This window comes from Molothrus ater, chromosome 30 (genome assembly GCF_012460135.2).
Source record: "Molothrus ater isolate BHLD 08-10-18 breed brown headed cowbird chromosome 30, BPBGC_Mater_1.1, whole genome shotgun sequence".
NCBI classification, from domain to species: domain Eukaryota; kingdom Metazoa; phylum Chordata; class Aves; order Passeriformes; family Icteridae; genus Molothrus; species Molothrus ater.
The window spans coordinates 507217-644374 of NC_050507.2; the positions used below are offsets into that span (position 1 = coordinate 507217).

Below are 137158 nucleotides of genomic sequence, written 5' to 3' on the forward strand. Positions count from 1 at the left end.
CTAATTAGATCTGAGGGCAGGCTGAGGGGAGCCCTGGTTGCTGAATCCGTGCTCTGAGCACCCATTTTTAACAGGAGGATTCTACCACAGCCGCTCACACCCCACCACCCCTCACTAACCCACCCCTCGAAGCCTTTGTGTCGTGCAGTTATCACCTGGGGCTGTTCCCTCCTCACCCATCCCACAGCCCTCGGCTGGTTCCTGTCTCTCCCAGCAGGAATTAACACAACCCTCACGTGGCTTCCCCAAAAAACAACACGGAAACGCTCCCAGTCCCCACGCTCCACTCCATTCCAAGGATGCAGCTGCATTCTCCCTGGACGGGGGCCAGCACTAAGGAAGTTTCCTCTGCCCGCTCTCCTCCTCCCTGGCTCCTGTAGAAAAGGGGTTTGGGGTGTTTGGGGCCCCAACAGCTCCACGAGACCCCCATGAAACGTTCTCCATCCAGGGGAAGCAGCAGAGCCTCTTCCCTGGGGTTTCTTGTGCACTGGAAATCAAGGACTCCTAAGAACATCCACGTGCTCACCTGCTCCAGCCTGAGACCTCCTCCCTCCCTGCCCAGCCCCGCTGCCGGGGATTTACTGTCAATAAAACCACTGCAGAGAGCCACTTCTCATCTGGAAGAAGAGAAGGAGGAGGGGGGAACAACCACTCTCTAAATGTCCTTCTCCCTTATCCCAGCAGCACATCCTTCTCCCCTCAGGATGCTGATAGAGGGACAGCATCGAGCAGGCAGCTGTTGGGCAAGGAGTGATGCAGAACGGAGCAGGAAGGGAAAGGCAGAGCTGGTGCCAACTGGGAATGCTAATGCTGCTCCCTGGCCTCGCAGCCACGTCCCCAGGCTCAGGCAGGGCTGTCCCTGAGCCTGGCAAGGGGGGCACAGGCTCAGGGGTGTCCCTGGCCCCCAGCTCTGTTGCTCCCAGGGGCTCCCAAGCAGGTCCTGCTGTAAAACCCAGGGATCCTGCTGGGGCAGGGGAGAGGATGCTCCAGAAAGGGACCAAACCAAGCGTGCCCAAGCCGTGGGATTTTGGGGATGGGTACGTGTGCCTCTCCCTGCTGTATCCCTGAGTGCCCAGGCTCCCGTTTGTGTGGTTCAGGTGGGGACGCCGTGCTGGGAAGGCACCTCTGGGCAGGGACACGGCCTGTGCCAACCCTGGGGTCTGGCTGTCGCTTTCCAACATCACACTAGTGAAGGACATTGAAGCATCCTTTTCCATTTGACTGCAGCCACCTTACTGGGAGCAGTGGGCGGGCTCCTGCTGCAGCCTCCGCACCCGGAGCCGCTGCCGCGGGGGCTCAGCTCGGGTGACGCGGGCACCCCGCTCCCCGGGGCACTCACGGGTGCAGCTGGAGGCAGTGGGTGATGTGCTGGCACTGGGGGCAGCCGGGCAGCGCTGTGCGACCCCCGCGCTCTGCCCCGGGGAGGAGCAGAGCCCCCGGTGCCTCCTGCCTCGGGAGCAACCCGGGGACAGCAGCAGAGGGACGGGGCTGGGACAGGGGCGGCGTGTCCTGAGCAGGCGAGGGCCCAGCAGGGTCAGTCCCTTCATCCATCGTGACAAGCGTGACAGCACCGGCCACAGGCAGCAGAGCAGGGCTGCACGGCGTGAGCCCGGCTGGACACTCGAGGACACGAGTGCCCCGCGGCCAGAAAAGGGCTGGAAGCCACCGGTGCCCCCCAAAAGGACCAAGCCCGGGCTGTCCCAGCACCCGCCCCGGCGCTGGGGCCAGCACGGGTGAAGCCTGGAGGGCGGGGGAGGCCGCGGCAGGGCAGAGACGGGTCAGGACTGTGGGATGGGGCCGGGGGTCCGGCGGAGCGGGGAGCGGGGAGCCGGAGCATCCCTGGAAGGCGCGGGGGATGGGAGCGGCACACGCACACGCACACACACATTACCCACATGCACACGGCAGCAGCACCAACAGCCCCTGCCAGCGCCTGCAATCGCTGGAGCGCCGCTCCTGCGCCTCTCCCTCCTCCTCCTCCTCCTCCTCCTCCTCCTCCTCCTCCTCCTCCTTCTCCTCCTTCTCCTCCTCCTCCTCGCTGCCCACCGGCCTGCGGCACCCCTCACCCCTCCGCGGCCTCCGGCCCCACCAGCGCTCAGACAATGACTTCATGCGGATTATGCATCTGAAGAAATCACCAGCTCCCAGATAGCCACAGGGGGAGGTATCCATGTGTTTGGCAGGGAAGCAGCCTCCTGCTCGCCTTCCTTCTCCTCCTCTTATCTCCTCGCACACGGCAGCTGCCTCCTCTCCAGCGATGGTCGCCTGCGGTCCCCCCGCGCGGCGCTGAGCGAGGGCCCGGCGCATCCCCGCTCCCACGCTTGCACCAAGGTACCAACGAGGCTATTTTTATTCCCCCCCTTCTTTTCCGGTTCACCAGCCGCTGCCGGGCTCGGTGCCTCAGCACCCTCGGTGCCTGCACATCTCCCGCTCCCTCCCGTGTTCCCAGCCCGGCTCCCTCGGCGCAGCGGCAGCACCACCAGCCCAGCTCCAGCCACGGCCGCCGGCCCTGATTCCAGGTTTGCATCCTTCATTCCTTCATCTGTTTGTCGATGCGACAGTGCCATTTGTGGGAGGTGGAGGGGGAGCGGGGCAGGTGGGAGGGGAGGGGGAGATAAGGTGATGGTGATGGGGGGGGGGGGGGTGGGCACAGCACCCCAGTCCTGCCGTGGGATGGGGAGGGCAGGGAGGTGGGAGGGGGGAAATGCAAGAGGCTGCATTCAAATAAATGTATTTATGTATATATGTATATATATATATGCATGTCTGTGTGTATATATATATATGTAGGCTTGGGGGCAAGAGCAGGGCACAGCAAAGCATCTGCCCCTGGCGGGCGCTGCCGGGCACATCCCTGCCCGGGGCCGCCGTGGGCTGGGCACCCACAGCACCCACGAGGCACCCACGGGCTCCCTTCTCGGCAGAGTGGCCACCCCGGGCTGCTGGCACTGACCATGATGGACCTGAAAGTGGACGAGGAGGAGGTGGACAGCGGGCAGCCCGTGAGCATCCAGGCCTTCGCCAGCAGCTCCACCCTGCACGGGCTCTCGCACATCTTCTCGTACGAGCGGCTCTCGCTGAAGCGCGTGGTCTGGGCACTTTGCTTCCTGGGCTCGCTGGCCCTGCTCGCCCTGGTCTGCACCAACCGCATCCAGTACTACTTCCTGTACCCCCACGTCACCAAGCTGGACGAGGTGGCAGCCACCAGGCTCACCTTCCCCGCCGTCACCTTCTGCAACCTCAACGAGTTTCGGTTCAGCCGAGTGACCAAGAATGACCTGTACCACGCCGGCGAGCTCCTGGCCTTGCTCAATAACAGGTGGGTGCTGGTGCCTTGAGGCTGCCCCAGGTGACATCTCAGTCAGTCTGGATGCAGCCGAGAGCCACCGGGTCCTGCTGATGCTCCTGGGCATGTGGCTCCCACGCTGGGCTGCCCCAGATGGCTCCAGCACACACAGCTCCCATCCCCAGTGTGCAGCACATGCAGCAGGGCCTGGGCCACCTCCCTGGGTTCCTGTGGGGCTGATCCTGCACATCTGGCTCCAGTGCCATGTCTGGGAGCCATCCCATGCAGCGAGGCCAGGGCTGCCAGCAGGTGAAGCCACTGACCCCAGCATGGCGCCACTCCTTGGGCTGGGGAAGCCCCTCAGCTGTGGCTGTGGTGGCTCCTCGGTGCTGCCAAGCCGCTGTCAGGAGCCTGGTGCACTCCCTGCCCATGCCAATGCCAAGAGGCTTCACTGCTGTCCCCACTCCTGCCCCAGGGAGGGCTTTTCAGGCATGACAGCAGAGCTGAGACCCAGAACATTCAGCCCCTGTCCCAGCAAGGCCACCATCTCACCAGGACACCACCAAAGACTCAGGGCAGGTGGCTGGATGGCCTCAACCAGGGCTGGTGCTGCTGGACCAGCAGTGGGACAAGTGAGGTGGGTTTGGAAGGTGGCCACTGCCCAGCTTCTCCTCATCCATCCTTCTGCCATCTTTCATGGGCCTCTGGGCCCCTTTGTGCTGTTGGATGCTCTGGAAATGCCACGTGCAAGGTGGGGCTGTGCTGAGCCCATGCCAGGGTCGCTCCTGGGAACCCCAGGTGGCCTTTGCCAGTGGGAGCAGCCACCACAGCCAGGCCTGAGCCTCTCCCTGCTCTTTCTCCCAAGATACGAGATCCCAGACATCCAGACAGCCGATGAGAAGCAGCTGGAAATCCTGCAGGACAAGGCCAACTTCCGAAACTTCAAGCCCAAACCTTTCAACATGCTGGAGTTTTACGACCGGGCTGGCCACGACATCAGGGAGATGCTGCTGTCCTGCTTCTTCCGTGGGGAGCAGTGCACCCCCGAAGACTTCAAAGTGGTGAGTGACCTGTGGGCCCTGCCCAGTGCCACCTTTACCCCCATGCAAGGAGGGTGTTTGCCCACCTGTAGCTGCTCCTGCCTCCTCCCAGCTCGGAAGGGACCGGCAGCACCATCACTAAGGGGGTGCCGTTGGGGTTTGAAGGCCCAGGCTGTCCCCAGGAGCACGTGTGGCTCCGTAAAGCTCCGTGGGCTGCTCCCACGTGGGCACAGCTCCCCGGGATCGTTCGGGCTCTGCAAAGCAGGGTTGTGCCGGGCTGGAAGCTGCCATGGTGAGGAGGCTCCAGTGGAGAAGCAGGGAGAGCACGGATGGCAGAATCCCTTGGGAACACAGGTCCCAGTGGCTCCGTGCTGCGCCCTGCCATGGAGGTTGTTCTTGTGCTGGTGGATCCAGCACACAATAAAGCCTTTATCCCCGCTCTGCCTGGCCCCATCCAGCTGGGGACGGAACAGTGCCGGCTATTCGGGGGCTGCCTAATCAATTCGGCAGCCTCGGTGGCTGCTCCCGAGCAGCTCCGGCGTGGAGCCCCTGTCCCTGCGCTCTTCAGGGGTCCCCATCCTCGTCACCAGCCCAGGGGTGTCCCCCTCATGTCCCACGCTGAGCACGGCTGGGCGTGTGCAGGGCCCAGTCCCGGCGCAGTTCGGGTGATTTTAATCATCGGCATTAAATTCCCGTCATGGGCTCTTTCCACGAGCAGGTGTCTGTTGTCAGCCATGAGGCGTTTATTTGTTAAATGGAGGCACGTTGCAGCCCGGAGGGGGCTGGATCCCCTCCAGCAGGGCCGACAGCAGGGCCAGCTCCAGCCCGTGCCCGGTTCCGATGCCGGCTCCTGCCAGGGCACGGTCGCGTTTTCTGCGCCGAACCAGCCTCAGGGACCTTCATCCCTGCTGCCTCCCTCCATCTCTTGGGTTCCAAATCCCTGTGTTCTGCATCCCCTTCAACCGGCAAAAGCCAAACAGGCTCGCAGCTGGTTTGTTATTCCTGCCTGGATTATTCCTTGCAAGCAGGTTGGGATGATTTAATGGATTTGATTAGAGGAAGCTGGCTCTCTGCTGCATCTCTGTTGCTCCTTGGGGTCTGGCACAGGGAGGTCTGTGTGTGGTGGGGCTGGGATGGGCTCCTGGCACTCTGTCTCAGCAGCAAATTCCTGCTGCCTTGCTGCTCCCTGCACGGGCTGAGCTGGGCTCGGTGCTGCTCTGGGCCTGGTGGCCGGGCTGGGGGTGCTTGGGGACCAGAACCGGGCTTGCACCATCAGCCCACGCTGCCCTGGTGGGACCCCACCTTCCCTCATGGGCCCTGGGTCCCCTCGGCACTGTGGGAAGCCCCTTCAGTGTCCAGGGACCCTTCTGCATCCAGGGCTGGCCCCGTTCCCTCACTGATCCAGAGGGATCTGCCAGGGGCACTTTGGGAGCTGCCCAGACCCCACAGCCTGGGGCAGATGGGGACAACCAGGGGGTGATGGAGACAGCCTGGAGGTCAATGGGGACAGCCTGGAGGTCGGTGGGGACAGCCTGGATGTCAGTGGGGCCAGCCTGGAGGTCAGTGGGGCCAGCCAGGGGTCCCGGGGGCAGGCGGGGGTCCCGGGGGCGATGCCGATGGCCGCACAGGAGCGGCGGCAGCGCCGGGGCCCGACACGCCGCGGTGCCGCCTTATCTGTCCCCGGCAGAAGGGAGGGCTCGGGGCAGCCGCGGCGAATGCAAATGAGGGGCTGCTGGAGCCGAAATACCTGGGGTGACACGAGGCAGAGGAGGAGCCGCCTCCTGCCGGGTCCCGCTGCCGGGCTGGAGGAGCAGCGGCACCAGAGCAGAGACCCCCCTGTGCTGGGGGCACCGCCCGTGTGCCCCCCAGAGCACCCACCCGGAGCAGCCCAGGGGGCTGTGGGCTGGTCTCGCTGCCCAGGTCAGCTCAGAGCATCACCTGCAGCCAGGACAGGGTCCCCCAGCACAGGGGGCTCGTGCTGGGTGCTGTGGAGAAGCCCATCCTGGGATGATTTGAGCTCTTCCCACCTCCTCCTTCATCCCACATCATCACCAGCCACATCGGGGTCCTGGCATTGCTCATCCCCCTCCATGTCCCCCCCGAGCTGTGTGCAGGGTACAGGGACACCCCAGTGGAGCTGAGCAGGCTCAGACTCATCCCAAACTGCAAAGTGAACCCTTTAAAAAGACCGGGGGGGGACAATTGGCCCACCCCAGCTCTGCCCTGGCTCCTCACAGCCCCTCCAGCAGCAGGGCAGTGTTTGGTGCCCACCAGAGCTCCCCCCTGCAGCAGCCCAGGACAGGGACAAGGATGCACAGGGAGGTGCCCTGATCTCCTTCCCAAAATCCTGGCATGACCTCAAAGCCTGGAGAGGCAAACACAAAGCTGAGGGGCCAGTCTTGACCCCCCCTCAGGACATGGCCCTGAGGGACGTGGGCTGAGGTTTCCTTGTGCCCAGGGCTGTGCCCAGAGCCCCGCACAGGGATGGGACAGGCAGGGGACAGACGTGTTTCCCTTTGCAGGAGGGGCTCGCCCTCGCTGTCGCCCCGTTTCGGGCCACGCTCCCCGGCACCCTCATTAGCAGCACAGATCAATGTTTCACTCTTCCTACTTCATTATTTATGAGCTGGAGTCCTCCCTCCGCTGCGGGAGCTCTCGGCCCCCCCTCGGCTCCTGCTCCTTCCTCCCCTCACCACGAGGTTCCCCGGGGCCTCGCACACCCACGGCAGTGGCGCCTCACCCAGCAAGGGAGAGGCTCCCATCTCTGGGCTCCAAATCCCGGAGAAAAAGGAGAAATGCAGAGGATGAGCTTCCTCTCCACACCCCAGGATGGGAATTGTGGCTGCACAACCTCGGGAAGGTGCCCCGTGCTTGGGAAGCCCCTTTTGGGTGGTTGGTGCAGCCAGGGGGGCAGGAGTGGCTGTGCCCGGGACGGCACAATGTGAATTTGCAGCTTTTCCTTCTCACACCCTGTGAACCCACTCCAGGGAGAGCCCCATCCCAAGCTCCCTGTCCTGCTCTGGGGCACGGTGGCTGAGCCCAGAGCCCTGGGCAGTGAGCATGGGACAGCCTGGATGAGCTGGAGAGGATTAAGACCTCTGGACCGTTTCCATGAGGCTCCAGGGCTGAGCTGGCACTGGGAAGAATTGAGTTTGACGTGGAGATCATGCCTCTGCCTTTTGCATTGGATTCTGCATCCTCTGCCCTGGAAACCACGGGTGCACAGAGCCAGAGCCAGGCAGGGAGCGGGAAGGGTCTGCAGCAATCCCAGCAAACCCCAACCACACTCCTCCTCTCCTCCTTCCTCCCATCTCCGGGGCACTGCAGGAGCTCCCGTGATGGAGAACAGATCCTGCTCCCCATAGCACCCCACTGCCCCTACTGGGCCTCCCCACCCTCCTTCTGACCCCACTGCGCCTTGGTGAACCCCACTAGACACTTCCAGATCCTGCTGCACCCCTCAGACTCTGCTGCACCCCAGTGTGTGCCCCTCTGCACCTCCAAAACCTCTCTGCACCCCTGGGCTCCCTGCTCATCCCACGGCCCATCTCGCTCCAGCCGGGGGTCGCTGGAGCTCTGCTCCTGCCTCCCCAGGAGCACGGCAGCTTCTCCCCCTGACAAAAACCCCTTGTGTGGGTCAAACCTGCCCTGCTGGTGGGCACTGGGCTGTCCTGCAGCCCCCGTGGGATCTCGGAGGGGTGGGCACAGTAGGGCGGGCTCAGGGGGGCTCAGCCGCGGGTGCTGCTGCTCCCCTGCTCCCCTTGGCTCTCAGCCCCGCGGGATCCGGGCCCCAGCCCCTGCCCCAAACGCAGCCCTGGCCCCCCGTAGCCCCCCACGGCAGTCACAAGGCTGGAGCCCCGCGGCGAGCAGAGCTCCCCCGCCGTGCAGCGTTAGTGGATAATCACGGAGCCGGAGTGAGAAGCATCTCCAACACAGCTGGAGAGACCGGGCGCGGGAATTACTGATACCCAGACATTTCCTGGAGCTTTTGACAGTTAATAAACAAACCGCATGGGTCCATCTGGCTCTGGAAAAACAACTTGGGGACAGCGTGTGGGCACCAGGCACGGCCACCGGCCCCAGACCTGGTTTGAGGCTGGTTCCCAGCAGCATTCCGAGCCCCAGCAGATCCCACCACGGTCCCCAGCAGAGCCGGTGCATTTACAAATCCTGTAAGACATTCGAGTGATTTATGCAAATCACTTTTTAAAGCGGCACACAGGCTCCTAAATAACTTATAAGCGTTGGAAACTGCTGGCACGTATCTGTTGTTTCTGGGCACTGATTCACCTCGGGCATCCCGGTGGTGTCCCCAGGGGCCCGGCTGAGCATCCTCACCTGGATCACCGGCAAACTCCGCCCAAACTCTTCCCCACATCGGCCTCTCTCCGCGGCCGACCAGCAGCAGGGTTTGACGCTCGAGGCTGCCCCGTTTTCCAGACGAATGAAGCAAAGCCAGCGGGACACGGGCGAGATAATCGGAGGTGACGGAGCAGAGGAGCCGCCACGCACGGGACCGCAGCCGTTTGCTGGTGGTGACTCGGCTCTCCCGGGAAGTGCAGCGGGTTGGGAGTGCCCCAGCTCTGCTCGGCAGCTCGGAGATTTTCCCGTATCACTGTATTTTGCTCAAAGGAAATCATCCGGAAAGCAGCCGTGAGCTGTTTCGCCCTCGGGCAGGGAGCAGAGACACTCAGGCGTTGCTCCTCAGCTGCCTCCTTGTCCCAGCTTCACCCAAGCATTCCCAGACCTGCTCAGGCAGAACAGGGGAGCTCTGGGCTGTGGTTCTGCTCACCCCACACTGACACAAACGTGGATGGGACTCTCATGGGAAGCTGGCTGCTCCTCACTCTCCCTCTGCGGCAGGACAGCGACAGCACGGCCCCGGCGCCGTGGGACCAGCCCCACTGAGCCCACCACCACTGATCTTGGCCAAGATGGGGCAGAAGAGGATCAGGAACAAGAGGGATGAGAACACAGTGGCACGGTGAGAGGCCACCACGTGCCTGCACCCCACAGCCACTTCATTAGAGCTGTGAATGGCGCATCCAGCACCTCAGAGCTCTGGGAAACGGTGGGATTAGAGGAGAAGGACTTGTGGGATCAGGGTCAGGCTCAGGCAGTGTCATTTAGTCCCTGGCTCTGCCCAGGGGCCGTGCCCAGTCCCAGCATCTCCCCCTGCACAGCAGCACTGTGCACACCCAGAGGGGTCACACACCCCCAAAGCTCTGCACACACCCAGAGGGGTCACACACACAAAAAGCACCTTGCACAGGTGGAGATGTCACACCCCAAAGCACTTTGCACACCCAGAGGTGCCGCACACAGCTGGAGGCACCACACACACCCAGAGGTGTCGTGCCAAGAGCTCAGAGCATCTCATCTTCACCTCTGGCCAATCCTGTTCCTCTTGTAATGCCTTTGCACATAAAGACTCATTAACAAATGAATTATTAATGATTATTAATAAGCTGTAATGGCATTTGTGGCTGCTGGAGGAGATGAGGAGGCTTTCGAGTGGTATCTGACCGCAATGGAGGTGAGGATTTCACAGCTGAGGGCAGGGCACGTGTGTCCCAAGGGATCCAAGGCTGGAAGCACAGCCCTGGACAGCAGCAGCAGATGAGGGGTTCCAAGCTGTTCCCCTCAGCCTCCCTTTGGTGTTTTTCCCAGCCCTAGGCTGGGCAATAGCAAGGTGCTCTCTGAGGGTTCCAAAGGACTTGCCCAGAACCTCCTGGTGCCATTTTCCCTCTCTCCCTGATATCAAGTGGGGAGAAGCCATGCTAGAGGGGGCAGATCCCCCGAGCCAGGAAATGAACTGGCTCATGGCCTTTTTGCCTCAGTTTAATATCTCTGGCTGTTTAGAGCCACCTGTGTTTTATCGCCTGTGGAGCTTGGCCGGGGCTCCCGAGGCAGCGCTGCAATTCCTGCTCCAGCCAGGGTTCAAGGAGCTCCTCACTGGCTCTTATTTATTTATACAGCCCTGACACTTGGATATTATAACCAATTATTTATTTTTGGAGGGGTTTTTTTTCTGTATGGAGTGTTTGGTGTGTTTGCATCCACGCTCTCAGCCCAAGGACGGAGCTGGGGCAGGGTGTTCCCACCCACTCTGTGATTTATCAGGGATTTTAAACCCCCACTCTCCTGGCAGGGACAGGGAGACCCTTCCAGAGGCACCACATGCCAGGGCTGTGTGACTGCTCTGCTTGGACTAGATTAGATTTGAAAAGCATGATACGTGCGGAGCCGGAGCGAGCGAGCGCAGCAAGGAAACCAGACCGGAACACCGTGGGCTTTTCCCCCCTCCAATAAAACTGCCGGCTCGGATCTGCCTGCATGAACCGGCTGAGCGATTGTGAAGGATGTCGGAAAAAATCACAACCTGCTCACGGGAGATTCGCGATCGGCAGGAAACACGGGAAGGCGCTGGGATCAGGGTCGGCGGGAATAATCCCGGATGCCGCGAATTAGCGACACCTCGGCAGCACCCTCCGCGTCCTGGTGGAGTCCTGGTGAGCCCTGCACGGCACAGAGGGACACTGCCAGCGGGGAAATCACCGGGAAGCTCTCAGCACTACAAACAGGTTCAATTATAGGAGCGTAAACAGATCCCGGGGAGGAGGATGCGGCGGCTGCGGAGCCGTCACAGCGGATCACAGCCAAGGCTCCAGGGACACGCTGGACTGCCCACGGAGCTGCGGGGGGGTCCCGGCTGAGCCCCCCTAAACCCCGGGCCAGCGTGGCTGCAGGTGGCCTCAGTGCTCAGGGCAGCAGCACCGGCACCCGGCAGGGCTGGCTGGGAAGAGCTTGCCCAGGAAAGCTTTGAAAGATTAATAGAGTTTAAATGGAAGCGTTTGGAGAGGAGATAAGGCTCATCTGATATGAAATCATATGGAACAACGGGATCCAGGGAGGCCCTGGCTCTATAATGAAGTCCACTTAGCACATTACTCACCATAATGTGCTTTTTATTAAAGTCCTGTGCTGCAGGTGCTGAGTCTGCAGCTGGGAACACGGGGCTGGAATGGCACAGGCACCTGGAGTACCGGACCCCTGCCACCAGAAGCAGTCGGGAAATGGTGTGAAAAAGGCACCTTCGGCTTCCCGTTTCCCACCCCGTTGGATCCAGGGGGCGACTCTGGCATCGCCCAGCGCCGCGGCATCAGCGGGGCCCGCGGCTGGGGCTGCTGGGCCTGCAGGGACGGGGTGGAGAGGAGGCGGAGGTGGGGAATAATACAGAGGAAAAACTCCTTTTTAATCATCAATTTTTCTGCATTAGAATGTGACATGCTAATCCACTGTGAAGCGTCTAATCTGGGGGATAAAGGGCCGGATAACACAAGCTGCGCCCGGCTTGGCTGGCGGAGCGAGCCGAGGCAAGGTGGCAGCATCTGATAAGGGGTGCAGGATTAGTCCCGGCGCAGATCCCGCCTGCCCGGGCAATCCCACCTTGCTTGGCTGCCTCTGCTCTGTCTCTGGCCGGGGTCAGGAGGGATCTGCAGCCCTGGAGCCGTCCCAGAGCGGCTCATCCCGCCCGGAGCAGCGGTGGCAGCGCTGCCGGTGCCTCCACCACCATCTTGGCAGCTCCGGGAGCTGCAAAGCACATCCCTGGGCCAAGACACGTGGAAAACCTCATTTTTCTGCCTTTGGATTCACACACCCGGGTGCGTGGTGGGAGCAGGACAACCCAGCCGTGGGGTCTCCGTCTGCCCCAAATGTCCACCCCCACGCGCTGCTTTGGCTGCCTCATCCCACCCCTCATCCCATCCCTTCCTCGCAGCCAGCTCCGACCTGCGGGCACCCCCAGGGATGACGTGGGCAGCTCAGCCCCGGCTCAGCCAGTCCTTGGCAGGGACGGGCAGTGCCCGTCACAAAACCGAGCGGGTCCAGCTCCCGGGGCGTTTTCGGCGACAGCCTCCCCGGGGCTCGGAGACCTGGGATAACAGAGCTTGCAATGTTGTTTTCTCCTCGCCTCCTCGGGGATTGGTTTATCTCTATGAATAACTCCATCCCGGCTTTGATCTCCTCTGCCATTAAAGCGTGACAGGCTGTGAAATGTGCTGTTGCTGCCGTCAAATCCCGCTCCCGCTTCCCCCCCCGCCGCCTCCGTGCTCCCCCGCTCCGGGAAACCTCCTTTCCCAGGCCCGTGAGGAGCCGCAGAGCCGCGAGCGGGGCCGAACCGCGCCGGGACAGTGGCCAAACACGGTGCTGGAGGCAGGAAAAACCCATCTCGTCCTCCCATCCCACAGCTCTCACTGGGGCGGGGAGGAGGGCACGGAGCATCCCCGGTCCCAGCGCCGGCTCGGGTGTGGCGGCATCACCCCAGCACCCGCCACGGGGGCTGATGTCACGGCTAATTATAGCATCCCCCGTCCCTCGCCCCCGCCAAAGATTTACCTGAGAAAGGGTAAAAATAACTCCCGGCGAGGGAGGAGCTGGAACGAGCCCAAGGACTCCTCCAGCATCTCCAAAACTTGCACAAACCAGGACGGCACCCCCCTGCCTGCAACACACGGCCGCACTTTGTCCCCAATCTGGGGGTCAGGACGCGCTCCCCTTGGCTGGTGCCGCCGTGCCCCAGGCTGCGGCCGTCCCCGGTCACCTTCACCCGGCTCGGGTGTCGGCGCTGGGACAGGTGGCGGTAACCGGAGCCGGGCCCTGCTGCTGGGCTCCAGCCCCGGCGCACCCCGCGAGCTGCTTAAGCCGAGCGAAGCAGGTTAATGGCCCCAGTCGATGATGGAATGTTTTCATTACAGCATCTTTCTCTCTCTCTCTCCCCCTGCTGCAATCGCTCCCAAGAAGACACATTAAACCTCCCCGCGCCGAGGGAGCGGATCCGCCCCTCGCTCGCACCACCAGGGACAGCCCGCTGGCCCCGGGCAGCACGGCTCACCTGTCCGAGCCCTGAGGGGCTAAACACCCCTCTCAATCTGCAATCCCTTCATTCTGCTTCCCTTCTCCTCTCGCCCCAACAGCCATGGCACAGGAACCCAGTGCCAGAGCTGGGAGCAGCAGAAATCCCAGCCCAACCCTGGACAGCGCCTACCTGTCCCGAGCATCCTCCGTGCCAGCCTGTGTGGGATCAGCCCAGTGTGTTCCCAGCCTGCTCCCACAGGGCTGGAGCAGCCCAGCTCTTCCAAACCCCTGCCAGGAGCAGCCCTGATGCTGTTACAGCCCTGCCCTGTGGCTGCAGCTCATCCCCACCACAGACACAGGGCACCTGTGACCTGGCCCCCGTGTCCTGGTGGCTCCCAGCCACCCAATTCACCTTCCTGACTCTCTTTTCTAGGCAGAGTTTTCATCTCACATTCTCTGGGATGCTCCCAAAAGGTTTAACCTTGATCTTGGCCTGATGAAATTTCATCCCGTGGCTCTGGCGCTCATCCCCAAGGTCATCCATTCTTTCTCCCAGGTCCCCAAGTAGCATCTGCCAGTGTCCCTCTTACACAAGGGCCCTATTGAAGGGAATATTGAGCTTGGGAAGCCCCAGGATGGGACACCCCAGTGTCACATCATGGATCACTGCCCCTGGCAGGGATCCCCAGTGCCTGTTCCACCAGCATCACCTGCCCAGGAATCTCTGATAACTGTGCTGGTGTCAGATCAGATTTTTACTGAGTTCCTGACTGATTTGTTCTCCCAGTTTGTGGTGTCCATGTGTGCCAGGATGTGCTCAGGGGCCAGGAACCCCGCAGGGTGCACAGGGAAGGAGTCACAGCAGCTGAACTGAGGGCTTGGGGTGAGCTTCTCCACCCAGGCACCAGCCCAAAGCTCCCATCCAGCCCCTGCACATCCAAGTGCTGCCGGATTTAGATTCTCCCCCAGTGCCGGGATGGGGCTGGAGATTGCTCTGTGGTCTCTGGATGCTTTTATGAAGTGCTGAGTACAGGAAAACAGCAAACCACGAGAAGGGGCTGCGCTGCTGCAGGGAGGAGACACCCATGCTCCCGGCAGCTCCATCCCAGCATCCTGCACCAGAGCTGCTCCCTGGGACCCTCAGCCCAGCTGCTTCAGCAGCACATGGCCTGGAGCCATTCCTTGAAGGAAGAGGGGCCTCCCTGTGCCCCACTGGAATCCAAAACATGAGGTGACGTTCCCAGCACTGACTGGGCTCTGCAGAAGGACTCGTTGCCTGGAAAGCACCCAAATCCTGCCAAGACCAGCCCTGCTCAGAGGAGGACAGACCTCACACCACTGGGAATGTTGGATTTGCCGGATTCTCACGTGCACGCGCCAGTGCCCTGCGGCACAGGGGGAAGAGCCTGCAGGGATGGGCACTGCCAGGGCAGGAGGAGCATCGTAGGAGCCTGAGAACAGCACAGCATCCTTCCCCCCACCTGGACCACCAGTGAACCAGCACAGTGTCACGGGCATTTTGGGAAAACCTCTGGCTCCAGCTGGCCTGGGGATGAGCGCAGAGAGCCTGGCATACGGCGGCTCTGGAGGCGGCCGGGGACCCAGCAGGGAGGGCTGGGCCTGGCTGGAGCAGCCGCTCGGGCTGCCAGGGCTGGAGCACGCCAGGATGGAGGGCACGGCGTGGGGACACAGCACTGGGTACCTGCACACACTGCGTGCCCCCAGCCTGGCAGCCCCTCGGCCCCCAGGCAGCCCCGGGAGCTCCCGCGGCGCCTCTGGAGGCGGTGATGTCTCTGCTCTGTCCTGGCAGCCGGAGCCGGCCGGTCCCAGGGGGCCCGGGGAGCCCGCGGAACCGCCCCTCGCTCCTCCTCCCCTCCTGCTCCTGATATACCCTCCTGGCTCCGAGCATCCCTCTGCTCCTCTCCCTCACTCCCGCTCGTCTCACTCCTTCTCCCTTCTCCGTTTCTCCTCGCTGAACACTTGCCCCTTCCTCCTTCCCTGCTCTCCCCCGCCCCTCTCTACTGAGGAGCTGACTGAAGACCCCCAGGCTGGGGCAGGGCACGGGCCAAGACCCCCGTACCAGAGCCAGGACCTCCACACTACAACTGGGACCCCCAGGCTGGGCAATGCCTCTCCAGATATTCTGCACCATCTCCTTCTCCAGTGAGGAAGCGCCAGAAGATGCTGCAGCCACTGAGAAGGAAGAAGATGAAGCAGATGAGTTCCTGTATGGGCAGGAGGAGGATGAAGAGGACGAGGAGGACGCAGGGGCAACCACAGACTTCGTGGCCTTTGCCAGCAGCTGCACCCTGCACGGGCTGAGCCACATCTTCGTGGAAGGCAGCCTGGGCGCCCGGCAGGCGCTGTGGGCGCTGGCCTTCCTCCTCTCCCTCTCCATCTTCCTCTACCAGGTGGCTGACCGCATCGCCTACTACCTGGAGTACCACCACGTCACGCTGCTCAGCGAGGAGGACAGCCCCGAGATGACCTTCCCCGCCGTCACCTTCTGCAACATCAACCGTGTGCGGCTCTCGCAGCTCAGCCACGAGGACCTGCTCTACCTGGCCCCTCTGGTGGACTACGAGCCTGGGATGGAGCTGGGCTTCACCCCGGCCCCGCCGGGACCCTGGGAGGAGGACGAGCCCCTAAATTTGTACGGGTTTTTTAACCGCACTTGCCACCAGCTGGAGGACATGCTGCTGAGCTGCAGCTACCGCGGCCAGCGCTGCGGCCCCGGGGACTTTGCGCCGGTGAGTAGCCCCAGGGTGGCCCGGCACGGGGAGCAGCTCCGGAGCTGCTCGGTGTCGGATCAGGCAGGGCAGGTGATGGTGCCCTTGCAGCTTGCTCAGGGACTGGCTGATATTTCAGCTCCATCTGCCAGAGCTGGGGACGGCCCCGCTGTGGAGCTGCTCTGGTGGGACATGGAGCGTATCTCCGGGGCTGTGCTTGTTGAGGAGGTGCCTGGCACCTCCATCCTGGTGCCATCAGGGCTTGTGGGGCACCATGTGGTGTGAGCCCACTGCCCTCACATGCCCCTTGCCCAGGCTGGCAGCAGCTCCATGGTTTTGGGGCCGTGCCGGCTGCCGGAGGCAAGAGCTGGAACAGCTGAGGAGGGATGGGGGGTCCAGGATTCTGTCCAGCCCTGTCCTCTGCAGGGATGGAGAAGGGCTTGGAGGAGGCGCTGGTGCAGGCATCAGGCTGAGTGCCACCACCTTGGGGAGCCACAGCTGCCGTGGGCTCTTTGGGGCTGTAATCTGCAGTGTCTCCTCTGAGTCCATCCCTGTGGGAACATCTCCTCCTCTACCAGGGCCAGGATGGGCAGTTCCCGCACTGAGAGATCCTGTGGGTCAGGAGCCCAGGTCGGACCATGCCCAGGCTGGGATGGCTGATTTTGGGGCTGGGGATGCTCTCCTGGCTCCGTGCTGTGGCTGCACACAGAGGGGCCTCAGCCTCAGCCCTGTGTCCTCTCCTGCAGGTCTTCACCCGCTATGGGAAGTGCTACACCTTCAATGCAGGCCAGGACGGGAAGCCTCGGCTCATCACCATGAAGGGGGGCACTGGCAACGGCCTGGAGATCATGTTGGACATCCAGCAGGACGAGTACCTGCCAGTGTGGGGGGAAACAGGTAACCCCCTGCCCCAGCAGGCCCACTCGGCCACCAGCAGCTCCTGGGGTGCTGCCCAGCCCCTCCTCACCTCCCCAGCCCCTTCCCACCTCCCCAGACCATAGATCCACATGCCTGAGGCTCCCTTCTCTTCCCTCCTTCCATTTCTCATCACTTCTGCTCTTTTCTCTCCCTTTTCCTCCTTGTCTTTGCTCTTTGCCATGGCAACTCCCCATCGTTTAGACACGCAGCCATCACTTGTTTATAAATAGAGTCAAATACTTTCCCTGCCACGCTCCTGGGTGTGGAGCAGGGGGGTCGGGGTGGGGGGGCAAGGACATGGTGCAGCAAACAGATGGACAGATAGATGGACACATGGATGAATGACTTGGCCCAGGGGAAGCATGGGAGGCAGAAGCTGTGGTCCCTCTCCCAGCAGGCTCAGCACAGCCCCTCGGAGCAGGGACAGTGCTGTGCTCACCCCACTTCTCTCTGCCACAGACGAGACCTCGTTCGAAGCCGGGATCAAGGTGCAGATCCACAGCCAGGACGAGCCCCCTCTGATCGACCAGCTGGGCTTCGGGGTGGCTCCCGGCTTCCAGACCTTTGTGTCCTGCCAGGAGCAGCGGGTAGGAACTGGGCAGGTGTGGGATGTCCCCTCCCACCCTGTGCTGTGGGAGCAGAGCCTCCTCGCTGTGTCCCTGTCCCCACGCTGGATGGAGGGGAGGCCCTGTCCTGGGGCCCAGTGCCACGAGGGTGTCTGTCCCTGAACTGCAGGGGGTTCTCTCCTCACTGCCGGCTTCTCTCCCCTCCCAGCTCATCTACCTGCCGCCTCCCTGGGGCGACTGCAAGGCCGTGGCGGGCGACTCGGAGTTCTACGACACCTACAGCATCACGGCGTGCCGCATCGACTGCGAGACCCGCTACCTGGTGGAGAACTGCAACTGCCGCATGGTGCACATGCCAGGTGAGCCCCGTGCCCGGCCCAGCCCGGCCCTGCCCTCCGCTGTGCTCCCACCTGGAACACCTGCTCTGTGTCTCCCCAGGCGATGCCCCTTACTGCACCCCGGAGCAGTACAAGGAGTGCGCGGATCCGGCCTTAGGTGAGGCTGCCCGGCCCCGGGGGTGGGACGGAGCTGCGCCCTTGGGTTTCTCCATCTCGCCATCCCCCTCTCTCCCTGCACAGATTTCCTGGTGGAGAAGGACAATGAGTACTGCATCTGTGAGATGCCCTGCAACATGACCCGCTACGGCAAAGAGCTCTCCATGGTCAAGATCCCCAGCAAGGCCTCGGCCAAGTACCTGGCCAAGAAGTACAACAAGTCAGAGCAGTACATCGGGTAAGGTGCCACAGCCACGGCAGTGCAGCAGGGTCTGGTCCCTCCATCCCAAACCTCAGCCTGATGCCACTTCTGTCCTGCACAGGGAGAACATCCTGGTGCTGGATATCTTCTTTGAAGCCCTCAACTATGAGACGATTGAGCAGAAGAAGGCGTACGAGGTGGCGGGTTTGCTGGGTGAGTCTTGGTGGCTCTGGGGAGCCCTGTGACAGTCCCCAGCCAGAGTCCCCCAGCGAGGTGGCCTCGTGCTGGCCCTGTCACCATGGCCTGTTCCCAAGGCACTGGGAACAGCTGAGAGCACAGATGTGGAGCAGGGCACCTCAGGCACCAGTCACAGTGGTGACAAGTTCTGCCCCTTTCTCTGCTCCCTCTGCCACCCAGCTCTGGACTGAGGCCACCCTGGTGGTTTCCCGTCTCCTCTGCAGGTGACATTGGAGGGCAGATGGGGCTGTTCATTGGGGCCAGCATCCTCACAGTGCTGGAGCTGTTTGACTACGCCTATGAGGTGAGTGTCTCCTCCATCCCAAGGCTGTGCCCGTGTGGGACATGGGGAAGGGCCACCCCTGAGCCCCACGGGGCTGACACGTGGCTCTGGCAGGTGATAAAGCACCGGCTGTGCCGGCGGGGCAAGTGCCGCAAGAACCACAAGAGGAACAACACAGACAAGGGCGTCGCGCTGAGCATGGACGACGTGAAGCGCCACGTGAGTGTGGGGCACAGCAGGGTCCCCTCTGCCTGTCCCCTCCTGCCTGTCCCCTCCTGCCTGTCCCCTCCTGCCTGTCCCCTCCTGCAGCTCAGGGGTGGGGAGTCACCATTTTGGGGAGCCCCTGGGAAAGGAGCAGAAGGCCCAGGCAGAGATGCTGTGGGGGGATGGCACTGGGTCTCTGCAAGAACCTGGATGAAAGCAGCGGCCCCAAAATCCCGTTTATCCTGCAGAATCCCTGTGAAAGCATACGGGGGCACCCAGCAGGCATGACGTACGCAGCCAACATCCTACCTCACCACCCGGCCCGGGGCACCTTTGAGGACTTCACCTGCTAACCGACGTCTGGATGTACAACCTGAGCTACCAAAGCCCTGCGAGAGCTGCCCTTCTCCCTGCCAGCGCCAGCAGAGAGACACATCTAGGGGGCCTTTGCTCCTCGGCACGGTGGGACACGGACAAGAGCGACGGCCTCGGATTTCGGGGCGGGCAGTGGGGTCGGGCAACGCCAGACCCTGGCGCAGCCCCCGCGGCAGCTGCTCTGCGCCTGCCCTGCTCCTTCAGAGACTCCAGGATGCTCCAGCCCGGCCGTCCCGCGGAGCGGGAGCGACACGCACAGTGGGCCAGGGCACGGGCCTGCCCCGGCTCCCCCTTGGCTCCCCTCGGCCTTTTTAACTAAAACCCAGAAGCCAAGAAGAAGCAGCCGTTCGGCCGCAGTCTCCATCCACAGCCCTGTCCGTCTGTCCTCCATCGTCTCCATGCTCATCCTACTCCAACGCCTTGGCCGCGCCTGCTGGGCCCCCTGTGCCTGCTGGGGGGCTCATCGGGGAGCCCCTGGCGTGCTCGGCACAGGGCGGCAGCCTGGGAATCCCTGGAGAGCCCCTCTGTCCCCCGGGACCTCAGCCCGGGCGCCCCCAGCACGAAGACGCAGCAGCTCCACCTGCCCAGAACGTCTCCCTTGGCCCTGCCTCGGGAGCAGCCCCGGGAGCACCGGAGGGGGCTCAGCTGGGAGGTGCCACCTGGGCTCTGGGGACACCGGGCACCGTCCCTCCCTGCCCGCCCCTCCTGGGCTCTGGGCAGCCTGGCCAGTTCCAGCACTGCCCCGCGGTCCCTCCTGTCCGCAGGGAACCCTGTGGCCCCAAACCCGGCCATCCTCGGGGAGAAGGGCACAAGGAAACTCCTGGTCCCATCTGTCCCCAGCTGGGGACACCCTCTTGGCACCACCGTGGCTGGGCAGGCACCAGAGCCCCAACCCCTCGGGGTTCACAGGGGGCTCTGGGGCTCCAGTCCCGCTGTGCCCCAAAAGCTGCTGCCCCGGGGGGTTTGGGGTGTCTGTGGGTTCCCAGAACCTCTGCTGCCCCTCCCTGGCACAGCCCTGCCCTGGCTGGGGTCTGTGGCCACTGGGTCACTGCCCCCCAGGCCTGTCAGAGTCCACCAGTCCCCTCTGGGGTCCCTGTCTGGCCCCCCCAGCCCGTCTCCTAGCCCCCAGGCCAGAGCCCTCCCCGGGCCCAAGTGCTACTTATCTTTAAGAGCTTTTGCAATAAGTCTTTTTAGTAATTTTTTTTCTTTTCTAAACTGCAGTTTTGTTTTTTATTCTTGTCATTTTTATTCTTATTATTTGCTTCCTGACCAAAATTAGGAACTGGGGGTCAGTCCTTTGTATCCAGCGATCACCCAAAGACGACGGGTCGGCCACATCCATAAATTTTCTTATGGATTTCTCCTAATGTTTCATCACGTTTCATTTATTTATTTTCTTTCTTTCTCTTTCCCATTCAAGCTTTTAAAGATGGGGCTGGGATTTGACCTTGAGGCTCACCTGTGGAAGAAAACGCTTTTTTGTTATGTCATCGGCATTTTATATTTCTTATATATAATATATATGACTATATATATATGTGTACATATATATATATATATCTATATGCATCATGCCAGTGTAGATACCCATCCAGTAGCATATAGGCCTTGTTCTTGTGCCATTTTTTTTTCTGTTACTGATCTCTGAATGCCTTCAAGTGTATAAAGTGTGGAATTCTCTCCGGTATCTGTACTATGTACACACATTTTCATAGGAAGCACAATAAGATGACAGATGCATTGTACATCAATACCTGCTACTCTTAACAACGATGATATAAAGAATGATATAAATGATATAACTCCCCCACGCCGAGCCTTTCTCTCTTGCTGAGCTGCTGGAAATGCTCCCCTGAGGAGGCAGGTGGGGACAGCCTCATCCCGGGACGGAGCCAAAAGGGAAGGGGGGAAAAAAGGGAAAGGGAAGGGGAGGAAAAAGCTTTGGGCCAGATTTCCAGAGCAGAGCAGAGTGTGCCCTGGGTCAGAGCTGAGGCTGAGCTGAGCCTCCCTTTCCTGGGAGCTCTGGTGCCTCATCCAGCTCCAGCCTCGCTGCCTTCCCAAGGAATTCCTCCCAAGGGACACAGAGCTGGAGGAGGGAGGTGATTCCTGCTCTCGAGCAGGGAAAGGAGAATTAACACTCACAGAGCTCTTAATCCCTGACAGCTCCAGCACCTCCATGGTTTGGGACCCACCTGAGGTCCAGCAGGAGTCACCAGGTGGAATTTCACCCTGGGAGCACAACCCAAATACAACACACACCTTCCGTCCTAAAAATTTCCAGCTACAAAGAGCAATAGTAACAACAGAGCAGATCCAACAGTGGGCATCCAAAAAAAGCCCTCAGGACTCCATGGAGACCGAATAATAGGGAGTGGGAGTGGGCAGGGAAGGCTGAAATGCCAACGCACACCCACACCCACCCTCCCCCCGGTCCCTTGGCTCCGACCGTGTCCCCTGGCTCCTGGAAATGGCAGAAATGCAGTTCTGCATCTCAACGAGAGCACTCTCACCCCGCTCTGGCGCTTCCTGGCCGGAGCTGGAGCTGCAAAGGCCAGGGGGTGGGATTGGAAGGAGAACGGGGCCAGGAGGGCGTTAATGAACCCGGTTAATCACAGCCCAGCCGTGCCCGCTCCCTCCCTGCGGCACCCCCGGCTCCGGGAGCCGTAATCCCCGCGGGAGCTGCAGCTCACCCCGTCCATCTGTCACAGCTCGGCTCCGAGGGCTCCAGAGGGCTCGGGGGAGGTGTCTGAGCCCCAGGGGCAGCACAGCTCTGCAATTCCCCTGGAACGCAGCAGGTACCGCCGGGATGGGCAGCAAACGCTGCTCCTTGCAGGCACAAGCCTCCACCGTGTCCATCAGAGCATCGTGGGACAGTAGGAGCGGGCTGGGAACATCGGCCTGCTGGGGATGCAGGGCTTCAGGCCGTTTGGGGTCTGGGGACCTGCAATCTGTTCAGGATCTGAAGCTGTTTGGGATCCAGGCAGTCTCACCCTGACCAGGATCCAGGGACCTTCAGCCCGTTCAGGATCCACAGAGCCTCAGCCCATGGAGACATCCATCCCACTCAGGCTCTGTGGAGATCCCGAGATTCCACCACCTCCCCTCGTGGGCCAGAATTCCCAGTCCCCCCTCGCTGGCTGCCGGGGCAACAGGAGCTGAGGGACAATGCCAGAGCCCGGGTGCTGCTGTCCTGCTGTCCTGCAGCCAGAGCCAGGCTGGCTGGGCACCAAAGTTTCCATGGAGCCACCAGCAGGTGCAGGGGAGGCATTTCCAAAGCTGTTCCACCAAACCCTCGGGGCAGGAGAAAGGAGGAAGAGCACAATGAGGTCACCCCGAGCCTCTCCAGGCTGAACCATCCCAATTCTCCCAGCCTTTCCTCCCAGTTCAGCTGCTCCATCCCTCGGATCATGCTGGTGCCTCCTCCTGACTCACTCCAGCAGCTCCACGTCCTCCCTGTGCTGGGACCCCCAGGCTGCAGGCAGCGCTCATCAGATGATCATCATTAATTTTTTAATTAATACTCGTGGTGTGACTGCGCACTTGGCTTTTTCCATGGATTAATGCTGACTGGGTTTGTGTCCCTTTTCTCTCTGAGCACAGGAAACTGCTTCAGGGAGAAGGAACTTAATGTTAATACTTGCAGAAAGTGGCCTTTAACTCCAACCTCCTGCTCTGGAGGAACCCCAGGGGAGACAGGAATCCTTTTCCTCTGCCTGAACCTGCACAAAGTGGGCCCATTCGTGGCCATTTGTTTTCCCCATAAATTTCATCCCTAAGATCCCAGAGTCCCTGAGGTTGGAAAAGATCACCAAGCCCAAACTATGAGTGATCCCCACCAGAGCTGCCATGTCCAGCTGTTCCTTGGACACCTCCAGGGATGGCGACTCCACCACCTCCCAGGGCAGCCCCTCACACCCTTTCCATGGAGAAATTCCTCCTGAACGTTACAGAGGGCAGCTCAGGTGAGGGGTGTCACTGCCCCACCTGCACATCAGAGCCCTCCATCCCTGGGAAAGGCGCATCCACCTCCTTCCAAACACATCCCAGAGCAAGAGAGGCTCCAGCACCAGGGAACAGGGGCTGTGATCACGGCCGGGGAGTGAGGGCTGAAACCCCCAACCCTTCCCAGCGTTTGGGACCATCCCGCACCCCAACCCCACCCCTCAACGTCTCCGATCCCCTTCCCGCACCCCCAAATCCGCCGTCCCCGCCGCTCGTTCCTCCCCTCCGGCAGGGGGCGCCGCGGGCGGCGGGCGCGGGCGGCTCCTCCCCGGCGCTCCGCGCGCCGTGCGGGGCCGTTTCCGGTTCCGCTCCCTTTGTGCGAGACAAGATGGCGGCGCGGGCCGGGTTCCAGTCGGGGCCTGCGAGCGGCGGCGGCGCCGGGGCCGCGCCCGGGGCCGCGCTGGGCCCGGGAGCGCCGGGCGGGGCGGTGCGCATGGGCCCGGCGCCGGGGCAGGGCCTGTACCGCTCGCCGCTGCCCGGAGCCGCCTACCCGGTGAGGCGGGGCGGCGCGGGGCGGGGCGCGGGGCCGGGCTCGGCGGGCGCTGACCGGCTCTGTTCTCTCCGCAGCGCCCCGGGATGCTGCCGGGCGGCCGCCTGGCGCCGCAGGGCCCGGCCATGGGTCCTCCCGGCTACGGTGGGAGCCCAGCCGTGCGGCCCGCGCTGGCGCAGGCCGGGCTGGACCAGGCTCGCAAGCGGCCGGCCCCGCAGCAGCTTCAGCAGGTGCAGCCGCAGGCGGTGCCCAACCGCAACCACAAGTAAGGCACGGGGGGCACGGGGAGAGGGCACATCCCGGGGTAACGGGGACATCCCGGACAATGGGAGCATCTCGGGGCGCCAGCAACATCCCCTCGGCTGTCGTGGGCATCGGGAGGAATTTCTTCATGGAAATTGCCAGGCTTTGGAAGGGGCTGCCCAGGAAGGTGGTGGAGTTCCCATCCCTGGAGGTTTTCAAAGAATGATGGGCATGGCACTGAGTGCTCTGGGTCGGTGACAGGGTGGGGATCGGGCACAGGTTGGAGTCAGGGGTCTAGAAGGGCTTTTCCAATCTCAAGGATTCTGGAGTTCTCAACCATCCTGCAGCGCTCAGGGGCTGAAAGGTCCTGTCAGGTCCTTGTGCTTCCCCTGGCACTGGAGGACAGCACTGGGCAGGGCTGAGTCTATGTCACATGCCTGCATCCTGATGTGGATGCCCCAGTGAGAATGAAATTCATGCTGGATTTAAAATGCTGTTCCTGGAAAAGCCAACCCAAAGTTGATTGAGGCAGGAAGGTCACTTGGTGTGGATTGTGGCAGGTCTTCCTTCCCAAGGGATGAGCCCCCTTCCCAACAGATGTAATTCCCTTTGTGAGTGCTCAGAGGGGTGGGGAGCATTGAGATAACCAGTTAACTGGGGATAAGTCTCCAGGTAACTGGGGAGCTGCAGGTTTTTGAGTTCCTGTGCCCAGAGCTGTTCCCATTTTCACACTTTGCCTCTTGCCCCTGTCAGTGCCAAGAAGAAGAAGATGGCAGATAAAATCCTCCCACAGCGGGTGAGTGGGACATGGGGAGGGGCTCAGGGGGAGGTGAGGCAGCCTGGGGAGCTGATGGGCATTTCCATCCTTGCCTGGCCATAGATCCGTGAGCTCGTGCCCGAGTCCCAGGCCTACATGGACCTGCTGGCCTTCGAGAGGAAGCTGGACCAGACCATCATGAGGAAGCGCCTGGATATCCAGGAGGCTCTGAAACGCCCCATCAAGGTAGGGGGGTCCATGGCTTGTATCCAGGCTCTGCAGGCTCCTGAGTTCAGGCAGCAGGAGGGCACTGAAGGGCTGTGTCCTGTGAGTGTGGCAAATCAGGGATCCCATGCTCTGGACAGTGCCAAGGACTGGGACCAGCAGCTCTTCTGTCCTCACTGTGTGCACCAGGAGGGGGGAATGTGAGGCAGCTGAGAACATTGAGCTCAGTTTTAGCAAAGCTTGTGCAGCACAGTTGGCCCTGTGCAGGAGAATTAACTGATTATTAATTAGCTGATGTTTTTTCTCCTAGCAAAAGCGAAAGCTGCGTATTTTTATCTCCAACACCTTCAACCCCGCCAAGTCAGACGCGGAGGATGGCGAAGGAACCGTCGCCTCCTGGGAGCTTCGGGTGGAAGGACGGCTGTTGGAGGATGTAAGTGGGCAGTACCCAGCCTCAGAGGGGACTGTGGATCTGGAGTTGGCAATGAAACCAGTTTCCTAGTGTCTGAGAGCACAGCTGGGGCTTGATATCCTCCTTCATCTCTGTTTTCCAAGGAGTCTGATGGTGACGAGACCGAGAGCCCAGCTTGCAGACCGATGGGTGTCCCCATGGCAGGACATGAGTTGTCCAAAGTTCTTAGAGTTGTGAGAATCACTGGTGAGAGCAGCTCAGTGGCACTTGTGTCCCCGGCTCTGAGAACCAGGGCACTGGCATTGTACGTAACTGCTGAGGGGTTTAACTCCTGCGAGCTCATCTTTAACTCCAGTCTTTCCCTTTCTCACTTGGAAACTCGATTTTTGAGCACAAGTTGGTGAATTCAGGTGGTCAGAACTTACAGGAGCTGTCGTGCACGGTGGCTGTGCTTGAGTGCTGAGACTTGCTGCCCTAACCCTCTTCCTCCCTGTGTTGCTTGCAGTCTGCTCTGTCCAAATATGATGCCACCAAGCAGAAAAGGAAATTTTCGTCCTTCTTTAAATCTCTGGTCATTGAACTTGATAAAGACCTGTATGGCCCTGACAATCACCTAGTAGAGGTGAGCTGCTTTTTGCTGTGTTTCCTCTAAAAGTGGGTTGGTGTTTCAGCAGGTGGGGTTTGTGTGTCATTTACAACCTGGGAGGTGGGAATCCTTGAGGCTCCTGGGAGCCAGGAGCTCTTGAATTCTCACTTTGGCTTTTCCTCTCACTTGCTGAAGGTCAGAACAAATGTATTGACTCTTGTTTAAACTCTAAGTAGGAAGAATTGGAGTTTTCTCTAGTTGGGTGGGATTTACTGGCAAAGCTTTTGGGTGCCCAGCAGCAGGAGAAGGGAGAATCATGTCTGGGGGGCTTCTGAATTCCCTCTCACGTTCCAGTGGCACAGGACTGCTACGACTCAGGAGACAGATGGCTTCCAGGTGAAGAGGCCAGGGGATGTGAACGTGCGCTGCACTGTCCTGCTGATGCTGGATTACCAGGTAGCACAGTAGGGAAAAAATCTTCCCTCTAGGGGTGGTGAGGCCCTGGCATAACTGCCCAGGAAAACTGTGGCTGCCCCTGGATCCCTGGAAGTGCCCAAGGTCAGGTTGGACAGGGCTTGGAGCAACCCTGGATAGTGGAAGGTGCCCCTGCCAATGGCAGGGGTGGGATGAGATTCCTTTAAGGTCCTTCCCAACCCAAACCATTCCATGCTGGGAGCAGCAGTGCTGGGCGTGCACCATTACCTGTGTCTGGGCTGCCTCACCTCTCGGTGCTCTTTGTTCAGCCTCCCCAGTTCAAGCTGGATCCGCGCCTGGCTCGGCTGCTGGGCATCCACACGCAGACCCGGCCCGTGATCATCCAGGCCCTGTGGCAGTACATCAAGACCCACAAGCTGCAGGACCCCCACGAGCGGGAGTTTGTCATCTGTGACAAGTACCTGCAGCAGGTGAGCAGTGGCAGGGCTGGAGCAGCAGCGCCTGGAGCAGTTCCCAGCGTGGGCAGCCCCCGCAGGGGTGGCTGCAGCGAGCCCCTGCTCCTCCCTCAGCCCTGTCTCTGTCACAGATATTTGAGTCGCAGCGGATGAAGTTCTCAGAGATCCCACAAAGGCTTCATGCCTTGCTGATGCCCCCCGAGCCGATCATCATCAATCATGTGATCAGGTGAGGCTGCTCCACGGCTGTTCCTGTTTCCAGGAAGGAGTGGAGGAGGGGAGGGATGGATGAGGCTGGCTGGGAAGACAATGTGCTGTGTCCTGATTTTCAGCAGCAGTTCCCATGTTGCCTGTCACTGTTCCTTTGTGCAAGAGCAGCCGCCTCTTTCATTACCACATCCATCTTCCAAAGGCACTCCCACATCCCTGCTGTCCTTTGCTGTGGATAGAAACCTTAGTGGAGCAATCATTCTTTTCTTTTGCTGCAAAGCCATCGGTGGGCTTTAGCTGCTTTTGGGGCTGAGGCTGACAGTGGCATGGCTTGTCCCTGTCCCTGCCTGCAGCCCATTTGCTGCAGCATCCCAGAGGAGCTGCATTTGCTGCTTCCTTGAACTGGTCCCAGACTTTGCCTTCTTTCTGGAGCTGCTCCCTGATTTTGGCTTCTTGTGGATGTCCCCAGTGTTGACCCAAATGACCAGAAGAAGACAGCCTGCTATGACATTGACGTGGAGGTGGACGATACCCTGAAAACTCAGATGAATTCCTTCCTGCTCTCCACAGCCAGTCAACAGGAAATTGCTGCTCTGGATAACAAGGTAGGAAAAGCTCCTTCAGATCTGCTCTCCTTGTTGCTGGGCAGGGATGTGTCTCTGGACACAGAATAGGAGTGCTCTGTTGTTTGGAAGCTGCAGTGGGATGAGCCACGTTTACAAACGTGGCTGTACCTGGAAATGTAATTTTTAAAGCCACCAGTCTATGGGAAAATTGGTAATATTTAGAGAGCAGGAAACTGGGAGCTGAACATCCTGGTAAGTATAAGTGAACTAGAGAGTGTAAGAATTTGCCTTCATGTGTTGGATCCCTTGATGTTTCTGACTTCTCCCCTGTTCAGCAGTTCCATTCTGTGTTTGTCTCCTGCAGATCCATGAAACAATTGAGACCATCAACCAGCTGAAGACACAGCGCGAGTTCATGCTGAGCTTTGCCCGAGATCCTCAGGGCTTCATCAACGACTGGCTCCAGTCCCAGTGCCGGGATTTGAAGGTAGAAGCTTTGTCTTGTGTGGAAGGTGGTCCAGTTCACACGCTTCCCTCATTAGAATGAGCTCCCACAGAGAGAAGGAAGCAATTTCCTCCTCGGAAAGCGAGGCTGGGATTTGAGTCAAGCATAAGAAGCTGACCTGAGTGCACTGAGATGTGTGTGAGGAAAGGGAAGGGGGTGGGTTTGCTCAGCAGAGCCAGAGCTTTTGCACTCCCTGAGCTGTTGTGCCTTTGTGCTCCCAGACAATGACTGATGTCGTTGGGAATCCCGAGGAGGAGCGCAGAGCTGAGTTCTACTTCCAGCCGTGGGCGCAGGAAGCCGTGTGCCGATACTTCTACTCCAAGGTGAGCGTCCCCAGGCTGGGGTCCCTCTCTGTGCTGGCACTCCTTGGGCCACACAGTGCTGGGGGAGGTGGTGGTTGCATCTTGGTCCCAGTTGGAGCTCTCCCTTTCCCAGTGTGTTAACTTGGTGCTGCACCACCCAAGGGCGTTAATGCTGCAACTCTGCTCCTCTTGCAGGTGCAGCAGAGACGGCAGGAACTGGAGCAGGCCCTGGGCATCCGGAACACATAGGCTGCTCTGCTCCTCCCCAGGCAGAAGCATCACAGCTGTTTGTGGAGACAGAGCTGCAGAGCTCACTGTTCCAGCTCACCGAATCCCACTCTGGCAGCGAGGCCCACGTTATTCATCCTGGCATTGTCCCTGCAGGGGCAAGTCCAGGACACCTGGGGCGAGCAGACAGGCTCCAATGAGCACACATTTCTACCTGGTTTTCTTCCTGACTGTTGCCTTGTCAGTCCCAAGGCTTCCACGAGCGTCCCCGTGACTCTGCACTGCCTGTAGTGTCCCCGGTAGCCAGAGTGACTCAGAGCCTTCTCTCAGCCCATTCCTCCCCAACCAGCATCTGGTTGGGCTCTCAGAGCTGGCTCTGAAGCCTGGCTCTGCTTTAAGGTGTGGCTGGGCTCTTCCCTGCCACGTTTTACAGCCCGTGCCAGGCGCTGTCGTGGGCAGGATGCCATGAGCTGACATACCTCCCTGCCCTCACCCCCTCCTCAGAGGGTGCTGCTGCACTGGGCTGCCTCATAGGTCACTCTCCTCCTTGAGGAAGTTACTGAACTGTATAGAGAATTGCTTCTTCCCTTCTCCCTTCTCCCCTGCCCCATTCCCTGCGTGTTCCATGATGGACTGTCCTGGGCTGGGATCACAGGGAGACAAGGCCTTGGCTTCCTGCAGGGATGTGGAAGCGTTGGAGTGATGCAGCGCTCTGCACTTCAAACACCTCCCAGTGGCTTCCAGCAAACCACGTGGCTGCTTGTGTTCCCTGGAGCAGGGAGAGGAGATGGAGCAGCTGCCTGGAATTCTGCAGGGACAGTGTTGTAGGCTCATTCCTTCAGGACAGTTGTCCTGTGTCACTTGCTGTGGGGACCAGAGGCTCCTTCGTGTGGGTCCAAGGGTCCAAGGACAGGACAGTCCTTGGAAAAGGACATTTTTCCAAGTGTATGTGAGTTAGCAGGTGTTTCCATGCTGAAGCTCCTGTGGTTTTTAGTCAAGTTTTAGGCTGTGGGGCTGTCATAGGGCCCAGCATGGTTCAGGAATGTACAAATAGATTTTCTCCACTGTGAGGAGTAGCAGCCCCGATGCCTCCTCTTGGAATGAGGTACTGGTGGCCAGGCTTAGGAGAATGAAATAGCTCCTCTTCACTCCAATCCCAGTGTTTGTGCTCGGGACTATAATGCAAATGGACTCAAAGCTGGTCTGACTCTTGGAATAGCTGCAGGATCATGTTACTGATGAGCACTCACCCAGTTCAGTGTGGCTGGGGAGGCTGCTGTGAGTTGGAGCACCTGGGTGGCCCTACTACTTACTCCTTGTGTCTGTGTTACTACATGTCTGTGAGTAATAGACTCTCGACTTCCCCTCTCCTCTGCCCTTCTGAAATGCTCCTCCGTGGTACTGGGGTGAAGGTCTTGGTGCTGGAGAAGCAGCCCCTGACTCCTCAGGGTACTCCCACAGGAGAGATGCTGAGTCCTACATAGGCAAACGTAGCTATTGCAGAGTAACTGCTTTTCTTAACTGAGTATTACGGTTTTTTCCATGGACCAAATTTTTTTTTTTGTACTGTATCCTTGTAGACGTCACCCAGTTTTAATAAAAGACTCCTGTGAAGGAAGCTGTCCTCCTCCTTCCGTGCTGACAGCTTGCACTCTCCCAGCTGCCATGGGGGATGAGCCTGGTGACTCCCAGGAAAGGGACACCATTATCTCTGCTTGCTTTCTTCTTCTCAAAGCCAGCAGGGTTAAGTGACTGGAGAGAAAATGTTCTTCATATTTTGGCCTTTTATAGCGAGCCCTTCATGGAGGGGATCTCCCAGCTTGCAGACTCTCTGCTAAGCCTTTGCAAAGTGCTTTTGTGGTAAACAAAGTAACTTGAGCAAAACTGGAAATCCAGTGGCCAGTGCTAATAAATCCTGAACTGCCTCGTGTCCACTTGGCTGGATTGTGGCAGCCTGGATTGTGCCCAAGGGAGTAGGGCAGAATTTGAAGGAAACTGAAGTACAGTTTACATGCAAGGTTTAAAATTACGCAGAAAGGGATTTATTCTCTTCACCCTGCTTGTTTATAGAATGTAACTGCTTTGCTGCAGACCTGGGAGCCCTTGGGGCAAGGGAAGGATCCTCTGTGTGAAGGGGAAAGTGCTGCTGGCTGTGGCAGGGGCAGGAGCTGAGTCCGGGGCTGCACCAGGTGCTTCCTGCTCCTTCGTTTTGGGGGAAATGGCACTTTGTAGCAAGAGGGGGACAATGAAAAGCTTTTCTGCAGAAAGGGTCAGCAGTCACGAGTCAGCTTGGCGAGTGCCCTGCCAAGGGGTCTGCAGCTTCCTCACGAGGGGCAGCAGAGGGACAGCTCTGATCCCTGCTCTCTGGGACAGTGTCAGGACCCTGGGGAAAGGCTGGAGCTGTGTCAGGGGGGATGGGATGGATATTAGGAAAAAGGTACTTTCCCCCAGAGACCTCAGGCACTGAACAGGCTCCCCAGGGAACGGTCACAACCCTGACCCTGCCAGAGCTCAAGGGGTGTTTGGACAACGCTGTCAGGCACAGGGTGGGATTGTTGGGATGTCCTGTTCAGGGCCAGGGCTTGGACTCCCCGGTCTTTGGGGGTCCCTTCCAGCTCAGGGTATTGCATGACTCCGTGATCCTATGGCTCCTGGTTCTGGGGGACCTGAGCCGCTCCAGGGCAGCGCTCTGCACCTGCCGCGCACGGAGCGGGTGCCCGGGGCCCCCGGGGCGAGGCGGGGCCGGGGGCGGGCCGGGGCCGCCCCTGCTCCGGGCAGCCTTGAAATAGCAGAGGCGGGTTCCAAACCGCAGTGCCCCGCTCCCGGCACCATGGGTGGCAAGAAGGTTTGCGTCGTGGGCTCTGGCAACTGGTGAGCGCCGGGCACCCGGGTCCCCTCGGCGAGCACAGCGCGGTCCCTGTCCTGCCCTGTCCCCCCTCGGCAGCCGGTGCCAGCCGTCCCCATTCCTGCAGGTCACAGCGTGACCTGTGGTGCCCTGGGCTCCCCGGTGCCCACAACCACGGCCACCCTCTGCCCTCGCAGGGGCTCGGCCATCGCCAAGATCGCCGGCAGCAACACAGCTCGGCTGGGCAGCTTCGAGAGCCAGGTGAACATGTGGGTGCTGGAGGAGGAGGTGGGCGGCCGGCGGCTCACGGACATCATCAACACGGAGCACGAGAACGTCAAGTACCTGCCGGGGCACAAGCTGCCCCCCAACGTGGTGAGTGTGGGCTGCCAGCAGCGTCTCCGAGGGGCAGAGCTGATGGCTGGGCTTTGGAGAGAGACCAGCAGCTCTGGGGGGCTGCTGGAACCCCGGGTGTGAAGGCAGGGTATGCACCGGGCTGTGCGGGGCTCAGTTATGCCCTCCCACTGACCTTCATCTGTGCTTGGATGAGCTGCAGCCCTGGCTGCTCTCACTGCCCACCTTTGACTCTGCTCTGGCATCCCACAGGCTGGGCTGGAGGCCATGTGGCTGCCTCTGAGCTGGCATCATCCCCTCTGCTCTGGGATCATCCCACCAGCCCCTCTGCTGGCAGGGACCTCAGCATGGTGACTTTGGGCCCTTCCTTGCCATCCATCTTCCCAGTCCCTAACAACAGTCACACTCTATTCAGGTGGCAGAGCCAGACCTGCTCAAAGCCTGTGCAGGGGCTGATGTCCTCCTGTTCGTGGTGCCCCACCAGTTCATCGGCAAAGTCTGTGACCAGCTCAAGGGCCACGTGAAGAAAGAGGCCATTGGGATGTCACTCATCAAGGTGTGAGCAGGAGCAGCGCTCGCCAGGGTGTGGGGCAAGGGCAGGGGAGCTGGAAGCAGCCTGGCTGGGGGTGGCTGCTAAGGGAATGCAGGGATTTTGGAACAGAAATGGGCAGTGGGGGGAGGAAGGGAAGTGGGGGCAGAGTCTTTGTGGGGATTTGGAGGTGTTGGTGGAGAAGGGTGAGGGCATAAGGGGGATCTCGGTGCTGAGAGGAGCAGGGCACAGCTCTGCACATCAGGATCAGTCAGAGCACTGCAGCACAGGGAATGGCAGGATTGGGGTGCAGGGCAGGTGTCCAGGAGGGGCAGGTGCTCATTATCTGGTTGGCAAGGTGGTGTTCAGTCAAAGGCTGGACTCAATGTCCTTAGAGGTCTATCCCAGTGTATCCCAGTGTAATTGATGCTGTGATCTCTGTCCCCAGGGTGTGGATGAAGGACCAGATGGGCTGAGGCTGATCTCAGACATCATCCATGAGAAACTGGGAATAGAAATGAGCGTGCTCATGGGGGCCAATATTGCCAATGAAGTGGCAGAAGAGAAGTTCTGTGAAACCACCATTGGTAAGGAGCCCTCCTCGTTAGCAGCTTCCATTTGTGATTAGCAGGAAGAGGCAAAGGGCAGAGTATGGTGCAGCTCAAACTCCTGCTGCCTTGAGTGAACTGGCCCTGTTCCCTGGGGAGACAGGAGGCTCCATAGGAGCTGGCTGAGCTCATTCCCAGGGTTTGTGCTGGGATCACTCGCTTCATTAACAATGGGGTTGTGCAGCTAAAAGTTCCTGCCAGCATGGAGCAGGAACAGCAGGCAGCTGCCTGGCACAAATTAAAGAGGTGGGCAACAAGAGGCCCTTTAGGAATAATTTCCATCCTTGATTTCCTTGGGCTTCACAGGATGCCCACCTGGATCTCATGTTATTGCCAGCCAGGGCTGTTGGAAGTTCATCTGGCGACAGTTCCAACACCCTCCACACTGCTGGGGACTGTGCACAGAGCCAAGACAAACAGAACCGTTTGCTGGGTCAGAAGTTGTGGCATTCAAAGTGTTGTTTTATTAAACAACAGCAAACACACTGGGTAGGAGGCTGGGAGGTGGAGCAGAGCCCACAACCCCTGTGAGCACACAGGACCCACAGGACCCTGCAGGGACAACCAGGACAGAAAGCTGCAACCCCAAATTTACAACCTTTGAAGATGCCTTTAACCTACTGAGCATTCAGAAAGTCATTTCTGTCTTGCGTGACAGCAGCATGGATTGTCCCCTGTGTTCTGGGAATGTCAAAGTTGAACATTGCTTATCTGTCAGGCAGTCTGTGCCTGACTCTGTGTGGACCTGCAACTGTTTTGCAACATTGGTTGGGCAATAGGTTCCTCTCACTGAATGACCTTCAGGAGAGCATGGACCTACCTCATGGGTCTTCCCCATCATCTTCTTCCTTGTCCCTTTGTCTCCTCAGGCTGCAAGAACATGAAGCACGGGCAGATGCTGAAGGACCTGATGCAGACCCCCAACTTCCGTGTGTCGGTGGTGCAGGAAGCTGACACTGTAGAGATCTGTGGGGCTCTCAAGGTGAGCAGAGCCTGGGGCTCTGCAGGGAGCTGGGGGGAGGAGGGATGGTGGGCACTGGCACAGAGAGCAGCCAGTGCTTGGGATCACGCAGGCTGCTCACGGATGCAGCCAAGCCCCAAGCTCTGTTGGGAACAGATCCCTCCGCATTGCCACTGTTTTCCAGAATGTGGTGGCTGTAGGGGCCGGTTTCTGTGATGGGCTTGGCTACGGTGACAACACCAAGGCTGCCGTGATCCGCCTGGGCCTGATGGAGATGATTGGCTTTGCCAAACTCTTCTGTAAGGGCCCTGTCACCTCCTCCACCTTCCTGGAGAGCTGCGGCGTTGCCGACCTCATCACCACCTGCTACGGGGGCCGCAACCGCAAGGTGGCCGAGGCTTTTGCCAAGACTGGGAAGGTGAGCAGAGCTGGGAGCGGCTGACACCGATAAAAGTGTGTGGATAAAGCTGGTCAGGGCAGCTTTAGGTGGGATAGCAGGAAAACTTCTTCACACAAGGGTGGTCGGGCACTGAACAGGTTCCCCAAGGCTGCCAGAGCTCAAGGGACGTTTGGACAACACTCTCAGGCACAGGGCGGGGTTGTTGGGGTGTCTGTAGGGGGCCAGGAGTTCAACTGGATGATCCTTGTGGGTGCCTTCCAACTCAGGGTATTCCATGACTCTGTGATCTCTGCATCAAGCTGGTGAGCAGGCAGGGAGGTGATCCCCCTTAGCACTGTGGGATCCATCTGTGCTTGGCTAGCGCTGCAGCCCAGCTCCAGGGCAGGAACGTGGTGCAGCAGCAGGGCTGCAGGTCCAGCTCCTCACTGCTGTGTTGTTTCAGTCCATCGAGCAGCTGGAGAAGGAGATGCTGAATGGGCAGAAGCTGCAGGGTCCCCAGACATCTGCTGAGCTGCATCGAATCCTCAAGAGCAAGAATGCAGTGGAGAAGTGAGTGCTGGAATCTCTGTGCTTTGTTGGGGTGGAGCTGGGACCTTTTCAGCAGCAGCAGGAGGGGAAAGCCCCCACCAGCTGGGCAGGAGTGGCCTGCTGGATGGGGCACAGTGCCATTGGCCCCCATTCTGTCCTGCATGCCATGACAGAAGTCGAGGTGCTCTGACTCTGCCATCTGGGGGTGACTTTCTTTGTCTGCCCACAGGTTCCCCCTCTTCACTGCTGTGTATCGGATCTGCTACGAGGGAAAACCTGTCACTGACTTCATCACGTGTCTGCAGAACCACCCTGAGCACATGTAAGGGGCTCTGCCTGCAGAGCGCAGGTCCTGCTGAGATGTGCTGAGAGCTCCTGCCCACACCAACCTCATCTGCTGCCACAGCCTTGGAAGGACTCTGGGTCTCCTGGGAGCCTCTGCAGACTGCTGGAAGAGCAGAGGTTCCCTTCCCCAGCCCCAGACACTGCCCTGGACACTGAGCCTGCCACAGAGGTACCTGCTGACCTCTTCCTCTCTTTGAAGGGCTCGTTTAATTGCTGCTGCCAAGGTTTGCCCTGAGCAGGGCTGAGCATCTTCCTCCTTCCACTTCCTCACAGTGGATTCTGCTCTGGGAAGGACTCTGCCAGGCCATCATGATAGATAAGGGCTGGGCACTGCCTGGCAGGGAAAACAAGTGTCCCAAGTCCTCCCTCTTCGCCCCATGGGCCCTATGGGTGACACCAGCTCTTCCCTACCTGCTGCTGCTTTTGCATTCCCTGTCTGGTGGAGAGGGCACAGTCCCCTGCCAGGCTCCACCTGGTGAGTGGAGCTCTCAGGACTTCCAAAGGCACTGAGCATCTTTCTAAGCAGCACCAGCACAGACAATGGCATTCCTTGCCACCCAGCCATGTGCTGCTTTCCTCCAGCTGCTCCTGCTGACCCAGGGACACACTGGAGTCTGTTTGTTTAGAGCTTTTGCTCTCCCCATCAGACCTGGCCCCAGCCCTGGGGAGCTCCCCTGTTGTCACAGGAGGAAGGGGGTCTCACACTTTTCCTCATGTGGGGATGCTGCAAGCTGCCCTCTGGCACAGGGGCAGGAATTGGCATATGATCCACAACAGGTACATGGAGATGTCCAACATCCCAGGACAGGACAGAGGTCTTGGGCCTGACACTGAGCCTGTGAAATTTGCCCGTTGTCCGGACAGGTGCCACATGTCCCTCTGCTCCTCTGAGCTGTTTGCTCAGGCCAGAGTGTCCAGCAGTCACTGATCCTACCTGGGCTGGAAGGCTGGAATGCTGCAAGGCTCCCTGTTCTCCCCATTCAAATCCCAGAACCAAGGGGTCTCTGACTAGCAGTGTTCCTTTGAAATAACAATAAACATGGAGAGGAGATAGGAGATGCTCTCCAGTGCATCACTGTCGCCGGGTTGGTGCCTGCTGGATTTGCTGAGCGCTCAAAACAGGGCACTGCCCGTTCCCTCCTGGCTCTGCACCCTCCTGTGCTGTCCCAGAAACAGCAAGAACGTCCCTGTAGGTCCCTGTTTAGCCCCAACATCACACAGTGTCCCACTTGCTTTGTCTCAGCAACGGTTCCAGGATTAAAATTTGGCCGTAGGACTATGGCGGGTTGGGATTGCAACATTGAGCCAGGTCCAGAGTCCTCACCTGGGGCCAGCAGGAGCCAGGCCAGGACTGCACTGGGCCCCACACACCCCAGGCCTCCCTTCCTCTGACGTTTGGGGCTTCCCAGGACACGCTGTGAGATTTTATTCATCTCTTCCCAGCTGCTTTTCCCAGACTCGCCTTGTCCCTGTGTGTCTTTAAAGGAGCCCCGTACTGAGTGACCTTTCCAGGGCTCTGAACCCTCTGCTCGGTGTCTTACAAGGGGAATTTAATCTGTTGGCACTGCACTTGTTTCTGTGCCTTTTATTAGCCACGTTTTCTCAGCAGGCACTCTGCGACCTTTAAATTCAGCAGAACTGTCGTGGGGGGGGAGCCAACACGGCTTCCTCTGCCGAGGAGCTTTATTGAGCTTGGAGGAAGGATAAAGGAAGTCCAGCGTGTTCCTGCAGGGCTGGCACCACTTCTAGTTCTCTTTGTCTTCAAGGGCTTCAAGGAATCCAAGTGTTTGGATACGAAGCTCATGCAGGAGAGAGGGTCCCTGGGCTCTGCTCCCTCACGCAAACTCCTGTCAGCACCTGCAGCAGAATCCAGCAGGGATTTGTGTTTAGCTGGGAGCTCCTCTGTGATGGAAATGCTTTGTGCATCCCCCTTGTCCATGTTTCTTTGACCCTGAAGCACCCAAATCACCACAGACCCTTGCTGAGGGTCCCAGGTCTCCAACAATCTCTCGCTTTTAAACACACCACACTGGAGCTGGATGTCCCGAGCTATAAAAAGTCTTCCCTTTGCCATTTGGAATTATGTTCTGCAGGCTCAGCACATCCCAGTGCTGCAGCCCTGGGAGCTGCTGCTGGGGGAAAGAAGGATGAGGAGGGGAGAAAGAGTAACCCTGGCAGCTTTGGAGCTTGAGGGAGCCCCAGATAGAGCAGGACTGGGACAGCAGAGCTCAAAGGCTGGAAAGGAGCTCCGGGAGGGGAGCAGCTGCCTCAGGGGGGACAGGAGGGGACCCGGGGGAACAGGAGGGGACCTGGGAAAGGTCTGTTGGAAAGGAGGCTGTGGTCTGGGGGCACACTGGGACCCTGGGCAGGCACCCGGGCCCTTGGAATGGCACTGGGACCCTTGGAGTGGCACTGGGACCCTCAAGAAACTACTAGGACCCTCGGGGAGGCACTGGGACCCTCAGGATGTCACCAGAACCGTTGTGAAGCCACCGTGACGTTCGGGACGGCACCGCGCCGCTGAGCCTCAGGGCTGCAGCACGGCCCGGAGAGCCTCGGCCTCATCCACGCGCGGCCAAGGACTGTCCCCTGTGGGCCCTCGGAGCCGCACCTCAGAGGAAGGCCCGCGGGTTCCGTCGTGCAGGGAGGCCCGTCCGGGCTTCGCCGGGGGACCCGAGGCGGCGGCGATGGCGGCGGGAGCGGCCCCTGAGGGGAGACTGCGGCGGGGCCGCCGCCAGGGGGCGCTGCGGGCACCGCGCGCGCTTCCCGCGCTCGCCGGGGCCACACGTGACCGCCGCACATGTGACGACACCGGGCACGTGACTGCCCCGCGCCACGTGACGCGGGCCGGGAGAGCGGCGGAGCGGGAGCGGAGCGGTGAGGCCGGAGGGACCGGACTGGGATGGGACGGGGTGGAATGGGAGCGGCGAGTCCGGACCGGACCGGGCCGGATGGGATGGGACAGGAGCGGGGAGTCCAGAGGGACCGGACCGGGTGGGATGGGACAGGAGCGGGGAGTCCAGAGGGACCGGACCGGACGGGGTGGAATGGGATGGGAGTGGGGAGTCTGGAGCGGCCGGGCCGGACAGGATGGGATGGGACGGGAGCGGTGAGTCCGGAGAAACCGGACCGGACGGAATGGGATGGGATGGATGATGGACCGGGACCCGCGAATCTGTGCTCCCGGCCCTGCTCCCCGCCGCCTTCCTGAGGGCCGGTGCTCACTGAGCTCACCAGGGACCGACCGTGTCCGTGACCGAGCTGGGTGAAAGGATGGAAGCACCCTGAGCGGGTCTGGTGATGGTACAAAACGTGGCTGATGCACCCGAAGGCTGTGCTGCCGTCCAGCAGAGCCTCCATCGGCTGGGGCAAAGAAAAACTTAATGATTCATTAGAATAACTTAATGAAGCTCAACAAGAGCAAGTGCAGGGTCCTGCACCTGCGGAGGAATAGCCCCAAGGACCAGTGGGATCCTGGAATGCATGGGGAAGAGCGTGCCAGCAGCTCAGGGAGGGGGTCCTGCCCCTTGGCCAGAGTGAGCATCCAGTGCTGGCCAAGGAGCTGCTGGAGATGGTTCAGTGCAGGCCACAAAGATGTTGAGGGATCTGGAGCATCTCTCTGAGGGGAGACTGTGGGAGCTGGGAGAAGACTGAGATGGGACCTTTTTAATACATATAAATATCTCCAAGGGGTCAGAGGATGATGGCAGACTCTTTTTTATGATGCCCAGAAAAAGGATGAGGAGGAACAGTCATAAACTAGACCACAAGAAGTTTCACCTCAACATGAGGAAGAACTTTCCATGAAGGGGGGCAGAGCACTGGAACAGTTCCCCATGGAGTCATGGGAATCCTCCTTTCTGGAGACACCTGGACATTCTCCAGTGTCACCTGCTCTGGGTGACCCTGCCTGGACACGGGGGGTTGGACTGCATGATCTCCAGGTGCTTTCCAACGCTGACCATCCTGGCATTGTGTGTCTCTCTCGCAGGTGCAGCCATGGTGTCCAGAAAGCAGCTGGCAGACTTTGGCTACAAGGCCTTCTCGGGCTCCATGATGCTGCTGACGGTGTACGCCGGCTACCTGTGCAGCGTCCGTGTGCAGAGGATGCTCCAGCACCGCCGCCAGCGGGAGAACACGCCCGGGCCTGAGAGCTGAGCCTGTGCTAGGAGCCCCCAGCCCCACCTTGCTGCTCTCCCCTGGCCTGGGGGAGGCACATGGAGTGCAATAAAACCCGTATCCAAGTGGCCAGTGTGGTGATGTGTGGTGTCCCCCAAATCATAAACTGGTCTGGGCTTAAAGGTCACTCTGTTCCACCCCCTTCCATGGGCAGGGATGCATTCCATGAGTCCATCACTTCTGTTCTTCCAAAAAGCTGTTTCTCCTGTCCTGGCAGCAGCCCAGGTGCTCAGAGACAGCCAAGGGACCCATGCTGTCCTCTGTTCTATTTCCTCAAGATGAAACACATCACCCCAGGTTTCTGAAGCAACTTTTAATTGGAGATAAGAGTAAACAACAGTATAAAATGGTAACAACTTTGAGAAGTTTCCAAAATTCTGCTCCTGATTGACCGTTCCATTGCCCCCAAGTACCATTGAGTAAAAAAAGAGAAGCAAAGCCCACAGCGTGGCTGCTCTTCCAGCCCTGGGTTCCTCCACAGCTCTAACATCAGAGCAGCAACAATCACTTGTCTCAGAGTACAGGGCCAAAACATCTCATTTTTTGGAGAGTTAAACCCAGCCCACCAGTTCTGATCCTCCCTCCGATCCCAGCTTAGCCAACTGAATCCAGTAGGTCTAGAGAAGTCCTCAAACCCACAATTTGCAACAGGAAGAAAACAATTTAAAACGCCTGGATTATGCTGGTTATCTCAGGGGCAATAAACCACCCCCCCACCCCCTTGCAGAAGGCTTTGGTCAAGACTTCAGAGGGGTTTGCAGCACCAAAAGAGGCAGCAGACGCTGGCCTGGTCCCTGGTGGCAGCAGAGATGAGCAGCTGGGACCTCCCCAGCAGCCTGGGGCGAGGCAGAGCAGTGGTTCTGGGTTAGCACAGTTCAAAGCTCAGCTGGGAGCAGGGTCTCTGCCTCACCCAGGGCAGCTGGCACGTGGAACCTGCGTTCTCTGTGCTCTGAAGTGGCTCCTGGAGAGCATCAAGAGCTGCTGCAGCTGCCGGGAGTGAACCGTTGCTGAGTGGCACCGAACCCTGCGGTCCAAACCTGCTCTGCCTCGAGCTGATCCCAGTAAAAGCCAGTTTGTCACAAACAAAGACACCTCTGCAAATATCAACAGAACTCAGGAGTGTTTCCTTGTCCTTCTGAAGTACAAAATGGCTTGAAGTGAAATCTGCAGCTTTGTTTTTGCCCCCGTCGTTGGCTTCATCCCTTGTGCCGTGCAAAGCCTCTGACTGGTCAGGGTTGTGCCCGTTTCAGGTCTGCTGGAGGTTTCTGGGGAAGGGGTTTTTGATTAAAGATCACTTGGGAATGTGGAGCTCAACACAACTAGATATTGAAAGAGAAGTTCGTGTTTGCTCAAGGCCAGCCCAGGGCCTTACTCCTCTCCTGTCCACTGGCCAGCGGCCACGTGGCCGTTCAGGCGGTTGGAACCGTTACTGGAAGTGCTGAAAATTCCTTTTGTGCTGTTGGAAGTCACATCCTCCTCCTCAGAGCTGCTCTCCACGTCACTGCGGTCATCCTTGGATACCTAAACATTGCCAGTGGAATTGGGGAGTGGGAGAGGAGAAGGGGAGTTGAAAAATTGACAGAAACCAGCAGTTAGAAGGTTGTGTCCCTGTGATGAACCACCTTCACTCACATCTACATCCTACATCTGAGCCTGGCTCAGTTCAAGCTCCCAAGAAGGAGCCTGTCATCACATTAGGAGCAAGACACAGACACCGAAAAAGACAATTTGCAAAGATGAGCTCCATTTTCCAAATATTCTGTGTATCTGTGAAAGCACTTCACTCTTGTTCTCACCAGATCAGATGATTCTACAGATCTGGCGTTGTTCTTGTCTTCCAAGGGCTCCTCTCTAGATCAGTTAAAGGCCATTTTTCTAAACCATTTGTTTTGAATCAAAAATTTCTCATGCCACAATCACAAGTGGGTCCAACAACCAAAAACCAGGAATGTGTCAGTTTGAGAGAGAACATTTTGTCCTACAGGGAGCAGCTTTGCTATTTTAAAAATTAAGCAGCTTTATTTATCACATCACTGCTCCAACAGAGCACCTCCATTTCCACAGCCCGTGCTTCATCTGGGAGAGACCATTTAGGAGCAGGAGCCTGTTTGGACAGGGCATGGGAGAACAAAGACAGTGTCTGATCCAGCAAACACCTGTTCAGAGCAGGAGCAGCCTCAGCTCAGGGACCCAGATCTGCTTACAGAGCCTGCCTTAGTTCAGAGACTGCTGCAAATCCAGCTCTGTTGGACTTGCACGTGGGATTTTGAACGTTCCCAGCAGGAAGGGAGGGGAAGAGCCCATAAACCCGGCCCCAGCTGCAATCACACACCTGGGGTGGTGGCAGGTGCCAGAGCAAACCTCCCCAGTGTGAGCTGGGCCTGGAGAGCAGCCCCTGCTCTGCCCAAGGCAGCTCCTCACTCCCCTCCCTCTGCAGCCTCAGTCACTCCATGTGCCAGCACTCTGGCTTGCAGCTTTCCAAGGAGTCCAGGATTTCACTCTCCTGGAGTCAGGGTTAGGGCTCTGCAGCAGCAGGAAGTGGTTGAACTCCAGGGAAGATCTGGCTGGAAGCCAGGTGAAGTTAATGATCTCCAGGAGCTTTTTGGATGTCCTGGCTTCTGCCTGTTGCCAGAACTTCTGCTATCTTTTCACAATCTCCTGCTATATTGGAAGTTCAAAGGGTCACTGGAAGGAAGCAGAAATCCCTTGACATTTTTTCTGTTCTTGGGGGAGAAGTGGCTGTTCACTCCTTTTCACAAGAAGGAGTGAATTCCTCCTGCCCTCTGCCCCTCAGTGTGGTGCTGATGGGGAGCAAAGACAGAAACTGGAGTGTGTGGGTGTGTAAAAGCACAAAGTGAAGGTTGTGCAGGCAGGTGACAGCAGGTGAGAACAGACCCCAGGACACTGCTCTGACCTTTGGAAAAAACAGGATTTTAGCACTCTGTCAGGACCAGGGAGAGAAGGAGAAGGCACCAGGGCTCTGCTTTTGTCTTGGGGCCTCGACACAGACGTGTTTCAGTGAACAAACAGAAACACAGGTCACACTTACATGCACAGGGTGAAACTGTCCAGCTCCAATCTGGCACAGAGAAAAGGAGAAAAGAATGAAGAAGACAGAGCTTAGAGTCCTTTCTCTGGCTAGGTCACCTGGACAGGAGAGAACCAAGGAAAGGGAAAAGGTGTAGAACTCAGGATACAGAAACAGCTGCAGAGAATGAAAATCAGGCATTTGTAGCAGCAGCTGTGGGGAACAGATGAAGAGCTCGTACCCTGAAACCTGCTTGCCCCCAGAGCCAACCAGAATAATTATATTTTTCAAGGCCACATTCCATGTGTAGAGGCAGCTAAAGTCAAACACAAAATAATGCAGAGCCATCAGGGAAACCCAGATCAGAATATCAATATCTGATAGGAAAAAGCATTTGTGCTACTAAATCAGCTTTTTTGCTGGTTTCATAGAATCATGCAATGGTTTGGGTTGGAAGGACCTCAAAGCTCACCTTGTTCCACCCCCTGCCATGGGCAGGGACACTTTCCACTATCCCAGGTTGCTCCAAGCCCTGTCCAGCCTGGATGATCTTTAAGGTCCCATCCAAGCCAGGCCATTCTGTGATTTTTGACAGCCAGCAAACCCCACTGAATCCCTGGGAACCTTTTCCCTCAGCTCAGTGCCTGCACTGGCAGACAGAAGCCAGTGAAGCAGCACAATCCCAGCACATCCCAAGGACCAGCTGATGTTGGAAAACATCCTCTATGTCCATGCTGTTGTCCAAAAGAGAGCCTGCTACCACCTTAAATTCCAGAGTGCACAACAAAAGTGTCATAATTGCCATTTTAGGACATTTGAGTGTACTGTAAAATGGAGTTATCCCCCTGCACGCCCAGGAGAGACTCCCTGCCTTTGAACACACGTGGGAACTCACAAGTGCAGAGCAATCAAGGTAAAAACCACCATTTTTGTGAACTCTTGATGCAAGTCCCTTAAGAACCAACACCAGCCCTCACTGAAAAGCTCAATTTCTCACGATTTCTTAATGGGGCTTGTAGGAATGATGAGCCAGAAGCCTCCCTCAGGCTTACCTTGCCCCTCACCAGGGCCTTGGAGGCCGTGCGGATGATGAGGTAAGACCAGATGACGTGCAAGACCTGCAAGGTCACCAGGAGCCCATTGAACAGCCACCAGGAAGGGTAGGGACCGATCAGCTCCCAGCTTTCAAACAGGGTCGTGTTCAAAATCCTGAAAGAGATCCAGAAACACATTTGAGATCAGCTGTGCTCGGCTCCGACTGGAGGTGCCAGGCCAGATGCACAACAGTTTGTGTCTCACTGAGCATCTGCTGCTCTGCTCCTGCCAGAGTCAGGAGACTGAGTAAAGCTCATTAGGAGCATTTGAACTGAGCAACAAAACAGAACATGTGAATGTGCTGCAATTTGGTTACACACACGGGATCTGCTGCCAATTTTCTTCTCCAAAGCACAAGCATTTATTTATAACAACTTCACAGGAAGTGATGTCAGGCTGCTCTGGTCACCAAAACAACTGTTAACACCTTCCTGCTTGGGCAGCTTTCACCCAGATTTAAAGATCAAAAATCATATCAAAAATAGGCTGGGCACAGGAGCTGCTCAGGGACTGTCCCTCTGTGAGGCTGTGGCCAGCTCTGGGCCCTCACAGCAGGGAGATATTGAGGGGCTGGAGAGCATCCAGAGCTGGAACAGCTGGGGAAAAGGGGGTTCAGGGGGGCCCTTCTGGCTCTGCACAACTCCCTGACAGGAGGGGGCAGCTGGGGGGTGTCAGGCTCTGCTCCCACTGACAACAGGACAAGAGGGATGTGCCAGGGAACATTCAGGTTGGACATCGGCAGCAATTTCTTCATGGAAAGGGTGGTGAGGCACTGGAAGGGGCTGCCCAGGGAGCTTTGGAGTCCCCATCCCTGGAGGTGCCCAAGGAACAGCTGGACATGGCACTCACTGTTTCGCTGGGGATTGCTCGCAGCTGGACTCAGTGGTCTTGGAGGGCTTTTCCACCTCAAGGATTCTGGGATCAGGAAGGAATTTTGTCCCCAGAAGGGCTCCCTCCCTCCCTGGGTGCTCTTCTCTTCCCTCAGAGTTTTATAGATTCCTCCAGCCAGGCTGGAAGACTCAAACCTGCTTTATGGCCCAAGCCTTGTGTTTCTTTCATTACTGTTTTGCTGTTCTTGTTGCTGGGAGTTATTACCAGTCCTTCAGCAATTTAATAAACACTTTAGATTTTATGATGCAGAGAGGTATGGAGAGACCTTTAACAACCACATTAATTTCACACAGCTTTTAACACAAGAAAAGCAAAACAAGCTTTTCAAACAAGAACCAAAATCCCCCAAAAGGCAGCTCCAGAAGTATTTAACTCCTAGCAGGTTTATGAAAGAATGAAATGCAATTCCAGAGATCTGCTGATGTTTTACTTTACTAATTAGGGAAGGGAATACACGTGCAGGGTCTGCAGTGCTGCTGCAGCTTGCCAGATTCCTCTACAAAGCTGAGGAGTGACATTACAGCCAGTGGAAAACACATTAAAGATTTACAGGATGCTGAGCACTGGTGTGAGGTAAGAGCATCCCCTCATGACAGGCAGCAGCTGCTAAAGCAAATCTCTATTTTGTCCCTGGAAGGAGCCTATGAAGAAATAGGAATTAAAGCTTTTCTTCATCCAGAGTCCTTTGGTGCATTTACTGGAAAACAAGCAAGAGCTTTAACTGCAACCCTGATGCTAAAATGAAAGGATTGTTGCTGCCTACCAGGCACCCAGAAAAAATAGGAATGCCAGGTGCCCATGGCCTAGGAAATAAATGCAAGCAGTAAAATGCTGTAAGCAACTGCCACCACACACAATAAATGGACAACAGCTCATTAACCAAAGCACTGCTCCAGGTCTGACCTACTGAGGTGAGAGGGAATCTCATTATGGGATGATTCTCTCTAAGCCAATTATCCAGGGTTTTACCTCCCAAGAAACCTCAGACCTATTTCAGGCTCTGAATAGTCACGACACGAGGACAGGACAGAAGTGTCATAAGAATCAGAAACTGCAGTGATGACTAAGCCAAACACAAACAAAAATGACCTCAAGAGACTGTGCCTCACTTGTAATTATTTCTAGAACTTCTTCAGAGAAGCAGAGAATCCTTCAAGCCTCTCAGAGCAATTCTGGCTGACTCTGCCATCACTGCAGCAGGGGAGGGGCAGCTGTGATGGGACTCTGGGATCCTCCTCCAGTCCCTCAGCTGACTGGGGAGAGATTTCTTCATGTGCCTACTCAAACCTGCTGCTCCAAACAGCACCTGGGCCATGTGCTGCTTCAGGCTGCCTCGAGGGACAGCTGGGATGCTTGGGGAAAGCCTAAAACAAAGGCTCTGCTGAAAGGATTGGGAGAACAAGCAAGAGCTCCCAGCTCCAGTGCTTACCAGAAAGGGTAAATGCCCAGGCGGGTCACGATGAACACGACCCCAAAGAGCATGAAGAAAGCATCACACAGACGTTGGTACTTGGCATAATTGGCCAGTTTTGCAGCCTACAAGAGACAATAAACATGCAAATGTTATTCCCTTTGTGCACTCCTGTAATTACCGGGCTGGAGAGAGGCAAAAGATTCTCAATCACATTTGCACAGTTTGGAACAAAGAGGGATTATTACATTCTATTAGTATTTTTATACTGTTATTTACATGGTCCTACAAGGATAATGGGAGGGACTATTTACAAGGGCTGGAATGCCAGGACAAGGGGGAATGGCTTCCAACTGCCAGAGGATACAATCACCCTGTCTGAGAGGGTGGGGAGGCCCTGGCACAGGTTACCCAGAGAAGCTGGGGCTGCCCCATCCATGCAAGGGTCCAAGGCCAGGCTGGATGGGACTTGGAGCAACCTGGGACAGTGGAACTGGGTGATCTTTAAGGTTCCTTCCAACCCAAACCATTCCATGGTTTTTTGACTCTCAGCACCCAAGCGGTTTGGAGGAAAAGCTGACAAGGCAGGATCAGCAGCACGAATTTCATGGCACATTTAAAGCAGTTTATCAAGAACAAGGAATGTCAGCTTGCTCCCCTGAGATCACACCAGCATTAGGGATGCCAAGATTTGAGAGGAAATTCACCTCCAAGAGGAAATCTGAAGCATCATGGAGGCACAGCACCAGAGTTCCAACCCGCACCATGTTATTCATGTATGAGAACGTGATCAGTCCAATCGTGGCCAGGTGATGGACGAACATGATCAGGAAGTCCTGGAAACAGGAAAACCAGGAATGAAGATTCTTTGGTTGTCACACAAATGCAAAAGTTTGGAACAGAGCCACCCAACTGAGTCACTGGGGTCACAGGATTCCTTCAGTTCAGGCTGTGACTCCACAGCAATCACAGCTCATCACACTCCCACCATCTCCACAACAGCTTCCAGAAAGATCTCTCAGCTTGGTGCTGCTGAAGTCAGAGCTCTGCCTGCTCAGTCTCTCTGGCACACACAGAGCTGTACCTGCAGACCCCACAGATGAGATTCAGAGGACAAGGTGACCCTTATTTTTATCTCCTTCTGGTTTTCAGACACACTGAAGTCCCCTCAGCTCCTGGGACACATTCAAAGTGCTGCTACTGCTGTCAGTGACCAAACCCTGCCAGGGCAGAGCAGGCACAGAACACCAGGTAAACTCAGCAGGAAGAACAAAAAATGTTTACAATGCACAATATTCAGGGCTGGTTTGCACTTCAGCCCCTGGCTCCCTGTACCTCACCCAGCTGCCGTGGGGAATGTCATGCACTTGTTAAAGTCAAAATGAAATATTACAAACACAGTCCCAGAGGTTGTTCATCACTCCCTGTCTGCAGCTCCACTGTATTCCACAGTGCTCCACCTGCTCATATTTCAGCACAAAAAGCCTGGGTAAACTTGTTTTTTAACAGCCAATGCAAAAATTGGGATAATTTGCTGCTTTGCAGCTCATGTAAAGGAAGCAATAAGCCAGGATTTACTGGGGACTGTTCTCCAACAGCAACAATAAGCAAATCCTGGAACGCAGCATGACAGAATTAGATCTGAGCAACTGCAACCACTCATCATCTGCTCCTCACACAGATGAGAAATTCCTTTCAAAACCCCAGTTATTATTTCCTTAGTGTTTGCCATTTCCTCAGCAACTTCAGCAAGGTACTGCTTTGAGCAGCTTTGAGCAGCTCATTTTCTTGCAAGCCTTTCAGTTAAATCTATTTTTAGGCAATGATTTGTTAACTTTGGATTGGGAGGTATTGAGTGAAGCTGCTCTGTCCCCTGGAAGGTGAAAGGAACTCAAGGATACACCAGGTCAGCCTTGCTCCTCCCTTTTTCTCAGCGCTCACAAAGGTGTAAATGAGGAAGAAAACATAATTATCACTACATTTTGGCTTTCCTGCCATGCACACTCCCCTTTTTTGTTAGTCCTATCTCTTATTATTGTTTTCATTATAGCTATTGAGTTGTTAATGCAATTCTGGGTCATCTCACCTTCCGTTTAATGTCTGTAAACTGAGAAAACATGAGAGACCAGTAGAAGGCCAGCTCCAAGATATAGTAATAATAAAGCCTGGATGTTAGAGGCTGGAAAACACAGAGAGAAAAGTACAATAAATAAAATAATTCAAATTTTACATTCAAATCACTTTCTTCCTTCCTCCTTTTCCATCCCACTTTAACAATCTCAGCAGCAAATAAACATAAAGTAACTGAGTCAGATGTATCTGAGGAAACCCTGCTGCTGCCAGACCTAACCAGGATGTAAAGGCACAAAGAGTAAATGGCAGAGTTTTAATCCAGTATCAGTAACAAAAATAAAAACTGAAATTGTCCAAAAAGTTGGAATTTAGGAGGTGTTTCTCTCATACCTGGAAAGGGTAGTTGTACCAGCACTGTCGTGTGTCCCAAAACCAGGGTGCCTAAAGGGAACAGGTAGGTCTTTATTATATATAAATAAGAAGTTGTATAAAACCCCAGTTTGTACTGGGTGTTTTCCTCCCCAGCACCTAAAGTCACCTGGCACTGGCTCACTGAAATTCCACCTTTATTCTGCCTTTATACTGTAAAAAAGCCTAGTGATTTAAAGTCTAATTTGTGCTGTCAATGTGAGGTCTGCTGCAATGGAAATTTCTAGAATAATCATACAGCTCTAATAATAATAAAGAGTCAAGGAGATGAACCTGTATCCCTTCAAGAGGGAAAGAGAAAAAAAGGAGCAGCTCTCCATAGCTAAGAAAACCCAAACCCCACCTTGTTTTTTTCCAGCATTCTGGGGTAACATGTCAAATAATTTTCTGTTATTTCCAAAATGACAGATCTGTACAGAAGCTTCCCTACAGTGTAAAGAAGGTCTTGAACAGAACCCCCAGGAGCCCAAATCAGGGATCATTCAACTGCAACCCCACAGAACAACAGCGTAGGTGACAGAGCAACTCACCGTCCAGAGAAACCTGATTCCATAAAAAAATATACTGAAATAAAATGTAAATCTCCACCTGGAAAAAGAAGTAAAAAATAAACTTAGGACATAGAATCAAGTTTTGGTTAGCATTTGTGAAATTAATTTCAATAATTGGGGAAAATCTGACAAAATCTGACACCTGAAAAGCCTTCACCCACCTTCATTTCTAAACATTTCAGGTAACACAAACCTATTGCAGAGTTTTCACACCACACTTGGGTTTGCATCAACAGCCAGGTTTGAAACTCAGGGTGAACATGCATCATTCCATATTTAAGAGATAACAAGATAACAACAAGCAAAGCTGTTGTCACCCAGAGATATCCTGATGTATGCATTTTTCCCTCTTACCTTGTGGCTTTAGGTAGACAAAACCATACTGGGGGAGGAATTGAAAGTTACTGGAAAGGAAAGAAACCAGCAGAGGAGAAACAAGTCAGGAAAAAATGCTGAGGTTCTACTGCACTACAGAGAAAACTGCAGGAGCTTGGAGGGAACAGGGAACAAAGAATGGGGTGAAGAGAAGAGAAGGAAACCAAGGAGTGTCTGGGACTGGGAAAGCCAGAAAGTGGGAATGGGAACGAGCTCTGGATGGGAATGGGGCCTGCAGGAGTGTCCCAGGGCATTCACAGCCAGTGTGGGCATGGGGACACACAGACGGGGGACAGGGACACAAGGACAGGGCAAAGGACACACAGGCACAGACATGGACACAGACACACAGACATGGACACAGACACATGGACACACAGACATGGACACAGACACATGGACACACAGACATGGACACACAGACACATGGACACACAGACATGGACACAGACACACAGACATGGACACAGACACATGGACACACAGACATGGACACAGACACACAGACATGGACACAAATGCAGAGACAGGGACACACAGGCAGAAAGACACAGACACATGGACACACAGACACATGGACACACGGACACACGGACATGGACACACAGACACATGGACACACAGACACATGGACACACAGACACATGGACACACGGACACACGGACACACGGACACACGGACATGGACACACAGACACATGGACACACAGACACATGGACACACAGACACACGGACACACGGACACACGGACACACGGACACACGGACACATGGACACATGGACACACAGACACAGACACACGGACACATGGACACACAGACACACGGACACACAGACACACGGACACACAGACACACGGACACACGGACACAGACACACGGACACAGACACACGGACACATAGACACACGGACACACGGACACACGGACATGGACACACAGACACATGGACACACGGACATGGACACACAGACACATGGACACACAGACACACAGACACACGGACACACGGACATGGACACACAGACACATGGACACACGGACATGGACACACGGACACATGGACACACAGACACACAGACACACGGACACACGGACACACAGACACACGGACACACAGACACACGGACACACAGACACACGGACACACAGACACACGGACACACAGACACACGGACACACAGACACACGGACATGGACACACAGACACATGGACACACGGACACACGGACACAGGACACACAGACACACGGACACACGGACACACAGACACTCCCAAGTGCCACAAAGGACCTGGCCCAGTGTCTAAAGCCGCCCAGCACTGACCCCTGTACCCCGTTCTGGTCTCTCAGGCATGCCCACAAAATATTTCAGAATTTCACAGCCTCCTTTAACTGCCCTGTTTGCTGGTACAGGAATTTTGGCCCTGGTCTGGCAGAGCACTGCCCCCAGCTCATCTAGAGCTCTGAGATGAAGCCCCTCTGCACAAACATACATGCTCTCACAAAATTTAGTGAGGGTGGTGGGTTTGTCCTGGTTCCTCCGATGCCGAAACCAGCGCTGGATCTTTCGGACATCCCAGTCCAGCTGCTTGGACAAGCCTTCTAACCTTTTTCCATCTGGAGACTGAAGGAAAATGAAACAAATGTCATTTCTCCCACTCCTTAAGCTACTTTGAGTCCTGCACTATGACAGAAATAATGCACAGATAACAAAAAGCACACCAGGAAGGGACCACAGAGTCTGGAAGCAAGAACCCATTGCCACAAATGGTCGTTCAGGGTTAACCTTCATAAGCCACTAATTACTTAATTACTCAGAATGGTTTTGGTTGAGCATTTCCTCACCTATTTCATCAGCTGACAGCACATTAAGACAAGGGATGTGACTGTTCTGTCTGATAATTTGGGGGAGGAGCTGTTAAAGTGTTCTGTCCTACCTGTTAAAGCTGCACATCAATTCAAACAGCCCAGAACTCGGCAGCAAAGCTTAAAATGTTTAAGGTTTGCTACTCACAGCAAGGACAGGGAAACTTTAAAGTAAGAGTTGGTTTAACACAGTAGATATTTGATTATTCCATAAAGGCACTGTAGTAATTGTGTTATTTCTGTTATCAAAATTCATAAATGAAAATATATTTGAAGACTGAAGTACTTCAATGACAAATATAGACGTTATATATCCCTGTTCTCCACCTGTCTGAATGAACATAAATGGATTTATCAAAGTGAACCAAACCTGGTAGCTCCCTCTATAATAGCCCAGGAGTGAGATAATTCAGACCAACTCTGCCAGGAAGCTCTACCACTGAAAGATGATAACACATTTTACTATTTGAGTTACATACCAACCACAAAAACGATGCAGAATGTTGATTTAATAAAAAATCATCAGTTCACCCAGCTGAAAATCAAAATCAGAGTAATTTGATTTTCAGCATTGAGACCGTGACTGTCCTGTCAATCCACCACACATCCCTCAGCACTTTCCTGGGATTTAAGGGTGGGGAAAGCACCCTGACTCCAAGGGGAATGCAGAGCTCCCAGCCCAGAGCAGCAGTGAAATCCTTCCCCTGCACCAGGGCCACCCCCAGCCTGACTCCCCACACCCCACAGCACACGGGCACAGTTAAAGGTTCCATCAGCCAGACAAATTCTGCACAGCCTGTGACCTCCTGCGTTTTCTAAACATTAATTTCAAGGACATCCCCTGCATTAAAGTTCTCCCAGCAAAGGGCATCAGATTCTGGGGATTTTTCAATTCCAAATGCCTCAAAACTTCAATGTTCCCACAAGGCAAGTTTTTTGAAGTTTCCCTTTATCTGCTCCAGTAGATGAGGTTCAGCATCAGCAAATCTCAACAGAAAACCTTCCATTTTGTTATCTTTAATGAAAATCGATTGCACTTATTCAATGCTGGATAAAGTACAGTGGGATTCTGTAAATCTGCAGGCCTGTGAGCTTAAGGGAAAGAAGGAAACAACCCAAAGAAAACACCTCCAGCCACCATTAAATGTCCTGCCCTTCATCAGGACATCCTTCACTGGCTGAACACCTCCCTGAATAATCCCCATCCACTGGCAACTGCTGTCCAGCTTTACAGTAAATGGCAAAAATGAGAGGAAGACTTTCACAATAAAACCAATAAAAATCAGAAAAAGAACTGAGCTCAAGAAAAAGAGGAACACGTTCCCAAAAAAGTGGAAGATGCTGGGAAATTTCTTGTTAAACCAAGAATCCCCACTGTACAACTTGGACCAAAGGCAGGGAGCTGAAGGAAGCAGCTCAGGCCTATCAATCAGGGGAACATTTGTATCCCAAAGAAGATTCTTCTGTGCACAAAACCATAGGGGAGTGAACTCCCATACAGGGAATTTACTTTGCTACCAGAAGGACGGGCCAGAGGCAAAGTAAAACCAGACCGAGCCCACTTGTGGAAGCAGAGGGTGAAATGTGCATCTCAATCCAGAAAAGTGGAAGCAAAAAGCCCCCCCCGAGACACTTCCAGGCCTCCATTCCCTTCGGGATGGAGGAGGAATTTGAAGCGTGACTCACCTTAGTGATGGATGTAAACACTTTCTCTAAAATTGCATTGGGCTGGGCTCTGTGAGGTCCACTGTCCTGAATGCCAAGGTTTATGGCACATGGCTTGGCAATAAACCTGCAAGAATTGCCCAGAAAGAGCTGGATTAAAACAAGATATTTATTTCCTTCCTCTGCCTGAATCACAAGGACCTGGATTTGTCAGCACCTGCAAAACCTGGTGAAAAAGCTTTTGAAATCTCCATCCCACTGCTTCCCAGGTGAAGAAACTTCTTTTATTAGTCCATGTGGTAACTACAGACACCACATACTGTGCACACCAGAATGAAAAATTAAATCTTAATGCCCTTGGCTTGTAAGGATCTGAATGTGCTCCCCAGGGAGATTCTCATTCCTCAGCAATAAAACAATAGACTGATAGCAGTCTGCTGTGGACAGAAATGCTGGAGATGAAGCCCTAAAACAAAGCATCTTGTTCCCAAAATAGGCCTTGGTGTCACATAGCTCAGGAAAAAGGGAAGTTCAAGTGACACAGCTCCCAAAAGTAACTTTTTCTTGGGGGAAAAATAAAGTGGCTCGTTTCCTTCAGGACAGACAGGAGATGCAAGTACCCCAGTCTGAAAGATCCCTGATCTCGGGATCTCATCCATCCCACGTGCTCTGTGTATTCCAAACTCATTTAACTCTTCCTGGATTTTACAGCACAGACTCTGGAAACAAGCCTGGGTTTGAAATAAAACAAATAGAAACATGATCCAAATGGCCAGGTTTTGCTGCACGTTTGTGTCAGAATGGGCTCAGGGTTCAGAGGGAAATGTCTGCATTACCTGACACGTGAATTGTTCCTCTCCTGTTGGTGGGCAAAAGGAGCAAAATTCAGTATCTTTTAATCAGTAATTTTGAGGAAGAACCTGTTTCTCAAACTGATTTTGAAAATCATTTGAACCATTAAAACCATTTTGCTTTCACAGAGAGATTGTTTCAGAGAGAGCTAAAATTACACATATTTAGGAGCCTCCCAGTGCCACCAAGCAGAAAATGCTGCTTTTTCCAACCACAATTGTTACAATTTCTCCTTGTGTTTAAAAGGAAAGATTAAAATTCAAGAGAATCGTGCCTTTAAGTGCTCCAACAGTAATTATTCTCAGGAATACTCACTGAGTGCTTCAGGAACAAATATCTGTGGCTGGGTTTAAGAACAGTCCCAGGTCGTGGAGTTTTCCCTTGAGGAATTACAGATCAGCTTGTGACTGATCCCAAAGGAACACCCAGCTCTCAGAAAACACTAAACAAACCACAGTCACTCTGGGCCCAGCCTTCCCTGTCTGCCCCAGTTCTCCTGTGTCTCCATCCAGGATCTGTGAGGTTAAAAATCCCTCCAGGATCATCCGGCCCAAGCTGTGCCTGATCCCCTCCTTGTCCCCAGCCCGGAGCACCGAGTGCCACATCCCTGGACACCCCCAGGGATGGGGACTCCAAACCTCCCTGGGCAGCCCCCTCCAAGGCCTGACCACCTTTTCCATGAAGAAATTCCTCCTGGTGCCCAACGGGACCCTCCTGTCAGGAGTCGTGCAGAGCCACAAGGTTCCTCCCCCTGAGCCTCCTTTCCTCCACGCTGAGCCACTTTCCCACCTCCCTCAGCCTCTTCTCATGCTCCAGACCCTTCCCAGCTCTGCTCCTGTCTCTGGACATGCTAAACTACATTTCAATGCCCACAGCTTAAAAAAAAAAATTAAAAAATAAAAAAGGAAGGAGTGATTTCCTTTGAGCTTGGCTCCAAAGGCTCACAGCTTCCGCCATAGTCCAGACCACCAGCCAGAAATCCTGTCCTGATGTTGTGAAACATTTGGCAAGACCCCCATAAAAATGTAAAAAATATCAAGTATTAAATGTCTTTATTCTCTGCTTTCCTGCAGGATATGCCACAAGTGCAGCACAGAAGTTCACACATGAACTTGCAGGTGGAATATGAAGTGAGTGGTGAATCCCCTGCTCAGACAGGGAAATCCCAAGCTGACCTCCTATTTAGGTAAACTCAGCAAGGTGAACTCACACTTCAAATTTTTGGTCCCAGAGCAGGTTTTCAGATGTGTTTTGCACTGAATCCCACAGTGACAAAGTTCTGCACAGCCCCAAAATAGCCAAAAATGCTGCCCAGACAGCAGAATTTCCATTCTCGGGGATTTTCAAACTGAACAGCAGAAGACCATGGGTGACCTGAATTGCCAGAACACTGGCCTTGCTTTGAGGAGAGGACTGGGTGAGGTGGCCTTGAAAGGTCCCTTTTAATCTAAATGATTTTATGATCCTCAACGAACTATACCCAAGGTCAACTTACTGCCAACACCTTCCAGCAAGAAACTCTCATCATATAAATTCTTCTATGAAACCTTTATCAGCAGGGATCAGCTCACACCCCAGCCTACCCTTTCACACTAGTTGTTAACACACACTGATTTTAAAACAGATTTTCAAGTGCACAGACTCATATGTTAGAACAAATAGTTCTCAGGCATGTTGTGCTTGACAAAAAGGCAAAATCTTTCTTTATGAACATTCCAGTTTGGCTGGTGACTCCTTATTACAGCTCTTAAAAGGAAGAACAATCTCCAAAGTGAGATGTATTGAATATGCATTTTTGAGTTTGTCTTTCCATAATCTCTCAATTTTGCTGCGTTAAGATTTAACCAATCCTCACCCTCTCACTTTCCACTGTCTTCACCTTCCTCTATGAGTCCTGCCTCACCCCTACAGTCATTAACTGCCCACAGACAGACAAATGAATTATTATTTTGTCAATGCCATGATGTAAAAGGTAGTTTTTAGTGGAATTCTAACTGACAGAAACGTGTCAGAGTTGTAGCACAAAGCACTTCCTCACAGTGAGGAGCTGCAAAAGGAGAGAGAAAAGAAGCAGCTCAACCAAAAGAGCTGCACGAGCCTGTAATTCTCATTCTGAGTCACCAAGTCCAACTGTGAAATGTGTGTCAAGAGAGACATTTGACACAATCAAAGCCTGAATTGGGATAAATGCACCACAGGAGTTTATTGAGACAAAGCGGAACTTTTATGACATGTTCAAAGTGGCTGGAAGAAACAGAAAGGAGTTTATTCAAAGATATGAACTTTTAAAAAAAACAAACTAGAAACTGCCTGAGATGGGCTGTGACAATCTGCTTTCACTTTGGGACACCACTGAGACAAAGCTGAGATCAGGAACAACCCCCTCAGCAAGCAAACCTCAGCCTCTGAGCTTTGCTCAGATGATTTAACTCCACCCTAAATTAACATCACAAAAGAAATTTCATAAACCAGGGAGACGTTATCAGGACACAGTAAATGCTGCCTGGAGCAGTGTGCCATCAGGTGTAGTGCATCTTCCACAACAGCTCCAGGAAAAGAGAATATTCTGCCCCTCATCCCCAGACTGACACCTGGATTAGGAACCTCTCCACAATATCATTTTTATTGTGTCTCACTATCTCCTTTCCTTATGTCCTGGCAAGTACCAAGGTTTGGCCAGGACCAGCAGACACCAAGCTGAGATGGGATTTTGGCAGTGCCATGTGTGTTCCTGGTTCTCTGAAGCCTTTTCCTAAGGGCAGAAAGACAGCAGGGAGAAAAAGAGCCTCTCAATTCCTCACCTCTCTGCTGACCTGCTTCATTTTCCTCCTGTATTTGCCATCTTTTTACTTCATCCCAACCGCCTCTTAATTTCTGAAAGCTCAGGAAAATTCACACTTCTTAAAGAAAACCCACAGGAAAAAAAAAAAAAAAACCTGACTCAATTCCCACTCACTTTAGTCCTGCAGCCTTTTTCATGCTTAGAAAATACCTATGGAATAATGGAATGGTTTGGGTTGGAAAGGACCTTAAAGCTCACCCAGCCCCACCCCCTGCCATGGGCTGAGACACTTTCACTAATCCAAGCTGCTCCAAGTCCATCCAACCTGGCCAACTTCTGCCCTTTCAAGGCAGAAATTTAAGATTAAATCAATGTTTAATGAACTACGTGCACAGCAATACAGGGTGTCTTGGTCCGTTTCACCTAAGGGTTTCCTAAGTAAGCCGCTTTACTAATTAATATCTCTGCCACCCACACACTGCGTGGCTGTGGCAGATCCACACCACACACACACAGGATCTACCTGTGCCCCGGGGCTGAGCTCACGTTTATGGATGCCCAGGTAAATGAGGAATCCCGTTTTACACCTGTTGATGGGCAGAGATGAAGATCCGCACTCACATCCATCGTGCCTGAGACAAGGGAGAGCCACCGAGTATTTAATAATACATTAGGCCATGTGAACGAGCCCTATTTCCTCATCCAGGAACTCAGGGAAAGTACAATAAAGCACACACGGAAGCCAAGCGCGGAGCAGCAGCGCAGCCGCCAGCTCCGTCCGTCACCCTGCGAGGTTCCCCCGGGCAGGAGCAGGAGTAAAAGTGAATTCCTCTATAAAACATGGGATTTTTCTTGGCACCACCTCAGCACTGCCGGACTTGAGGGGCCTCTCGTTATCCAGACCCACGGCAGTAGAGCCCCACGGGCTTGTGCATGTCGCGACAGACACGACTCCCGCGACAGCTTCCCGGGATTACACAATGTCCCCTTTCCACGCACGGAGGGCCTCGCGGAGGCCCCGCAGGGTGCGGGGGAGCCCCCGCCCAGCCACCCCCCGGCCTGGCCCGGCCCGGTGCTCACAGACCCCGGCGCTTCCCGGCCCCGCCGCCCCGGGGGCGGCCCCGCGCTCACCTCTCGAAGAGCAGCCGCACGGCGAAGATGCCGAGCGCCAGCGGGAAGGCGGAGAGGACGTGAGCGGCCCGCGGGTACTGCAGCCCGCTGCCCGGCGGGCCCGGCTCGCCGGCCAGGTCCGCCCACGTCACGTTGTGCGGGAGCCAGAACCGCTCGTTCCAGAACCAGGCCCGCAGCGCCGCCGCCGCGGCCGCCGCCATCTTCCGCCTGCCGCCGCCGCGCTCGGGCGGCCGCCACAGACACGGGGGCGCGGCCGAGCGCCGGCCCCGCCCTGTCCATCACGGCGGCAGCGAATCGGGCGGCAACCCCGGTCCCGAGGGGGCGGTGCTTGGGGAGACCGCGTCCCTCATCGCCTCAGCCCTGCCGCCGCCGCCACACGGTGCCACCGACACGGCCGGGCGGGGCGGGACGAGACCGCGCCTCTCACCGCCCGGCCACGGCCCGTAAGAGGCGGGCTTCGAATACACCGCTCCCCTTGTTGCATCGTCCGCTACAGGCGGTGCGGAGCAGAGACGAGGCAGCGCTCTTTGTCGCCTCGCCCCGCCCCTGCCGGCGGCCGCAGTTCTGGCGGTCACCACAGCCACCAAACGAGGCCAAAACGAGGTCCCGGCGCTCACCGGCACACCTGAGCCCGGCCCTCACTGCGGCCGCCGCTCACGGGGGCCAGGCCGTTGCTCACGGGGGTTCCGTTCCGCGGGACCCCTCGCGCGGCCCGTTACTTTGGAGCATGCGCAGTGCGGCGCCCCCGCGTTCCCGCCCGTGAGGCGCGCGCGGGCTCGTGAGGGAGGAGCGCGTGCACGGCCCCGCCACCCCCTCAGCGCGCCCTGAGGGAGCGGAACCGGAGTGACAGAAAAAAGAGTCACAGAACCACTGAGTTACAGAGCCAGAGCCAGAAAGTGACAGAACCGCAGGGTCACAGAATATACTGAGTTGGAAGGGACCCACGCGGATCATCAAAGTCCGACTCCTGGCCCTGCCCAGGACACCCCAACAATCCCGCCATGTTACGGCCGTGATGTCGATGCACAGTGCTGAGGCCTCGTGGTTTCCACAAGCAGAGACGACTTTTAACTGGTAAAAGTCCTCAAGGCAGCAAGACAGGGCAGCAAACGATCCACGGTTAGTGTAATGTCTCTTTTGGCACCTGTCCAGTGGAGAATAGATTAAATGGCCCATTAAGCACTCAAATGCTATGATAACTAATAGATTCAAGGATAGAGTAATTTATGATCTAGTCACCTTTTTTTTTTTTAAATCAATGACTTTATTTAGAAGTACCCAATGTGCTAATTTCTCCTTGAAGATGTTCAGCTGGATGTGGGCCCCTGTATGTCAGAGACTCACAGATGCCTCAGATTTAACTAGAATTAATGATTTTTTGATTAAAGTCTCTGGTAGTGCAGCCAGTATTGCTTCAGTATCATGTAACCGGGAAGACACAGTAAAATTCAATTGCGTTTCCTTAGAAACAAGCAGTTGGCATATTCCATAAATCCAAGTCCACGACAAATGATCTTCCCTCCCTTTTCAAATAGCACAATTTAGAGTCAGAGAGATCTCTGGTTGCTTAGCAATTTGAGGAAATCTGATACTAAATGGATTTTGTGAGGAGCAGAGAAAGGTGGCAGAAAGCAGCTTGGGTTTGCACATCAGGTTTTTTAGCTTTTCCTTTGTACAAAGCAAGCCTTACTTCTTAATTTAAAAGAAAGGGAAATGAGCAGTAGATTGTGGAACTGCTAACACCTTCCAACTAGGAAGGAGGCTTTTCCCTTCTTCCCAATATCCATGTCATACACATTTCCTCATTCTGCTGCAGCAGAATGTGCACTGCATTGCTTCTGGCTCTTATCCCACTCTCTCCCAACCAAACCCCTCACAGGCTCAAGTGACAACAACTTAAATTAAAAGCAGCTGATAGAAAGGGGGAAAAAACCCTCAGTTGTCCTCAGCTGCCCTTGAGAGCCACCTGGAGCCAGAAATGGAAGTGAAAAATCCCTGCATGTCCTTATTCCTTTTGCCAGTCCTGTTTTAATCCCTCCTCAATCTGAGAGCAGAAACTGCTCATTTGAGTCGAGCAGCAAACCACGGACACACAGTGTCACCTAGTGGGGCACCAGAGCCAGCCCGGGCTGCCTTCCAGCGGGAGCACCGGGAATTCACCCATCTTTTCCCTCCAAATTTATAGATGGAGAGCAGCCCTGAGGACAAGTTTGAGGTGCTGGACATGCCCCAGGAACCCCCCGAGCCTGGGCTGAGTCCCCAGCACGGAAAGCAGGGGAAGGGAGAGGCTGCTCCTGTGAGACCCCACCTGCAGAGCTGCCCCCAGCCCTGGGGCCCAGCACAGGGAGAGTCCGGGGCAGGCACCAGGAGAATCAGAGGGATGGAGCAGCTCTGCTGTGAGGAAAGGCTGGGAGAATTGGGATTGTTGAGCCTAGAAAGAGATGATTTGGGGTGACCTCATGGTGGCCTTCCAGTGCCTGAAGGAGCTGCAGGAGAGATGGAGAGAGACCTGGAGTGCCAGAACAAGGGGCAGTGGCTTTCAACTGCCAGAGGGCAGGGTTAGAGGGGATGTGGGGAAGGAATTGCTCCCTGTAAGGGTGGTAGGTCATTGGAATGGATTTTCCAGAGAATGGCTCATCCCTGGAAATGCCCAAGGCCAGGTTGGTCAGGGTTTGGAGCAACCTGGGCTAGTGGGAGGTGTCCCTGCCATGGCAGGGGAGGGAATGTGATGAGGTTTAAGGTCCCTTCTGACCAAAACCATTCCATGATTGCATGACAATTCTCTGACCCTTTAAACACTGCCTCTTTGTGAAACAAGATCAATCCAGACTTCAGTTAAAACGGAAATGACCCAAACTTTATTGAAGGTTTTGTCATTAGCAGAACTGTTAAGAAAGCAGAATATTTTACACCTCAAGAATCATTAAGATCTAATTCTCTTGAGAATACAGTACAAATAAAAGCTAATAATAATAAAAAAGGACCTCCTCCTCCCCCCATTCAAGATTTTATTATTGTAAAATAAATGAAGTCAAGTTAAAAAACGTTCTGATCTTCAACACTGGCAATCTGAAAGTGTCACTGATTCCAGAGATTTTTGCAATGCAGCACAATTTCACAGCTATAAGGAAAAGATTTATGGCAGCTTGATAAAAGTAGGATTTCAGAGTTGTCAAAAGGCCTTAAAAATCTTATCTGCAGTTTAAAATGATGATGAAGAACTCCAAGTAAAAACAGAAATGACAACAAAACAAACAAAAGACTCCACTTCAAATGTGTGTGAAATGCAGAAGTAATGCCCTGCAGGCTGCTCCAAAGTGTTCACTTGTCTTTTGCAGAGCCTGCACAGCGCCTGGGATAGCACTGAAATACACACGGTCCAGCAACGGGCACCGTTCCAGTTGTGCAGGGACTCCTCAACCGATCACAGGCAGGTTTGAGACAGAAATTCACATTGCACTCCGTTTAGGATGCTTTACTTGTTGGACACTACACACAGAGATGCTTTTATTATTAAAAAAAAAGCCCAGTTGTGCCCTTTCCATGTATTAAAGTGCATTTAGTGACCATTTTAAAGCAGGCCAGAAAGTCCCTTTGAAGTTGGTCCCTAAGCACTGCAGTAGCATTTGGAGTGGTAGGGGTGGTGTGTTCCAGAGGCCCTGTCCCACACCAGCATGGCAAGTACAGTGGAATTCCATAAACTGTTAGTGAAATACCTATTGAAGCTCAAAGGGATAAGAGAGAACAGCTCTGTTCTCGTGCTGGGGACAGACACTACCTGCTGAAGCTGTCCCACAGCCAGACACTTGTTCCATGCACCTAAAGAATTTGCAGGCTTCCAGAGTTTTCTAGCTGAGATAATTTGTATGTAGATTCCCTTAATGCTGATGTGCAGTGCAGCATCACTTCATCCAGGAGAGCTGTTTGGTAAAGCTAAAAATATCCATTTCAAAAGGCCCAGCACCTTGCAGCAAGTTTTCCAGTAAAAGGCCAATTTATTCGTCATCATCATCATCATCTTCATAGTAGCGATTCCTTTTGATCTGTTCTTCCACAGATAGATCTTCCACATCTTCACCCTCCCAAAAACCAACGTCTTGGGATTTGCGATTCTGGTTTGGAGATGATTCCTTAGCGGTCACAACACTGCCTAAGCTGGAATGTTTAGGAGAATTTGGTTCAAGGAGTTCTTCCTTTGGAATTTCTGGCTCCTCTGTAGCGTGTTCTTCCTCATCTGTGTCTGCATTCATCTGGCCATTCTCTACAATGTTCTGCTCTGCTGTTTTGGTACCCAACAATTCCCGCTCTTCCTCCTCATTTTTCTCCCCGGAGTTCTGGATGTTCCTATGCTCAGCCTTCTTTTCCTTTTGCTTTTTCTCTACGACAACCTCTCTCTCCAGTTCCTCATTCCTTTTCAATGTGTCTCTCTCTTCCTTGGAAGGAGATGGTGAATTCTCTGTTTTATGGCCTTTAACAGATATTGTTCTAAAGGAGGCTGCGACTGTAAAGGGGCGACTTCGCTCCTTCAGCGAGGAAGATCTCCTTAACTTTTTGAGATCCAGATCCACATCCTCCTGCACATCGGGCTTGGAAATCTCTTCTTCTGGAGGCCACTTGGGTTTGAGTACTTTGATGCCCTCATCTAAGGCACTTCCTTGGATACTTTGGTCAGATGGAGGTGGCCAGGCAATTCTGAGCTTTTTTGTTTCTGCTGGTCTTTCTTCCCTTTCAGGCACAGCTGAAGCTTTTGCTTCCATACTTGCTGCCAGAACTCCTACTTTTGCAATCGGGGCATCCTCTACTCCTGGGCTTTGTGGAGTGTCTGGTGAATTCACACCATGGACGGTTTTCTCCGGGGATTCTTCACATTCAGTTTTACCTGCCCACAATTCCTTATGCTGCTTGTGTCCAAAGCCCTCATCATAATTGCCTTTGGACTTGAAGAGCTGATTGAAGTGAGGCTTGCAGTAGATGCTCCCACGCAGAGAGGCGTAAGTCCCGAGGCTGTTCAGGAAACAGATCAAACGTTACAGCTCAGGGCCACCAACACCAGCATGTTCCAGTTGTGTTACACAAGAGAGATTCAATTTCAGTCCTCCACATGTTCAAAAAACAAGCTTGCAGCCCTCGGGGTTTGCATGGCTCTTTCTAGGAATTCTTTACAAAGCTGGACATTCTATTTTTCCCCACATAAAATTACATTAAGAGTTTTAAAATGGCATCAAGTGCACCAGGCACTGGCACAAGTAGGCCTGTGTTACCTCTCCCACACAAATCACTGGATTATGGTGACTTCCAGCTCAGCTAGGCCTGAGCAGCACCTTCCTCAGCTGTGACAGGAAAACTGACTTCCCAATTTTCCAGCCAAGGGAGCAGTGCACATACCTGAGTTTGCTGTTGCAATAGGAACAGCGGAAGCAGCTGATGTGAAACACCTGCTGGTTGGCAAAGAGCCTTTCCATGGGGTACACAGTCTTCTGACACCCAACACAGGTTTCCTTCATTGGCAACTGGAATTTCTATAGGGAAAAGAGAAAGTTTGTTAACTGGAAAACACATCAAGTGCTGGGGACTTGGCGTGGGTTCATGCACAGCTTCCTGAACTCTCAAGAACTGCAGAGTTCACTTTCTCTAATTATGGTGCAGCAGGGTCTGCTGGGCAGTGAGAGGCTACAACAGGCCCATGGGATTGCTGTGGCTTGACAGGGAACCAAGATCTCACCCCAGTGAATCCCACAGCTGAAGCAGCACATGCTGAGCAATGGTTGGGAAAGAACAATGAGAGCACTAAAACTGAGCCTGTTCCCCAAAGCTGTCTCATCCTTTCCTGCAACCTGGTTTTATTGATAGGAGAATGATGAAGCATTCCAGTTGATTACAATCAGTGTGAGACTTACCAAAATAATAAAAATAGTGCAGAAAAAAAAAGAATCTTGAAATGGTTTGGGTTGGAAAGGACCTTGAAGATCATCTAGTTCCAATCCCCTGCCATGGTCAGGGACACTGTCCACCAGAAGAGTTGAATTGGCCTCACAAAGTACAGGGTGGGAGAGGAAAGGAGGGAAACAGGCTGCCCAATGGTTTGAAATGTTCCATTTTTGTTAAATCTTTTCTCTCAAAGAGGAGGAAATAGTCTCAGCACCAGTACAACAGCAGGAAACACTCCTGGCTTCACTGGTAAACAATTCCAGCTCTATCCCAAAGAAACCCCACTCAGGTTTCAGGACTCACAGCGCCCCAAACTTGCTCAAGATTCAAAGATTCAAAGTGAGCAGAGCTTTGAGGTTAAACAGCTACAATTCTTATGTGCTTACTGAATTTCCTGAAGGTTTAGTGCAAGGATAAACTCGAGCACTGAGGAGTCGAGTGTCACTGCTGTGCAGCCATGATCACAGGTTTGTTTTCACACAGCATCAAGGAAGCAAGAACATTGTCCATGAGAAAAGGTCAGTGGATGCCATTTACTTCTTGAAATCTATTAACACTGGCCAATGGGGAGGGATTGGTGGATAAATTAAATAACAACTTCACAGGATAAATTAAATAACAACATTGGCATTTTGAGGCTGCATGTTGATTACAAGTGATGTAGCAGCCCAGCCTCCACTCCAGAGTGTGCTCAGACATACTTATAAGTGTGGCTTTTCCTTGGCAAAGAATTACCTGCTACAGACTTACAAAAAGATTTACGGAAAATCTGATGGCTAAAGAAAAAGCAGGAAGGTCACAGGAAGACATCATCACAGAAATTTATTTATAACAGTCTAGAAACAATGGTTAGGAATGAAAGTTCCAGCATGTAAGGGCAGATTGCTGAAGATGGAGCCAGCTCAAGTCACTTTGTCACAACCATAAAGTTTGCTGCCAATTTAATTCCATTTTAATATGTATTTCAGGGTTTCCAGGCATTGCTTGAAGTTACAGTAGATTAAGGTTCTGATGATAACAGCTTCACTAACAAAATTCAGAATTCCTTTTAAAAAGGAATCCACAGTTTCTAGGTGCTGCCAAAACTCTGCATCTTGAGTCACTACACAAAATCTCAAAAAAATGAGATTTACTGATGCAAACAAAAATCTAATCCCCCGTGCTTGCCACGTGGAGCAAGGCAGTAAAAATTTGCTTGCCCATCAAAACATTTTCTCCCTAAAGCTCAGTTTTGCACGGTGACACAACAGTGCTGGCACGTGCTTCTGCAATCACATCCCCATCCAAGGAGAGGGACTTACTTGCATACAATGAGCCCTATGAGGCGTTTTGGGCTGTGAAGAGACAGAAATTCCTTTCCAGGATACTACAAATAGGAGCTACAGGAGGAAGATGAGGCCCAAGAAGTATAAAAAGGACTTGAGAGAAAGCTGAGAGTTGAGCTCACATTAGGAGGGAAGCAGAAGGCAGGAGGAGAGGTTAGGAACCAAGAACAGGAGACAGAAGCTGGAAGAGACAAACAGGAACCTTGCATGAATAAACAGAAGCTTCTGTCTCACAGAGTGCAGCATCTAAAGCTGTAACTGGGCAAAAGGCTAAAATGGTTTTGATAATATCAAGAGAAAGCAGAGAGCACCAGGACATGCAGCTTTTGTGTCACAGACTAGGATCACACAACTCTCAGTGGCAGCTCAGATTTCCCATACTGGCATTCCTCCCTTGCACACTGGCAAGCCAGATCTCCCCAGTCTCTGAGCCCAGGGCTGTTCCTCCCAAAGATGGGGAAAACAACAAAAGCCCAGTTGTTTCCTTAGGAGGGAGCCAGGAAGTGTGTGGCAGCCTAGGGAATCAGCATCCCAACCCCAGACAACACATGTGATGGGCAAACACAGCCTGAGCAAAATGTCCAGTGCTGCCATTTGTTATCTAATCAGATTAGCAAATACATCCCTGAACCAAAGTTCTCCATCTGCTTTATCGCTCCCTAAGGAAACTGTAACATCCAAGACTCATTACTCAGAAAGCCAAACCTGATTTTTATAGAGTCAGGCACCACACTGCCCTCACTATAAAGTTACAACCAGTTGCAGTTACCTTGGGAACAGCTGGAAGAGGAGCAAAGCCAAGTCCCAGCTTGCTAAAGGCTCTGGAGATCAGTACCAGGACCTCAGGGCCCATCTCCAGGAGCACAGACAAGCCCTGAGACCATCCCCTGCCCAAGCCCCTCTGCCACACTGAACTGGCACAGGGCTGTAACAGAGACAACAAATCCCACCCAGTCTCTGGAAAAAAACCTGACTGCTTTGAGGTGCTTTTCCACCATGAATTCAAGTGTCCTCACAATCACACTCTGATGAGAAAGGAGCAGGTATTGATCCAGTTACTGCCAGACCTTTATGCTTAAGCACATTTAGGCTTTTCAGTATTAAACAGGGCCATCAGTTGGGTTTAAGCTTCACCAGGTGTGAGGATGAAGAGCTGTGTTACCTTCACGGCTTTTGGAGGAGAGGCCTCTGTCTGCCCAGCTGCTTTAGCACCAAGGTTCTGCTGCTTTGAGCTGACAGGTTTCTGAGCTTCTGCCTCGCTCTCTGACTGTCCAGCTGAGGGAGAAAAGGCAGTTAGAATGAATTTAAACTCTGGGCAGCTTATGCTCACCAGAGCCATCAGATCTCAGTTCCAGTTAAGTGGTGAGGGAGCTACACTTAAAAGTGTTCAATCAAGGCAAAAGGAGTTATAAATGTCTTAAAATTACAGCTGCAAATGAACTTCTAAACATGAAAGAAATTATTATAAAGTCTGTGCTAGGCCCAGGACAGATTTTTAGTACAAGACAGTTTTTATTAATTAATCACTTGATAGGGCTCACCATGGCCATCCTCCAGCAGACCAGAGTGCAAAGACAAGCTGTTCTCACCTCCAGAAACCTGTAAGAGAAAATGAGACAATGAGAACCTCTGACCTTCTGAGATCTGAACAGTCATGGCCCCAGGAAGGCACCAGGCAGTTTGAGACAGGGAGAGACCTGAGGAGCTCAGGAAGGGAGTGGTGTTGAGGCACAAGAGGGTCCAGCTGAGTGTCAAGAGAGTCCTTGCTACAAGGCAGACACCCTCACAGGCTTCACACATACAAACATCAGATTTCTGGTTTCTGGAACACCTTTATTAACCCTCAGAAATCTTGGTTGATTTGCTGAGGTTCCTCCAAGGTTTTCTCACTTACAAATCCCTTGACCCCAGCAGCACATTTACTGGAAATCTCATGGCTCCCTCCATCATTTGGCCAATCTCTGACATTCAGCAGAGACTGTGCTCTTGGGGAAAAAAAAAAAAATCAAAAAAAACCACCCAAAATTAAAAAGAACACCTGAATTTAAAAAAAAAAGCTTTTTTTGAACCATAAGCCTGTTCCAAGGTTGGGACAAACATGTCAGATTTTCCTTGTTCATCCTCCTCCAGAAACAAATCAGTAACTTTAAAAAAACTTTCAAACTAGAGGAGTTGGATCTAAACCAGTTTCAAATACTACACAGATAGTATTTGTTCATAGCATTGTTTAGCATGGAAAAGACCTTTAAGATCATCAAATGCAACCATGAACAAAACCTGCTACAGATAAAGCTGTTGATGTAGAACTCTTTATTAAACTTGGCACTATTGCTATTAAATCAAATAGTTTTAAGTAGCTACACTGAGGAACTAAAGTACTCTAACAAGATTAACTGCAAATCATCACTAATTCACCTTAATGATTGAAAAGTCCATTGCAAGCAACTGAAATTTGTAAATGAAGGAGGTAAGGAGGAGGCAAAGTTACACATATGAACATCCCTGGTCTGCTGAAAGCAGAGCTGACCCCAGTGTCCTGGGCAGAGCATGAACGTGTTCTGAGGCTGCTGAAGTCACACACGTCTGGCACTGAATGTGCCACGGGTGCAGTGTGAAAAATGACAGAGTGAAGTGTCTTTTGTTTCCTTTTGCCAGAGGATTCCCATTTCTGACGCTAACGACAAGCAGCTTTAATTAGGCTCATTTCCAAGTTCACCGCGTCCCTTCCAAAGGACAATCCTGGCTCCCAAACAATGCCCTATTCAGGTTCTCATTGCACCTGGACACCTCAACAAGTAACTCTGCAATTACAGCTGAACACAAGAAATTTCATTCAAACCTTCCATTCACAGCTGGGAGATATTCTGATTTAACAGGTGCTCTTTTAATTAACTCACCTTGGAGCAGGAAGCAGCCTCGACCAGTCAGACACGAAGCTGCTCAGCTGTCTCTGAGGAACAGCTGAAAGCAAAGATTTGGCCCCTTGCCCAAGGAAGGCTGAAAAGCTCTAAAAGCCCTCCTGGCATTAAGCTGCCACGTGTTCAGCCTGGATGGAATACACAGTACCCCAATTATTATTCAGCTACTTTTATCCCGTCTGCTGTCCCCAGTTCAGGGAACAAATGCTCAAGTCCAGTTTACAGAGTCTCAATTTATAGCAGGAGCTCAAAACCAGGAACCAGCCCAAGCTGCCATTCTCAGCTACCCTAAAATTTAGCTACTAAATGCAGAAGAAACAGTGACAAACTCCTTTGACTTGGGTCATACAAAGCTGCTCATGAATTTTTTTTAAATTGGTGGGGATTTTTTAGTTTATAAAAAAATCCACCATAAAACAAACCAACCAAGACAGAAAAATCTCCCAGAAAACTTATCTCTAGACATTCTCTTTCACAGACAGTCTAAAAAGAACAACTTCAACAGGAATTTTGCAGCATGTAACTAATCTGCATCAGCTGCCCAATTCCCAGATGGCATGTGGAACATGGAACCAGTGTATCAGCTGTGCTTCCACAGCCAGTTCCACTCAAAATGAAGCCCTTGATCTCCACCAGCACAGACATCTTACCTTCTCCCCATCCTGACAGGAACTGGAGTCCTCAACTGGTGCCATATTCTCCTTCTGCCCAGATTTGTAATTCTTGAGTTCACTCTCACTGGCTTGAATCTCACTCTATAGGACAAAGCACTGGAAAGGTGACAGGTTCTTTTCCCCTAAGAAAATACTTGCTTTCTGTTTTTCTTGAGATGCTTAAAGAACTGTTTTTCTAGTATGTGGAGTGAAGGAGGGGCCATTAGAACGTACAGACACTTGTTAAGTGACATATTCTAGTGAGGGAACAGGATTAGGCTGTAGGATCTTACTGTGCTCTAAGGAGGTAATGCCAGTGTTTTCCTGAGCAACCCTTTTCTTCCAAATCCCTGTTTAAAATCATTTAAGTATTCCCTGCTCAATGCACATCTTCCTTTTCAAGAAAGGTAAACTTTTCACTTGGAATGACAAGTATTTCCATACAAGCACTGCCTAAAGTACAGTGAAATTGCTAAATACAATATGACATAAAAGCAAATCCCACATTTGCTTCAATTCTAGTCAAAACCCCGACTCTGTTTTCCTGAGATCTTTGTTCTTGATCGACTGACTGAAGACTTTCACAGAAGGAGCTTTCAGACTTTAAAACCAATGAAATCCAGTGAAACCTCGTGTTTCTTTCATTGCCCCAGGACACAAGATCAGTGGAAGCCTCGTGCTTTTCACAAGGCATCTTCTCTGTGACATGAAAGAGGAAGAGGCACATGCCAGCACTAGCATCTTCCTGCACTGGGAAACAAATCTCCACAAAGCCAACCACATCTGAGAGGTTCATAGCAAATGTTGGGATTTTAATGCTTAGATCTCTGTATCTGCTGTCCAGCACCTTTCCCTCCCCTTCCAACACACAGAACCGATTGTTCCTCATCCCTACTCAAACCAAGTGTCCATCAGGTTTACTCCAGGCCTTGTTATAGCCCTAAAATAGCTGTTCCCAGGAGATTCTGGCTTTCTGGCTGGCCCAGGTATGAGAAGGGCAACACAAACACACTTCCATAGCAAAAAAGCCCTGGTTGCTTTGGCAGCAGGGAAGGAGAAGATCCCAAGGTTAGGGGCACAGTGGCACTGCAAACACTGGCCTCAGGAATCCCTGGCTGCTCCCTCTCACTGCCCTCATCCACGTGCCAGGTCAAACTGGGAAGAGACTGTCCCCAAATGGGGCATCCTGAGAGCATCAGGCTGGACTGACACTAAACCAAGAGCACTGGGGCTGCAAACAGGAGCCTCTGCAGAAATGGCAAATCTCTTGCCATCAGGACAGAATTCAGTTACTCAGCCACCACTCTAAGCCCCAAACTGGAAAAGGCATCAGGAAATGAGCCCAGGCAAGGCACAGGAGGCAGAAATGGGCAATTAGGTTAATCAGATTTGTTGCAGTGGCTGCAAGGACTTTCCACTCATGCAGGGAAGGTTTTACTGACCCTTCTCCCACAGCTGGGGAATCTGACCCATGTGCAGATGAAATTCAGGAATCACTTGAGCTCAGAAGAAGCCCTTGGTTCTCCACAGAGACTCCTGGAAAGCAGGCTCTCCTCTGAGGGAGAACCAGCACTTCAGGCTCTCATTTCCAGGGCAAGTTTTCCAACTTAAAAAGGCCTTTTCTCTTCAAATCTATTGCTCTGGTTAATAAAGGTAGTACTTGAGCAATATAAGTTCCCATCATTCAGCAAAAATATCAGAAACTTCCAGCAAATGTACCTAAGCAGTTTTTAACAAAAACTGAGATTCCTGAACTTCCTCAGCTGTAACACCTCATTAATTGTTCAGCTCCTGGTCAAATATTTGCAAAACAGGCAGAGGCTCATTCACTGCAAGAGTCTAATTGGATTCAGAGAGTGGTGAGAAATCCTGAAGGGAGGTAAAAAGTGAGGAAGACTGACTGGAGATCCCAAAGCTGCAGGCCAAGAGATCCAAGTTCTGAGCACTGTGTGGCACAAAGTGACCTCACCTCACTGTGCCTCAGTTTCCCACAGCTTAGAGCTGCTGCACAACATAGAATTGAGTTTTCTTTTTTAAACAAAAACAACAAACATGTAGAGAGCTACAGACACTCAAAGTAAAAGAATGTCAACCTTGCTTCAGAAGGACCTCAGTCAGGGTGCCAGCAATTAATTCCTTGGAAAACTTTCAACATTATTCCAGGAAGATGCAAATAGACTTATTTCTTCCTGCAGAGAAGAGGCAACTCTTCATCAGAAATTACTCCTATGGGCACAGAGTTATTTTCAAAGAGAATGGCATTACCCTCAAGCAGCCTGGTTTCCTCAAGAGCTGCTTTCCAGTCTCAGGCTGGGACAAAAATTCACTTCCACACAAACCAAGACTTACCATGGGAATGATGCCTGAGGAACTGCCCTGCTTGGACACAGCTGCCTGGTACTTGGCCAGCCTGTCCTTTATGGATGTCTCTGATAAACGGGGCATGTCCAGGTTCTTCCTGGTCTCTGCCTTGTCTGGGCTGAGTCCTGGACTGGTCTCTACAAGATACCCTGGTAAAAAAAACCCAAACATGAATAACAGATAACTCCCAGAACATTCACTAAGATCCTTTTTGGGGAGAATAAACACATTGCCCTTCTCTCCAGGATCATGCCAGTGAGGACACTGTGTGTATCACTAAGAGTGAGACCAAAGGGAACAGCTGCAGCTGTGCCAGCCATTGCTGGAAACCCCAAAAGATTGCAAATGGTTTGCTAGAAAAAGGTCTCCAAACAGATAAAAATGCATAGTTTTGTTTAAATCAAAGCTCACAGTAGCTCCCTGTGTCTGGTCAGGATAGGAGGGATGAGGATTGAAGGAAGGAGGCAGAAGGAACATTGACTGTCTGTTCACTGCTTCCTAAATTACCTTGACTATTAAAACTAGCTCTAGGATTGAGACACAGGAAAGAATGGGCTGTATTCCTTAATTTGTTGGTTATGCCCTGTGCCTTGGTTTCCCATGCTCAAGAGTGGAATGGTTTAAAACTCCCAGCAAGGTTTCAGTAATTTAACAGGATGCTGATGGACTTCCTTCCATTTTGGAAAGGGCAGAAGTTACTCCACAGAACCCTTGGGACTGGAAAAGCCCTCCAAGAGCAGCGAGTCCAACCTGTGCCTGATCCCCACACCTTGTCCCCCCGACCAGAGCACTGAGCACCACATCCAGCTGTTCCTTGGACGCCTCCAGGGAAATTTCTCTTGTGTAAAGTAGAATTATCTGTTCAACAGAGCCCAACCCAACCCGCCCAAAGGCCAGCGCTGAGGTTTCCTGACCTGCTGTGCTGTGGCTCCTCTCTCCCTGGGCAGCGTCGCCGTCCTCCGGGGACGGGCTGTTCTCCGAAAGCCGCCTGCCCGCGCCCGCCCGGCGCGGCTCCCGGGGGCCCTGCTGGGGACAGACCCTCCCGTCAGCGCCTGGGCACGCGGGGATTGCTCGGGGTAATCCCTTCAGAGGCACAGGTGTCACTAGCAAAGCTGCTTTGCTGGAATAAACAAGGCTAGCGGGTAACATCTTATTTAACCAATATGAAGTTTGATCACAGAGTACCTGACCCACTGTCACCTGGGAAACGCTTTCTTGAAGAGGTCGGTCAGTGCCCTTTGGAAGTTCTCTTGGTTTAAAAGGACCACAAAGATCAGATTTTTAGGTCAGTCACACTACAGATACAAAACTTCAGTCTAGATTTTTGCATTTCATGCAATTTCTGTTGAAGCCAACAGTCATGGTCATTGTGTGAAGATTTAAAATCAGAAAAAGGATGCAAGGAACAACTTATCCAAAATCTGCATTCATTTTCAGCCACAGAAAAAGGAATTAATAGGATTGCAATGAAAGTTACCTAGAGTTATTTGTTTTGATTTGGACAGTTCATGCATTCGGTACCAAATAATTCCCTAATTACATCTGATAAGGCCGAAGCTTAAGCAGCAGTGTTAGAGATAAATATTCTCAGATCTCCAGGATAATCACTCTCTGCTGCAGGGCTGGACAGGGTGTCCTGGTAGCACCACACAGATGCTCTGGCTGCCTCAATCAGATTTTATTCTTATTTGTTGAGACAAACTCCCCAAGTCTAAATCTCAACAAAAGAAAGCACAAAAAGAAATTTCTACAGCTTTGATAAAAGTTGTTGAGCACAGTTAAACTGGACTCCATCAAGGCAGGACGTATTCACAGCTGAAAGTCAGCCTATAAAATCCTAGAAGGTGCTGGACCTTTGTTGTCTCTCTAGGAAGAGTTAAATCACAGTTGGAAATTCAGATTGAGGCTAATGTAGAGAAAAAGGCAGGTTTGGCAAGATGCTCCAACCACACATTCCCCCTCAGTTCCAAAGACTTTCTTATTTGCTGGTCACCAAACTGAAGGAAATTCCAAAGTTTTATTTTTGCAGAACTGCAGTGTAAGATAATCACTATGAAAAATCAGGCTGCTTTCCATACAAACAGCAACTTCACCAGGAAAGGAAATGCAGCTGGAAAACCTCATTTTCCATTAGCACAGGAAATAGTTTCTATTTCTGTGGTTTAAGACTTTGGTAACTTTTCTTACTGGAAAAGAGCTTTAGCTCTGACAAGTCTTGTGCTGACCAATAGGCTCAGCTCTGGGAGTGCCTGCACACTTGTAAAGACTTGCAGGTCCCTCATTCCATGAAAACTATTCTTAGATGATTATTCAGTCAATGTCCCCTTTAACATCACCCCTAGCCCACCAGCCTGGGCTTCTTGCAGCTCAGAAATGTGGGCTCCAAAGGGTCCATCAGGAAAAGTTCAAATCAGCAGCAGCAGATAAAGTGCTCCTGCCCTTTGCCACCTCACATCTGCAGGTGTTACAACTTCACCTGAAGAGCTTTTCTGTGGGTGAGCTGCAGAACACAGAGTAAAAATCCCAACAACCAGAATGCAAAAGCTTTAGGGGTCAGGCGTAGTTCAGTAAACATACAAATATTCAATAAATCTATATATATCCTACAAATATCTGTAGGTTTTATATCAACAGTTTTATCTTGAAAAAAAAAAAGAGTAAAAGGAAATGTTTAACAGAGAAGATAAGAGACTTTCCATATTACAATGGACTGACCAACTGCAGGGAATCAGCAGGATCATGGCTCATGGAAGGTAACTCCTCTCACATGGAGGAAGCCCCCTTAGGGATTTGTCACTCTGTGGCTGGGCCATCATTCCCAGGGCACAGCTTCTGCTGCTTTGGAAAGGGGACAAAATATTCCTGGTGTGTGGAAAGCCCCAAGTTCTCAGACTTGGGCAAGTGCAGAAGCTCTGCTGTGAGCACAGGTAAAGCTTCACCTGGGGCACAGAGTTGGGCAAAAACCCAAACCAAAGTCACACCTATTTCATTACAAACCCAAACCAAAGTCACACCTATTTCACTACAAACCCAAACCAAAGTCACACCTATTTCACTACAAACCCAAACCAAAGTCACACCTATTTCACTACAAACCCAAACCAAAGTCACACCTATTTCACTACAAACCCAAACCAAAGTCACACCTATTTCATTACAAACCCAAACCAAAGTCACACCTATTTCACTACAAACCCAAACCAAAGTCACACCTATTTCATTACAAACCCAAACCAAAGTCACACCTATTTCATTACAAACCCAAACCAAAGTTACACCTATTTCACTACAAACCCAAACCAAAGTCACACCTATTTCACTACAAACCCAAACCAAAGTCACACCTATTTCACTACAAACCCAAATCAAAATCACACCTATTTCATTACAAACCCAAATCAAAGTTACACCTATTTCACTACAAACCCAAACCAAAGTCACACCTATTTCATTACAAACCACCTGTGCCAAACATGACCCTGCCATGAGGTCACCTACACCCCACAGCCAAGTTTTGCCTTAAAGGAAAAACACAAACCAGCCTGGAGACAACTTTTCCAGAAATGTTGCAGATCTGATCCTCCTTCCCCCGGGTGTGCTTTCACTATCACTTACAGGAAGAATCCTTTGAACATCAGGTCTTTTATCAGTTCCAGTCTTTGCTTAGTGCTGAACCAATCCAGGCTGCCTGGCCTACCCCTAATGGGATTAGAGCAGTTTGTTTCCATGAAAATGCAATAAAAGATCTGCCTCCTATCTATTGCAAAGGCAGAGCAAGATCTGAATGAATGAATGAATAAATGATGAGATTTTAATTATAATCCTGAAAATGACAGTAGGATTGTTTAAAGGGGGAGATGGAATCAGGAAATCCAGGCCCTGCCCAGCAAGCATGGGAGATGATTTATCAGCACTGCCACGAGCCTCCAGCCGTGGTGCTGCTTAGTTCACACACAGGTTTTGCCAGCAAAGCTCTGGCAGCACCAACACATCAAGTCTTCAGTAAAGTCCAAGGAAAACTGCCATCTCTCAGCTGAATTTACAGTTGGACTCAGTGACAGAAAGGAATTTTCCACCAAAACGGTTCCATGAAGCCTCGCTCAGGAAAAAGCACAGGAAATAAATGGGAGAGGCAACTGCAGAGCTGCAGTGCTGTCGTGGCTCCCACCTCACCGAGCCACACCTGGGTCCCACAGCACCTACTCCCTTCCCTGCACTGACCCAATCCTCCCCGCACAGATCAATTCCCAGAACTGAGGAATGGAATTCCAAACAGGCCCCTCTCCCCCACATCTGAACTTCAGAACCCTCCTTTTCCCTTCTACCGTAACAGATTAACTTGGAATAGGGATTTTGAACCGAACCTGAGCAGTTTTGTGCCTTCTGGATGGCGTTTACTGGCTCTAGTTAGTTTTCAACAGTGTTTGAATTGCTAAACTTGACAAACTATCAGTTTCAGATTCGCTCAGCTCCAAAACAATTTATTCCCCAGGCTGAGATAAAGTTACTCGAAGCCCATCTGCAGAATTCCTGGGGAATTCTGAGTGATTAATCCTGCAGCAAGAGTTCAGGGAAGGTCTGTCATGGGCAGCTCTCATACCATGACAAAGACTACAAAAATTCAAGTTGTGAAATGACTTCACACAGACCCAAAATTCCCTTTAACACCGAGTTGCTCCTCTGAGCCCTAAATTGTTACATATTGAAACAACTTTTATCCAAAATGTGTTTGCTTTAGTCAATACCTCAAGAAAAACCAGTCTCAGTAAAACAAAGCCAGGAGGAGAGGAAACTATGAGAAAACTGGAAAATCCACCAGCATCGAGGCCTCGGGACCGTGTTGCAAGTCCCCAGCATATGCAACTCATTTTGGAGTTAAGCAATTCCCCCCGGGACACGCCGGCTGCAGTCCACATGCGGGATCAGATTTCATGAGCAGTTGGAAGAAAAATGCGAGCCCTGAGCATTTGCAAGTCAAAACTAGTGAGGGCAGGAGCTGCTCTGGCCATCTCGGCTTCGTTTTCCCTCAGTGAGATTTGTTTTTTCGATAAGAAACATTTTGTAAGACACAAAGATGAGGGAAGAGCGAGGGAAGGATGGGAGGGAACTCACACTCTATGTGTGTGTGAGTTTGTGTGATTCATACTGATACAGATATCAAAAACTCTCACTTCTTATCTCGACTGCAACAGTCCCGATTGCTGAGCTCACTTCAAACTCTCTTACTTTTCATATATTAAAAAATACATAAGTACCTACATATGCATTTTATACAATTCATACTTGCACACCTCATTGTAATCTTCACACAAGACACGAATAATGCCTACTTGCTTTACAAAACCTAAGAAATTCCATACTTATTTTCCCCTCTACCACTAAACCCTATCAAAGCAAATTCACTTTACTCCAACGAGCAATCACGAGCTGCCACAACTCCGAGCACCGCGCACATACTTGCGTGGCTCGAGTAAGTTACTAACAGCACGATGTTCTGTTTTCACTAAAACAATGAACACAATATTTGCAGAGTCAATAGCTGGAGCCACTCCCTCCCGGGATTTTCCCGATGCCGCGGAGGCAGCAGCTTCAGTTTCTCCGAGATCGGGAGGGACAGATCCTTACCTTGGGCTGAGGGGCTTCACCCTTCTCGAACATCATCTTCAGCTTGCTCAGGGGCACGTTGTACTTCTCGATCCTCCCCGGAGACTCCGACCTCTCGCTGCCCTCGGGCTTTTCCATTTCGCGGGGCTCTCTCGCGCAGTTTTCCGCGGTGCCGCCCTCCCGGCAGCGGCCGCGGGGCTCGGCGCTGTCACCAGCGGGGCACTGCGGCCGCCCGGGGGCAGCTCCGGGCCCCGGCGATGGCGAAGGGGCGCGCCCGGTCCCGACCTTGTGCCGCACCTCGGCGCCGCTGCCCCGGACCGCTTCCCTCCCTGACTCCGCTCCCAGCACCGGATTCTCCCACTTCTTCTTCAGCACGCTCAGATTCCCCCTCGTCAAGTGAGCGGGCAGGTTTTCTGTGTTCTGCAAAGAACAAGGAGTTAACTGCAGCTCTCCGAAGCACTTCCTTTCCATGCGGGAGGAAGCTCAGCACCGATCCCCGCTCCCGGCCAGCTGTGAACAGTTACAGCTGTGCCACATGGAGAAAGCATCCAGGATAGGGAAGGAAGGAGGGGGGAGAAGAGAAAAGTCAGGAGTAAGGCAGGAAGTGAGCAAACAGGAATGGCCTTATAAGGCAAAAGGGAGTCAAACCCCAGGAGTTAAATGCCACACAAAAGACCTGAATCCACATATGAAGGAAACGGGACTCAAATCCACACGAGGAGGGTCTCCAGTCCCAGAACAAGGCAACGGGAGCACAAGAGCCATAGGAGGTGGCTGGTGTGCCAAATGCTGCAGTGTCTTCAGAAGACAACACTACCAGGCCTTCCAAAAACTACAAATTAGCTCTCAGAAACCACTAAATCCTTGGAGTTACCTGTTTCTGCAACACTTCAGTTCCTAGAGACCCGCCCAGGATTTTACACCACGCAGCCAAAGCTCAAGCCAAGCGCCCACAACAAGCATCCCTCTGCTCCAGTTTAAAAATCACCAGTAACTTGCTGGGATTTCTGTTCTATTTCACTCAACCCATTGAAAGCACCACTGGGGACACACACCCACCCCCCCAGAGTCACTGGCACTGCCTCAGCCCCAGGGGAACACCCGGAGCAGCATCACCTCCCGTCCAGCTGCTGCCAGCAGTTCCCTCTCCCCAGAGCAACAGCCCAGCCCGTGCTGGAGCCATTCCAACCCAATACCTGCCACCATTGCATGTTTCCTGTCTCTCCCTTATGGAGACCACTCCAAACTCATTGCAAGTGGAGCAGGGCTGCCAGGCTTACAGGAATTAACCAGCATTAGTGGCTATATTGGGATTTAAGTCTCTCACCCTATTACTCTTCTGGTCACATTTTGAACGCTGCTTTGCAAATTGACTTGAATCCACTTACACTTCAAAAAAAAAAAATCAGTGTGTTTGCTGACTGCATTGAAAAGAAAGCATTAAAATTGTAAGGGAAGTGTTGTAATGGAACAGAAATATTGAGAATTGTGTGATGGGTTTCTGTGGGAACACCTCCAGAATCTCAGCACACTTCCTAACACAAGTCCCTCCTGCTTGAGATTTGCCCGTTCCCTGATCACAGGAAGATTGACAGACACAAGCACAAGCATTGAAGAAAATTTAAGACTGAAAAGTAATTTTTAGAATGCTTATTTTATCCCACCTACATCCCAAACAGCAGCTCCCCAAGCATTAGAGAAATCAAGGCAGCAACATTCCCATGGATCCTGAAAATACTGGCAGTGCTTTAAAACACAAATTACCCTGGGGACCAGGACAAAGCCCTGCAACCTTTGTCAGCCAAGGCTCCCTGACCTCTGAACACCTGAATGCAGTGGAGGTTACAGGAAGGAATGTGGGGCTGTAACAGAGCCAAAAAGGTTGGTGCTGCCTCATCCAGGGGCATTTGCAGCCCTGGGAGTCCCTTCAGAGAAGATCCTACAGCTCTCAAAGACACATGCTGGATTTCAGGGAGGCTTGGAGGCTCCTTTTAAGCACTTCTAAATTTAGTTAAGAAAGGAAGAGGCACCACACAAGTGCCTCCAGCTAAGAACAGGAGGTGGGTACTCCTGGCTTGTGGTTAACTCATTTTGCCTTTTGCTTAGGAGAGAACTGGTGATTCAACACAGCTTTGGGCAAGAAACTTCATTTCCTTTCCTTTCCTCCACACTGAGAAAAAGCATGAAGCAAAAGCAAAGCCTGTGTCTAAGCCAGGTTTTCTGTAGGATACACAGCAGCAATTTTGATATTCCAAAACTCAGCTGTCACAGCAATATTAATGCAGGTGATCCATCCTGATTTCAGGCTGTGCTTTTCCAAGGAAACAAACACTTATACAAAACACTTACACTTCTCTTCTTCTCAGCAGTGGCTTCTTCAGCAGCTTTCTGATACCTTTGAGAGAGTGAAAAACAAACAAAACCCCAGTTTTAACCAGAATACTGAATGCTCCTGAAGACAGCTGAGATTTTTCTTCCCCCACTCCCTGGATGAACTAAAAGGAGAGGCTGGACAAACAGCAGCAAATAACACAAAGCCAAGTGACAGACACATTTTCAGTCATCCAGTTTACAATAATAACACCCATTAATACTTTTCATTCCCTAAGCACTCTGATTCCCAAATAGAGACAGTTTACCTTGGAATAGCTGTATTGTTTCCGCCACCCAGCTGTCTGCTGTGCCCCCTTGCAGGAATAATTCAGCTCTTTATATAGCAGCTGCTGAACCAGAACAAATTCCAGCTTGGCACATGCCGAAAATCTCCCTAAGTGCCAGAGGATTTTACTCTGTGGGCTGGGAGCTGCCCCCATTCAGCATTTGCCTCCTGGGCAGCTGAGCCATCACAGCCCTCTGGAGATAAGCCACCCTGGATCATGAATCAAAGTCCTTTAAGGAGCTGCAGGGAACTCCCAGCAATCTGCGCTCCCTCCACAGTCCTCACTGCTTACTACACTGCACAAGGTGACTGCACTTGGCCTTTGAAATACGAAAATTAGTGACAAATTTTGCCATATTAAAGGAGAGCTCTGCCTTTCAGAGAGAAGGAACCCAGCGTCTGCTTGGGCAAAGGGCGTTTCTGTTTTCCTGATTTGTGGAATTCTGCTTTTGACACAGCAGTGAGTGTGTTGCAGGCTGTTGCTCCTCTTTAACCAGTGCAAACACACTAACCCACATCTCTGCACTATAAAGGGTCCAAATTTGAACACGAGGTGCTGAGAAAGTGATGCTGGAGGAAGAGGGGTCAATACTGGAAGAAGAAACAAAGAGGAGCACAGATGAAAGTCAAGTAGCACCTGGAAAACAGATGATGACTGAGGAGTCCCAGCCCTCTCTCTGAGAGCCAGCCCAGCATGGAGCACTTTTCTAATCTCTGCTGTTGCCTTTTGTGCCTCTGACCTGACAAAACTGATTATGTGGGATGGAGAAAAACATTTTCACATACAAATATTTAATTAACAGCACTTAAATGTCACGCTCCTCCCTGTGGGCATCAGGGTGGCAAAGCCAGAGAGCTGGACTGTGTTTTTCCAAGGCACTGACCCTGCCTATGTAGAGGGACACTACTTGATTAAGGAATAGCAGTTTGGATTACTTCCAGTAAGCCTTTTTCAAGGGATTATCAACATTTAGCAAGATGACCAGGTTCTGTAATCAAGCTTCAGCGAGTGAATAAATTACCTTAACAAGGTGGTGACAGCAAACAGCTTCTCCCTGAGCCTGAGCTCCACAGAGGAACTCTGGAGCTGTGGGTGTGTAACTATCCCTCTCCTGCAGATTCCATAAAGTTCGCCCCACTTAAGATCCAAATATTCCAAAACTTTGTTACACTATTAAAGCAAGAACCTCAGACTCTCAGTTCCCCAAATTCCATTGAAAACCCCAGCTGAAGCCTATATAATCCCTTAAGGAAATAAAGGCTTTTGCAGGGAATGCATTGGTTATTAGCACTCAGCTTTCTCAGGGTATACAATATTTATGGTTTGAGTTTAACCTTTTATCCATCTCTCAGAGAAAAGGGAAGCTTAATATTCCTTTTCTGTCTAAGTCAGGAGAGGTTTAAGGTGGATATCAGGAAAAGGTTCTTCCCCCAGAGAGTGCTCAGGCACTGGAAAAGCCCCTCAGGGAATGGTCACAGTCCCAAGGCTGCCAGAGCTCCGGGAGCATTTGGACAACACTCTCAGGCACAGGGTGGGAATGTTGGGGTGTCTGTGCAGGGCACAGCAACTGCGAGAGCAGCAGTCCCTGCTCAGGGTGGCAGCTGTCACCCACACACAGCTGGTGCTCTCCAGCCCCACAGCACTTACTTGGAGAACCTCTCCGCGAGGGCCGAGGACTTGTTCTTGTTGACCAGGGAAAGCTCTTTGGCAGTGATTTTCAAAGACTGGGAGGTCCATTGCCTTCTGTTGAACGGGGAAGGCTCCATCTTATCTGCCCAAATCCCTGCTCAGGAGGAAGGAACAGTGTCAGCAATAGGAGCTGTGAGCAGAAAACAAGTTCCACCAAGTGATTTGCTCCCAGCATCTCAGTGCCACCAATCCTAAACCCCTCAGGATCTCATCCATTACCTGACTTTAAAAAGGCAGCAGATAACAGTTATAATTTCCTCTGCAGATGCCATTGAGATGGTGCCCTGATAAAGCCGTGGGCACAATGGGGAGCTGTGGACACAGAGGATGCCGGAGTGACAGTCCTGTGTCACACACACAGAGGAGCTCCAGGAAGCCCCAAAGTGCCCTCGCTTGTTCCGGTTTCAAACCAAATGTGCTGGCATTTATGTAAGAGGGTTTGAGTTACGAAACTAAGAGGATGTAATTACTATACAAACATTTTTCATTCACTCTTGTGTTCACTCTCAGCACAGCAGCGTTTCCTCTGTGAGCTCAAACAAGTCTCGTGTTCATGGAGGCAGCTGTGCCCCTCCTGTCGCAGTAGTTACCATAATATCAGTTAAATAGTATTAATTACCTAAAAAACAGCTCCAACTATCCCATCCTCCTGGAAACGGGAAGAGATTTTGTCAAGCTTTTCACCACAGAAGCCAGCAAGACTGTATCAGATTTATTTTTTACATAGTTTTCTTTCGTGGAGGAGGAAAGGAGGGGAGATTAATTTAAAGAGTTCTCTGATAAGACAAAAATAAAGCCTGTAGGGAACGCCTTTCCTTTTTTCCTCTTATATTTTATCCCTGCTCCCATGTCACACAATGCCTGTGGCAAGGGCGTGAACTGACCCTGCAATACCAACTCCAGGCAGGCTGAGCTCTTCCTTGCATTTTCCATTAATTCCTTTAACGGATTTGCACAGTCACGGAACTCTGGATCCAGTGTGAGTCCAGGTCTGCTGGACAAATGGTCACACACAAACACCTTCAGACAAGGTGCAGCCAATCCAAGGGAGGAAAGACAACGTTTCTGAAATCCTCACAGGTACAGAACGCACCTGCTCAGAAATGACAGGGATGTGGGATTCCGCAACACCTCAGTGCAGGAGAATTCAGGGGCACGGGCAGAGTCTGGCAGCTCCCAGTGCTGGAATGGGAGCCCTGGGAACAGAAAAGCCTCTCCAGTGCTGTTCCCTGCCTGGAGCAGGTGAACACATCTCTGCACTGGGAGATGCAGTCAGGAAGAATGGTCCTTTCTCTCACATTCCATAATTTCTCTGATGTCCCGGAGAGAACAGCACACCATGACAGGACAAGTTTTATCAGAAGAATGATTTTGGTGGCATTTTCAAACGTGCAGGTTGAACTACTGCTGCGAACAAATGACGCTGGTTTTGTGGGGATGTTGAAACAACTGAAACCACTTATCAATGTTGCCTTTACAGGTGCAGCCACCTGCAGCCTCAGCCTCGGAAAGGCACACAGCCCCTTCCAACCAGCAAGAGAAACCCAAAGTGGGGTCACTTTGTGAAATTCCTGCATCACCAAGTCCCCTGTAAACCTCCATGCAGGCTGCACTGAGAGTGCTCTGCATTTGACAACAGCACAAATCACCATCCACAAAGACAAAGGATCTCATTTCCAACTTCTCTCTTTTTAAAAGTCATATTCCATACACGAATAAACCCAGTATTTCTGTGATGCAGAATGTAGCTTCCACTCTCAATCCCCAGGAGCCTCAGAATACACACAGAGAGATTACAGATAGAATTTACTGCTGGAAAATCCCACAGAAAGAATTCTGTCCGTGTTAAAGACCAACGCTGAATGAGCCGTGTCGTGCCACAGTTTGAACTTTGTTTTATGACTAATCTCGAGCCAAAGGGAGCTCACCTGAGGCCCCGCTGCAGTTTAAATGGCCTTTCACAGAGCAGAGTCAGCTGTGCCCAGGAAACAGGAGCGGGGCATTCATCAGAGCTCCCCTGGCACACGGAACAGGTGCTCATTGACACACGGAAGGAACAGCTCAGTAAAACACTGAGAAACAAAACTGAATGTAATTGTTTGGAAAATAACCCCGGTCTGGATGCCTGAGCATCCCGCTGCATCTCCAACCAGCCCTGTTCAGGGCTGCATCTTCTCCCTATTGAGTTCTTCTGTTTCCCTGCCATTCTCCATCAAAGCCACAGGTACATTGAGTTAATCTGGCCTGTTTAGGCAAAAATCTCTTATAAAGTCAGTACCTGCTGCTGGGACATTCAGCTGGAAAGAGAAGCAGCCTATCTGGAATCTCAGTCACTAGAAATGACATGAAACAGAACTCTGACATGCCTTGAAACTTGTACTCCCACATTTTTATGCCATTCCACATTCTTAGCACTTTCTCATTCGTTTACAGTTTCGGTGTATTCAAGTATCTCTGGGCTTTCTTTAGTGCTCTGAGTAGTTTACTCAGAGAAATTTCAGAAAATACATATTAAGATTTAAACAAGACTATGAATGTCCTGCCTGCTGCAATGGAAGCAGGTTCTGTGGAAGGTGGCACAGAGACCAGAGGAGATGGAGACAGGGATGCCAGAGGTGTGCCAGATGTTAGGGAAGGGAAGGACTGTGATTGAGCCACAATCCAGCACAGCACATCAAATCTACCTCTAATAACTTCATCCACAAGTTTAACAGCAGAATATAAATCCCTCTATGTGGAAAGATTCTGAAAGGAAAATTGATAATGCTTGCCCAATGCTGAAGTAGCCTATTCATTACAAGTGGCCACAGGCACGGGCCACCCACGGGCACCACGCTCCAGCCCCGGGCACGAACCCGCCGAGAGGCTGCGGGCAGCGGAGAGCGCGGCCCCCCGAGCCCCCGGCCAGCCGGGCCGGGCACGGGGAGGGATCACGGGAGCGATCACCGGAGCGGGGCCCGGACTCACCACGGCCCCGCCGAGCCCCGCGGCGGCTCCAGCTCCGGGCGGCTCCGCTGTCGGGGGTGGGGGGGGAGGTCCCATGGCTCCCAACCCCCGCCCCGCGTTCTTATCCCGGCCGCACCGGGGGGAGAGGTCCCCCCGCACCTGTCCCGCCCCAGCCGGCGGGTCCCGGCACACCTGGCCCGGCCCGGCCGGCAGATCCTAGCGCACCTGTGCGCCGTCCTCCCGCCCCGCCCCACGTACCTGTCCCGGCGGAACTCGGGAGATCCCAGCGCACCTGTCGCAGCCGAAACAACGGGTCCCAACGCACCTGTCCCGGCCGAACCGGCGACTGCACCTCCGCGCCCGCCGCAGCAACGGGCAGCGGCTCCGGCCACGCCCCGGCCACGCCCCCGGCTCCATTGGCCCTTGCCCCATGGCACGGCCACGCCCCCGGCCACGCCCAGAGCCCTCGGGACACGCCCCGGGCCTGGCTCTGTCCCCCTGGTTTGGCTCTGTCCCCCTGGGCTGGCTCTGTCCCCCTGGTTTGTCTCTGTCCCCCTGGTTTGTCTCTGTCACCCTGGTTTTGCTCTGTCCCCCTGGCTTTGCTCTGTCCCCATGGTTTGGTTCTGTTCCCCTGGTTTGGTTCTGTCCCCCTGGCCTGGCTCTGTCCCCCTGGCCTGGCTCTGTCCCCCTGGTTTGTCTCTGTCCCCCTGGTTTGTCTCTGTCACCCTGGTTTTGCTCTGTCCCCCTGGCTTGGTTCTGTCCCCCTGGCCTGGCTCTGTCCCCCAGGCTTGGCTCTGTCCCCCCGCTCGCCTCTGGCCACAGGTGCTCCCCAAAACCGGCACAGTGAGAGTGGAATGAGTGGTCTCGGAGCTGGGGTTCGACCCCACCGTGGCTCCCGAGGGCTCAGGAGGGGCTGTGCTGGGGGAAGCTGTGCCCGTGCCAGGTGTTTGGGTCTCCTGCAGCTTTCATTTGTTTGGAAACAAGAAAAATTGGCTTCAGCAGCCAAATGAGACAGCCAGCATTCCTGAGACTTAGAACATCCCTGTGTTCCTTAGCAGGACACCAGTGCTGTCCCTGGACAGACTTGCAGCTCCTTGAGGGATTTGTCTGAACAATTAATTGTGTTTCTTTAGGTGTTTCTAGTTCTTTCCTTGTTATTCTTCCTAATGTGTCAAGTACCAAATTCCTGAGTAAAAACAAACAAAAAAAAAGTATGTATTTGGTGCTCCAGCTCCTTCCCCAGCTGCAGGTCTTGGATGTTGATGTTGTCCCAAATTCTGGGCTGTCCCAAATTCCTTGGGAGCTGCTTGCAGAGCAGCAGCCATTAAGACAGGAAGTGACTAATTAAATTAATATGTTGATGTTACTTTTATGACAGTCTCAGCATTGGCATGTGAAATTTAGTCATTCCGGTCAAAAGTCTGAATTACAGCCCAGAAAATGCACACACTGTAAATTACAGCTCCCATGGTTGGATCCTGGTGGGATGGAGGCAGGTCCATCCAGCCTGGCCTTGGATGGGGCTTGGAGCAAGCTGGGATAGTGGAAGGTGTCCCTTCTGCACTGACATCCCCCCTTTTTCTGGTGACAGGAACACCATGGGGCACCTCAAATGACACCAGATGCCAATGTTGAGGCACTTCTGGCAACCCATCCCTGCTTTTCCAATGTGCAGCCTCATCTGGAATGCTGCAGTGATGTGCTTTGACTCAGGGTTTTATGGAAAACTTTTATTCCAATAGATTTACAGATTTTCAAAATGAGAAATGGATATATATATATATATAGAGAGAGAATTTTTAGGTTACATAGGATGGAGTAGTTCTTTGGAAATGTTTGGAATACAGGATGCACTGCAGTAGCACCTGGAAGTTTGACTGTCCAAATATCAAGGATAAAAGAATGGATCTCACTGCTTGCATTCCAGCAGCCCACAGACTGCTGACTGGAATCAGGGAGGAAAGATAACATGGATAAAAAATCAGACTGTGCATCAAAGACAGTGCAAAGCCTCAGCCTCTGTGCCCATGTGTGAGAGCCCCATGTGCCAGAGGGATCTGCTGTGGGATTAGTGTCCAAATGAGGCCATGCCAGAACGTGAGGCACCTCACAGAGCCACGGGATGGGCCATGAGGAGGAAGGGAGCAGCACTTAGGAGATGCTGCCTTGCCTTAATTAATTGTGTATGAGGTTTCCAGGGTTTAATTTAGCGTGTTACAAACATCCTCCTGGGTCAGACCACGACATCTCCAGCACAGGGACCCACCTCAGGAGGCAGCAAGAGATGCTGTTGGGGCGAGAGTATGAGCAGGGAACATGTCACAGAATCATGGAATCCCCTGAGCTGGAAGGGACCCACCAGCCTGCGGCTGCAGAGAACTGGCAGTGACAGTGCTGTGATCTCACTCCTGAGGTGCAGCTGAGGCCTCTGAGCTCTGATCTCATTCCCCAGTTGCAGCTGAGGGCTCTGAGCTCAGCATTGATCTAAAATGGGGTTTCTGGTGCCTTGGTGAGAGGTGGTGAATTGCAGGTTGATGAGTCAGTGAGATAGGAACAATTCTCCTCCGGGAAACAACCCCAGGTGTAATTATTAATCTGTTGGTAATGCCTCTTGCTTTCCAGGCATATCTGGAGTCACTCTTGGAGCTGCAGAATGGGACCACTCTGGTAGGTTTATACCCAGAGGAGAGAATCCAAAGCAACATTTTCTCTCTTCACCCCTGCCTTTCTGATGTTTCACCCGAGTCTCCTTCAGGCATTTCCTGAGGAGCCAGCACTGACTCTGAGTGTTGGGGCTCCTGAGCTTCCCACAGCCCAAGCCCAGCACCAGCAAGCAGGGTGAAGAAATCCCCAGAAAAAGCCGGGGACACCCTCATGGCAATTTTTTTGGTTTTGAGGTCCCCACCCAGTCCGTAAACTCCAAGTGATCCCTCCCAAGAGCACCACTGGTTTGTTTAATCAGTGATTAAACTGGAATTTTATTTCCATTTCCAAACATACTCTGTCAGTCTGTACATTCCCTTTTTGCTTTGTGATAAAACCAAGGTAACAGAAAAACACCATCATGGGACTTCTGTGGCATAGCTTTGCTAAGGCAGGGCTGCACACCTGTGGCTCTGATGGCACAGCCCGAGCTCTTCCCTGAGCTCTCCCCTTTCTGCCTGCAGGTAACTTTAGCCAGGAGCTGCTCACTGAGACTCTTTTATTCCTGGACAGTCAGAGCTGCTGCTCCTTCTTGGGTTACAGAATCCTTTCTTCCTCAGCCTTGGGGACTGGGAGAGACATTGGATCCACCTGCTGAACACGGTTGATTCCTTCCCGCCCATGTCAGGTTATTGCAGAGGCCAGAAATGAACAGGATGGGTGGATGGATGGATGGATGGATGGATGGATGGATGGATGGATGGATGGATGGATGGATGGATGGATGGATGGATGGATGGATGGATTCCCTGCAGGATGTGTGTTCCCTGTGGGACAGGGGCAGAACTACTGAGCCCGTTCCTGGCAGCTCTTGGCTGTCACTGGCATCCCTGAGGAGCAGGAAAATCTGAGTTCCTGGTCCTCAGCAAGGGAGCATCTGACAGCCACTCATCCGGTGTTTTTGGACCTTCCTAATTAGCCCTCAGACAGGATTCTGGCAGCGTTGGGAATTCAGGAAGCACCATTCCCACTTTACAAGGGTGAAGCGAGGAACAGGAATCCAAAACTGCTGTTGAGTAACCCGAGCCAGGACTAAGGTCCTGGGTCCTGCCCTGCCCTCGGGGCACTGTGTGGTCCTTTTTAGCCAAGACTGTCACGCTTGGATTTAAATGCCCTTGGGAAGATGAATGAGAGATGGGGAAAGAAGGGAGAGCAGGAAGTCCTGGGGCTTTGCCAAGATCCTTGGTAACAACATATCCAAACAACTCATGAGCTTTTCCTTATTGATGGTGGGAGCTGCTGTGCCCAGGGCAGAGCTGCTCAGATGAACAAATTAATGCCATTAATGTCATTTCTCCATCTCTTTTCTGGTGCTTATCAGGACATTGTGAGGCCCTTTGGACTTTTTTGGAATGTACCTTTTGATTTAAGTGCCTTTGAGGCAGGAGTGCAGCCCTGAGGACCATCCCAGCACAGCTCCTGGCCAAGCAGGATGTCCCTGATGTCTCCAGGGCCTTTTGCTGAGCCGAGGCCTTTGGAGGAGTTAAACATTAACTCCTGGCCAGCTCCATCTGTCCAAGGTCCAGGAGGAGCCATGCTGGGTCAGCCTTGCAGCTGCATTTCCTGCTCCTGCCCTTTCCTGGTGATTCACTCGCTCCTCCTCCCTGCCAGGAGGTCTGACCTGGATGGAGCAGTGGGAAGGTGGGACAGGGACACCTGAGCTCTCCTGAATGTGCCTCTGGAGATCAGCTCCCGCTGGCTGGATGCCCCGGAGGGTTTCCTGTGCAGCAAGAAGGGAAAATCCTGGGTACCAAAAGATCCACCTGAGCTACAGAAAAATCCCCCCACACTGTGTAACCAAGCTACAGCAGGTCCCTGCTCCTGGCAGGCAGCTGTGAGTCCATGTGAGCCTGTTGTTGTCCTGCTGTCCCCTGCATGGATTGTTTTATTTGATCATGTCAAATAAAAGGGTAAAACCTTTTCCCTGTGGCCATTTGAAGAGTGTGGCCCAGCAGCAGGGCAGGAGGCAGATGGGAAGAGCTGGTTTATTTGAAATTATAGCACAGTTTCTACACTGCAGCCCTGCCAAGGCTTTGGGTGTAGCCAGGGTCTGCCACAGGAGATGGATTGCTCAGGGCTGGCTGCCCCTGGAGCTGGGTCTGCCTGGCATGTTGGGATCAGACCCCGTGATGGCTCTGAGCTGCCCAAGGCACCTCTCCCACAGCAGGACTCAGTTTTGCCTGGAAAAGCCAATCAGTTACTTTAGCACGGATGGAAGTTTGTGAAAATACAATGGCACAATCTCTGCTGAGCTCAGGCCCAGAAGCAGAGCCAAGAGTTTCCCTGGCTTTGGATAAAACTTTGCTGTGGTTACATGGAATCATGTGATGGCAGCTGATCTCTCCAACCTCCAAAGTTCTCACTCCAGGCCTCTTCTACTGCACAAAAACACCCTGAGTGTTCAAAACATCTCCCTGCTAGGGTTTATTGATAGCAGAATTATCAGCCAAGTGCTGTTGAGTAAACTGCCACTGCTGGTGTTTCTGATCCTGCCAAGGCCTTTTCCCAGCCCTCTTCCCAGCCTGCCAGCCCAGCACAAACCTTCAGCACCCTCAGCTGAAGGGATTTCAAAACAGACACAGTTTCTCCCTCCAGCCCAAGGACATCCTTTGGCCTTCTCAGCACAACATGTCACCTCTGTTGATTCTTCACATTTGGGTTCTCAGCCCAGGGAATTTAGGGGCAATCTAAGCTGGACTCTGAGCCCCTTGCTGATGGAGAAATGTGTGTCTAGAAATGACTTTAAAGGAACTCTAGGGAGAGAGAAGAGCAGGAACCTGCCAGCTGGGAGCTGCTGCCCTCTCCAAGACCTCTCCCCTGTGAGGAGCACAGCCCTGAATTTTCTGGGACCTTCTTCCTGCAGGATAATGCAGGGTAAGGACAGGCAGAGTCAGCTCTGCCACAGGGTTGGTCCTCTGGAGAGATGAAAGGGCCGTGGTTTGGTGGCCAAATGAAAGTCGTGGCTTTAAGGAAGAATTAAAGCCAGATGTTTCCAGCAGCTGCTGAGCCCAGCCTTTTGTGTCAGAGCCACCAAAGAGGCCCTGGCAGCTTCGGCACAGCCCCGTGGTGGGAACACCCTGTGATCCTGCAGGCTCTGCCACGCTGCTGGAGGCTCCCTGGCCGGCTGGGAGGAGGCAACAGGAGCTGAGGCACAGATAGTGAAGCCAGCTCAATATTTATTCCGTGTCTGAAAATATTTATCCTTGCTGATAGTGAGGATGGCAGCAGAGCTGTGGTAACCAAATTTAGCAGCTTTGGACAAAACACCGGGGCCAAGAGGTGGTTGAGCCATGTTGGCATCAGCTCTGCAGGCACAGGGGAAAATGTGGGGGACAGGGACAGAACATCCCCCCTGAGCCAGGGACTGGCCTTGGACCCCTTGGGCACGTTGATGCCCAGGTAACCAACAGATAAATTTGCTGTGCAGGGAGCTCATCAGAGGCACGGACAATAAACAGGCCCTGCCTTTCTTGTGGTGTTTGTACTCGGCTGGGACTGAAGTGAGCACCCACTCCAGAGTGGAGGTAACTCAGTGAAGCTCCAGGAAAAGGGAAGCTGGCTCCTCGTTTGAGCACAGTCGTGGAGGGAGCAGCACTTTGCACTGCGAGGGAGAGCCCAGACCTCGAGGCCCCAGCTCACACCCAGGAGCCATAAATCTCTCCCAGCACTGCTCCTGCACGCTCTGCCTCGTGGTTTTAACATTCACTCCTGGCTTCCTAAGGCCAAATTCCTGGTGCCCTCTGCTCTACCCCGAGGTGGAGTTTCCTCTTGCGAAACCAGCGGGTGTCCTGCTGGCTCTGAGGGCTGGGAAAGGCTCTGCTCACAGTTCAGGTCTCTGTGCTGTGGTCCTCATCTTCCTCCTGCCCCGACTTGAGTGTTGGGATGCTCCTGCTCTAGAGGAGCAGGGGAGATGCCCTTGAATGCAGCTGGATCCCTTCTGCTGGGGAATGGGGAATAAATCCATAAGCTACGCCCGAAGCAAGGAAAAGTCAATAGAGCAGAGGGAGGTTGGTGACAGGAAATCCCAGTTTTTACTGGCAGTGGCTCACATCAGATAATCTGGCTCTAACAAGAAAGAAATGGCTCCATATTCTGATTCCATGGAGCTGGCTGAGGGACTGCTGCAGGAAAGGAGCTTCTTGCCTTGCCCTTTGCTTGTTCTCAGACTGGGATGTCTCATTTGTGTGTCCACCAGCTCACTTTGCTCTGGAACACCCTGGGTAGGAGGAACAATTGTTTCTGCCATCATCCCAAACCCAGCTGTTTGGAGAAGGCTTTGGGAGCTCCTGGGCTGCCTGAATGGGGCTCAAGGGGAGCTGCCCATGCCTCAGTCACAGCTGGTGACTCACAGGAAAGAACCTGCCCGGGTATAAATACAGAACTGGCTGTTTCACCTCCCAACAGGTGACAACAGGACCTGGTCATGTCCTGGCTCGAGCGGTGTCACTCCTGCATTTCTCCCTTGGCTGACACGGAATTGTCACCCAGCAGGAATTCTTTTCTCACTCCATGGAGCAGGCCTGGTTTTCCACCCCAGCCAGTGAGGCTGGGGGTGTTCCTGAGCTGGAAGTGTCCTGGTGACACTGAGCCCTTACCAGCTGGGTGTTTCCATGGAATGGGCAGAAGCAACTGCTGGGAAATGCTCTAATCTGAGCATTAGTGGTAATTTACATCCCAGCAAAGCCTAGGTCCAGGAGTCCTCAGCTCCTGTGGGATCTCAGGTGCTCAGCAGCTCTGGAAATGGGGCTAAGAACTGTTCCCTGCTGTGATCCCTCCATTGCTTTGGGAGCTCCATTTGGGCACATGCAAAATTAAGGAGCAGCTTTGGAGCTCGGGAGGTTTGTGAGCCAGGGCGATGCTTACCCTTCCCGGGGGCGTGAGTGAGGATTAAGGAGTTAATGGTTGATGGTTGCAAAGTGCTTTGGAGAGGACAAGTGTGGGGAAGGGGATGAGAAGGAAGAAGTTCCCGCTCCCACAATGGACCTATGAGAGTGTTGTTCAAACGCTCCTGGAGCTCTGGCAGCCTTGGGGGACTGTTACCATTCCTGGAGAGCATTTTCAGTGCCGATGCCCCTCAGGGGGAAGAACCTTTGCTGATATCCAACCTAACCCTCCCCTGACAGAGCTCCAGCTGTTCCCTTGGCTCCTGTCCCTGGTCCCAGAGAGCACAGACCAGTGCCTGATGTGACAAACACTGATCTGACAGGGGTTTGCTCCCGTGCTGTCCCTGTGGACTGAGGTCAGGCAGCTCTTGGCAGTGAGAGGATTCAGTGTGTGAACAGTCCCCTCCCATTTATCCTGCTCCAACTTATTTATTTCTGTTTCTGATTCTTTTTCTTTCACTCCTCCATGTCTTGGAGCTGCTACCCACGGAACAGCCAAGGGCCTGCCAGCTGGGCCGTGTTTGCTGGGCAGCTTGTGCTCCGTGTCTAATCTCCTCAATGGACCCTGATTATTCCCTGGCTCCGACTTATCCACACGGATCTGCCCAGCCCTAATTGCAGGTGATGGAGTTGGTGAGGTCCCTCACAGGGCAGGGGACCCGAGGGCTGGAATTTCCATCCTCCACCCACACCACAGAGTTTAATTCTCTTACCAAAACCAACCAGTTACCCCTCAATGCACTGTAATGTATTTTGTGGGTCTTTCTCTGAAGCAAAGTGGTTTCAAGGTGTGTTTTCCTGCCAGGAATCCCCTCAGAGCATTGTTCCTGTCTGGGGGCAACACCCAAGATGGGGTGTAGGACAGGATTTTGGGATCTCAGGACTTTCAGCAGGGCACTTTGGGCCTTGCTCAGCCCTTCTGATGCCTGAGCTCAGCTGTGCCATCCCCGCAGTGGGAGCGTTGCCTGGGCAAGGCACAGAATGGACAATTTGGGCTCCAGTGGACTCAGCCAAGCCCTTCCCGAACAGATGAGCTGAACCAAGGGCTGCCTTCTGCAGGAGCCTGCCGTGGGTTCGTGCCCCGGCTATATCGGTGCTGTCTGGAGGAAATCCTGCTCCTGTCACATTCCCACCGGAGCCACGGCCCCTTCCCAGCACTTCCCCACCCGTTCCTGGCCGGGCCGAGCCCTGGCAGCCGCTCCGGCCCTTTCCGCACCTGCGGCCGGGGTCCCGGGGAGGGCGGCCGGGGTCCGCCGGCAGGATGGGGGACAGGGAAGCGGAACGTGCGGGATCGCAGCGCCGGCGCTGCCCTGTTCCGCAGTGTCCCTGCGGGATCCGCGGGGCTGGCCCGAAAACTGGGAAAATCGGGAAAAAAAGGGACCGGGGCGGCCGGTGGGGTCGGAGCGGGGTCTGACCGTGCCGGTGCGTGCGGTTTGTTGGAAGCAAAAAGCATTATGAGTTCTTTAATTAGAAAAAACAACCAACCAACCGAAACCACCCCCAAAACCCCAAATCCGAGAATTTTCCACAAGGCGGCTCATGGCCGTTCCACTCCCTCCGCGGGGGACGCCGCTTTCCCCGCGCGGCGCTGCAGCCACCGCGCCCTCTGGCGGAGCCCGGCGGGGCAGCCGCACCCCCCCCGCCCCGCGCGGGAATGGTCCGTCCCGGCCGTGCCCCGGACGCGCTCGGTGCGCCCGGAAGAGGCGGCGGCGGCGGGCGGGGAGCGGGCGGGACGGGCCGGGCCGGGCGGCGCGGCCGGAGGCGGAGCCCGCGTGTCCCGATCGCCGCTCCGGGCACCGGGGAGCGCGGGCCCGCCGGCCGCGGCGGCACGATGCTGCTGTTCGTGGAGGTGAGGTGACGGCGCCGGGCCATGTGGCGGGAGGCGGCGGCGGGAGGCCGCGCACGCCGCGCCGGGGGAGGGGACGGGGCTGACACAGCAGATCCGGGGGCGGCGGCCGCGGGCGGGTGGGGGGGTCGGGGGGCGCTCTGGAAGGTTCCGCCGGGGCAGGGGGCGGGGGAGGCGCCGCCGTGACCTTCGGGTGCCGCCGCGGCCCGGCCGTGAAGGTGACGCGGGACACGCGGGGCCTCCCCGAGGCCTCCCAGGAGCGGGCCCGGCCCGGCCTCTCGACACGCGGGGCGGCCCCGCGGGGCCGGCCCCGAGCGCGGCGCCTCGTTAATTGCGTTAATTAAACACTGGGGGTGGTTTGTGGCGCGGGAGCGGGGGGGGGTTCTGCCGTTCCCCGGCGCGCCGGGTCTGGGCGGGACGAGGAGCGCGGCCCGGCCCGGCCCTGGAGGTCACCGAGGAGGGCGGGCGCCGTGTCCGCTGTGGCCCGGGATGGGGCTTCAGCTGCTCACGGCCTTTCACGGGTTCGGCCAAGCGCTTTTAGCCTTTGCTGAACGAAGCCGGGTGGCCGCCATAAACTTTGCACCGAGTTTTGTCCCGAAACGTGCGCGGAGCAAGGAGCAGCCGGGCCCGGGGGAGGAACGGAGGGAGCCGGGTGGGCGCTGGGCTGTGTCTGCACGAGGGGTTCAGCTCGGGGGGTTCTGCCCAGGGGTTTTGTTCGGGTGCCGGGGGAGATGGTGCTGGTGGGCTCACACACAAACACCGACATGTGCTCCGTGCCTAGGAACCTCTCAATAAAGCAGTTTAGGAAACACGTTCTGTTTTTTAAGTGAATCACCTCAGTTCTGAGCTGAATGTTCCTTGGCTTCGCGGGGAGGACTAAAAGTTGTCCTGAACACGGTGACAGGCCTGGAGAATTAGAGGTTGCGGTGTTCTGCTGGAAGAGGAACTGCTGAGGCTGATGGGAGGCACGAGCAGCTGCCTCATCCCAGGCTGAGCGTGGCGAGAGGCCCCGGGTGCACGAGGCAGGTTCTGGAATGCAGGGATGGAGATGTGGACGGGAGCTGGAGCAGAGCAGGGAGCACATGGCTGCTGCTGGGGGTGGGAGCTGGAGCTCATCAGCACTCTGAGATTTTTTAGGGAGTCCTAAAGCACAAACTCAACTCTGATCTTCCTCTGATAGTGTTGGGAGTTTCTGTGATCTTCATTCTGGAAGCCTCAATAATATTTAATTTAGAGTTCCTGAGGAACATATGGACTTTCTGAAGGTTTCATTTCACTGCCAGGACAGAGAACTGGAGCTCAGAGCTAGGTGTCCTGGAATGCTGCAGTTGGATGCTTGGGAGCAGCCAGCAGCTTTATCTGAGGATCTTTGGGGATACCTGGAAAATAAGACACAGAATATGTGGAAGTCCCGAGGTTTTGAGGGGTATTGGCTGAGTTGCTGTAGCTGTCAGTGTTTGTTTTAGACGTGCTTGAGATGTAAACGTGGTGATTGTGCCCAGCCCTTCACAGTGTGTGAGGGGGAATTGGGTTTCCTTCAACATCCTTTAGTTCCAAATTTCTGCAGTGATGGCTGTGTAAGGGCTGTATAAGGCTTGTGCTGTTTCATACATTTATGTTTGGGGCAGGCCTTTTTTCTCCCTCTAAGCCAGGATCTGTGTTAACAATTAATAATTAGGTGCATTGGAATATTCATAAATACATCCAGAGAAATGGAATTGATAATGGCTGCTGGGCTCCACTCAGATGGGTATGTGCTCCTAATTCCATATATTTGTAATTTATTGGGGAAATGGGAGTCTGTGTGTTTCAGGTGGGTGAAATGCTGCCCATGCTGTCTCCTGGTTAGAAATCCAGGCCTGTGGGAAGCACTGAGTGCTGTTGGGCCTCTGGAGCAGGTGAGGCTTCCTGTGACCCCACACTGCCCCTGTTCACACTCCTCTGACCCAGGTACCACCTTCAGACAGCACAGCTGTGCCTTGGCTTTTCCAAGGGCTGGAGGAGGCTCCTGAATGGAAAACCCTGCAGCTCCTGGTGGGAGGGATGTTCCTGTGACCACTGAAGTTACTGTGAGGTTGGGAGTTAGCAGAGCACTGCTCTGCTACCTGAAACCTGCCAGCAGCTCTGAAGGAGTTCTGTGTGTTGGTTTGACACCAACCTGTCCTTATCCAGCCTCTGAGTCTGCATCAGCCCCCCTCAGGGAGGACGGTCACACCGTGTCTGAGCCCCTCAGGGTCCCCACCTGCCTGTGCCCCAGCCAGCACAAGGCTTCTCTCAGCTGCCTCCCGCAGCTTTGCTGACCTTGGGGTTTTTCCATCTGCTTACGTTTCCATTTCTGGAAAAGGGTTAGGTTCTCCCCTCACAAGTTTGGTTAAATTCTCTTTGGATTTTTTTGCTTTGTTTCTGTTTCAGAGAATCTGTCTACTCCAGGAAATCTATCACAAGATCTGAGTTAGGATTTTGGTTGCAGAATAATTTAATACTAAAATCGAATGCTTTAAAACTCTTGAGTGCCTGCAGTTTTGTTAGTTTCATTGAATCTGGTTGAGTGTAATTTAGATGTAATTACAATAAGAAAAATATCCTTTGCCATGTTTCAGAATGAGAATTTTCTTCAATAGCCAGTTTTTAGGAGTTGCTGGAGGAGAATCTTTGATCCATGTTTGCTGGAAGTAGTGTGAGCGAGAGGGGAAGCTGTGCTGAGGAGGAGAGCTTTGTCAGCTCGTGGATCCCAGCGAGTGTTCCCAACCTTTGTCACTCTGTAAAGCTTTAACCTCGTCATGAAAGTTCCCGATAGCAGCTGGGAGGATCATGCTGCAGCCAATCCCACGGGCTCAGTGTTTGTAGCCTCAGTTAAATAAGCAAGAATTGATATTTTGGCCTTCTCTTCTGAAGAGCCGCTGGCCAGGATGGAGCGATTTTGCTCGTGGAGCGCAGCATGAATTTCCCAAAAGCTGATGTAAATTAGGGACTTTTTATCCTCTGCAGTCTGTGGGGTTTTGCTGTTAAGATGAGTGAGAGCAGGGCTGCATCCTGCTGGGCTGTTACAGCTCAGTGTTTCTAGCACAAGGGGAAGTGGCCCACGCTCTGTTCCAGGTGTGTGTCCCAGCCATTGTGTTCATCACTTCGTCAGAAAGCTTTTAGTCCCAATCACCTCCAGAAATGCAGTAACCACAACAAAGCGTTTCAGTTTCACTTTATCACATTTATTCCTGCAAATTACTTTAGGCCTGAGCTCAGTGCTACCCTTAGAGATGTAGGTAGCGAGGCATAGTTTATTTTTAGAAAAGAATGAATCATCTCCTGGATGTGTCTTGTTTCTTTTTGCTTTGTTGAGAAGTAAGTTCAAGGAACTGCTGGCTCTGGATCCGTGAACAGGAGCCCATGTGGGCAGGTGATGCTGCCCCAGGAGTGACCAGAAGCTGAGCAGAACTAAGTTTGGAACTGCTGAACTGCAGTGACAGCCTGTGGTTACAACAGGTTACTGGGTTTTGCTTTGCAGGTTTTGTTGGGGAACAGCTACAGAAACCTGCAAAGGGAAATACACACGTGTCCTTTCACCCTGAACTATTTCCAGTTTCCAGCTCTGTTCTGGGCAAAGATTAGCGGGAGGGGAAGACTCTGTTGCTATGCGGATTAAATCAGTTGTGCGTGGGGGGTTTGAATCTCAGAGCTTTGCAAAAAAAAACGTGGTCTTTGTTTTGCTTCTCACATGGTTGTCTTGAACTTCTCCAGTTTTTTGGAGGCTTCTTGTTACTGAGCTGGGGCTTGTCCTTGCAGCAAACAGCTCTGGCACGAGGTGTGACCTTGGCAGAGGAATTATCTCTAAAGCTATTGCAACTGCTTCCTTATCCTTGTGCTGTGTGTTTGAGGCCTGGTAGTGAGCCACTCCTTAACTTCAGAATCCAGGAGCCTGGCCTCCGACATGCCCAGCTCGCTTATCTGTGTGTTTGTGGATATGAGCTGCATTAATGGCTTTCACCTTTTAAAGTCCAGCAAATTGCAGCAGTGAAGTGGAGCATCGTTCAGTGGCTGGAGGAACTGTTACAGCTGCTTGTGGGGTGTTGGGATATCCCGGGGGGAGAATTTTTGCAAAAGGGTAGTTTTGTTCACTGCCCTATAACTACAGTTATTATTTCTCTACATGAAAGGAGCAAAAGCCATGTTTTTCCTCTGTGTTGCTGCTGGATTGTTGGATTCCTCACCTCAAATGCCTTTGAGCAGCTCTGGGAGAGGGACCTTGAAGGACTCTATCTTGTGCTGTGGGAATGAGTGTTTCTCTGTGTCAGGTGCCAGGCTGGAGTCCTGCAGTTCTTCTTGTCTGTTTCCTTTGTAACCCTTTGACTCTAATTGTGGTCCTTGTTGCCCAGGCCCAAAGTGAGCAGATCCTGTTCTCTCCTCAGCAGGCTGGGATGGTGTGTAAGTTTGTCTTGGCAATTCAAAACCTTTAATCTCCTTGGTTACCAGTCTGAGGAAATCATTAGTGTCTGTTGATGTGTGTAAGATTCCTGGGGAATGGGGTAGGACTGGGGTAAGTTCAGGAGGAATCCTGACACAGCACAGGTGATGCTTGGTTAGCACAGATGTCACTAATTCGGTTAAGTTATACAGTTTCTTCTCCTTGACATATGTTTTTTTACCTTCCTTTCTAGGAAGGGGTCTGGAGGAGGGAAAATTTCCCTTTCTGGTGAAAGGGGACTGGAGCATTATGACAGTCAAGTCTTTAAAAGCTTATGAGTTCCCAGAGTCCTTGCCGAGTAGCCGCTGCCTCCGCTGATGTTGTCGGATGTCAATAAAGAGAGGTTGAAGGCAACACTTCTCATGGAGGTAGAAACGAAATACTTGGAAAATACCAAGGATTTTCCTGTTTTCATTAATAAAAAAAAATCACATAGGTGCTTAATAGCTGGGTAGACACTTGAGATGTGGAACTCTAGAGACAATCACTAAATTTGCCTGTATTTCCTGGCTTGACTTCTGAGGCTTCTCTGGGTTGCTCTCACTCACCAAAGCGTTCTCCTCTCTTCAGCAGGTAACATCGAAAGGTGCTGGCTTGAACCCCAACGCTAAAGTGTGGCAAGAAGTGCCTCAGGGCAGTGGTGAGGCCGTGCCCCCCACCAATGGCACAGAGCACACGTGGCAGGAGACAGCAGCAGCCCAGGGGACTCCAGCTGAGGGTGAGGAGTTGGGACAGGGGTCGTGATACGGCCCCTCCTGGGGGACACTGGGGGAGTTCAGCTGTGAGGAGCAACCTCTGGCTCTTGTCCTTGAGGCTGTCAGTGCTGATGGAGCAGTGTTATAAAGGAAGATGAGAAAGCAGCAGGTGGTTTGTGAGGGTGCTGGGTCCCAGCAGTGGGCTCTGAGCTCTGCTGGAACAGGATTCAGGGGCCCGGTGATGACCAAGTAACGCGCTAAGAGGGAGCAGGGTGCTGAATGTGTAGAAATGGATTCATGACATGGCTGCACTTGAGCATCCACTGGACCCTGTGAACAGGAAAATGAGGTCTGAGGGCCACCTGCAATCCTGGGGAGCTGAGGTACTGCTGAGAACTGTCAGGAACATCTGTTCCTGCACAGGAACCCTGTGCAGTACCCATGGTTAACTCCTTTCCATTCAGGCTGTTCCACTGCGGTCCCATTCCCATCCTTGCCACACAGGCAGGGTCCAGAAGTGAGGATTCAGCTGGTTTCACTTGTCTGGCTCAGACTTGATCTGGGGTGTAGCTGAGGTGACTCAAAGCATGGCAGAGGATGCAGAAGATTCCCTGCAAAATGGTTTAGTAAAAGTTAGGGATAAAGAAGAGAACATTCAGCTTGCATGGCCTTGTCAAAGGTTTCTGGTAAGTCAGCAGAAGTGAGGGGAGAGCGCTGGGTTTGTGCTTTGCCTGACAGAAACTCATTTGTCTCTTCATAACAAAGTGAAGCAATTGAGGCAGTGTAAGCAATTTTCATCCCTCGTTTTTAGCAACCTCACTTTAAAATTTTAAATTTCATGTGGATGGACTGGTTTTTAGATTCTCTGCCACTTTGGGGATCAATTTCAGGATCCTTTATTTACTTTTATTTACTTTTCCCTGAGAGCCTGGTGCAAACCAGATCTTCCTGAAATTGGAGAGGTAAAAGTTCTATCCAACACAAAGTCTAAGAAGTACAGGCTAAGGTTAGACACTCTCAGGTACAGCTTTCTTGAGTATTTGTTTGAATGTTGGTAGCCAGAATTTTTCAAATGGGAAATATGCTGAAGCTGACAGGAGTTTTCCTGCTGCCAGGTAACATAGAGATCTCAGAGGACAGCTGCAAGCAGTATGAAGTGATGTATTCCCCATCCTGTGAAGCCACAAGGAATGGCACAGGACTTGATGAGGCGTCAGCAAATGGAATTGTCCTGGCGACTGAAGATCTGGGATACCAAATCTATGAAGTGTCTGGTGAGTGTTAAAGTTCAAGTGCTGATGTCTGTAAACCCCCTGGAGCTACTCTAAGTGTGCTGTGACCAAGTCAGAACTCTGACATGCCCATGTGTATCCAAGAAACTCCAGTATGGCCTCAACATGTGGCCAAACAAGTGCAAAGTGGGATCAGAGTCATTTTGAGACTGTGGTGTCTGGGGGTCTTTAATCATCTTGCATGAGCTTTTCCTCTTGGTCCTACCCAGAGGGATTTATTCTTGTATTCTGCAATGAGATGTGTCCTTGCCTGGTCTTGTTGCCATGAAAGTGGGAGCTGATGGTGGATGTGGTCCCTTTCAGGTGATGGCAGCTCCACTGTGTCCACAGAAGACATTAGAGAATGTTTGAGAAAACAGCTTGAATTCTGCTTCTCCCGGTAGGTGCAGTGGTACAAACCCTTTATTGAAATCCTTGGCAAATGTCCCTCCTCTTGGCTAGATATGTACCATCACCCTGATAAAAACACAAACCAAGATTTGCTGATGTGCTGTAGGAGCCCCATGGCACCTTCCAGCTGTTTCAGTCCTGTCTGTGCAGCTGTGTCCTTGGATGAGGATGACTTTGTGCTTCACAGTCATAAGATGTTGAGATCATACACTGTGTGGCACCAGAAGTCTTTTTGGCAGATCCTTTTTGCAGACCAAGCTGTAGGGCACTAGAACTTCATTAAGTTTTTAAAATTATCTTACTCTGCTTTGTGTTGATTTGCTGGGATTTGTTCTAGGAGAGAAAATCTGAGGCTGTTTTGGTTGTGAATGGTACTGGTGAATATTTATTTAAGCCTGTAGTTATCCTCTTGTTTTGAGTTTTCTCTAAGTTCAGGATCTTTATTAGATAATATTTTTCTAACTTTTTAGAGAGAATCTTTCAAAGGATCTCTACTTGATGTCTCAGATGGACAGTGATCAGTTTGTTCCAATATGGACAATTGCCAACATGGAAGGGATTAAGAAGCTGACAACGGACATGGACCTTATTCTGGAAGTTTTGAGATGTAAGTCTGGGATTTTGGTATCTGTATCAGTAGCACAAAGAATCATTCCATGCTTCAGAGGGATGTTGCAGTCTCTGAGCTGGTTATGGTTTGTTGTTCTGGTAAATGGGGACAGGAACTTTACTGAGTAGGAGGCTGTTCCAAACTCCTGAATTCTCATTCTTTGTTCCAAGTTCCATGAGAGAGTCTGCTACTGCTGAGATGTCCAAATTTTATACTTCATTTTCAGCTTCTCCTATGGTACAAGTGGATGAAAGGGGGGAGAAAGTCAGACCAAACCACAAACGATGTATTATCATTCTCCGTGAGATCCCTGAAACTACACCTATAGAGGTAAATCAAGAGAAAGGAAATAAGGAACTGGTACTGGTTTTGGAAGGTGTTTTCAACAGGGCTTCAAAGAGCACCAGGCAAAGGTCAGCTGGTGTTTAATTGGATTAAACACGGATATTTTTCTTCTAGACCACATCAGTAACTTTTTCTGCTTGGGTGCAGTGTCAAAATATCCAAAACAGAAAACTTATTGTCATTATCCCTTCCCATTATTTACTACTATATTTAAACCTTCTTAAGTAAACTTTTTTTCCACCAAAGCTGATCTAGCTTGGCTTTTCTGGAAGGAAGTTTGAACTGGTTTCTTTTCAGATCCAAAAATAAATCAGTCCAGGGCATAGTTTGGAATTCAGGCTAAATTTTTGTCACAGCAATAATTTTACTTGAAGTCAGACAGTTGTTTTGGCAGCAAGAAATGTTACTAAACACTTCTCATTCATTGAGCCCCAGCATGACCGGAGCTCATTATGCCCGAGGAGGGAGGATAATAAAATTCCTCCCGATACTTGGCAAACAGAATGATTTGGTTCTTTGTTTTTTAAAGTTGAAATACATGGTGTTAGTCTACCAGCATTTTTAATGAGTTCTTTTAATGCAAACTCCGAGCAGCTGCTTGTCCCTCTCTTTACAATCTGATTATTGCAAAGCTGTCAGGTCGCCTTGACTTAGAAATATTTCATGGAATCATTGCTGTCTCCATGACTCTGCTGATCTAAAGCCACACTTTTCCTACCTGTTTCATATGAAAATATCACCAGGTCTACACAGATCTTGATTTTCTTACAAATCACAGCAGCTGTGGCTGCTCTGTTTTATCTTGGGGAGCCCAGGAGGCTGAAGGAGGATTTGTGGGCTAAGAAGCAGGTAGAGGGAAATTTGGTCAGGGGAATAAGAAAACATCCCTGGTCACGGGAGAGCAGCAGCTGAGGAGCTGGAGCATAAACTTGGGTCACTTTAGTGTTCACTGTACAAGGGCCCTGAACTTGTCTCCCCAGGAGGTGAAGGCTCTGTTCAAGAATGAGAACTGCCCCAAGGTGATAAGCTGTGAGTTTGCTCACAACAACAACTGGTACGTTACATTCCAGTCCGACACAGACGCCCAGCAGGTAAGGCTGCCTTCCTCTGACACCCCAGCTTTCATCCTTCCCCTGCTCAGGGAAAGTGCACTTGTGCTTCCTGTAGCTAAAAGAAATATTTATTTACTGATCCCCTTTTTGTTGTTTTAAGAGATTACTGGCAGATTCTGGTTAATAAGACCAAAGGTGGGAGATTGTGGGGTTATAATTCCCTTGCCTGGCTCTTGCCTTGGCATTCTCTGGCCATGACTGGCACTAGAGTCCTGAATTTGAAGTGTTAATGAATTTAGCTGGGCTGACAGGGAAGCACATGACTGCACATTTGTGTTAAATCATGGAACATCCTTTGGGAAGTATAACTTTATCAAGATATTCTAATGTTGATTTTTTTTTTTTTGTATCTGCAGGCATTCAAATACTTAAGGGAAGAAGTGAAAACCTTTCAGGGCAAGCCAGTAATGGTGAGGCTGCTTTAGCTGCTGTTTCTGTTGGGATTGCATGGTGTTGTTTCTGTTTGGATGATGGTGACCATTTCTGGGGGGTGATCCAAGGGCTCAGCAGTGGGATTGTCCATAACTCTGGCTCTGGAGGCTGAAACGTGAACAAGGTCATGGGGAGCTCTGACAAATTACAGTTCAGTGGCTGCTGGTTACTCACAGCACTGTTCCCAGGGGTGGTGAAATACATTCCTGTGCTGGCTTCCCTTCTCCACTTGCCCCAGAATCTGGGTTTGCAGAGCTCAGGAGAGGGATTCCTGCCGCTGTGAGCCTTGAGCTGGCTGCTGCACAAAGCAGGCTGGAGCAAAGCGCATGCACTGTGAGGGGAGCTGTCACGATTGGAGTCTGGACAGTTCCTACATTGATCTTCAGTTTTACAGATCAGCCAGCTAAAGCAACGTGTGTCCTTGCCCTTATCATGCTGTGGGAATACGAGCTGGCCTGATTTTATCAGTTTTTATTCATAAACAGTAATGAACCTTCACATCCCTCCAGCAGGCAAGAAAGATTCCACGTTCTCCTTTTCTCCCAGCTGACACCTGGTGTGATTTGCTGTCTTGCAGGCCAGGATAAAAGCCATCAACACGTTTTTTGCTAAGAATGGTTACCGGGTGGTGGATTCCAGTGTGTATCCCCAGCCCGTGCAGACCCAAGCCCAGTTTGCCTCCCCCCTGTTTATGCAGCCTGTATATAGCCCTCAGCAGTACTCCATTTACAGCATCGTGCCTCAGACGTGGTCTCCGAATCCTGCACCTTACTTTGAGACACCACTGGTGAGTAACAGCTGAGAAGGGGGGGAGCCCAGCCCATCGGGGGTGATTTGGTTAATAATCACTAGGGTGAGTGGGTGTTCCAGGTTTCTTGGTCAGATCCTTCTGTTTTGTGACACTGATGTCTTGATAAAGCAACACTGTCACAGGAGCTGCCAGTCTCACCATTGGCTGCCACGTATTTCAAGGAATTTTGGTGTGAAATTCCATTATTCTGCAGCTTGTGTTACTGGAAGAGCCCATAGCTTTTCCAGGAATGGGGGAACTCTGCTAAAGCAGATGCAGACTGTGAACCTGTGGAGATTTGGCTGGAGCAGTGAATTCCCACCCCAGCAGATGCTGTAGTCCAGTGTGAAATTACAGCCATGAGTAACTGCTGAAGCTGATCATTAATCTGCAAACGTTCTCTTTGTAGCTCAGCCACTGAGACTGTTGTGTCTGTTGCAGGCCCCGTTTCCCAACGGTGGATTTGTGAATGGCTTTAACACACCAGGATCATATAAAACAAATGCTGCTTCTCTGAGTATAGGTCGCCCATTCCACAGGAATCGGTAAGAGAGTTCTGCCAGGGGTTTGCTCCTGCAAAACTTGCACTGCTGAGATCCTCAGGTGTTCCTTGCATGCCACATGCAGTGTGATGGGATCACATTATTTGTTTTATTTTATGAAATGAGTAATGTTTTTCAACTTTACTGAAAAAATGAAGTAGAAGGTGGCAGCTTAAGAGCCTAAAATAACAGACACAGTGCTGGAGAGAACCAAGGTAACTCCTTTAAAAGCCTCAGAGGAATTTTTGCAGACAAATAAATAACTTCCTCCTGAGGTCATACTTGTAATTATGTTTGTTATACACAGATTATAAACTCCTGCAGCACAACATAAGCCTTTCCTGCTGGGATCAGGCTTGTGGAGCTGCTGGTTCCTGCAGTGGGAGTTGCTTGTCCTGATTGCTGCGTCCAACTGCTCGATGCTGGGGCTGTTCCTGTAATTTATTTGCTTTATCCCCATCTTTCCTGAGAGCTGTAAGGACTTAGCTCAGATACAAACACTGGGGAGGAGGAAACACTTTGTATTGCCAGAGCAATTGCTCTGTGAACACAATGGAGTTGTAACCTGTGTGTGGGGGTGGGAGTTGTTTGTGTGCAGCACTGGGCTGGGATCATGGGAATTGCTGTTGGTATTGTTAGAGAGATCAGTCAACAGCTGCCAGGGCTGTGAGTGGGTTTGTGGTGCAGCTCAGGTCTGTGGCTGTTGGCAGAAGGGGAACTTCAAGCTTTGGTCTGTGGTGACTCAGCAGAGTCTTAACCCAGACTGTGGAACTGGGAGCGTCACTGCCTGGAAGATGGAGCAGCTGCTCCAGTTGCAGCCGCTCAGCTCCAAACTCACATCTTGACAAAGCTGGTTTGGCTTTTTTTTTTTTTTTTTTTTTTGCTTTAAATTGTGCACAATCTTGAAACCTGTAAAGCTCTCAGGTATATGGACCCTCATGGAAGTCCAGATGCTGCAGCTGTGCAAGAGCTGTGGTATCCAAGTGCTAGCACCTTGAAATGCCTCCTTGTACATCACATCTGCATAATAACCCTAAGCTTTTAAAATCCTGGTGGTGTAAAGGCTTCAGTTTGTAAGACTGGAGTGCTTGAGGTGGCAGCTTTAGGGTGAGTGCGTGCAGGTCCTGCCGGCCCAGTGATGATCAAGTATCGCGCTAAGAGAGAACAGGTCACGGTTGGGGCTGGGCAGCCTGTGCTCCCTGCTTGTCCTTCCTCCTGCTCTTCCTTCCTTCTGCTCTCACATGATTTCTCCTCCTCTCTGCTCTTTTTTCCCCCCTCCTTTATTTTTCCTTGTCTTTTCTGCTTTGCTCTTCTGCCCAGACAAGACTGTGGCCTTCTCAATGACGGTTAAGATTATGAGATCTGAGGGCTGAACAGTGACTTGAGAATATGCCATTTTGAGAACAGCTTGGACAAAATGGAAGAATTCAGTTGACTTTGCTCCACCTCCTCCCTGTGGTTGTTGCTGATGGGAAACTAAAACTTTATTGGGCCCTTAAATCTGGTTCTTGAAGCTGGGAAGTGTGAATTCATCTCTGTTCAGCAAATCTCCTCTTGCCCTGCAGAACAGCTTGTTTGGAGAGTTCATCCAGCTGCTGCTTTTGGGTTTCTGTCCTGGCCCATTAAACCTGGTTTGTTTTGTGCTACAGACAGTTAATAGTTAACTGCTGGAGTTTTCTCTGTAGCTAAACATTTGTTTAAGCCACTCGTATTTATTTTGTGCTGATTTGTTGCAACATCCTTGTGGGAAAGGGAGATGGAGGAATTGTACTTTGGCTGGCACTAGGAGAGTTTCTTCTGATTCCATGGAATGTTATAATGAGATTGTTTAAAAACAGCAAGTGTGCAAAATCCTCCTGCTGCCCTTAAATTATGAGATGTGCAGAGTTTACCAAAGGAGAGAGAATTTGGGTTCTTGTCTTTGATCAGTGCTGCATGGAAAACCAATGAGGAGCAAAAGTAGGAAATAGTTAAAGACACCTAAATGCTGCTCCAGAAAACTGTTCCATATTGTGCTGGATCTGAACTTTTCTGGAGAATTCTGCATTTAAGACCCTGAGCCTGAACTTGCAGCAGCCCTGAGAGTCAGAGCTGTGTCTGTGCTCAAAGGAACCACAGCTTTAAAGCTGAGTAATCGATAACGGGGTGGAACATTTGGGGGTTGGGAGCTGCAGAGTCAGTGCTGGGGCTTTGGGAATGGGAGCAGCCAGGCTGAGCCTGGCCGTGCATGGAAGGACTCAGCTGCCCTGGCCTGATCTGCCATGTTCAGTCACTCCTGGCCTTGTGGCTCAGTTCAGTTTGTTTGCCTGTGGCCAGATCAGTCTGTTCCTTGGCCTTGGCTTATTTCTCCAGTTCCATTTCCAATGCCCTGTGCCAGTGCTGCAGGCTCAGACAAAGGAAAAATTCCTCTTTGAGTTCTTCTGGCTCTTCTCTGACCCCTGAGTTTTGGGATTTTTTTTAAATTGTTTGAGGTTTTGGGGCTTTTTTTCCCCTCCCAGGTACCTTTTGGGCAGTGATCTCAAACAGGAGTTCTGGTGCTTGCTGACCTGCTTTTCTTGTCACTGTGAATCAGCTGCAGGTGGTGGTGGCTCTGCTGTGGTTCCTCAGCACAGGGGTCTCACAGCTGCTGCTCTGCTGTGGTTCCTCAGCACGGGGGTCCCACAGCTCCTGCTCTGCTGTGGTTCCTCAGCACAGGGGTCTCACAGCTCTTGCTCTCCTATGGTCCCTCAGCACGGGGGTCCCACAGCTGCTGCTCTGCTGTGGTTCCTCAGCATGGGGGTCCCACCCTCCTGCTCTCCTATGGTTCCTCAGCACGGGGCAGTCCCACAGCTCTTGCTCTCCTATGGTTCCTCAGCACGGGGGTCCCACCCTCCTGCTCTCCTATGGTTCCTCAGCACGGGGCAGTCCCACAGCTGCTGCTCTGCTGTGGTTCCTCAGCACGGGGGTCCCACAGCTCCCGCTCTGTCCCTGCAGGGTGAAGCCCCATTTCCGCTCGTCCAGCAGCTCGGAGCACCCGGAGGGGCCGCCCGGCGCCGGGGCCCTGCCCATGGGGGACCTGAGCAGAACCAGCTCCAGGAATTTTGTCATGGAGCGCCACAACAGCTCATTAAGTGGGCACCAAGACCAAGGGTATTCCCAGAAGGATTCTCCCACGGCACAGCTGGAGCAGAACGGCGACTACGGCGTCGGCAGGGGCAGGTAAAGGGCTGTGTCCTGTGTGTCACACAGCAGCTGGGACTTGGCTCGTGTGAGCCAAAGATAGCAACCATCAGCACAAAATACATTTCTGTAAGGAGCAGCCACGAGAAAAGTGGTGCTTAAGTAAATCAGGAGCAGTAAATGCTGACCTGGGAGCAGGAATGGTTCCAGCTTCACTCTCCAGCTGGTAGTTAATCTGACAAACAGCTGGCAGTAAGACAGTGAGGTGTCTTTATTTTAAAGTAACTGATTTGTTTCCAGAATTAAAACAGATGTTGAAGTAAAGTTGACATCTGTATTGGTGTAAATAAGTGAATCCTCAGTTGGGAATTTGATGCTCCTCAGTATTTTAAGATTAACTGTTTTTATCTCTTTGTAATTCAGGGTTTAGACACTTGAAAGGGCAGATCAGTGAGAAATCAGTCTAATAAGTTTATTACTATAAAATAATTGTCCCCGTGCTCGGTCAGATGCTCATGCAGGGAGCTGAGAAAGAGGAGCAGTTCCCATATTTACTCTTTTCCAACTTCTTCCAAAGCTGGAGCTGTGGCCCCTCCTGAGGAGGGAGAACACCCCAGAGCCATGTGGGGGAAGGCTCAGCAGGCAGCTGTGCTGCCCCCATGCAGAGCAGTGCCCACTGCACTGGCTGGATGCACTGACTGCTGTTCTTGTATTTAAAGGAGGAACGTGTTCAGAGGTCGGAGGAGACGGGAGGACGACCGGGTTTCAGTAAGTTCTGCTTCCCCTTTTGCAGGGAGTCACACAAAGTGCAGAGTGTTGGCTTCTCAGTTATTGAATGAATGGCAGAGTCCTTAAATCCTCAGATTACACTGGGGGCTTACAGTTTTCCTAGGAAGTTCCTGACACTTGCTCAGGGCTTTCACTGCTGTGTCACAACTCCAGTAACTTCTGTTTTCCCTCTCCAGAGACCTCAGCCTTCAGCAGAAACAAAGACTCAGACACCAAAGTTTGACTTGCTTGCATCCAATTTCCCACCTTTGCCTGGAAGCACAGCAAAAATTCTGGGAGAGCCTGTGCTGGAGAGCAGGATGTCTGACATCGTTAAAGGAGTCTGCAAAGAGAAGGTGCCTGCTCCTGTCTCTGTTCTCACATGGGCATATCTGGGTGCTGTGACTCCCTTTTCCCTGTTAAGGGGTTGGTTTGTTAGAGCCACGTATTCACTGCTTTAATCCCAGACCTCACAGTGCATTTCCCAAGGGTTTTTGTGGGAATGCAGCTAGGGCTGATGCAGTTATGAGTTATAAACTCGGTGGTGTTTAGGAATAAAATGAGCAAAGGAGGAATGTTGGCTGTTGGAGTAGGAACAGTTGAGTGAAGTGTGGGTAAGGGATCTCACCAGATGAATCCGTTCTTTGAGCTGGTAGGACTGAGCACTGACATTCTGGATGACCTGGCCTTAGTTCTGGTTTTACCCACAGCTTGTTTTGCCCATATAAGGAGGTATTGCTTTAGAGGTGATGATCCAAAAGAAGTAAAATTCCTGTCATCAGGACTTGAGCAGCCTTTGGGAGTACCCCACTTTCTCAGATGTCTTACAGTGCCATATTGTGGAGCAATTTGAGTATTCTGTATTTTGCAACTTTTGCTCTGTGTGCAGGAAAGCAAAGACTCCCTGTGCCCCTGCCCTGCTCCTGCTCCTGCTTCAGAAGAACAAACACCCAGCACTGCCCAACCGCCCGTGCCCAGCGTGAGCTCCCCAAGCCAGACTGAGCCTGTGGTGCTGAGGTATGCAGAGAACATCTCCCACCAGTGTCTAGCAGTAATGTTGGGTGGTATCTTCTCCAGAGGCCTCCAGATGGAAAGAACAGATCACGCTGGGGATGGCTGTGCTGTTCTGTTCTGCACTTGTGACTTGAAAGCAAGGAAATAATCTCTGAAACCTGAGTGTCAGGTAGGTTTTAATTTGAATTGTTGTTGGTTTATCAGCACGGTTCAGCCAGAGAGCAAACCAGAAGAAGTGTCTGCTCCAGAGGACGTGGCCAGCCCGGCTTCTCCGCCGGCGTCCGTCTGTCCCATCAGTGCTGCAAAGCCACCGAGGACAAACACCTCCTCACCTTCTGCTCAAGCAAGTGCAGCTCCTGCTCTGTCAACACAGGTAAGGCCCAGAGTAGGGAATGGGAATGACACAGGGGGCGTGCTCCAGGTTGTGCAGCTGGTGGTGCTCCAGGTTGTGCAGCTGGTGGTGCTCCAGGATGAGCTGGTGGTGCTCCAGGCTGTGCACCTGGTGGTGCTCCAGGATGAGCTGATGGTGCCCCAGGTTGTGCACCTGGTGGTGCTCCAGGATGAGCTGATGGTGCTCCAGGATGAGCTGATGATGCTCCAGGTTGTGCACCTGGTGGTGCTCCAGGATGAGCTGATGGTGCACCTGGGAGCTCCTCTCTGCTCGCTGTGCGTGTTGCTGCTGTTGTGCCGTGGCTTTGTGCCTGGTCTCGGCTGGGAGGCGGCTGTGGTGCATAAACCTCACTCTTCTCCTTGCTCCCAAAGGAGCCTCGCAAGCTCAGCTACGCCGAAGTTTGCCAGAAGCCCCCAAAGGAGCCACCTGCAGTCCCCGTGCAGCCTCTGAGGGAGCACCGCACCAACATCGTTGCCCCAGCCAAAAATGAAGAGAATGGTACGTCGGAGAAGGCTCCGGAGAAGGCTCCTCACGAGAGGCCCGAAGGGAGAATGAAGGATTACTGCGGGTTCCGCGGCAGCGGAGCTCCCAGGGGAGCTGCTGGGAAAATCAGGGAACAGAGGCGCCAGTTTGGACGCAGATCTTCGCCTCAGGGAGCGCCGCGCCGCGCGGGCAAGGAGCAGTTCGTGCCACCCCGGTCACCAAAGTAACGCTGGGCCAGCCAATGATTCTCTGTTTCACTTGAGCTGTGGACTAAAGAGCAGCAGAGAGACTGAGGAGGGAAGGATTCGGGAAGGGGAGTATTGAACTGGAGCGTGGCTTGTGTGGAGAAGTTGTGGAGGGTCCCAAAATTCATCTCTAAAAGTGATTTCACAAATGCTGGAGGATTCCAATCACTATAAATATAGAGATTATAATTTTTGTATTTTTTGTTTTTAATTTGCAGAGGGTTTCCTGCTTGAAATCAGCTTTGGGATTGTGAAAGTAGCGTTTTGACAAAGTGAAAGGATATGAGTTGACAATTAACCTGTCCCTCGGTGTAGGAGGAAAAGGATAAGAGAATATTATTTTTGGAAAAAGCATTTCTGTAAAATTAGAACTTTTTTTAACCTATTTAACGTTTGGCTTGCGGGCTGGTGTGTCTGCCATGGCCTGGCATTGCAGAGGCCTCTGCAGCAGCATGAGCGGAGCGAGTGCAGCCAGACCTGTTGTCATCACGTAGTCACTGATGATGAAAACTGAATGTACTACTGTAGTGTAACCCATGTGTTTCCAGCTTGAAGTAGAGACTCTTGACCTTACTAATATTTCATTCAGCAAGCTTTTTAAGGTATAAGTTTTGCAGGATACTGGATTGTAGATGAGAGTGTGTGGACAGCAGAAATTGTCTCGTAGACGCAGTGGAAGGAGGCAAAGGGAGCATGTGAGAATCTTTATTATGCCCTTTATCCTCGCCTCCTTTTGAGGGCAACTCCATAGGTTTGGGGTTTTGTTTGTTTGCTTTTTCCCTCTCTTGTTACTTTCTCTAATTTCTTTATTACAGACTTTAGTGCATTTTTCTTGGTGTGTTTTCCTGAGGCAGCCCCAGGGTAGGATGGGCAGGTGGCTACACAGCACCTGGTGTTACCTGCACAGGTAAGGAGCCTGGAATTCCAGCTGCAGGTGCTGAATTCTGCCTTGCAGGTGGGAACTCTGGGCACTCACTGTCATCTCTGGATCACTGGGCAGCAAACCAGAGCTGTGGCTGGGTTTTCTCTGTGCTGACTCTGGAATAGGCTGTTGGCTGCTGTATTGCCAGAAATCAGGGTTTAGACTCCTGGGAACTTGTTGTTTACAGCTGATGTCATAGCAACTGACTCTTTTTAACTGTTTCAAGTGGAGCTAAAGATGCAGAGTTAAGGAAATCCCCTCTGGAGCAGTGGCTCCTTGCCAGCTGTGTGCTGACTGAATTTGCAACACTATTGTGCGGTAAGTGGTTAAGTTTCAGGGTGATTAATGACCGAAATAGGAACATTCAGCGCATTAATCTGCCAAAATCAGCATACCAGGGTTCAAAGTTCTGTATAAAGCGTTAGGGAAAAGTAGCTTCCAGCAGTAAGAATCACATCTTTATTTTTTCCTCTTTTTTTTTTTTTTTAGTGAATAGCAAGTGTACAAATTTAAAGTTGTAAGTTGTGAACACTGGAAAACTCAATTGTGATATATTCCGTAACCATCTTAGTAATATATGCTCGTGTTGCCATAGAATGAATGTAAGTGGCAGTTAAAATAACTGTGAAATTTTTCATCTTCTGATTTCTTAGCCAGATAACCCTTGGCGACTTGGGCCTCAGTAGGATTCTCTATCAACTGCTTGGAGAACACTCATATCTATTTTTATAAATATATATATAAAGCCAGAGTTGTCATTTCTCTAACTTATTATTCAGCTTGGCAATTGCTTTGAGTTGATTCATAACACAATATAATGTATTTATGCAGTTAACTGTTCATTTCTAGGCGTGTTACAAAGAGAGAGTCAGAGAATCATCGAATGGGCTGAGTTGGAAGGGACCCATAGGATCATGGAGTCCAACTCCTGGCCCTGCACAGACACCCCCAAAATCCCACCCTGTGCCTGGGAGCATTGTCTAAATGCTTCTTGAGATCAGACAGGCTTGGAGCTGTGACCCCTTCCCTGGGGAGCCTCTTCAGTGCCCCACCACCCTCTGGGAAAGGATTTTTTCCTCATCTCCCACCTCAACCTTCCCCAGCTCAGCTTCCTGCCATTTCCTCGGGTCCTGAAGTATGTATACATATATATATTTATATATATAGATATAGATATATATGTATATATAAACCCCAAAATCACTATTCACTTTGAAACTACCTGTACTGGGTTTGGGAGGTTTTTTTTTTTAATTTAGTGAAAAAAAATCGTTGATCACATCCACAGTTAGGGATTCTTACAGACCCTTCTCCATTTATTTTGATGATGCTACTCTTGTTGGAGCGATAGGGAAGTTTAAATATTTAGTGTCAGAGTCCTGAAATGCAGTGAATGCAAAGTTGAATTCGTTTTAAAGGCTCTAAACAATTCCTGCAGCCAAACTGGAACAAAACAAGCCTGTGTAGGGTGGTTCATGGCTGTCTAGGGGAGACGTGTTCTGGGACGTGGAGGGAGCGTTGGGATGCCGACAGCTTTGCCTGTTTGGATGAGGAATTGAGGGAAAAGGGGCTGGTGCAGATGTGGCTCAGAATTCCTTGATCCAGTGTCAGTGACTTGCTTGTGCTGAGAGGACCCTGAGTGGTGAAATGGAACTTTGCCATGGATCACATGAGGGAAAACCCGACCAGCCGTGGCTCCATCTTCCTCCTTGTGGGGTGTGGGAAGGGGGCTCTGTGGGTCCTGGGTGTTTCCAGCAGCAGCAGCAGCAGCAGCAGCAGCAGCAGCTCGTGCCTCCTGTGCAGGGGATGTAGGTCAGGCTGTAACTGTTGGCTTTTCCCAGCATATCCAAGCCTCTCTCAGCTTAGTGCACTTGGAATGATTCATTTCACACCTGCGTGCAAGGATTTCACCTGAGCATTTCCCTTCCACCATTTCCAGCTGTGGTTTGGGGTTTGGTTTTGGTTTTGGTTTTTTTTTTTTTTCCCTTTCTGTTCTTTTCTGTGCAGGGGGAAATTCCCAGTTGGATGCAGAGGCTGTGGAGCTGTGTTGGGGTGGGAGTTCTCCTCGGCACTGGGACCTGGCAGGGACTGGCTTTGCCTTTTCCTCTCGTGCTGGGCTGGGAAGGATTTTGTGTCTGTCCCCAGCAGTTTGCCAGCTGGGCAGACTGGGGAGGCTGGGCCAGAGGGGTGGTTTGGAACCAGACCCACAGCTCCTGGGTCCACGGGAGCTGCTCCCTCTCACCTGGCTCCAGGTGCTCTCCAAGTGCCCAGAGCTCTCCGTGTTCCCTCTGGGTGTACGGACACAAACTGTCCTGCTCTGCTGATGTTAAAGACCAGGAGGTGCAAATCACACCTAACTTTCAGTTTTAGGAACTGTGACTTGTTTTCAGAGTTGTTGACTTCTGTTAGGGACAGAAATACACTCCCCAGTTCGGGTCTTTTCCAAATTACTGCGTGTGGAAAAGATTGGGCACCCTCTCGTGCTTCTGCTGGGGAGTGAAAAGAAGAAATTCTTTGCATGTGATAGTAAAATTAAAAGTGCAAAAAGTTTTGTTTCTTTTGATTTCTAACATTAAGTTAGTTTTATAGTATCTTACATTCCTGCTCTTGTTGTTTTGTTGGTTTTTTTGTTTTTCTTTAATTAGCCTGGCACAGTATGATGGTGCAGTTTTAGCTGTAGGAAAAAAAAAAAAAAAAGTAACCCACTATTAACCAGAAGAGAAAGATGATACTGTGGCAGATCAGTAGCAAATAAGTGACTTAATCAATGCTTTACTGTAGTTAAATAGCTATGGCCTTACTACTTTGTCAATATCAGCTTAATTGTCTTGAAACTGTCTGCGATTTTTACTGTTCCCAGGTGAGTTTACCTGGGCTGAGATATCTGGTATGTACAGATGATATTTTAAATTTGTAAAATGCACCATTGTATTACAGATGATGCAACAGAAATGCACTTCGGGGGGAAATGGCTTCTGATGAGTTTTTTTGTAAATCCTTGATTACTACAGATATGCAATAGAGTTTTTGTTTCTAATTTTGATATTTCCTTCTGAAACGTAAGATTGTTGCCATTAATCTGAATGATTTATCATGCTCTTCTTTGCGTGTATATATTCCATATAGTCTGAGCTTCCTTTAGGATGGTACATAATTTTGGGTTGTTGTAGTATTTTAGTTGGCTCTTCTCTTCAGTGCCTTTAGTGTAGGCACTTCAAGAGGTTCATTGAGTCTGTTTTTAATGTACAGTTGGGAGGACTTGAAATGGAGTTAAAGCAACTTATTTCTGAAAAAAAAAAATCCATCTGCAAACTAACCTGTAACAACTTTAAAATTTTATATTTAAGAACCAGATGTTTATTTTTATGGAACTTCAGTTATGGATACAGTTTCCAAAAAAAAAAAAATGCAACTTCAAATGTAAACAGACTGTGCATAAATGGGTTTTGTTCTAATTTTTATAGAATACAAAATATTCAGATAATATATTGAGCTCGAGTTACTACAGACATCTTGTTCCTCCCGGATGAATCCAGCTTCCCCTTGGCATTGACGATCTCTCTTCAAAGTGTTAGGAAAGGAGAAAAAAGCGACTTATCTGGCTTTTAGACTGTCTGTTCTGGTTTATTCCTGTTGTCAAAATGTCCAAAACAAAATTTGTGTAAAGTAGGTTCATGCTTTAAGTGTTCAAATGATAATACATGTATTTGTATTTGTTTTTGACATTGCCAAGGTGCTATGGGAAATTGAAATAACAGTTAGAAAAATAAAGCTGATTTAAAAGAGAAAAAAAAAACCCACCAAAAAAAAAAAAAAAAAAAGAAAACAAACCAAAAAAAAAAAGAAAAAAAAACCCTTAAACCACAAATCCATGAGCTCTTACTTGTGTCTGTGGAGGGTGAAATGGTTTTTAGTGCAGGTTGGTGGTGGGGGCCTGAGAATGGGGGTGAAGGGGGCCCAGGGGCAGGAACGGGAGCAGAACCAAGGCTGGGGCCGGGCCCTGGAGCAGAACCGGGACCGGGGCCAGGGCCTGGGGGCCGCACCGGGGCCAGGGACGGGTGGCAGGAGCAGAACCAGGGACTGGGGCCGGCTGTGGAACGGGTCCCGGCACCGGGAACAGAACCGAGACTGGCGGCAGGGCCTGGCAGCAGAACCAGGACAGCGTGGGCTGGTGGCGGAACGGGGACTGAGGAGCGGGAGCAGAACCAGGACTGGGGATGGGGGTCGGTCCCAGGACCGGGAGCTGGAGCGGCACCGGGATGGGTCCCGAGGCCGGGAGTCGAACCGGGATCGGTCCCAGAACCGGGACCCGAAACTGGACCGGGCTCGGTGCCCGGACCGGGAGCAGAACCGGGACCGGGCTCGGGCTCGGGGCGGCTGCAGCGCGGGGCGGGGCCGCGCGGGGGCGCAGCGGGGCTCGGGGCGCGCGCGCCGCGCGGTCACGTGCCGGCGGCGCCGGGCTCAGCCATGGCGGAGGCTGCGGCCGCTCCCGCTCCCCCCGCGCCCCGCGGCCGCTGAGCCCCGCCGGACCCGCGCCCGGACCCCGCCCGCCGTCATGGCCGAGCCCGCGGCCGTGTCCTCGCTGCCCCGCGAGGTCCGCGAGCAGCTGGCCGAGCTGGAGCTGGAGCTCTCGGAAGGTGAGTGGGGAGCGCCCGGAGCCCGGCCGGCCGGCCCGGCCCTGCCCGCGGGGCGCCGCGGAGCCTCCGTTTGAGGGGCCGGGGCTGCCGGGGTGCGAGAGGGGGTCGGGAGTGGCGGGGGTGCGGCGAGAGGCTCGGGCGTCTGTGTGAGAGGACCGGGGGAGGAGGGAAGGGCCCGGCCGGGGCTGGGGCTGTGTCTGAGGGGAAGGAGCGCTGGGAGCATCCTCTGTGCGGGGCACCGCGAGGAACGGCGGGGACAGCCCCGGACGGGCCCTCACCTGCCGGGGCTGCTGACCCGACCCCCCTTCCCTCCCTCCCTCCCTCGGGAGTGTTTTTTTCCTTGTGGCCTCTTTTCCGTAGCTCCCGAGCCGAGGATGCGGAGTGGGAGTGAGAGACCCCGGGACAGGCAGTTCTGGGGCGGGGGAGTCGCCGGAACTTCGGGCACAATAATGACGGCAAACCCTGTGTTATTCCCACTTTCTGAATAAGTTCTTTTGCCATAATCCGTTCAGAGCATGCGCTTTTTGCTGGGGTGGGTTTTTTTTTGTTGTTGTTGTTGTTTCCTTTTTTGCATGGGTTTGTCTTTGTTCCCCAGCGTTTAAAATGCTGCTCTCGGTACAGCTTTGTTGTGAATCTCCCTTGTGAAGCCGGAGGGCGAGGGATGAAGCTGAGGCGGAGGGGGAAGGTTGCAGAGCAGGTAGCTCAGATTTGCATAATTTAAATTTTCCTCCCCTCATCAGGGTACGGAACTTGATGCCAAAATCAGTGGCTTCTCAGGAGGGTTCACTGCATGGCTGGAATAACCAGAGAATCAGAATATCCTGAGTCCCAAGGGACCCTACAAGGATCATCCACGTCTCTCTTAGCGTTAAAAATTAAGAAAAATCAAGTTGCAGGCACATCTTTCCTTGCTCTGTTTATCCCAGAGCCTACAGTACATAAAAGAGGCTTATTGACTCTTTGGAGATCAGGAATTCACTGCCAGGGTGAGCTGGGGACTGTCAGCCCCCGCTGCCCACACTGGCACTCGAGGCTTTGCCAGCAGAAAAGGCCATGGCACTGCTTTCCCAACACAGCTAAACCCCTGATGTTGGCTGCCTGGGGCTTTTGTTAACTCTTTTCCAGATAAACTTTCTGCAGACATTTAACTAAAGTGATAAAACTTTATCTAGTGTTTGCTTTTGGGGACTCCGTGATAACAAAGAATGAGGAATGGTGGTGTTGCTCAAAACGTAACATTAAATAGGTTTTTTAAAAGAATTCGTTAAATGTTTTAAGCGTTGGCTTGGATTTTCTGAGGTTTGTTTCCTGTGGCACTGAAAGCCCGTTATGATTTGACCCTGTGATAGATTGTACTGCAATTTTAAAAATAAATGAACTCTGTTGCTGGACTGGCTGCTGTGACATCCCACTAATCTTTAACGAGCTGCTCCAACAGCTTCAACTTTGGTGCTACAGAGTGAAGTTTTGTGGGTTATGTAAGTAATTCTCTGAATATTAAATCCACTGCCCCTTTGTAGGTTTAATACTTGGGTTTCTTAATATGCATATCAGGGATTTGTTTGTGCAAATCACTTTTTCCTGTCAAAAAAACCCACGAGTGCAGAGAATTCTGGGTGACTGTGTCCCCAAACTCTTGAGAACATATTTCAGGGGATGTTGTTGCTGAGATAACTGAGCTGTGGGAAGGGGGAGTGAGGTAATGTCATTGTGGAGTTCTTGAAAAACACGCCCTAGTTTGAGGCTTAAGCTGAGGGATTTTGAGGCCTGTGTGTGCATTGTTCAGCTGAATATAACCATGGGCTGTTGACAGTAAACAATATTGAATAGAAGCATTTTATTAAAAATGGCAGCAGGGCTCCATGTGCCACTGCTCAGTTGTTGCTCAGATAAGAACACTTGATCCTTTTTTTTTGCCACCCCCTTGTTGCAGCTTCGATTGTCACTGACTGTTGACTGTGTGGATATTTCTGTCAGGTTTTTTGCATAGGAACATCTCATTTTTGGGAGAGGAGAGGAACTGCAGCTGCTGGGAGTAGCGCAGGGTCCCTGACAGCAGGAGCTGGAGATGGCTCTGTCCTTGCTGGACGCTGTGAAAGTGGGGAGCACCTGACTCCAGGGCCTGGCAGCACAAACACTGCGTGTGTGCTGAGCCTTGCAGTGAATTTCACCCAGGCATTTGCTACTACTAACCACCACAGAGTAGAGAATTTATAACAAAACAGGGGGAAGTGTAGCATTCAAACCTTATCTGGCGTTGTGGTTGTGAAAGGTGCTGTGTCAGCAAGCAGGATGCAAAGTGGAGCAGGATTACTTTAATGTGTGCTGGAAATAGAAATCAGAGTTTGCAATGGTGAGCCATGAGAGTTCCTTGAGGAGCAATCTGTGCAGACGGAGCAACAGGACCAATTACACCCCTGGGTTGTTCCTTCCTGAGCCTTGTGGTCAGTGCAGCAGTCATCCCATCCCTGGGTGCCGTGCAAACGTCTGAGCAAAGGGGTGGGACGTGTTTCAGAAAACATTAATTGTTCAGAAATCAACAGAAATTGCATCTTACTCTACGTCCTGGGCCTTGGTGATGGATTTGAGACCAACTCATTCATTTCTCAGTGCGCATAAGAATTCATTGCCTTCTGTCAATGTGAAGAGCGTTTAAACCTGAGTCTAAACTTAGGGAGAGCTTCCATTCCCGCACGGAAGGGATCAGTGTTGATACCTCTGAGGAAGAATCTTCAAGCAACAATATATCAGCTGAGAATTGGGTCATGGAGCTGTGGGAGACCTGGAACCTGCTCATTACTCATGTTTTCCTTCTTTTTTTCACTTTTGGGATATTTTTCTTTCTGGAGCTTTTCTTCATCTGTCAGTAACACCCACATTATGCATCACTAATGATGGGAAGGGCTGTCTTTGTATTTACATCTGTTTCTGTTTGATGAGTGAAAGTGCTGGGGATATTAACTTTATTTAACTTTAACTTTCCCCCCGTTTTCACACTTCTGTGAGTGTGGCAGCTCAGTCTCACCTTTGGCTTGAGCTGCAGCCCTGAGTGAAGGTGACTTCAGATCCACCACGTGATGCTGTCCCTTAGAACACTCTCAGTGTGTGCTGAAGGGTGCCCAGCACGAGGTAAATGTCTGAATTCATCTCATATTCGGTGAAAAATGTTAATATTGAAGCACTTCACCGCTGGGCTTGGGTGTTTCTACACCTTGGGTGAAACATTGCAGCAGCTCCTCTCACATCAAGCCCATCCCAGCTGTTAATGGAGCTGGGAAGCTCTGGAATACGCAGCCTCAAAGGCTCTGATGAGGCCCGTTCAGAGGGTTTGCTCCTCACAGGGCAGGTGGTGATGCTGTACTCCCAGTGTGGGGAATGGGCTCTCCTGGAGGTGGAGCTCTGCCTGTGGCAGCAGGACAGCCCCACTGCAGGGCCCAGCCTGGTCTGCAGGCTTGAACCCCCTCATAAGGAGCTGATTTGGGCTTCGTGTTGCTGCGCTTTCTGCCGTGCCTGGTGTTTCTCACTAGTAAAGGGGTGCCAGTGGAGAGAACCCCAGCTGGAGATGCCCGACCCTCCAGGGAAGGGCAGGGAGTTCCACCTGGTAGTAACCAGGAGCTCCTGTGAGCAGCTCAGACCTTGGAGGTCATTTCAGGAGGTCATTTCTGGGCTCTGTGACAGCGTTCCTCCCTCCTGCCTAGTGGACAGGAGCTGCTTTCTGTTTGCTTTCCTAGCCAAACACACGTTTGCTGTCTGCTTTGTGATTTGGGTGGGTGTTTCTGTGAATGGCTCCCTGCACCTGGGTCTGTTCCCTTTAAAGCTGATTGTGTCTCACTGGAGGGTTGAGGCTCTGTCTGCAGAGCAAAGCTTTGTGTGAGGATTTTCAGAGGAAACAGAAGGAGGGTGGCATGTATGGAAAAAGGAGTATCAGCAAAATGGTTTTAACTCAGGACTAAGGCCAGCCAAATAGGATAGAACCTTACTGGAAGAAAACATGTTGACTCAAGCAAGTGGGTAGAGCCTTTATTTTGTTTGGCTTGAAAATTTCTTAGGGAATCAGAGTATTTCTCTGATCTTTTAAAAACTGTGTGTTTCAGGTTGCAATCTTTGATTGCCAGGCGCCTGTCAAAGTAGGTGAGGGCCTTTTTTATAGATTAAGCAGCTGAAGCACAGAATTTAAATTACAGAGTCAAAGGAAGTAATTGTCTGAGTAGGGACTGGCTGTATGGATTGTGCTGAGTGAGCAGAAATGTTTCACTTCAGTTTCTTCCCCCACTCAGGGAGGAACTGTGGGCAAAGCACAGAAAAGGTTGAAGAAGAGCTTTATAAACACAAGCAAGTTGGATCTGATCAGCCTGTAGCTAACAGGACTTACAGGTGGTTTTTGTGCATTTATGCAGCATCTCACCCACAAGTCTTGCATTAGGCAAAACCAGCACTGGGAAAGCTTTAATGTTGCTTCCTTAATTTACCTGCAGGACTGGCAGCAGATGGGTCCCAAATCTGCTGAGAAATCTGTGCAGGGCTTTGAGGCAGTCTCTGTGTGCAGGTACAGTCTGAGAGCTTTGAAATGCCTGAAACCCTCCTGGAGCTGTCACAGGCAGCTGGCTGTGCTCACCCAGGGATCATCAGGTTGGCTCTACAGAGATCCCAAGAAAGATCCCTCATCTGCTTTCACCGTGGATGAAATTGTATTTTCTTTAGCCTCACAGCCCAGGAAAAAGTGATGTAAGCACGGAGCACATGGGTTCCGTGCAGTGTCTGTGGCACAGGAAAAGGAAACCCAGCTCCAGTCGTGAGCAAGAGGAGCAAAGTACCAGATCTGTCAGCAGTGCAGCAAACAGGAGGCCCACAAGATGATCACAGGTTTCTGCTTTGCAGATGGTCAAAGCAGAATGATTTAAGTGATTAATGGTTTGGAGAGAGGGAGTTAAACACAAATACTGGATGAAATATTTTGGCACTACTGTGAGTGGGAGTTGGGTTTACTGTTGGTGCATGATTGAGGCATGTAAACATGGGGAAGGGGAGGAAGGGTTTTGGAGCATCCAGGCTGGAATAATAAAAAAATACCCAGGAAGGGTAAAGAATGTGCATATTTTTGCGTTGTCCCTTTTATACTTAGGAAATGAAGAGCGAGTTTGGGGCTCTTTTGAAAGGCTGCAGCTCTGACCCTTTGCCTTGGGGAGAGGAGGAAATTAGAGGCTTTAAAGAGAGTCCTGCACCTCCTCCCTGGTTGCTCCTGTGAAGCTTTGCTGGAGTCAGAACCAGTTTCCTCAGCTGGGTGGAGGGGACACCTGCTAGCAGAGGTTCCCAGTGTGGATTTTAGGAGTGTTGGTGTTCCAGGATGGGTGATATTTGCCGTTCCAGCTGGCAGTGCTCACCGGGCCCGCTGGCCTGGCACAGCTGCGCTAAAGCCGCGTCTGGAGTTTGCTGTGGTGTCCTAGATAACTGATCTCCAGTTTGCTATTTTAAATGCTGTGGCATGAAATATTGAGTAGGAAATGTGATGGGTGGCAGAGGAGCTGCACAGAGCTGCTGCTCTTCCCAACATGCAGCAACCCTTGGAGCTCCACAGGGAAGGGCACGTGGAGCACCCCCCGTGCTTCTGGCTCACTGGGGGTGTTGTGGAAAGGGTGATGGTTCCTTCCTGATTCCCCCTCTCTGATTAGTGTTTGTCATGGAGTTCTCTGTTCGCTGGATTTATCGTGTTTGTTCAGTGGCAAGTTCAGGAGCCAAAGAGTGAACTCATGGTGAGCATTCCCGAGGGATGGGCAGAAGCTGGAGAGTTCCTGTTTGCATTTCTTTCAAATACAATGTGCAGATAATTTCTTAGGATGGTTTTCTTTAAACCATGTGTCTCAGTTATAAAAAGCATTTCCTGAATCTCTCAGTGAGTTGTTCAGTTGCTTTTTTGGACATGGATTCATAGAGAGAGGAACTGAAGCATTTCTCTCTGTTGAGGCTGATTCAATCCATTATTTTTTTTTTTTGAGAGCTTGTGAAATCAGGGACGAGTCATCAGACCAGGATGTCTCGTTCTATTAATTAGAATGGAAGACTCTTACATTTGCACCATGTGTGAGGAAACAGTGATTTATAGCTAACGGATGCTCTGCAGGCAGCAGCATTCCATCTGCTGCATGAATTTTCCCATTGCATTTCATGAAAAGCCTCGGAGAAGCCTCACACCTGTATTTCTCATCTTGAATCACGTACTGGGTTGTTACTCTTGCCTGATATTTGGAGTAAAGTGCCTGTTTCCATCAGTTTGTGTTCTTTTCAAACTTCAAAGCCCAGAGTTTGTGAAACACCACTCGGAGTAAACATAGGCAGGACGTATGTTTAAGTTACACTGAGTTTATACCAAAGATAGTAATGTAAGAGTAACATAACTTTCCTTGCTGTGAGCAATCACCTTGTTTTATTTAGTGTAACTTAAGCTGATAAAAAGAAAAAGGAAATAAAAAAAACGCTTAAAAGTTTTAGCACTTCTCTGCCAACATAAACTCTTCCTAATTCTTGTTGACTTGAGAATTGCTGATGCAAACTAGGTCTTCCTGGCCTCTGAATTCCACAGGGGATGGGAGCCCACAGAGCCTACAGGGCATCCATGAATACATTTTATGGACCCAGGATTCCAGTTCCTGCCCGAGCGATCGGCGACGCAGCCTCTCGGAATTGTTCCCCGGCAGTCGGGCAACCTTGCTTTCACCATGTCCCCAGGGAGCAAAAACAACCAGGAGAATTGTATCCCTGCCTGATAAAATTAGGTCTTCTGTAATCTGCCTCGGAACAGCCGGATGGCTGGCTGCCTTGAAAAACATATGTTTTAATGCAGGAATAATGCATTCCATTTAGGATGGCTGTGGGAGCTGGGTGACTGAGTGCATGGAGAGCTCCCATTTTGCCTCTGGGATCAGGACTAATGTCAAACATCAGGTCTAAAGTGCAGCAGTGGAAAAGAAGTGTTTGGGATGTTTTTCCTGTCTTTTGCTCTTAGGAGGGATGTTGTTCCTGTGGCTTGGTCCTAAAGGAGTTGGACCAGTGAGCCTTTTACTGGAGATAAAGCATAAACTGCAAAGATGAGTCAGTGTTTGTATTCCTGGATTTCAGCTCACTGCATTAAGAAATTTACTTGGGAATAGCAACACTGGTGTTCCTCTAATACAGGTTTATAATTAATTCATTTCTCTGAGAGCAGCACAGGTAACTTTTGGAGGAAATTCTGCTTTATCCCCTTCCCAGAGGGGAACACCTGACACACACCTGAGGCTGGGTGTGTAGCACAAGCCAGGGGAGATTTTGGAAGTGCTAGGTTTGGAATGTAAGGTAAGGTCTGATGGGACACTTGGTTGGCCATAAATGGAAGGATGTGGTCAAAGAGGGAGTGATACAGAAGAAAAGGTTGAGAGCTGGAAGATTTGGTTTCAGGCCCTGTCCCTGTGTGTGATTCCAGAAAGGGCTGTCAGGTGAGGACGTGCTTGAAGGAGGTTTGTGTTTCCTTTAGTGCATCAGCTGTTCATTTTGGCTCCTACAAGGAGCCATTCCAGTTTGAAGCACCTTTTCTGGAAATGCTGTGATTTGCTCCCAGAGAGCAGCAGGGTACATCAGGGGTGGCCTGATACACCTGCCTGCTTTGCCTGGTGCTTGCATCTCTAGCATCAGCTTTTCCCTGTCCTTTTGAGTGTGCGCTTCTCTGTGATCCCAGAGAGGAGCTGACCAGCCAAAAGAAGCCCCCAGGAGAGGGAGGAGGCTTTGAAGTTTTGTGCTCCTTTTCTAGCCAGAGGTAAGAGCAGAGTTAACAGTTGTCCAAGGTCACTCTGGGCCATCCTGCTGTGACATTCCTGCTCACAATGTGCATTGTCACTGGGGTGAGGACAAGGAGAGTTGCTCCGAGGAGCTGGGAAGTGACATGGCAGATTCCAGGCTGTGATTATTCACCCTGGGATGGAGAGTGGGGTCAGGGAGTCAGGTGATCAGAGCTGGAGATAAAAGTCCCTGATCCTCTGTAGAGAATAAACAGATCTGCAGTTATTAAACTGTGCAGCCTTTTTTTTCCCCCTTAATTGAATACAAGTGGAAAATGCCTATTAAAGGTGCTCCATTTCTGGCATTCAGGAGATTGCTGTGTGTCCCATGGGTGTTGGAGCAAGGTCCTGATGGCATCTGCAGGGCTGCTCGTGGTGTGTGATGGGGAAAGGAGAAGTTTGCTTCAGATGTGCTGCATCTGCAGGCTGGAGAGAAGCACCTCTGTTGTGTTGTGTGTCCTCAGGAGCTGCAGCCCAGGTTTCACAACAGAGCCCTTGGCAGCAGCGTTGGCTCAGGCTGCTCTCACCTCTTGGCACCTCACTCTTTCCATCTCGGGGAGCTCAGGTGCTGCGGCTCCACCAAAAGCCCTGAACTCTGGCAGACTGGAGAGGGCACGGGATGAAACCTTTAGGAATCCAAGCTGTGTTTCTTATGAAAATACCAAAATTTTCACTGCATTTCACTAGCAGTGAAAGAACCAAATTATAAATTATTTTGAGACAGTTTTTTTTGGGGCTTTTGTGTCAATCCTGGCAGAATACTGAACATGAGACTGAAGCCCCTTGTGTTACAAAAAGGAGATCTCTGAATGGCCAAGTGCTCAAGTGCTCAAGTGTAAATGTTTTTTTGAGACTGAGACCTGTGTTTATTCTTAGGGCAGAAACTTTAAGTGATCCCTTGTGGATTAAAAAAAGAACAATTCTTATTGTAATTGGAATGAAAACCTCCATTCTTACGCAATGTGGGGTTGGAAGTATTGTTATTTTGAGTTGCCAAGCAGGAAGGGGGGGAGATGCACAGGGCGAGGTGAGCAGCTGGGACACAGAGCAGGGGACATCAGGCCCTTGGTGGCTGAGGGGATGTTGTCACTCACACTGTGACGTGGGCAGTCTGATTAGCAGGGAGTGGATGTCTCACCTGCGTGTTCAGGAAGCTTTTCCATGATGGTGATGGTCAGGTTTGGTTGGAGATGATATAAACCCACTGCATTTGTGGGATTTCTCCTCTCTGCTTTAAATTTTCCAAGTCCTCCTTGAAGATGTCCTGATTTTAGAAAATCGTGTGGTGCAGAAAGAAGTCAATTAGTTAGCCCCAAATAGGGAGAATTGTGGATGAAGGCGAAGCAAATGAGTCAGATATAAATAATCCTATTATGTCTTGGCTGCAGCCACACCTAGAAACCTTGAGCAAACATTTCTGTGTAGTTATTCCTGTGTTTGATACACTTTACTTGTTAAGTCCTGTTTTAAAACTGCAGCATGTAAAAATTGTGTAGGGCCAGTTGCCATTAATGTTAAAGGATTTTGGGAGCATTGTTTTAATCATTTTGACCAGAAGCACAGAGACCTGAGTTAATTTGCTCCCATATTTCCCCAAAATCAGAAAAATCTATAACCTTGGAGCTGGTGTTGCCTTTGCAAGGCTTTCAAGGCAGTTCTTTTTGCAGCAGGCCTTCAAAAAAAATCTCTGGCAAGAGCAAACAGGAAGCTGTAATTACCCTTTGCCTTTTGTGTATCAAATCCTTGTTCATTGGACAGAGCTTTGGTAAAACGCTTTTAGAAGTAGCTGCTTGTAGCATGGAAGCTGTAAGGAAAAGCATTTGGATCCAGCTAAGTCATACCTGATGTTCCTGTGATTCCTGTCCTGTGTCTTTGGGGGTAATTACTCACCTCATGGTGTGGGTCTCCTCTCTTTCATGGTGGATAAGCTGATTTTTAATAAATCTGAACAAAGCTGGTTTTCCAGGTGTGACTTTAGGAAAAAACCCCACATTTGGACCTTTCTCCTCCCTGCCTCCTCTGATTCCAGTTCCTCTGTTGTAGCTCCTGTACAGGGAGGCCTGAAATGTCCCTGTTACCTGTGGCTGCTGCTGATTCCGAGGGGTTTGTACCAGAGTCGGGGTTTGGATTCTGGTTCTTGTCAAACACGTTCTGTTTGCTTTGCACTGTTCTCCTGTACTGCCTGCTCTCCTTTGGGCTCTCTCCTGGGAAATGGGATCCTCTGGCCCAAGGGGGTTACAGGGATTTGTCCTACACACCACAATCCTTCCCTGCAGGATTCCTGTTCCTGCAGGGGTCCTGCTCAGCTCTCGGCGTGCAGTGGCACAGCTGGTGGTGTTCAACCCGTTCACTTCCCTGTGATGATTCCTGGGGTTGAGCCCGATGGGAAAAGACAAATGGAAATCAAGGTTCATGTCCTGGAAGCTCTCAGGGATGTATTTATGGAGGCTCACACTCACCAACGTTGAGTCTGCAGCAAAGGTGACGTTTTCTCTTTCTCACCTTCCAGATATTTAATTGGATTCAGCAAAGCACAAGGGAGGGAGATTCAAAATAGGGGATGATGGTCATAAAAAAGTTCTCCAGGATGCCAGAACTTGGCCTCTTCTCCTAGAAAAGTAATTACTTGTTTATGTTCTCTTGTTTAAAATGACAGAAGACCTTCCTGGGAATGTTTAAAATGACAGACCAAGTGAAATGGTGTGAGCACAGAGGTGAACACAGAGCGCTGCAGGCTCCTCTTCCAGCAGATGATTTGGGCAGAAGGATAAAAGGAGAGAGCTGGCTGGAGAACTGGAGAAGGGGAAAATGGTCTTCTCTGAGAGCTGAGTTTGGCTTCAGGTTGTGGAGGATCTGACCCCAGCTGCTCCTGGGTTTGGATGCAGGTGCAAAGAAATTCACAGTATTGCAGTGGAATCCTGGATACCACGAGAGCAGTCTGTAAAATAGTCCAAGAAAGGGAGAAGGAAGGGAAGTAGCGGAGTAGAGAGACCTGGGAAATGTCAGAGCTGGTTTTTCTATAGTTCTGCTGTCAGGAAGAGCTATTTCAGAATAGTTTTCTGTGGGTGAAGTGTGACAAGAAGTCCCCAAGAGGTACTGTCACACTGGGGTAAGCTGCAGTCCTTGGATTCTTTCCACCATTCAGAGAGAACGTTTGAAGCTGTTTCGTGGATTCTTAGTTGAAAGGTGCATTTCTGCTCCTTCAGCACATTCTGCCCCGAGCAGCTGAAGACAGATCTGTGTCCCAACTCACTAAACCAGTTAATGGTGGAGCTCTGAGCACATTGTCTGCTGTCTCCTGTGACATTGTGTCGGGCATGCCAACCAGGAGGACTGTGCTGGCTGTTCCAGGGAGTTCCCTCGCCGAGGGGAAAAGCTGACTCGGGTTTCCTGTGCTGTCCTTTGCCTCTGATTGTGCAGGGTGTGAATTCAAAGCCACCCCTCCTTATCTGTGGATGGAAGCACATCTGAAGAGGAAGAAGGCAGCGAGGCTGGGCAATGCGCCAATTGCTCCGAGCCTTTGTTAGAGACTAAAGAAACCCGAGTCCGTTCAGGCACTGCTGCATCCCCAGGGCCTTCCTTGGCCTCTCTGGGAGGGAGGTGAGGGCGTGGAAGTGATCCCACACTTCTGCACGTCGGTGTCCATTAGCTCTCGGGGCCCTGGTGGTGTTTGAATTGGAGCATCTTGTGTTGAATTCTCCTCCTGAGGGTCTGACAGGGGGCTCTGACCCTGTCCATTGAAACCAGACCATGGGCAAGCATCTTCTGCGTGGAACTGGTTCCCTCTGGAACATCTGGGCCCACCTGTGACTTCCCTCAGGGCAGGACTGGCCAGGCTGCCTCAGCTCTGGCTTAGCTGCCTCTGGGATGTACTGGTTTCTCCATGTGATAAATTCCTCATTCTCAGCTTGCTGCATGCAGGAATAAAAAGGAGAGACAAGCTCAAGTATCAAAATAAACGTCAATTTTAAACAAGTGCAACCAAGCAAATTAAAATTGGGCAAGATTTCATGTTCCAATCTTTACCGTTCCTTTTCCTCTGCATGAAAAGAAGATTTTGGAGTGATTTATGGCTGTCATGCCAGGCTTCTCAGCACTGTCTGTCAGTTGAGCGGTTGATTTTGACAGGCAGCACTTCTGGGCCAGGTTTTTTTTTGGTTTTTTTTTTTTTTGTTCCTCCTTTTAGAGCTTTTAACATGAAATATTCAATCCCTCCCTGTGCACAGCACAACTGATTCAGGTATCACACTTCAGAGAGCTGTGACCGCAGTGTTGGGTTGTGAGCACATCCTGCATTTGTGGCTTCTGTGTGGTTGTGTATTTTCATGGAATTGGGGGCCACCTGTCCGTGACCTGGCAGTCCTAGGAGGAATTTTGTTGTGTCTTCCTCCAGCAGAATTGGGGCTGGAGGAAATAGCTCTCCAGAGTTTCCTGGGTCCATCTGAGGTACTGCAGCCTGCAGGTGTTTTTATGGGTGCTCAGACTGGCTGTCACTGCAGGTCAGTGCTGTGTTCAGTGGGAAGATCTCAGATTCTCCAAGGAATTAATTTTGTTTCTGCATTTTTTATACAGTTCTGTGTTGTGCTTGTAGAATCCCAGTGCTAAGAAAGAAATAATCCTGTGCAAGCAATGTTGGAGAGAAGTGGTTGTTTTATTTCCCAAACATCATTTCTCTTGAGAGACTGTTACGTGTGGCATGAATTTTACTTCTGTGAAACACAGAGAGTCAGCAGAGAAGTCTTGGAGAACAAATTGGAGGGCAAGGATCCAACCCGGAGCTGTGTCCACAGTCCTTCTCTTTCAGAGGTTTTTGCTTAATTGCAGATTTTCTATTTGGTTGTTAATCCTTTAGGTTCTCTTTCTTGGCAGAATATCTCATTTTAAATTATTACTGTCAACACGTCCTTAGCCCTTCCTGCCCCTCCACCCCCTAATTGTGAGTGCTGTCTGTGGTGCTTTGCTTTGCTGTAAAAGGCTGTGGTGTTTGCAGCTGAAAGCAAAGCCTGCTGTGAATTTCATATTTTATCCAAAAGACACAAGCAGCTCCCCATTAATATTATTACATTGACACCCTGGTTTTATAAACAGTGGAATGTTCTGTGGAATGGTTGTTATCCTGTGATTATGGCTCCATTAGGCACAGGAACAGATGGTTCCTGTCCAAGTACTTTTTATGTTGTCATTTCTAGCAGGAATAAAAGGGAATGTTGAATTTTCATCTCTTCAGTGGTGAGGCTGAAAAGGTCACATAGGCTGTGGTGGAGGAACTCGTGTTAAAGTGAGGTTGAGAGACCAGGTAGGAAGTGAACTGGAATCATGGGATGGTTTTGGAAGGGGCCTTGAAGCTCATCTCATTCCACCCTGCTGCCATGGACACCTTCTGTTCTCCCTGCTTGCTCCAAGGCCTGTCCAGACTGGCCTTGAGCACTTCCAGGGGTGGGGAATGGCGTGGAATAGACTGGAGCAGGACAGACCACGTGGATGGAGCCAGACTGCAATTAGGGCGATCCTCAGATGGGCAAACCACCAGGCTGTGTGGGATCTCCAGCTTTGGCAGGGCTGGGGCTCCTGCAGTGGTGGAGAGGGAAGGGCCTGGAAAGTCCCTGCCTTCCTGAGCAGCCTGACCAGAGGTGGAATTAGGGCACAGATGTCCAGGAACTCTGCCAGGGTCCCATGTGGAGCCGAAGCAGCAGCTTTGCCCTGGGCCCCTGTGTCCATCCATGGCCTCCCTCCTGCCTTTTCACTGGGGGGATGTGGAACTGAGCACCTCAGGGTCCCCACAAGTGACTGACAGGTCGAATTCCATACCCTCTGCAAGTCTTACCTTGCATTTGTTTTGTCTCTTTTTTTGTAGGTTTGGGGTTTTTCTTGGGTATTTTACAGTTGTGTATTAAATCCTTCTCTGTCCATGCCTAGAGAGAATTTAGCTGGCAGGATTTTTTTCCTGTTGTGAGAACCAGAGAGTTCAAAGCTGGGCTTCTGTTTTCAATGAGTAAGTTGGAGGATTTACCTGTCTTTTTGAATAGTAATAAACCCAAGCTAATTCTGTAGAATTAAGTGCTAATGAGAAATAAGGCAATAAAGTTTAGTTTGTTATTGAAAGTAATTCTGCTTCCACCTTGGAGGAACAATGGCTATTGCTGAGAGAAACTGCACAGTCACCTTTACTTAGAATTTAATGCAGAATGGAAAATTAAAATATGATCTCACTCTCATTAAAATTAAGTAATTGATGTCATCATTCAATTCCAAGATTTTTTAGGAGCTTTCAACAAATCTTTTCAGGTTGTTATTAAAACCTGACCAACCAGGGATCCTTAAATTGGAGGAAATGGGGGTACTTCTCTGTTAGGTAACAGAGAGGAAAGGGAGCATCTCAGGAAAATGCCCATGTGGCAAACTCAGCCCTGAACTCCCAAAGGCAGGGTCCTTCTCCTTCATGGAGATTCCAGCCCAGCATCACCCAGTGCAGGAAATCTTTCATCTCTTGCTCTGGGCTGTAGAGCTGCAGTGGTGAAGGAGACTCGGGGTTTCGTGCTGGCTTCATCATTTTCAGAGTATGAATATTTAATTTAGGCTTCTTAAGGCTTTTAGCAGATTTATCAGGCTGCTTCCTGTGGTGGTGTATGTGAGGACAACTGGAGAAAACATTTGGATTCGCTTACAGTATGGAAATAGGGTTTATTTGTTTTGATTTATTGCTGAAATACTTTTAAGAAGCTCATCTTGTTCTGTGAGTAACTTCCCCATAATCTTAAGCAGAAAACAGAACCAGCAGTTCTTACTTTTCCAGTGCCAAGCAGTGTTTTGGTGACAATGTCCAGCTTTTACTTGGTTAGGGCTGAAATCTGTTCATGCTGCTGTTATGTGGTTAGAAGTTTATATAAATATTTCATCATCCTGGACCCGTTTTTACAATAAGTTTGATCTTGGAGGGTTTGCACCTTGTTAGTGCAAATACACCACGGAATTTTTGCCTGTTATAGGACATAAAGTTCTTTCTTTTCCAAATTCATGATATTCAAGTGAACAGTGCAAGACATGAGGGCAGGTCTGGTGGCCTTTCAGCACGTGAGAGCCCCTTTTGTTTGTGTTCTTTTCCTTTTTGTCAAGTTGCTGACTGTGTGCTCTTAAATAATCCTGCTGATTTCTCCATACTTCCTTCCCTCTACAAGCGAGACATTGGAGAAATCAGTTTATTTAAATTGGAAGAGGGGATATTGCCCCCTGAGAGAGGCAAAGGGAGGAAAATTCTCTGTCAGAAGTAGCTGTGGATTTGGATGTGGCTGGTGAATAAGATCTTTTTTACTTTTAGGCCTGTTTATTTTGGTTCAAGGTCCACTGGTGTCAGTGTGGAAGGGATATATGTCCTCCTAGTTTTGTGAAAATATGGTTTGGCGATGAGGTACTGATAGGAGGCAAGAAAATTCCACGTGTGAGGATGTTAGTGATTAGAACAACAGAAATATTGGGCTGATATCACAATATCCTGTGTAACAAGGGCAGTAAATTGACTGTTCCTTCTCTTTATGGTAAAAAGGTATTTTTTTTCCTACATAAAAAGGCCACTTAGCAGCAAAAACTGAACGTCATTCATTTTAAAGAACTATTAATGTACTTTATTAATTAGGGTACGCTGGGAGAAAAGCCTCTTCTCCCCTGCAGCAGCCGAGTTCAGTGACTTTGGGGTGGGTTTGGCTTCTCTTTTCTCTCGAGTTTGCCTCGTTATTTTGACCTTCCACGCAGCTTAAAGGCTCTCCCATGAGCCAGGATCTTGCCACATCCTGCTCTGCAGCAGGAACAAAGCTCTGCCGGAGCAGACCCTGACTCTGCCCAAAGAGCCCCGAACAGAAGTCGCCTCTCGCGTGATCCCTCTTGTAAAGAGCGTTGCAGCTGACAGGATAATGGGGTTTTTTGGGCCTGCTGGTGACGTGCCAGCAGGGTTTCCTTAGCAGTGCCATTCTTTAAGGAGCTGTGGATGCTGATGTAAACACAACTGGAGGCTTCACACAGCCCGGGCTGAGCGCAGGGCCTGGGATCTGCTGCTCATGCCATGCTGTGCAGGACATTTTTCTTCTGCTCTGTCTATTTAAATCTGGTTTCCCAGGCTTGTAGCCAGCTTGAATGGGTTGTTGTGCTGTTTAGTGCAGGAAAGCTGGCCTGGTGGCTGCGTGGAGGAGCTGTCCTGCTCCGTGGGCAGCCTCCCATTCCCAGGACACAGAATCCTGTTTGGGATGGGGCTGTGCAGAGCAGGTTTAAGGCTATTGAACAAGGTGTTTTACTTCCCACTAGTCAGGCTTGAAGGGAATGAGTAGGAAACCTCTGTGTGCTCCTGGAGCTGCTGCTGCTGCCTCTGTCAGGAGCGCGTTGGGAATTTGGTGGGAGTCTCCGCCAGTCAAATTACAGGTGTCGCACGCTAATTGGAGGCTGGTAAAAGTTTAATAATTGTATTGCTTTGCCTTTAAGTAGTGGGATCCTGCTCTGGTGACTAATCCTGTTTAATAGTGACTGTCCTCGAGTGAGCATTTGGGAGTGCAGTGACTCGGGGCTCTGTTCCAGATTTCAGTGCTTTGGGAGAAAAAAATGTATTTTACTCTCTTGAGCAGCCACCGCTTTGTCTGCTGCTTTTTCTACAGAATGGGAGTAACATCCTTATGAATACACCCTTGGTACTGGCTCCTAGGGAAAACCAGGGCAGGGAGGGTGTGGGATACGTGTCTCACCTCTTGATTTTTGAAAGATTCGTTCTTGAGATTGATCGTTCACTGTGCTTGGTGTTGGTTCTGTTGTTCAGTTGGGTTTTGTTTGAGGAGGGATCTTCTAAGTGGAAGTGCCTCCATCAAGTTCTCTTTCTTTGTTTCATCATGCATAATCATCGACCTCATTGCTGTGACTTGGAATAGCTCTATCCCATCTGGAAATACATAATTACTGTGCAGGGTGAGGTGCCAACTGGGTTAGGTTCTGTGCTGTGTTTAAGGGCAGGTCGGAGTTGCTGAATGCTTGGTGTGAGCAGCTGTGTTTGATCACTAGATAGGGCAGTAATTGCTCTTAATTTCTTTCTTCTCCCCTTCTTGCATCTTATTCAAGAATCCAGGATTTATTTAGGAAAAGTAATTTCAGGTCCAGCTGGAGTGAAGTGGGCTCTGTATCCAAGCTGCCTTTTGGTATGGTTGGACAAGGTGTTGCTGTGGAGTCGGGATGGGAGGAGAGTTACCAGCAAGGAGTCCCTGTGGCACTTGGCTTATGTTAAAAATTGAAGCCAAGAGAATTATTAAATATTGAGTCCTGAATGCCAAGAAAAGGTGTCTGACAGGAGTCACACAGAGGATTAAAACCCACAGTGACTTCTCTTTTAATCTCTTTGGGTGCCAGCATGCTTTCGTCTTTGTTTTAATTCCTGGGCTAAAACCAGGCTTGATTTGGAAAATCATTCGTCCACACTTGTCCGTCCTTTGTAAAAGTGCAGACTGCCAGAACAGGCAGAGTTTGTGTGTAATCCCTTGTTGGGCTGGACAGGCAACTCCTGGGACAGTGTTATCAGCACTCCCAGCTGCAACAATTCCGTGTGTACCTGGAGGGTGACAGTGCTCTACCTGCCTGAATCAAGTGCTGAATCACAGGGCTGTCACAGTTTAGTCATTTCCTGGGAAACTTTGCTTTTCAGGCTGGTGGGAGAGAGCGAGGTCTGCGCTTGCACCGGGGGTTGAATACTTGGGAATTTCTGTGAGCAGGAGGTTAGTCAGCAAAAAGAATTATTCAGGGCAGAATCACTTGAGCTGGGTTATTTAATGCTCTGGGAGTTGTCTTGCTTTACTCAGCTCAGCAGGTTCTTGGGTACGTGTGTGACACTGTCTGTGTCCCCTCCTGCAGCTTGTTCTGGTGCAGGGCTGCTGCTAAAACTCTGCAGTGCTCCTGCCTCTCCACTCACATGGTTCTCACTGACTGCATATTAAAAATAGATGAAAACATTTATCCTGAACAGATTTTGTAAAATCCTGCTTGTGATAAAGCCTTGGGTTTGTTGCCTCCAGAAGGGAAAATGCATTTTCCCCCAATGGCGAGTTGTAGCTATTTCAAGGATTTTTACTTTTTATCCCTAGGATGGAGTTACATGTAAGATTTTTTATTTGTATTTGGGATTCAACTGTTTGTGTGCGTGTGCTGCACATAAATTTTGTGAGTAACATAACATTTATATGGCTGCACTTCACAATAGAATATCTCACATAAAGTTGACTTTGGTGATTTAATTTTGTAGGTGTTGGTTGGAGGCAGTTGAGCAGAGCTTGTGTTTCAAGTTATCAGGGCTAACACAATTAACTGAGGGAGCTGAAGGTTTTAAGAGTTTATCTTCAAGAGTCTTTGGAGCCTTTTTTAAAACATTTTACCCTTTGGAAAGGTAGAGTTAGCTGTGCATTGGCAGCATGATTTGTGTGGCTGATCACAGAGTCCCAGAATCACCGAGGCTGGAAAAGCCCTCTGAGGTCATCAGATCCACCCTGTGACTGATCCCCACCTTGTCCCCAGCACTCAGTGCCATGTCCAGTCATTTTCTGGGTACCTCCAGGGATGGGGACTCCACACCTCCCTGGGCAGCCCCTTTCAGTGTTTAACTGCCCTTTCCATGGAGAAATTCCTCCTGATGCACAAGGGCATCGTGCATCCCCTTGTCCCAGCTGAGGATCTGAAAGGCAAAGTCTTTCTGGGTTTTTAGTTCTTCTGTAGAGGTGAAGAAGAAGAGCTTTGACCAATGTACCTGAGGAAATCCTTTAAATAAACTTTTCTAGAGATACCAGGACATGGTGATGCTGCCTGAGCCACACAGAGTCTTGGTGAGCACGTTCTCATGTCTGCTGTGAGAGGAGAATCAGCCAGAGCACACTTAAACCTATGAGAGGTTCTTTTATTTCCAATCCTAGCTCCCAAAGCCCCTGAGACCTCATTTTGCTGACCCTGGGTAGTGCTATTTTCAGCAGAAATGCCCGGGATGAGTTACCAGATGTGTCCTTGTGTGGGGGACGGAGGGTTTGTGGCTGAGGTTGAGCTGGTGACACCTCCTTGTCACTGATGCCCCCAGCCCAGGTGTGCAGAGGGGACTGAGCCCTGTCCTTAGCTCACCCACTTGGGGATGCATCACATATGGCCTGGAAGATTACAGCTGGAAATGCACGGCCCAGACGGGTGAACCGAGGACGCTGCATCTGCTGCAACTCAGAAATGCTGCTGGAAGATAAAGAGATTCTTCAGAATAGTTTCAGGAGTTGGATTTACTGCTTAAAGTTAAAACAACAACAACAAAAAAAGACCCTTAAGGTTTATGGCACCCGGTGAATGACCTGGGGAGAAGAGCACCTTGTGACCTGGAATGACCCAGACCTTGAACACAGGGCAGCCATGCCACAGAAACCTCATCTCGAACGGAATTCTTTTGAAATAATACATGTTGAGATTAAAATAGTTTTAATTTGGTAAAACAACCCTCCTAAGCCTTAGAAAAGGGTTTTGGAAGTGTAGAACAGAGCCCCCACAGTGCTGCAGCCAAGTCGGCTTGTTCTGTGTGTGTAAATTAATCTGGAGCTGATCTGTCTGTGAAACTTCTAACACCGAAGCTGGAGCAGTTTAATGCTTGTGCCCAACAAACACAGCTTTGTGAGCCCTGCTGGGTTTTCAGTGCCCTATTCATGCTCCTGGTGGGAATACAATGGTGCTGTTAAGGGGAAACCACAGAGCCCAAACCTCTGCTGGTTGTTCGGTGACAAGAACAGTGAGTAAGGTGTTGTTTCTCTCAAGAAATCAGAGTTTTACTGGAAGACTGTTAGTTCATAGACCTTGCTAAGAAGGAAACCTGATATACAGCTTCACCCAAAGGAAGGAGGAGGGAATCTTTGAAGCTGCATCATCATTTGGCCTCAAACAGAACGAGGCAGTTGTCTAAACTTGTTTCAAATGTAGTTTTTGTGCTGCAGTTGTAGCTAAGAGTGGTAGGAGGAGTTTAAGGCCATTGCACAGTCTATTTGAGCACACAGCCTTAGCAAAAAAGGTTTAAATGTTGTTTTTAGGCTTGCTGAAGCCTGAAATTGAGGATGTCTCAGTTTTAACCCTTGGTAAAACCATTGGGGAGGGTGTGGGATGTCTAGAAGTTGCCAGTTCTCCAGGAAAATCACAGAAACCCAGACTGGCTTGAGTTGGAAGGGAACTTGAAGCCCATCCAGTGTCACTCCCTGCTATGGGCAGGGACACCTTTCCACTGTCCCAGGTGGCTTCAAGGCCTGTGCAGCCCTCCAGGGATGGAGCTGCCACAGCTCCCCTGGGCAAGCTCTGCCAGGCCCTCCCCACCCTCACAGGGAGGAATTTCTTCTTCAAGAAAGGTGGGGAGCAGCTCTCAGTACATGAGTGAGTGATGACAGCATTCCTTACTAGGTGCTGGCCCCATGTTGTGCCCATCTTGTGCCCAGGCCACAAGTGCACTTAGCCCTCACTTTGGATTTCAGTCACACTTGAAAGGCCTTATCTGGAGGTGACGTGCAGCAAAAGAACGTTCTGGACTTTCAGCAGCACTTCTGGTCTTCGTTGTGTCGATGCTGGTGCTCCAGACCCAGACTCCGTGTTCTGCTCTTTCAGAGCGGGTTTGAGATGATAAAACCACGGGGAGATGTTGCCTGTCCTGTGCCTGGACATCAGCAGGGGAGTAGGCAAGAAAGGCCAAGTCACCAGGTCATTCACTGGGGTGAGACCTGAAATCCAGATGAATCAGTGATAATAGAATAATTTAATTATTTTTGTTACAGTCTTGTTGTCGTGCTTGCTTTCAGTAGAACAGCTGTCTGTGTTTTGGGGCTAATAGAAGTACCAGAAGCACCACCAGGATTCCCTGGTAGCACAAACTGCTGGAAACATCAACAGATTATTTTTTAAAGCATACAAACATTTTTTTTAAATGCACACAAACTGCTTTCCAATTGGAATCTTTTCCTTGCTGCAGCCCAGTGTTTGGAGGCTTTGTTGGGGAGATGCTGTGCCCTACGTGATCATTTTCCTTAATTTCTCCACTGTAGTAATTATGGTTTTGTTAGACAGTAAATGATTCAGTGTTCTCATTCCATGGGGGAAGGGGAGCAGGGATGTTGAAAGAGGAGCATTGTCTGAGCTAGCAGGATTAGCGGGTGTTACCACCTTGCACTGATTGAGCACCACTGGTTGGAGCAGATCATCAGCGCTAATTGCTGAAAAGCAGCCTGGCGTCAGCGGCCGGGTGGGGAGTGAGGCTCCCGGGGCTTCTCCAGGGCAGGGTTTGAGTCCAGGTGTGACATCCAGGCTGCTCAGGTGTCCTTCCCTGGCTTCCCTGGGCGCTGCCATTGCGCGCTCATCCCTTCCCTTGCGCTAACAACCATCAGAACATTCCAGATGGATTTGTGCAATGAGGATCGATTCTGTGCTTTCTCCCAGTAAATGAGGAGAATCAGATGATGATTGTGGCGCTGGGGGGTTTTTTACACCTGCTCTGGTTACCTGGGCAAAGCTGCAGACGCTGCTGCACCAGAGCTGTCGCTGCAGCAGGGGTGGCAGGAAGGAAGAAGAGCCTCTTCCTCCAGCACAGCAACAGCTCAGCTCCCTCTCATCTCTCCTCTAAAACCCCTAGAGCTGCTTCCCTTTGAGCAGAACCCCATTTCCTGGGCAGGGCCTCAGCCTGGGGAGGCTCAGCCTCAGCTCGCTGCGGATATGGATAAATGCAGAGTGAACGGAACAGAAATGGGTGGCGGCTGGGAGGGAGCCAGGAGAGTCTCAACACTGCTGGTGTTTTAATTTCTTCCTTGGGAATGAACAAACACCATTTTATAGCCAAATTATCAGCTCTCATTTGCTTTGCTGGTGTTTCTCTGTGGTACCCTGTCTTGCATCTGCCCGGAGAGGGGCTGTGGTTCTCAGGGTGGGTTTTGAGCTGTCTGGGAGAATTCAGCACCCCAAATGTCACAGAGTGTTTTATTTATGGAAGGGGTTAATGATTGACCAGGTTTATGTCAGAGGAGTGAATGGTTCCA

The 137158-nt window shown here is 51.6% G+C and overlaps 8 protein-coding genes across 18 annotated transcripts in view; 6 read left to right on the forward strand and 2 right to left on the reverse strand.

The window, feature by feature from the left end:
• Nucleotides 1-1911: 1911 nt before the first annotated feature.
• On the forward strand, nt 1912-19514 carry ASIC1 (acid sensing ion channel subunit 1). Of its 2 annotated transcripts, XM_036399966.2 has the most exons (13): nt 1912-2331; nt 2450-2519; nt 2925-3319; nt 4152-4347; nt 16658-16808; nt 17289-17416; nt 17604-17754; nt 17834-17890; nt 17974-18127; nt 18213-18304; nt 18553-18632; nt 18726-18830; nt 19064-19514. In XM_036399966.2, the coding sequence occupies exons 3-13, from the start codon at nt 2955-2957 to the stop codon at nt 19166-19168; spliced, it is 1584 nt and encodes a 527-aa protein (XP_036255859.1). In that variant the 5' UTR covers nt 1912-2331; nt 2450-2519; nt 2925-2954; the 3' UTR covers nt 19169-19514. The 2 variants fall into 2 exon arrangements, with proteins under 2 accessions (XP_036255859.1, XP_036255858.1); XM_036399965.2 differs by lacking the exons at nt 1912-2331; nt 2450-2519; nt 2925-3319; nt 4152-4347 and adding an exon at nt 15181-15932.
• A 4006-nt stretch (nt 19515-23520) lies between these two features.
• Nucleotides 23521-30224, forward strand: SMARCD1 (SWI/SNF related, matrix associated, actin dependent regulator of chromatin, subfamily d, member 1). Its single transcript, XM_036399967.1, has 13 exons — nt 23521-23685; nt 23760-23947; nt 24679-24721; nt 24806-24928; nt 25218-25340; nt 25825-25941; nt 26260-26361; nt 26649-26810; nt 26927-27024; nt 27475-27610; nt 27936-28058; nt 28298-28399; nt 28574-30224. Exons 1-13 carry the CDS (start codon nt 23521-23523, stop codon nt 28625-28627), a joined length of 1536 nt encoding a protein of 511 aa, XP_036255860.1. The 3' UTR covers nt 28628-30224.
• A 1211-nt stretch (nt 30225-31435) lies between these two features.
• GPD1 (glycerol-3-phosphate dehydrogenase 1) lies at nt 31436-36232 on the forward strand. The gene is made up of 8 exons (XM_036400025.2): nt 31436-31477; nt 31649-31826; nt 32221-32361; nt 32783-32921; nt 33812-33924; nt 34088-34321; nt 34746-34852; nt 35061-36232. Exons 1-8 carry the CDS (start codon nt 31437-31439, stop codon nt 35155-35157), a joined length of 1050 nt encoding a protein of 349 aa, XP_036255918.1. The 5' UTR covers nt 31436; the 3' UTR covers nt 35158-36232.
• Nucleotides 36233-37978: 1746 nt separating this feature from the next.
• On the forward strand, nt 37979-39423 carry LOC118697337 (cytochrome c oxidase assembly protein COX14 homolog). The gene is made up of 2 exons (XM_036399932.2): nt 37979-38053; nt 39168-39423. The coding sequence occupies exon 2, from the start codon at nt 39176-39178 to the stop codon at nt 39332-39334; it is 159 nt and encodes a 52-aa protein (XP_036255825.1). The 5' UTR covers nt 37979-38053; nt 39168-39175; the 3' UTR covers nt 39335-39423.
• Nucleotides 39424-39653: 230 nt separating this feature from the next.
• CERS5 (ceramide synthase 5) lies at nt 39654-57771 on the reverse strand. 3 transcript variants are annotated; one of them, XM_054517714.1, is made up of 11 exons: nt 57507-57771; nt 52763-52868; nt 50704-50834; nt 48813-48870; nt 48244-48294; nt 47867-47959; nt 46488-46616; nt 45799-45905; nt 43436-43592; nt 42405-42434; nt 39654-40876 (listed from the first exon to the last, which is right to left on the reverse strand). In XM_054517714.1, the coding sequence occupies exons 1-11, from the start codon at nt 57704-57706 to the stop codon at nt 40724-40726; spliced, it is 1215 nt and encodes a 404-aa protein (XP_054373689.1). In that variant the 5' UTR covers nt 57707-57771; the 3' UTR covers nt 39654-40723. The 3 variants fall into 3 exon arrangements, with proteins under 3 accessions (XP_054373689.1, XP_036255835.1, XP_054373688.1); XM_036399942.2 differs by lacking the exon at nt 42405-42434 and having other exon boundaries at nt 57507-57768; XM_054517713.1 differs by lacking the exon at nt 39654-40876 and having other exon boundaries at nt 42402-42502.
• Nucleotides 57772-60341: 2570 nt separating this feature from the next.
• On the reverse strand, nt 60342-83921 carry LIMA1 (LIM domain and actin binding 1). Of its 3 annotated transcripts, none has more exons than XM_036399987.1 (11): nt 83849-83921; nt 80603-80738; nt 78645-78690; nt 76317-76715; nt 71606-71714; nt 70680-70840; nt 68328-68432; nt 66301-66358; nt 65922-66034; nt 62892-63025; nt 60342-62510 (listed from the first exon to the last, which is right to left on the reverse strand). In XM_036399987.1, exons 2-11 carry the CDS (start codon nt 80719-80721, stop codon nt 61502-61504), a joined length of 2253 nt encoding a protein of 750 aa, XP_036255880.1. In that variant the 5' UTR covers nt 80722-80738; nt 83849-83921; the 3' UTR covers nt 60342-61501. The 3 variants fall into 3 exon arrangements, with proteins under 3 accessions (XP_036255880.1, XP_036255879.1, XP_036255881.1); XM_036399986.1 differs by having other exon boundaries at nt 71606-71717; XM_036399988.1 differs by lacking the exon at nt 68328-68432 and having other exon boundaries at nt 71606-71717.
• Nucleotides 83922-92927: 9006 nt separating this feature from the next.
• Nucleotides 92928-114100, forward strand: LARP4 (La ribonucleoprotein 4). Of its 4 annotated transcripts, XM_036399837.2 has the most exons (17): nt 92935-93025; nt 97675-97849; nt 98052-98199; nt 99292-99450; nt 99772-99847; nt 100329-100465; nt 100695-100798; nt 101794-101904; nt 102282-102335; nt 102935-103144; nt 103589-103692; nt 106663-106887; nt 107568-107616; nt 107814-107972; nt 108506-108633; nt 108835-109003; nt 109393-114100. In XM_036399837.2, exons 2-17 carry the CDS (start codon nt 97799-97801, stop codon nt 109729-109731), a joined length of 2223 nt encoding a protein of 740 aa, XP_036255730.1. In that variant the 5' UTR covers nt 92935-93025; nt 97675-97798; the 3' UTR covers nt 109732-114100. The 4 variants fall into 4 exon arrangements, with proteins under 4 accessions (XP_054373678.1, XP_036255731.1, XP_054373679.1 ...); XM_054517703.1 differs by lacking the exon at nt 97675-97849 and having other exon boundaries at nt 92928-93025; nt 98055-98199; XM_036399838.2 differs by lacking the exon at nt 97675-97849 and having other exon boundaries at nt 92932-93025.
• A 1059-nt stretch (nt 114101-115159) lies between these two features.
• The window catches only part of DIP2B (disco interacting protein 2 homolog B), a 62003-nt gene continuing 40004 nt past the window's right edge, over nt 115160-137158 (forward strand). For 2 of the 3 annotated variants that reach the window (XM_036399827.2, XM_036399828.2), the window contains exon 1: nt 115160-115308. In XM_036399827.2, the coding sequence (XP_036255720.1) occupies nt 115227-115308 (82 nt within the window). In that variant the 5' untranslated portion in view covers nt 115160-115226. The remainder of the gene's footprint in view (nt 115309-137158) is intronic. The other variant, XM_036399829.2, reaches the window with a different exon arrangement.

Excerpts from the sequence above, each read along its gene's own strand:
- ASIC1 (XM_036399965.2), top strand. The coding sequence starts at position 15,309 with ATGCCTCTCCAGATATTCTGCACCATCTCCTTCTCCAGTGAGGAAGCG. Across the intron at positions 15,933-16,657 it reads GCCCCGGGGACTTTGCGCCG|GTCTTCACCCGCTATGGGAA; the intron begins GTGAGTAGCCCC and ends CCTCTCCTGCAG. Across the intron at positions 17,891-17,973 it reads GTGCGCGGATCCGGCCTTAG|ATTTCCTGGTGGAGAAGGAC; the intron begins GTGAGGCTGCCC and ends CTCCCTGCACAG.
- SMARCD1 (XM_036399967.1), top strand. The coding sequence starts at position 23,521 with ATGGCGGCGCGGGCCGGGTTCCAGTCGGGGCCTGCGAGCGGCGGCGGC. Across the intron at positions 25,341-25,824 it reads AAGGACGGCTGTTGGAGGAT|TCTGCTCTGTCCAAATATGA; the intron begins GTAAGTGGGCAG and ends TGTTGCTTGCAG. Across the intron at positions 27,025-27,474 it reads ATCATCAATCATGTGATCAG|TGTTGACCCAAATGACCAGA; the intron begins GTGAGGCTGCTC and ends GGATGTCCCCAG.
- GPD1 (XM_036400025.2), top strand. The coding sequence starts at position 31,437 with ATGGGTGGCAAGAAGGTTTGCGTCGTGGGCTCTGGCAACTG. Across the intron at positions 31,827-32,220 it reads ACAAGCTGCCCCCCAACGTG|GTGGCAGAGCCAGACCTGCT; the intron begins GTGAGTGTGGGC and ends CACTCTATTCAG. Across the intron at positions 32,362-32,782 it reads TTGGGATGTCACTCATCAAG|GGTGTGGATGAAGGACCAGA; the intron begins GTGTGAGCAGGA and ends CTCTGTCCCCAG.
- LOC118697337 (XM_036399932.2), top strand. The coding sequence starts at position 39,176 with ATGGTGTCCAGAAAGCAGCTGGCAGACTTTGGCTACAAGGCCTTCTCG.
- CERS5 (XM_054517714.1), bottom strand. The coding sequence starts at position 57,706 with ATGGCGGCGGCCGCGGCGGCGGCGCTGCGGGCCTGGTTCTGGAACGAG. Across the intron at positions 48,871-50,703 it reads ACTAAATTTTGTGAGAGCAT|GTGGAGATTTACATTTTATT; the intron begins GTATGTTTGTGC and ends TTCTTTTTCCAG. Across the intron at positions 46,617-47,866 it reads TTACAGACATTAAACGGAAG|GACTTCCTGATCATGTTCGT; the intron begins GTGAGATGACCC and ends TCCTGTTTCCAG.
- LIMA1 (XM_036399986.1), bottom strand. The coding sequence starts at position 80,721 with ATGGAGCCTTCCCCGTTCAACAGAAGGCAATGGACCTCCCAGTCTTTG. Across the intron at positions 68,433-70,679 it reads CCTCAGGCATCATTCCCATG|AGTGAGATTCAAGCCAGTGA; the intron begins GTAAGTCTTGGT and ends TTTGTCCTATAG. Across the intron at positions 66,035-66,300 it reads TCTGCTGGAGGATGGCCATG|CTGGACAGTCAGAGAGCGAG; the intron begins GTGAGCCCTATC and ends TTTCTCCCTCAG.
- LARP4 (XM_036399837.2), top strand. The coding sequence starts at position 97,799 with ATGTTGTCGGATGTCAATAAAGAGAGGTTGAAGGCAACACTTCTCATG. Across the intron at positions 102,336-102,934 it reads TTCAGGGCAAGCCAGTAATG|GCCAGGATAAAAGCCATCAA; the intron begins GTGAGGCTGCTT and ends GCTGTCTTGCAG. Across the intron at positions 103,693-106,662 it reads CGCCCATTCCACAGGAATCG|GGTGAAGCCCCATTTCCGCT; the intron begins GTAAGAGAGTTC and ends CTGTCCCTGCAG.